Source organism: Mya arenaria, chromosome 3 (assembly GCF_026914265.1).
Source record: "Mya arenaria isolate MELC-2E11 chromosome 3, ASM2691426v1".
Classification (NCBI taxonomy): domain Eukaryota; kingdom Metazoa; phylum Mollusca; class Bivalvia; order Myida; family Myidae; genus Mya; species Mya arenaria.
Window position 1 is genome coordinate 74,298,052 of NC_069124.1, and position 144,179 is coordinate 74,442,230.

General features: G+C 36.3%; 7 protein-coding genes across 12 annotated transcripts in view; 5 read left to right on the forward strand and 2 right to left on the reverse strand.

Moving 5' to 3' along the window:
• The window catches only part of LOC128226586 (universal stress protein in QAH/OAS sulfhydrylase 3'region-like), a 10,778-nt gene extending 2,153 nt beyond the window's left edge, over nucleotides 1-8,625 (reverse strand). Inside the window, exons 1-2 of the mRNA XM_052936538.1 lie at nucleotides 8,416-8,625; nucleotides 7,187-7,255 (exon numbers count right to left, since the gene is read on the reverse strand). Coding sequence (XP_052792498.1) covers nucleotides 7,187-7,255; nucleotides 8,416-8,497 — 151 coding nt within the window. The 5' untranslated portion in view covers nucleotides 8,498-8,625. The remainder of the gene's footprint in view (nucleotides 1-7,186; nucleotides 7,256-8,415) is intronic.
• Nucleotides 8,626-11,964: 3,339 nt separating this feature from the next.
• Nucleotides 11,965-70,864, forward strand: LOC128228141 (insulin-like peptide receptor). Of its 4 annotated transcripts, none has more exons than XM_052939278.1 (35): nucleotides 11,965-12,648; nucleotides 16,897-17,058; nucleotides 17,349-17,519; nucleotides 18,933-19,082; nucleotides 22,850-23,008; nucleotides 23,312-23,470; nucleotides 23,802-24,008; nucleotides 28,388-28,546; nucleotides 28,779-28,940; nucleotides 31,401-31,736; nucleotides 33,744-34,058; nucleotides 40,221-40,763; nucleotides 43,154-43,332; nucleotides 45,030-45,258; nucleotides 47,871-47,972; nucleotides 48,253-48,400; nucleotides 48,666-48,883; nucleotides 49,900-50,026; nucleotides 51,501-51,554; nucleotides 52,435-52,643; nucleotides 53,320-53,490; nucleotides 53,986-54,202; nucleotides 55,491-55,514; nucleotides 58,923-59,193; nucleotides 59,436-59,556; nucleotides 59,790-59,941; nucleotides 61,793-61,967; nucleotides 62,169-62,271; nucleotides 62,657-62,724; nucleotides 64,001-64,205; nucleotides 64,473-64,605; nucleotides 64,923-65,082; nucleotides 65,388-65,517; nucleotides 65,797-65,931; nucleotides 66,159-70,864. In XM_052939278.1, exons 1-35 carry the CDS (start codon nucleotides 12,549-12,551, stop codon nucleotides 66,784-66,786), a joined length of 6,582 nt encoding a protein of 2,193 aa, XP_052795238.1. In that variant the 5' UTR covers nucleotides 11,965-12,548; the 3' UTR covers nucleotides 66,787-70,864. The 4 variants fall into 4 exon arrangements, with proteins under 4 accessions (XP_052795238.1, XP_052795239.1, XP_052795237.1 ...); XM_052939279.1 differs by lacking the exons at nucleotides 55,491-55,514; nucleotides 62,657-62,724 and adding exons at nucleotides 57,370-57,396; nucleotides 62,546-62,598; XM_052939277.1 differs by lacking the exon at nucleotides 55,491-55,514 and adding an exon at nucleotides 57,370-57,396.
• A 9,725-nt stretch (nucleotides 70,865-80,589) lies between these two features.
• On the forward strand, nucleotides 80,590-83,010 carry LOC128229147 (cholecystokinin receptor type A-like). Its single transcript, XM_052940863.1, has 2 exons — nucleotides 80,590-80,744; nucleotides 81,136-83,010. The coding sequence occupies exon 2, from the start codon at nucleotides 81,172-81,174 to the stop codon at nucleotides 82,438-82,440; it is 1,269 nt and encodes a 422-aa protein (XP_052796823.1). The 5' UTR covers nucleotides 80,590-80,744; nucleotides 81,136-81,171; the 3' UTR covers nucleotides 82,441-83,010.
• Nucleotides 83,011-99,998: 16,988 nt separating this feature from the next.
• Nucleotides 99,999-104,163, forward strand: LOC128226787 (neuropeptide FF receptor 1-like). The gene is made up of 2 exons (XM_052936845.1): nucleotides 99,999-100,196; nucleotides 100,515-104,163. The coding sequence occupies exon 2, from the start codon at nucleotides 100,551-100,553 to the stop codon at nucleotides 101,814-101,816; it is 1,266 nt and encodes a 421-aa protein (XP_052792805.1). The 5' UTR covers nucleotides 99,999-100,196; nucleotides 100,515-100,550; the 3' UTR covers nucleotides 101,817-104,163.
• Nucleotides 104,164-113,670: 9,507 nt separating this feature from the next.
• On the forward strand, nucleotides 113,671-116,118 carry LOC128229035 (alpha-2A adrenergic receptor-like). The gene has a single exon (XM_052940678.1). It carries the CDS (start codon nucleotides 113,671-113,673, stop codon nucleotides 114,889-114,891), a length of 1,221 nt encoding a protein of 406 aa, XP_052796638.1. The 3' UTR covers nucleotides 114,892-116,118.
• A 12,070-nt stretch (nucleotides 116,119-128,188) lies between these two features.
• On the forward strand, nucleotides 128,189-133,491 carry LOC128226796 (uncharacterized). The gene is made up of 4 exons (XM_052936854.1): nucleotides 128,189-128,411; nucleotides 130,765-130,969; nucleotides 131,568-131,778; nucleotides 133,255-133,491. The coding sequence occupies exons 1-4, from the start codon at nucleotides 128,330-128,332 to the stop codon at nucleotides 133,351-133,353; spliced, it is 597 nt and encodes a 198-aa protein (XP_052792814.1). The 5' UTR covers nucleotides 128,189-128,329; the 3' UTR covers nucleotides 133,354-133,491.
• Nucleotides 133,492-134,837: 1,346 nt separating this feature from the next.
• Nucleotides 134,838-144,179, reverse strand: part of LOC128226795 (uncharacterized) — a 13,748-nt gene continuing 4,406 nt past the window's right edge. For 2 of the 3 annotated variants that reach the window (XM_052936851.1, XM_052936852.1), the window contains exons 2-8: nucleotides 143,368-143,429; nucleotides 139,603-139,801; nucleotides 138,832-138,882; nucleotides 138,075-138,605; nucleotides 137,241-137,573; nucleotides 136,682-137,014; nucleotides 134,838-136,425 (exon numbers count right to left, since the gene is read on the reverse strand). In XM_052936851.1, coding sequence (XP_052792811.1) covers nucleotides 136,253-136,425; nucleotides 136,682-137,014; nucleotides 137,241-137,573; nucleotides 138,075-138,605; nucleotides 138,832-138,882; nucleotides 139,603-139,801; nucleotides 143,368-143,415 — 1,668 coding nt within the window. In that variant the 5' untranslated portion in view covers nucleotides 143,416-143,429 and the 3' untranslated portion in view covers nucleotides 134,838-136,252. The remainder of the gene's footprint in view (nucleotides 136,426-136,681; nucleotides 137,015-137,240; nucleotides 137,574-138,074; nucleotides 138,606-138,831; nucleotides 138,883-139,602; nucleotides 139,802-143,367; nucleotides 143,430-144,179) is intronic. The other variant, XM_052936853.1, reaches the window with a different exon arrangement.

A 144,179-nucleotide genomic window follows, 5' to 3' on the forward strand; every position in this document is an offset into this window, starting at 1 on the left:
TTAAATCAAAGGAAAGTCATGTTTCAGCACTTGGTGGGCAACCATAGGGTCGCCTGTCAATATCGTACTGACTGAAATCAAAGAAAAGTCATGTCTCAGCACTTGGTGGGCAACCATAGGGTTACCTGTCAATATCGTGCTGACTGAAATCAAAGAAAAGTCATGTTTCAGCACTTGGTGGGCAACCATAGGGTTACCTGTCAATATCGTGCTGACTGAAATCAAAGAAAAGTCATGTCTCAGCACTTGGTGGGCAACCATAGGGTCGCCTGTCAATATCGTACTGACTTAAATCAAAGGAAAGTCATGTTTCAGCACTTGGTGGGCAACCATAGGGTCACCTGTCAATATCGTACTGACTGAAATCAAAGAAAAGTCATGTCTCAGCACTTGGTGGGCAACCATAGGGTCGCCTGTCAATATCGGCAACCATAGGGTTACCTGTCAATATCGTACTGACTGAAATCAAAGAAAAGTCATGTTTCAGCACTTGGTGGGCAACCATAGGGTTACCTGTCAATATCGTACTGACTGAAATCAAAGAAAAGTCATGTCTCAGCACTTGGTGGGCAACCATAGGGTTACCTGTCAATATCGTGCTGACTGAAATCAAAGAAAAGTCATGTCTCAGCACTTGGTGGGCAACCATAGGGTTACCTGTCAATATCGTACTGACTTAAATCAAAGGAAAGTCATGTTTCAGCACTTGGTGGGCAACCATAGGGTTACCTGTCAATATCGTACTGACTGAAATCAAAGAAAAGTCATGTTTCAGCACTTGGTGGGCAACCATAGGGTTACCTGTCAATATCGTACTGACTTAAATCAAAGAAAAGTCATGTCTCAGCAAATCAAAGGAAAGTCATGTTTCAGCACTTGGTGGGCAACCATAGGGTCGCCTGTCAATATCGTAATGACTGAAATAAAAGGAAAGTCATGTCTCAGCACTTGGTGGGCAACCATAGGGTCGCCTGTCAATATCGTACTGACTGAAATCAAAGGAAAGTCATGTCTCAGCACTTGGTGGGCAACCATAGGGTCGCCTGTCAATATCGTACTGACTGAAATCAAAGAAAAGTCATGTTTCAGCACTTGGTGGGCAACCATAGGGTCGCCTGTCAATATCGTACTGACTGAAATCAAAGAAAAGTCATGTCTCAGCACTTGGTGGGCAACCATAGGGTCGCCTGTCAATATTGTGCTGACTTTAATCAAAGAAAAGTCATGTTTCAGCACTTGGTGGGCAACCATAGGGTCGCCTGTCAATATCGTACTGACTTAAATCAAAGGAAAGTCATGTTTCAGCACTTGGTGGGCAACCATAGGGTCGCCTGTCAATATCGTACTGACTGCAAACAAAGAAAAGTCATGTTTCAGCACTTGGTGGGCAACCATAGGGTCGCCTGTCAATATCGTACTGACTGCAAACAAAGAAAAGTCATGTCTCAGCACTTGGTGGGCAACCATAGGGTCGCCTGTCAATATCGTACTGACTGCAAACAAAGAAAAGTCATGTCTCAGCACCTGGTGGGCAACCCTATTGGGCAACCATAGGGTCGCCTGTCAATATCGTACTGACTTTAATCAAAGAAAAGTCATGTTTCAGCACTTGGTGGGCAACCATAGGGTCGCCTGTCAATATCGTACTGACTGAAATCAAAGAAAAGTCATGTTTCAGCACATGGTGGGCAACCATAGGGTCGCCTGTCAATATCGTGCTGACTGAAATCAAAGAAAAGTCATGTTTCAGCACTTGGTGGGCAACCATAGGGTCGCCTGTCAATATCGTACTGACTGAAATCAAAGAAAAGTCATGTCTCAGCACTTGGTGGGCAACCATAGGGTTACCTGTCAATATCGTACTGACTGAAATCAAAGAAAAGTCATGTCTCAGCACTTGGTGGGCAACCATAGGGTTACCTGTCAATATCGTACTGACTGAAATCAAAGAAAAGTCATGTCTCAGCACTTGGTGGGCAACCATAGGGTCGCCTGTCAATATCGTACTGACTGAAATCAAAGAAAAGTCATGTTTCAGCACTTGGTGGGCAACCATAGGGTCGCCTGTCAATATCGTACTGACTGAAATCAAAGAAAAGTCATGTCTCAGCACATGGTGGGCAACCATAGGGTCGCCTGTCAATATCGTGCTGACTGAAATCAAAGAAAAGTCATGTCTCAGCACATGGTGGGCAACCATAGGGTCGCCTGTCAATATCGTGCTGACTGAAATCAAAGAAAAGTCATGTTTCAGCACTTGGTGGGCAACCATAGGGTCGCCTGTCAATATCGTACTGACTGAAATCAAAGAAAAGTCATGTCTCAGCACATGGTGGGCAACCATAGGGTCGCCTGTCAATATCGTACTGACTGAAATCAAAGAAAAGTCATGTCTCAGCACTTGGTGGGCAACCATAGGGTCACCTGTCAATATCGTACTGACTGAAATCAAAGGAAAGTCATGTCTCAGCACTTGGTGGGCAACCATAGGGTCACCTGTCAATATCGTACTGACTGAAATCAAAGAAAAGTCATGTTTCAGCACTTGGTGGGCAACCATAGGGTCACCTGTCAATATCGTACTGACTGAAATCAAAGAAAAGTCATGTCTCAGCACTTGGTGGGCAACCATAGGGTTACCTGTCAATATCGTGCTGACTGAAATCAAAGAAAAGTCATGTTTCAGCACTTGGTGGGCAACCATAGGGTTACCTGTCAATATCGTACTGACTGAAATCAAAGAAAAGTCATGTTTCAGCACTTGGTGGGCAACCATAGGGTTACCTGTCAATATCGTACTGACTGAAATCAAAGAAAAGTCATGTTTCAGCACTTGGTGGGCAACCATAGGGTTACCTGTCAATATCGTACTGACTGAAATCAAAGAAAAGTCATGTCTCAGCACTTGGTGGGCAACCATAGGGTTACCTGTCAATATCGTACTGACTGAAATCAAAGAAAAGTCATGTCTCAGCACTTGGTGGGCAACCATAGGGTCACCTGTCAATATCGTACTGACTGAAATCAAAGAAAAGTCATGTTTCAGCACTTGGTGGGCAACCATAGGGTCACCTGTCAATATCGTACTGACTGAAATCAAAGAAAAGTCATGTTTCAGCACTTGGTGGGCAACCATAGGGTCACCTGTCAATATCGTACTGACTGAAATCAAAGAAAAGTCATGTCTCAGCACTTGGTGGGCAACCATAGGGTCGCCTGTCAATATCGTACTGACTGAAATCAAAGAAAAGTCATGTCTCAGCACTTGGTGGGCAACCATAGGGTCGCCTGTCAATATCGTACTGACTGAAATCAAAGAAAAGTCATGTCTCAGCACTTGGTGGGCAACCATAGGGTTACCTGTCAATATCGTACTGACTGAAATCAAAGAAAAGTCATGTCTCAGCACTTGGTGGGCAACCATAGGGTCGCCTGTCAATATCGTACTGACTGAAATCAAAGAAAAGTCATGTCTCAGCACTTGGTGGGCAACCATAGGGTCCCCTGTCAATATCGTACTGACTGAAATCAAAGAAAAGTCATGTCTCAGCACTTGGTGGGCAACCATAGGGTCGCCTGTCAATATCGTACTGACTGAAATCAAAGAAAAGACATGTCTCAGCACTTGGTGGGCAACCATAGGGTCGCCTGTCAATATCGTACTGACTGAAATCAAAGAAAAGTCATGTCTCAGCACTTGGTGGGCAACCATAGGGTCACCTGTCAATATCGTACTGACTGAAATCAAAGAAAAGTCATGTTTCAGCACTTGGTGGGCAACCATAGGGTCCCCTGTCAATATCGTACTGACTGAAATCAAAGAAAAGTCATGTCTCAGCACTTGGTGGGCAACCATAGGGTCCCCTGTCAATATCGTACTGACTGAAATCAAAGAAAAGTCATGTCTCAGCACTTGGTGGGCAACCATAGGGTCGCCTGTCAATATTGTACTGACTGAAATCAAAGAAAAGACATGTCTCAGCACTTGGTGGGCAACCATAGGGTCGCCTGTCAATATCGTACTGACTGAAATCAAAGAAAAGTCATGTCTCAGCACCTGGTGGGCAACTGACTGAAATCAAAGAAAAGACATGTCTCAGCACTTGGTGGGCAACCATAGGGTCACCTGTCAATATCGTACTGACTGAAATCAAAGGAAAGTCATGTCTCAGCACTTGGTGGGCAACCATAGGGTCACCTGTCAATATCGTACTGACTGAAATCAAAGGAAAGTCATGTCTCAGCACTTGGTGGGCAACCATAGGGTCACCTGTCAATATCGTACTGACTGAAATCAAAGAAAAGTCATGTCTCAGCACTTGGTGGGCAACCATAGGGTCGCCTGTCAATATCGTACTGACTGAAATCAAAGAAAAGTCATGTCTCAGCACTTGGTGGGCAACCATAGGGTCGCCTGTCAATATCGTACTGACTGAAATCAAAGAAAAGTCATGTCTCAGCACTTGGTGGGCAACCATAGGGTCACCTGTCAATATCGTACTGACTGAAATCAAAGAAAAGTCATGTCTCAGCACTTGGTGGGCAACCATAGGGTCGCCTGTCAATATCGTACTGACTGAAATCAAAGAAAAGTCATGTCTCAGCACATGGTGGGCAACCATAGGGTCACCTGTCAATATCGTACTGACTGAAATCAAAGAAAAGTCATGTTTCAGCACTTGGTGGGCAACCATAGGGTCGCCTGTCAATATCGTACTGACTGAAATCAAAGAAAAGTCATGTTTCAGCACTTGGTGGGCAACCATAGGGTCGCCTGTCAATATCGTACTGACTGAAATCAAAGAAAAGACATGTCTCAGCACTTGGTGGGCAACCATAGGGTCGCCTGTCAATATCGTACTGACTGAAATCAAAGAAAAGTCATGTCTCAGCACTTGGTGGGCAACCATAGGGTCACCTGTCAATATCGTACTGACTGAAATCAAAGAAAAGTCATGTCTCAGCACTTGGTGGGCAACCATAGGGTCGCCTGTCAATATCGTACTGACTGAAATCAAAGAAAAGTCATGTTTCAGCACTTGGTGGGCAACCATAGGGTTACCTGTCAATATTGTACTGACTGAAATCAAAGAAAAGTCATGTTTCAGCACTTGGTGGGCAACCATAGGGTCGCCTGTCAATATTGTACTGACTGAAATCAAAGAAAAGTCATGTCTCAGCACTTGGTGGGCAACCATAGGGTCGCCTGTCAATATCGTACTGACTGAAATCAAAGAAAAGTCATGTCTCAGCACTTGGTGGGCAACCATAGGGTCGCCTGTCATTATCGTACTGACTGAAATCAAAGAAAAGTCATGTCTCAGCACTTGGTGGGCAACCATAGGGTCACCTGTCATTATTGTACTGACTGAAATCAAAGAAAAGTCATGTCTCAGCACTTGGTGGGCAACCATAGGGTCGCCTGTCAATATCGTACTGACTGAAATCAAAGAAAAGTCATGTCTCAGCACTTGGTGGGCAACCATAGGGTCCCCTGTCAATATCGTACTGACTGAAATCAAAGAAAAGTCATGTTTCAGCACTTGGTGGGCAACCATAGGGTCCCCTGTCAATATCGTACTGACTGAAATCAAAGAAAAGTCATGTCTCAGCACTTGGTGGGCAACCATAGGGTCGCCTGTCAATATCGTACTGACTGAAATCAAAGAAAAGTCATGTTTCAGCACTTGGTGGGCAACCATAGGGTCCCCTGTCAATATCGTACTGACTGAAATCAAAGAAAAGTCATGTCTCAGCACTTGGTGGGCAACCATAGGGTCACCTGTCAATATCGTACTGACTGAAATCAAAGAAAAGTCATGTTTCAGCACTTGGTGGGCAACCATAGGGTCCCCTGTCAATATCGTACTGACTGAAATCAAAGAAAAGTCATGTCTCAGCACTTGGTGGGCAACCATAGGGTCGCCTGTCAATATCGTACTGACTGAAATCAAAGAAAAGTCATGTCTCAGCACTTGGTGGGCAACCATAGGGTCGCCTGTCAATATCGTACTGACTGAAATCAAAGAAAAGTCATGTTTCAGCACTTGGTGGGCAACCATAGGGTCACCTGTCATTATTGTGCTGACTGAAATCAAAGAAAAGTCATGTCTCAGCACTTGGTGGGCAACCATAGGGTTACCTGTCAATATCGTACTGACTGCAAACAGAGAAAAGTCATGTCTCAGCACCTGGTGGGCAACCATAGGGTCACCTGTCAATATCGTACTGACTGAAATCAAAGAAAAGTCATGTCTCAGCACTTGGTGGGCAACCATAGGGTCACCTGTCAATATCGTACTGACTGCAAACAGAGAAAAGTCATGTCTCAGCACTTGGTGGGCAACCATAGGGTCCCCTGTCAATATCGTACTGACTGAAATCAAAGAAAAGTCATGTTTCAGCACTTGGTGGGCAACCATAGGGTCCCCTGTCAATATCGTACTGACTGAAATCAAAGAAAAGTCATGTCTCAGCACTTGGTGGGCAACCATAGGGTCCCCTGTCAATATCGTACTGACTGAAATCAAAGGAAAGTCATGTTTCAGCACTTGGTGGGCAACTGACTGAAATCAAAGGAAAGTCATGTCTCAGCACTTGGTGGGCAACCATAGGGTCGCCTGTCAATATCGTACTGACTGAAATCAAAGAAAAGTCATGTCTCAGCACTTGGTGGGCAACCATAGGGTTCCCTGTCAATATCGTACTGACTGAAATCAAAGAAAAGTCATGTTTCAGCACTTGGTGGGCAACCATAGGGTCGCCTGTCAATATCGTACTGACTGCAAACAGAGAAAAGTCATGTCTCAGCACCTGGTGGGCAACCATACGGTCGCCTGTCATTATTGTGCTGACTGCAAACAAAGACAGGTCAGTCATGTTATTGCATGTTGTAGCAGTGCAATCATAGGTTCGCCAGTCAGCATTGTGCTCACTGCTTAGAACTACAAGTCATGTTTCAACATGTGATGAACTATTATGTGAGGATTGCCTTTTTTCATCTTTACAAACTTCAAAAGATGTGTTGTTTGTTCTGGAAACGAAAATTTAAATAGGAGTTTTAAAAAGACTCACTGCAACAAAACATCTTGTACCCCCCCCCCCCACAAAAAAAAAATGAGATAAAAAAAAAGAAAATTCACAAGTCAACACATCAAGTTACAGCTCAGTTGAGCTTTGTACTCACTGTGGACTGGCTCTGCACAGTACGCCAGCAGCACACGGTCGGTTGGGCAGTACAGGTGGTCCGCGAACCCTTAAATAGAGGTGCACAGGGCGAGATGGATATGGGTCTCATTGTAGTTATTAATGTAATGGTCCGCTGTACTGGCGGCGGATGTGCATTCATAATAATGTAACGGTCCGCTGTAGGCGGCGGATGTGCGTTCATAGTATAACATTCCGTTATAGACGGAAGTACGTTCATAGTACATATATATATATATGTTAACTTGGTTGGTAATATGCAAATTAGCAAAGCCTGGGTTCTGTGTGGATTGAAAAGTGTATATAAAGACCAGTGGACCCCTTCAGGGTCGAGCATGCTTTTCTCTGAAGGGATCTGTTGGTGTTTGATCTGTTGGTGTTTGTTGACGTTGCACGTTACAATTAGTGGCAGCGGGCTGATGTTGACAACGGCCGAATCGGAGTTGCCTTATCCACAAGTTTCCCAGACCAAGACTTGGGATGATTCTTCTCGGAGGGGAAAGTAATGTAACGGTCCGCTGTAGGCGACGGATGTGCTTTCATAATAATGTAACGGTCCGCTGTAGGCGGCGGATGTGCGTTCATAGTATAAGATCACATTCCGTTATAGACGGAAGTACATTCATAGTATTACTTTCATAGTATGAATGTTAACTTGGTTGGTAGTATGCAAATTAGCAAAGCCTGGGTTCTGTGTGGATTGAGAATTTAGTGTATTATAAAGACCAGTGGACCCCTTCAGGGTCGAGCATGCTTTTCTCTGAAGGGATCTGTTGGTGTTTGTTGACGTCGCACGTTACATTAAAATGGCAGCATCCTGTATCAAGTTCTGACTCGACTTATTTTTTTTCCTCTCTGTGACGAATCAGACAATGTTAAATTGTATGCACTTCAAACGTATCTGTCTGATTACCATGCAGTAAGAAGGTTTCCCTTGTAGAATACAATTAAATATCACATTTGTACATGAACATGCTGTAAACAATTGCAAACATTGTCCATTGCAAACAATTCAATTCAAAAATGACATACAGTACAGTATAACATAATCGTTATCAATACTTGTTTACAAAACACCGATTATTCAAAGTCTACAGTACAGTACTGTATATATACTTTAACTGTTCTAGACCGATCAATAACATGAAATTAGTTTGAACACTTGGCGTCGACCAAGCTCTAACCTAAAAGTCTGTAAAGAAGACTCACATTCAAATGCATGTTTGGAGTGTTTGCTTCCGTCCATTGCTACCAGGATCGTGCGTCCGTGGGTCCCTTCCGCCTCTGCCATGATGATTTGTACAGTACGTGCACAAATATCCGTTAGGTTAACTTAACCACAAGCTGTGGGGTTACAAATCGTACCAACTCAATAGAGTACGATATTATGCAATATGCATGCATGACATACGCACTGTGCAGCAGTGTCTATATTTAGATACACTTGAAATATATAGTTTGTGACGATATTATTCTTCCGTTTTAAAGCAATCTATGGCTGCAAATGTACAATTTATGAAGTCCATTTACTTTAAAATAACTCCTTTACAGTACACCATAAAAAATGATTAAATGTATTGAAATGCATTTTATATTTATTGAATTTGAAGTATCTAGACGTATTTGTTTTCATTAAAAAGTATGCGTAACCGCTTGATAATTTACCATAGTGTACTGTAATGCATTCTAAAATTCCGTATTGTTAATTAATGAAGAAATAGCTTTTAAAAAAAGTTGCCATATCAAACTGGTAATGTCTCAGTCACACATGTACAAGACTTTTATTGCATTATTGATTTGACCATTCCCAATAAATTTGTCAAACGACTGATCAATTAAGATCCTGTACGTGATTCGTGGCTGGAAATGCACAAACTTGTAAAAACATTTATTTAATCACGACAACAATCGGATATTGTTAGGGAATCGTCCCGATCCAGCCGAATTCGTCCCGGCGATTGTCCATGCAGTTCTCAATCCGATTCTGATCCGATGACGGTAGCTTTCGCATGGTTCAAAACGAACAAACTCTGTCCCGACAGCGTTCCGTGATCACGAAATCGATACGATAGTGACCAGACACTGAATCGACGCTGACGGAAGACATCCGCAAGATATGGACGCAATCTGCAACAACCAGCAAGAAACCGAAATAAAATTGTTTTTTAGATCATACCCGGCCGTTCCACAGTACAACGCATTAACACCGTTCAGACAACACGGGACATTATATAACGTTTCTGATCCGATACAGCAGATTCTGTCACGACATAGGACTTCACGATTGTAATCCGACGGGACGCGCCTAGCTAGCTGTCGGGAGTACCTGGCCTACCGCTCCCAGTGTGTGTATACCAGGTGATGAATTGCCTCATAAATGCTACGTCGGAATGCAATATTTTGATTTGAAAAAGAAGAAGACTTAAAACAAAGAAAACTTCACTATTTCTTCACCATTTTAAATGAAACATAGCGCAGTCTAATCCGCTAACAGAGCACTGGCTCCGGACCATATAGTAATTACCGTTCCGTAGGACTTGGTTACGAACGTATACGACCGCGTTCAGACAGATAGGACATGAATTCAAGATTATTGACGATAGAATTTCAAGTTTTTCTCTGTTCGTGTCGTAGCGCTATATCTCAAACAAGAGCAATAATCGGCTATCATGGTGTGACCGCCGCATTTATTATGACGTACAATTATGAAATCAGTTTGGAAATGTCTGATAACTTCCTCTAAAGAATCTATGCATTTTGATTGTCGAATGTATGTTTGTATCTAAGATAATCCATACGTTGTTTAAAAGGAGCTACAGAACACTGTACAGTATCAGGGATTTGAATCATGAGGCAACAGCGTATGTGGTGTGGATGCCGATGAGTCTTGCGGGATATTTGTTACTCTGTAATTCATGAACTAAAATGAAATGTAACATGCCCTATATGTATCATGTGTATTAAACTATTTTAAAGGTATGATTTCCGTGGTCCAAACGAGAGGAAAAACTCTTGTTTTTCTAAACCAAAACCAGCAACGCAGCATGGAAGGTGCTTTTACACAGACCGAGAAATGTTATATACAAAATGCACGCAGTCCAAAGATCTGCAGAATTGAACATATTAATCGTATACTATTCAAGGGGAACAACTATCCAACAAAATTAAATTATTTGAATGTGACATTGGGCTAGTTCCCTTGCACTGGTTTACTCCCACATCACATGTTGCAAACTAAATTGTAGTATATATATACATATTGGATACTAATTTGTCATCATTAAATTTATGTTTGATAAACAGTGCCTACGCCAAATAAAATATACCTGCAAATCCTAATGGTATGGTAGCTATTAAAATCATGGCATGATACTTTTCAATCCCAAAAGATGTCATTTATTTTGTTAATGTCAAAATAAAGGTTGACTTACTTCAAGCTGACACTAAAATTTTAACACGTTTTAATACTAACAGTGAGTCTGTTTCAAGAATGATTTTGGGTAAAATATAAAACACCAACAAAGGACTACGCACAGTACACATAAAGTGAAATTTACAATACTTTTTCCAGTATAAACTAAATGGAGCTTTTAATGGGTCATATATACCTTTACATTTAAATAAAAGCACAATGCGTTCATTCGAGGAAAAGTTATTGAGGGAATCTCGCAGAAGGATGTTATTGGTCCCAGGTGAAGTCCTCAGCTACATTTCTCAGTCCCCCTGATAATGCTACCTATCATATACGGACAAATTAAAGAGAAAGACCCCATACTTTTCTGCATAAAATTAATATCAAGCAAGTTGAAATTAAAATAAAGTAAGACATTTAAATTATATAAAGTATGAAATTGTAATTGACAGAAAAGCCGGGTAATGGGAACACATGTCCAGTATGGGATCTTATGACCAGGGTTTCAAATCAATATGGGGTGTTTTGTCCAGGACCGCGAAAATCAAGGGTTTGACGTTGGAGAAATCTTGGGTGTCAGCTTTTCACTTGCGCCCTTCCCTCCGAACCGAAATTTATTTGGATCAATTGAAGTTTTGGCAGTGAGGTTTGGAGGTAAAATAAATTTTTAACATGTTCTAGTCCAAAATGGTGCATTTCGGGCGTATTACAATACCCTTTTCCCCTATTTTGATAAAAGTGAATTTGGACGAATTTTGGGGCGGCGCACTCGGCACACCCCACCCCTAGATCGTGTCCATAAAGCAACGATTCAAAAGGGCTCGTTCACTATGTTTTATAGAGCAGGACATCGAACATTTATTTAGTTAATCGTGATCAAATGCTTGTTACAACGATACAACATCACGAAAAGTTCAATTAGAGCTTTACTGTTAACAGTTATTGTACAGTACTAAAAAGTGCCATTTATTTTACTAAAAAGCATTGCCAACGCTATGTTTGAAACATCCTGCATGGGCTTTGACTTACAACATTCTGTTAAAAAATTTTTTTAGCATACTGTACAGTAGCAGTATTAAGGTAAATAACTCAATCTGATCGAAGTTTGAGAAAATTTAATGTTTCCTGGAAGTATGTAAGCGAAATCTTAATTTCCCAGTACTTAATCCATGCTATACCGAGCGACGGGCAATGGAGCTTTTAACACTGCTTTTACTAAAATGCGCAGTACATCAAATTATGAAACAGACTATATGTTTAAGTATTTAGCGACCATTGCGTTGCCTTTTCGAAACTACGAAAATATTCAGAAACGATAGCTCTGAGGTAAATTGACCAATCAGCGCGCGAGGTTGTTTACGTTTATTTTCTGTAGTGTTATGGCTCCTGTTTAATACATTTTATTAAAAATACAATAAAATAACGTTATGATTGGAATACGTAGTCAGGATTTTTGTAGATGATGGATTTAAAGTGACATTACTACAAGAACGTGTTTTGGATATTAATACCCGAGTTCTTAAGCGAGAATATGTAACATATTTTGTTGTTTTTGACTGACATTTTATCATCGAGGGTTCAAGGCTACAGGGATGTTTGTGTAACGACTCACTGAATGCATTTACACATCAAAATGGACTTTATTCGTTCTAATATATATCGGAATATACATTGATAATTGTTGTATCAAGCTACGATCATGTAATCGTGACCAAAAAAATTGAGATTTTCACCCAAAACGTGATTAAACCATCGCCCGTTGTACGGGTCTCGTCGATTCATTGATAATCTCACCGCCATTGGAAGTGTAAACAAGTGTCAAGTCGCTTTATTTGTTCAGAGCTGGGTCAAAGCGCCCGATGTGTAGCCCTTCAGAGCTATATTACCTAACATCTAGCATGTATTTATCAGAAGTCGAGCAATTTCAAATATGTTTTTAAAGGGCAGTTATATAGTAGGACTGTATTATTTGGTGTCCTTGTTGTGTCATGCCCCACGTGCTGAAAGTGAAGTAGTCATTGTAAAAGAAGGTAGGGTCAGAGGTCAGCAGACGTACCTTTTTGTAGTGTCTCACATGTGTTTTTGTTAATTTCTTTCTGTTTGAACTCAACTGACATTTTTCTTTTGTCAAAGTGTGCATTGTTTCTCCCTTCTCTATACATTTTTGTATATCTTTAAGTCATCACTGATGCAAAAGATTCCTTCATTTTAATTATTTTGAATGAAATTGTTATTCACTCCACCAAAATTGCTGTTGTCAAAATTGTTTTTTGTAAACTTCTGATTTCATTCTGCATCCCTCAATAATTATGATAGATAGGTAAGGAGCTGGCTACCAAATGGTTTAGTGGTGTAGGCTTCATATTATAATAGTTCATGGTTTTCATCGAATGTAGGACGAAGTGAACCACTTCCCAAGTGAACCAGGACTAAGTGAACCACTTGGTGAGACGAAGTGAACCATCTATATGTTATATAGGGAATATTCTCTTAATGAAATATTATGTTTCAGAGTTAATTTTCCTGAGTATAAATGATTTAATAAATAATATGAATAAATTGTTAATCATATCAAAGTGTTGATTTATTAGAATTATGTATTTTGATATACCAATGTTTTGAAAAAAGGAAAAGAAAAATGAAAAAAAAATACCTTTTTATTTAATCCTTATAAAGAATATATTATCAATACATCCTACTTTGTTGAATTTTATTCCATATATATATTCAAAAAATTTCTATTTTTATTATTTACACCTCAATAATGTACCGAAAACAAATAAGTGTGTGTGTAATTAATGGATAATTGTACTTTAATTTTAATTGGCCTTTTTAATTGGTAATTACTAATTTAACAGCTCACTTACAGAAGCTGTGAACAGACATAGTGACATATGACTCAAACATTTTTTAATTAGTATGAAAGCCTGTATATAAGTAGGCATATTTACACATGTTGTGTATTGCATTATGAATTATGTATTACCATGTTTTATGCCCATATCATTGAATTTAATTTATTTATATAGTGCTTTTGTTATAACCATGTGCTTTGTATAATGTGCTTTAAACATTATTATTATTAACATCAATTATTTGTACTGTAACCTGTGTTGTTCATTTATTGATTTGTAACAAATATCATAATATTAATGCATCTCTTGTATTTATGTTACTACATGTATCATAAAATAGCTACTATATTAATTGTCATGAACCTTAAAAGTCAATTTCTAACAGCTAAATAAACATCTATCTATCTATCTCTGTTTAATGTCAACTCCTCTTCCGAGTGTTACTGACATGAACGGTGCGCGCCGGCTTGTTAGTGAAAAAATAAAACACTGATGAGGCAAATCACATCAGAAAAGTGAGAACTAGGGTATAAAGGAGAACACAAACATCTTTAACAGTGTAACAAATGTGTGAAGTCTTGCATTCAAATGGCGATAATAACTAGTTATTATCACCTTTCAGGCAGTGTGCCATCACACAATAGCCACTATATAATACATATGTGGTTCACTTGGTCCTGAAATGGTACACTTAGGAACTGGTTCACTTGTGAAATGGTTCACTTCGTCCTGCACCCGTTTTCATCCCTTCTGAAAAAGGTGTTAAATTTAAAAGGGTTTGTGTAATTTAAATTAGAGCAAACACACAAAAATACTGTCATTGATCTATGGAACATCTAAGATGTTTTGATGTGTAAAAAAAACTCATGCCACTCTTGTCAAAATTCTATGATTCTTTTGATATTTATTTTGTTAATTGTAAGGATTGACAATTAACATGTATGTACATTGTAACAAATGTTGCATAGTTAGTTTGATATTCATTTAATACTTTAAATACACTTTAATATTTTTTAGTCATTTAACAAGTTGAACATTAACATGAAGTTGAACAGTACTTTTATGCCACCAGATTTTTCATTAAAATTGTGGCCCATGACAAAAGTTTAATTCACACAGGATTTAATGCATTGAATTTTCAATATTATATTTCAGATTATGTACCCCATTGACTGGAAACCTTTATTCAAAAGTACTGTTACATATCTTGTTAACATTTTCAAATAACTTTAACATTCAAAGTTTTCAAACGTTTGTGAAGTATCCAGTAAAGTATTTTAATTGTTTCAAAAACAATCATGTGATTTGTAACTCATGAATTTTACGGAATGCAGGCCTCTGTTTTAAAATGTTGTATTGTGAAAGTTAGTTTACTCTAGAAACTAGGACTGTAGGAGTATTTTGAAAAATGTCTATACCAACACTTCTGTCTATATTTTTCCCTATTTCTAGAAAAAATCCTTGTTTATTAATTTTTTATACCATCCTGAAAAATGGAAATGTTAACAGTTCTAACACAAGTTGTCGTTTTTTTAAATTACCTTCTAAATTGTAGGGATTTTACATAAAAGAGCAACTTGGCATGGAGATGCCTAAATATCAATGTGAAGCAGTTAATAAAATAAAATAGGAGTCATTGATTTCTGGACATAACATGTAGTACACCTACTTTATGAAAAAGTACCACAAATTCATGTATTTGAAGAAGTAAGCCCAAAGCCGCAAGCATTTCACTTGTAGAATTGTACCGTGTAAAAAAAAATTGGGACTTGTTTAAATCCTGGAATTTAGAAAACAGGGCTACATCACTTATTAAGTAGTTTTATGCCAAGTACTAGTAAAAGAATTTATAATTGTAGGCTGTTCAGCAACTTACGAAAGTTCACTTTTTATACTCACAGAATATCTCCCAATATATTTGATATCCCACAAAGTATGTGAAGTGTTTTCTGACATGATGGCAGTGTTTCTCACCATCTTGGGAATTTGGGCCTGCCTGATTAGGAGAAATGCATTAATTTGTCTAAAATAAGAACTTCTCTCTCTTAATTAATTGGAACTTCTAATTTTGCCTAGAAATTAAAAGTAAGACAGAAAAAAGTGTGACCAAGTTTGTTTCCTTGTGAGCACAGCAATTTTACCTTTTGTTGGGGTTGATAAAATAAAAAAAGTTATGTTTAATCTTAATATAATTCTGTTCAAAGCAGAACTCTATCTTTTTATATTGTATATAAAAAGTTATAAGTATGTAGTAGAAACTAAAAACAATTACATACTGTCAGATAACTCAGTATTGAAAATCAAATATTTTTAAGTAATATACAATTGAACAACAGTTACTATGGACTTGATATTTATTCCTTATTTCCTGTCATACAAAACTATTGTTTAAAAGTAAAGTGTGGCAGAAACAAACAAAAACCCAAAGTATTTTTCAAGCTAATTTGGCTTACATTAAGATGGATGTGTCGATGTTTGTATCATTAACCAGCCATAATGTTTGTTTTTTGTGCACTGTTTTTATTTCTGCTCCAGTTACAGGACAGGGCAAAGTGGAGTTTATAGAATGGACAGTGTAGAGTGGAGTGTATGAAAAAGTCTGCTTTTAGTTTTATAGGATCTTGTGAACTTCCAATGTGAATTTTTTCTTTATAAGCAAACTTTATTTTACCGGGGTATGTAATTTTTTAAGGTTTAAACTTTATATTAACTGAATGAAATATTTACCATGACTTAAAACTTTCTGAAAATTTTGGTAAAATAATACTTAAATCTTGTCCTAGTTAATGCATAAAAGCAAAGACTCACACATCATAGATGTAAGCAAAATGTGTGGCCAATGATATTTGTTTATTAACCCTACCCCTCAATCACAGTTTGGAAAGTGTTAGTTCTAAGGTCGGTGTTCAGCATACCACCTGTGAGCTTTTACAAAAGTTACAAGCTAGTCTGGCAGATCTCTGTGGAGGGGCCATTTCCCTGACTGTGAGACTTGTTTGTTGTGTGACAGGCAACTTCCTGAAAGTTCCAAACAATCAATACACCATCCACTCTCACTCCCTACGAGTAGCCACATGCGCTCGCCTTGTTGACTTCATATAGGCTTCCCACTGTCAACCAATCAATAATAAACACATCTTTATTATTATTGTTTCTTCAATATTTTGTGACAAGGGCTATTTTTAGATGTATCTTTTTTATTCAAATTTTTGTGAGACACTACAAATAGGTTGCAATAAGTACTACAACTAAAATTTGTAGGGTATAAACATCTAAATAAATGAACTGTTTGTAAACACATTTTGATCAAAAAAGTAGTGATATGAAAACTAGTACACTTATAAATCATAAATTTTGATTTAAAGTTTAAAAAGTTTTATGAACTTAATAACTAAATAATGTACTGATATATTTATTTTTCAGTGCAAATTTTAAGCCCCGGAAAGGGTATTGACTCATTTGGGTGGTTCCAAATCAAGAATCATGGAAACTGGACGATTGTATGCGACCATGAGTTTACTGAGACTTTAGCGGACCTGACTTGCAGACAACTTGGCTTTCCTGAGGGTGGAACATTCATGATATGTAAGTCTTATCCCCCCCTTTACTTATATATATGTGAGAACATATTTTTTTAATGTTTGAAGACAAGTATTGTGATAAAAGAATTTATTAAAACTAAGTAAAGAAAATTTGTCAACAATACATATTGTAAAAATCAGTTTTTCAGTTATGTAAATATTACTGAAATAAAAAAAATAGGCATGTCTCAAGATTCTGTGAAGATCTGATTTAGAAGACTAAGACAAACATATGACAACGATGTAATAGTAGTACCGTTAATCATGTATGTACCTTTCCTTTTCATTCTATAGTGACCAAATCAATGCAGGGGAGGCGAATCGAACCAGCGACTAATTTCAACTTTGACTGTATTGGCAATGTACCCAACCTTGCTGCCTGCTATGTCACGACAAATGGTTCTTGTTTGAACGGAATTGGCAGTATTGGACTTATGTGCCACAAACCGGTCACACTCTATGGAGGTCAGTATGCAATATTCACAGTCTGAGACATAGTCAGCTTTTTGTAATGTCAAGCAAGTAACCAACGACTTTTACATGCCGGAATTAAAATTAACTTCCCGGAACAAAACATCATAAAATAAAAGTCAAACTTAACAGAAAGTAAAAATGTGCTGGTTTTAAAGAATACGAAAAACCGGGCTTGTGGGCTGATATCGTTCACAATTCTGCATTTAAGTTTAAAATTCTTTGTTTAAGTTATTATTCAATGTCATAAAATCAATTATTTGTATCCAAATGTTATGAAATTTGGTCATGGATATGAATAAAATAAACCACACAAACATGTAAAGTTTATTATCTGAAATGTTTCGGCGTAATGCCTTCATCAGATATAAACTAACAATTTTTTTTATGAAATTTGGTCAGAATACTTGTCTTGAACAAAAATGAATATGGGTCACTTTTGGACAAAACTAGGTCACTAAGTCAATTCTTTGGGGAAAAAATCCCTGTCATTAATTCAATTGTTTTTATTCATTTGTTATGAAACTTGGTCAGAACTCTTGTGTGCATGATTTCTTGAAAAAATATGAATTGGGTCACTTTATGTCAAAAACTAGGTCACTAGGTCAAATCTTTGAAAAAAAATCCCACATAAACAAATCCCAATACCTTTTTATTCTTTCTTGATGACTGGTTGCAGAATATTTGAAGCCAAAACATATTTTCCCCTTCAGTTCTGCTCCAAACTATATCAGGTATGGTAAAAAGCTATTTTTTATAACTGCCCACTAAACATACAGCTTAGTGTTAGGAATCGGTTCCAGTCCCCCAACCACGTAAAAATGAATGCATGTGTAAGCATAGACTTGCAGTCTTTCAGTTTATTACTGATAGTATGGAGCTCTTTTATCAAAAGTGGATGTTTGTCTTGAAGTACGATTGTGCCAATTGTTACCTAAACCAGTTCTAGTTCATCAACCCATTTAGTATTGGGAGTTAAGTGTAAAGGTACAGATAATTACAAATTGAATATGTAATTGTTTTGACATACAAATTGTTCCCACATTAATTTCTGAGACTACATTTTTATGTTTATCCATTTATGGTGGATCTTGGCAACAGCGTGGGTACTATGTTTCTGTAAAGGTTGATTGTGGGTTAGGGTTTAAGCCAGACTTGAAAAAAAATCCAAACAAACAAAGGCCCATATTCGACTTTATACTGCAGATTCCGTTCACAAACCAAGACATCAGAACTTTTTTTGCCCAAAGGAAATGGATCTTAGCTTTCGGTTGTTGCATTTTGCTGTATTTTTTTCATGAATATGCCTTGCATCAAGTTACAACACACATATATATTATTACTGTAAAAAGTAATGGTAGTAAAATACACACTACATAAATATGTTTCTTACTTTTGTGACTGCAGTGTACAACAATGAGGATAAGCAGTTTATGGTCAGTATCGACAACATGACAAACGTCACAATGTGCTACAAGGAAAAGATGCCGGAGCAGATCGCAAACATTGCGTGCAAGCAGTTCGGCCATCCGCGTGGTGGGCGCTTTGTACAAGGAGGTAGGTTGATCAGCGGTGTCCAGCGAAAAATGCAGACTTTGATATTATCCTAATTTCCTTACTTTAACACCCAGCAGCTTTACTTTCAATAATGGTTACGAAAAAATCCATAACTCAGGAAAAAGGGCTATCATGTCTTGCATATTGATTATATAAGTTAAAAATAACTACTATTGAATGGTATAATAAAAATCCATCCAATTGTTTTTATGCCCCCGAAGGTGGGCATATTAAAATCGCACCGTCCGTCCGTCCGTCCGTCTGACTCTGTAACTTTCCCTTGTATGGACAGATTTTAAAATAACTTGCCACATGTGTTCCACATACCAAGACGACATGTGGCGTGAAAGACTCGTGTCCCTACCTCAAAGGTCAAGGTCACACTTAGTGTTTATTCACAATGGAGTGCTGCATATAAGGACATAGAGTATAGGTTGTCGTGTCCGGGCTGTAACTTTCTCTTGTATGGACAGATTTTAAAATAACTTGCCACATGTGTACCACATACCAAGACGACGTGTCGCGTGCAAGACCCGTGTCCCTACCTCAAAGGTCAAGGTCACACTTAGTGTTTATTCACAATGGAGTGCTGCATATATGGACATAGAGTACAGGTTGTCGTGTCCGGGCTGTAACTTTCTCTTGTATGGACAGATTTTGAAATAACTTGCCACATGTGTTCCACATACCAAGACGACGTGTCGCGTGCAAGACCCGTGTCCCTACCTCAAAGGTCAAGGTCACACTTAGTGTTTATTCACAATGGAGTGCTGCATATAAGGACATAGAGTATAGGTTGTCGTGTCCGGGCTGTAACTTTCTCTTGTATGGACAGATTTTAAAATAACTTGCCACATGTGTTCCACATGCCAAGACGACGTGTCGCGTGCAAGACCCGTGACCCTACCTCAAAGGTCAAGGTCACACTTAGTGTTTATTTACAATGGAGTGCTGCATATAAGGACATAGAGTATAGGTTGTCGTGTCCGGGCTGTAACTTTCCCTTGTATGGACAGATTTTAAAATAACTTGCCAAATGTGTTCCACATACCAAGACGACGTGTCGCGTGCAAAACCCGTGTCCCTACCTCAAAGGTCAAGGTCACACTTAGAGTTTATTTACAATGGAGTGCTGCATATAACGACATAGAGTATAGGTTGTCTTGTCCGGGCTGTAACTTTCCCTTGTATGGACAGATTTTAAAATAACTTGCCACATGTGTTCCACATACCAAGACGACGTGTCGCGTGCAAGACCCGTGTCCCTACCTCAAAGGTCAAGGTCACACTTAGTGTTTATTCACAATGGAGAGATGCATATAAGGACATAGAGTATAGGTTGTCGTGTCCGGGCTGTAACTTTCTCTTGTATGGACAGATTTTAAAATAACTTGCCACATGTGTTCCACATACCAAGACGACGTGTCGCGTGCAAGACCCGTGACCCTACCTCAAAGGTCAAGGTCACACTTAGTGTTTATTTACAATGGAGTGCTGCATATAAGGACATAGAGTATAGGTTGTCGTGTCCGGGCTGTAACTTTCCCTTGTATGGACAGATTTTAAAATAACTTGCCAAATGTGTTCCACATACCAAGACGACGTGTCGCGTGCAAGACCCGTGGCCCTACCTCAAAGGTCAAGGTCACACTTAGTGTTTATTCACAATGGAGTGCTGCATATAAGGACATAGAGTATAGGTTGTCGTTTCAGGGCTGTTACTTTCCCTTGTATGGACAGATTTTAAAATCACTTGCTACATGTGTTCCACATACGAAGACAACGTGTCGTGTGCAAGACCCATGTCCCTACCTCTTAGGTGAAAGATACACTAAGTGTTTATTTACAAGGGAATTCTGTATATAAGGACATAACAGTGTAGGTTGTCAAGTATGGGTGGTATTTTTTTATGTTCAGAGGCAATTTAAAATAACTTGCCATATGTATTTGACACGTAAAGGCAAGATCAACTTTTCATGTACTGACCTTGTTCGTAGGTCAATGTCACATTCGGGGGCATTCGTCACATACTGTGACAGCTCTTGTTTGGGTATATATTTTGCTATATGAGGCGCATATTTCATTGGAACATTTTTTCCCCCTTTCAGCCTTTCCACTACCATTAAATTATATTGTTCAGCAGAATATATGGCTACTTTAATATGTCGTAACTTAATGTTTCATGACACCCGCCATGCCTCGTTTGCATACACAACAATGCAAGAATTATAAGGAAAGTGTAACTTTTTCTGAACAAATGATACATCTCAAATACCTGATTGATTTTCAACAGGCTCTTGATTTGAAAACAAAACAAATATTGTGACTGTCTGAGATCTACACCGGTCCAAGATTTATACTCTACTGGTTCAGAATTATGATCATTGATACTTATTAACCAGGTTTTCACATAGTTGTTCGTGTGAGCGGCCGGGCGGCGTCAAACTCATCTATGAAACTGAATAACTTTAGTTAGGGTTGACATATCTTGACCCAACTTGGTATAAAGGAAGAGTTTATGGAGACCTTTCATTGGATTGTGTTTGGGGTCCTTAGGGTCAAGGTCAAGGTCACTGTTACTTAAAATAGAAAAACGGTTGAAACTAAATAACTTTAGTTAGGGTTGACATATCTTGACCCAACTTGGTATAAAGGAAGAGTTTATGGAGACCTTTCATGGGATTGTGTTTGGGGTCCCTAGTTTTTTCTTGGAAGTGATAAATGTACATCAATACTGGAAGTTATGTTTCAAGTAAACTTAACTTACCATTTGTGTTTTTAGAAGAACTTAGGGTATGTTTGTATTTTGTGAAAATACAAAGATTTTGCAATTTTACCAGTGGTCGAAATTAGCACAAGCCCGCAAGCCCTGCACTGGTAAAATGTCTTCCGGGCTTGCTCAAATTCTGAATATTATATAGCAGGGCTTGTTCAAAACTTTTATGCCAAGCAATACAATAAGAATTCGGGCTTGTTCATCCAAAAGTCTAATTTCGATGACTGTTTTACATATTGGTCAATAATGATTTATTCTGAATGCTTCCTGATTTTCTCGATATTATTACTTAAAAATTGTAAAGGTCTTTTTTACTACAAGCCCACTTTATTCATTAGCACTTGCATAAGTCCTTATTTTTTTGTTTTTCCTAGTTTTGTAAGTGACAGTAATATGGATGTATTTTCTTGGATGTCAATATTTTTTTGTGTGAATTACTGTGAATTTTAACAAATTTCATGTCAAAATAAATATCTCAATGTGTAAATCTTATTCAGTCAGCAACTATTTCCGCACACATACATGATTTATTGATTTTGAGCATCAGTGATGCACCAGGTAATGACACAAATAGTTGCAGAATAGGTAACAAAAATCTTCAATAGATGACTCGGTATTAAAACAGAATTGTATAAAATTTAGCATTGTTTAACTTCAATTATAAAATCACTGGGTTAATGGATTATATTATATTATTTAGAGTAAATCATTAATACATGCCCATTGCTTTTTGCTGACCAGATCAAGGGGGAAATAAAGCCCCATTCTCCCTGTTTTCCCTAATGGTGAAAAATAAAACTCCCAATTTGTAAATAAAAAAAGAAATATATTTTAAAGAAATGGACCACTTACCATTTTTGTATAGTTTCATAAAGAAACAAACTTTATCATATTCTTTTATCCTTACTGTATATTTTCATTATTTATTGTATGTCTTGAGTTTTTGTCTGAGAGGGGATTAATGTTCTAATTATCGTTTTTATATCGCTAGATGAAGTACAGCGACAACAGGACATGTTACCTTCACTAACATTCCGTTGCGGGGCAGGGGAAGACCGACTCGAGGATTGTGAAGTTCTCTCTGAGGATGTTTGCTTAACCAAGCATGGAACCAACCTGCTATGCAAAGAACCCGTCCAAATTCAGGAAGGTCAGTAAGCATGATACACTAGCCAAATCTCATGAAGTTGCAACTGAATTTGTAATGTAGCATACCAGTTTTGTATTAGCCTTTACTTTTAAGTGGATTTCACAATAAAGATATTTCAGTTTGTTTATTAAATGTTATTTTACTCTTGAGGCCTTGTTCAAACATTGTCTTTTACTGGATGTCTATAGCAAATAAATGTTTGGAATAAATTTAAACATTAAATAAGATTTGAAGATGTTTATGATTAGTATGTGACACAGTGTATGATTAAAAAAAACATCTCTCATTTTTGTTTTTGTGCAGTTCGACTTAAGACGCGCAAGGAGACGAGTTACGGAGTTCTGGAAGTGAAGATCAGGGATAGTTGGTACTGTATCTGCGGCGAACAGACCATGTTCAGCAAGGAAGACACTAACGCCATCTGTAGGCAGCTCGGCTTCTCAGAAGGAGTCTTCCACTTTGGTAATTTTATCACTTAAGATATTTGTATGCTAAGTGAAGTGGAAAATTATCTGTTAAATATTCTTGATACAATCCTGATAACTGTCTTGGAAATATAGTTTGTTTTGCTAGACGAGAGTTGCTAATACGTGAAGTGCATGATGAAGGTCTTTGACCGAAAACTGTTAGACTTCTTTAGAAAGAATGTCTAATAACACTTTGAATGCTATAAAAATGATGGAGTATGATCAATAACTGTTCAACTTCTTGAGAACAATTGGAGTATGACCAGTAACTGTTTGACTTCTTTAGAAATGATTAAGTATGACCAATAACGATTTTACTTTTTTAGAAATGATGGAATACTGTGCGAACCAGGAAGTAAAGCTAGCGCCTCTAGTGTTTGGCTGCTCAGGGAACGAGACGCAGCTGGAGTCATGCTCTGGCCTCTATCTGGATGGGGATCGCTGCCTTGAAACGATGAACATGAATCAGGATGACCGACGTGACATGAAATACACCACCATCTCCTGCAGCAAACCAGTCGCTATCAGAGACAGTAAGTTGATTGTTATGATGTATAAGAGTCACAGCTTAGGTTGACACTTAAATTTAAAGTAGTATTAAAAGTTTTAATTTTAATAACAGTAAAACTGCGATCGCTCGAGGTCGCCAGGGACTGAGCCAAAACCTCGAGGGAACCGATGTTTCGAACGACCCGATTTTCAATTTTTCCAGTTTGATATAAAATATCTTTCAGTGTATTTTAAGTTTGAAGTCGTCAAACAGACTGTTTACTAAGACACCGATTATGTGTTGCGTTGTGGAAATCGCTTATATGTTCAAAGGTTGACGTAAACTAAATGTAAAACGCAAAAGAAAAAACAATAAACGAATAAATAGAAATGTTTATTTTAAAAAGCACATCTTCGTAACAAGCAACATTTTAATGACAGTACATATTGTGGCATTAGTCAGATTTAAGTTTCGCAAAATCAAGGATTGTTGATTGGCGCATCTTGTCGGTTTCGCGAAACTGTTCAATCGTAATGTGACGTGACAGAGTACAGAGCGTCTGAAGATCACGGTCAGCATCGGCAGTGATTTCAAAGAACCTTCTGACCACATCTAAAGCGTTAACTTCTCGTCATTAACTTCTCATAATTATCAACTAATATCAGTCATGCGTTAACAGTGAAAAACGGTTTTTCACACCTTACCAAGTTGCCTTTCAACTGTCATTGCAATTTTACAACTTGCGAAAATTTTCACACCTAGCAATTGTTTGTTTATTTTGGAACACGCGTACGGGAAAAAGTGTGAAATTATGTCCTCGAGGGAGCCATAAGGTTTTGTGCACGATTTGTGTACTTGGGACCGAGGATATTGCTTGACTGCTCGACTTAATTAGGTTTCGATGCAGCGTGGGTATATTTTATATGAATATAAAAGGAAAAAAGTTCCGGACCAAGCTCCGACCTCGAGGGAACGCCGGTTCTCGAACGACCGCTTGTTTGAGGGAACGCAGTTTCACTGTAAATATATTTTCTTTTGAAGAAGATATCCTGCCGCCCGAAAAACATGAAATAACTACATCTTCGATAAGTAGCCATATTGACTCTGACAGTACTAACATAGGTCTTGCCTATGACTTGTAATTTATTTTATTTTCCATTACGAAAGTGCATGTTTTAAAGTTGCCATACACAATTGAAAGTACTGCTTATATTGTTTCACAATCTGTAGAGGCACAGAAACAAGCTCAGACGTTCCAGATTTTGTACCTTAATGTTCTGTGTTTACACATTTACACATGTGCTGTTTATTAAGAGCCAGAAAAGAAAAAAAAAAGCTGGTTTGAAAGATAGTTAAAATAAACTGTGTATAAAGATCACATTAGGTTCAAGGTTTTGAATGATAATCATCCCTGCCTGCAAACAAATACAAATCTCCACAATATTATTGTTTTGTCATGAGTTTCATGTAACGCTTTTACTTGCTGCACATGATGTAAAATACACACAGTACACAGCGACCAAGCAGTGAGTCACAGTTCACTAGGAACATATGGGATGTGTTTGAAACCTTGTGGTAATACAGGAGTGAATGTTTGATATTAGGCACAGATATCACTGGATCAGCTACCATTTGTGGATTTCTTTTCTGATTTACATGATTTGTTTGATAATAAACAAACCGGGGTACCCATGTTGGCCATATTTTATGATACCATATTTGATACTTTTTGATTATGAAATGTTAATTTATTGAGTCATTTTTCAGGATCAAACCATTATATGGATATTTTGTTTACTATATTAAGATAATAAATAACAGTCTGAAGGCATACATGATATAGGGTAGGAGTGGTGGCCAATTCAAATAGTTTCCAATCTTCATTGCTGTCTTCCTGCAGATTTGGGATTTTGTCACAAGACCATAAGTTTTAAATAAGACTTTTGTAAAAACAAGCCCAAACTCTTACACAGGCCCTTGCCCTGCTTTAAAACCCCAGAATATGAGCAAGCCCTTAACGCATTCATCAAATGCAGGGATCGTGAGCTTGTGCTCATTATGACTACTGTATAGAAAGTATTATCCATATTTGTTCGTTTAAAATGCAGGTCAGTGATAATCAATTCTCTGAATGGATTATCATCAGTGAAGGGCTTGTGGATTTGTGCTAATTCCTACTTCAGTTAATATTCTTTAGCTGTCACATGTTGTGGATGTAGGGATAAAACAATGATTGAGAATTTTTGAAAATTGATCAAAATCAAAAGACACCGATAATTATCTCAAAATCAATGATTGCAATGTAGCTGAATTGGTATATGTATTCATTGATAGTATTTTATCTGGTATTTATCGGAAACCTCAAGTTTGATATAACTAAAAAGATGTTTAAAATCAAACATAACACAATGTGAACCATTGTTTACTACATTTATAATAAGTACAGCAGTCCAATCACACAGTCTGACACCATTTTTTTTAATCCTTTTTTACTAATATTTACAAAATATACACAATCCGGCTTGTTTAATGTTTTTGTGTGAATGGTAAAACTCATGGGATTGCATGAAGCACGCATGAATGTCAGTCAGGTTAATTTTTAGCGTCATCCTACTGTCCACGAACATTGACTCATAGGCGACCAAGGCCTCCACCCCAAGCACGCCAGCGTTGCCTCATTGGAACAGGAATTTCATGATCCGCTGCGTCGGAGGAAACTGAAATTTTAATAAGCAATATTATACATAAATGTTCATTGTAGTATAATGTAGTATGCATTACTGAAACAGTTTGATGATAACACAAGAAAGGCGGTGCTCGTTTCTTGGCCAAACATTATTTTTCTATTAATGTACATGCATTGTATATGAATTAAATAAACACTATACTCTGATCTGTAGCAAAATAAAAACAAACATGCATAAATCATAAAATGTGTATTTTTGAAGGAAACAAATAATACAAAAACCCATCATATTTGCTATATTAACAGCAAAACAACAAAGAAATTAAAATACACACCTTAAGTTTTACCTGGACAGGTGTAGAAGGTTTAGATGACCGATTGGAAACTGTTTTTTCACTGTAACGGTCATCCAAATTCCCGTCAAACATGTCCGAACCAAATTCACTGCTGTCATTCACGATAAAATTCAGCAACTCTTGCCCAGTATATATACGTTTACTTTTAGCGGGAGCCAAATTAAAACAAACACAATTGTCCAAAAGTTAATAAAACTTTAAATGGTGGTAGAATTGTCATTTGTTGACGTAAATTTCAAGAATCAGGAAGTGTTTTAGTCTCGGTCATCTAGACGCTTGTATCTGGGTCTATATCGTTCATTGACTCTAATTAGAGCGGCTGCATGATTGAGCCGGTGCTTTGATAATTGTTACGATCGAAAAACGCGGTGATAAGGGAGAAGGCTACATTCTACTAAACAAATTAGCGCTCGTAAAAAAATAACAATTTTTTTTTGGATGGTGCGGGCGCACGTGATTAAAAAATAAAAATATTTTTTTGCTTTTCTGAAGAAATAGGTGCGGGAAATCCGATGAACAAGTTATTAATTTGGTGTGGCCGAAGTGCAATTCCATGCTTTATGTTCATACTTTCAATGTACCAGGTAAAAAAATTGGAACTTTTGTCCGGTGATTGTGAAAATATAGACATGAATGCTTGTCCCCTACTGTTAAATGATAATAACAACTATTAAGCATTTTAATATTATGAAGTTTTAATTTCGATTTCCGTGCATTTCGATTATGTATGTTTAGTGATTATTTTAATACAGAATGATTTCACGTAAATTCTAATCATACCAATATATTTCAATATATATATCAGTTTGTTTGTTTTACTTTTACTTATTTTTTGTTTTAATCACTATGTCCTGATTTTACATTGTCGAAATAACTCATTTGAGGCGATGTGAGTTACGTCCCTTTGATTTAAGTATCAAACATTTTTTCCCCATTTATTTTTCTGAAGAGCCACACTCTGCATGTAATTATAAAAAAAAACCATAAAAATGGTTCTAGCTACATGTATTAAGATTTTACATGTTAACATAAGTCTCATAATAGCTCACTATTTGCCTAATATTTAGGGTATCAGTATTCCCACTACTTCACATATTTTCCAACATGCAGGTTCTTAACCGAATTGATAGTCATCATCTCAGATCTACATTCTGTTTACCACTGTCACGTCACTATCTTTGTTAGGTAGTTAAATTATATTATCTGTGTTCTAACTAAATGCACATTCATGTAAACTTTATTGTATACAATTAATCCTTGTTGACTAATATGTTATTAGATGGAAGGCCTTAATCCACTGTTCTGGGACACATGACTATGAAATCATGAAAACCGAATCTTGATATAATTGTTACTAATGTGCTTTATGCCTACTTACAGTAAGACTGGTGGGGTCCAAGGCGGCAAATTATGGTGTTCTACAGGTCAAGCTAGACCCCTCAGGGCCATACTATGCTGTGTGTGATGATATGTTTGATGACAGCATGGCCAAAGTCGCCTGCCGGCAGCTCAAGTATACTGACGCCAGATTCCAGCCAGGTTAGTGGCTACCTGAACATACACTACCTGAACTAGTCCTTCAATAAAATGACCACAACTTAATTTTAATTTATTGAATGATAGGACTTTGCCTTGCATTATCTTAGGGTAATATATCAGAATTGATTTTTGTCTCAATAAGAACAATTTTATCTTCAATAATATTTCTTAAGCATCAGTCTTTTTGATTTTTAAGATTGTGTGTACTTATTTTGTCTTGGTATGCTTTCAGGGTCAGCTCTCGGCAACAACTACGAAATTGTTGGTTTAAAGATGAAGAGCTGTAGAAATGGAACTAACACGAACCTGAACGATTGCGACATGAACAAGATGTGGGGCTGCATCTCCCGGAGTTACGTCACCCTGTTTTGTAGTAACGAGGCTATTCAGGAAGGTGAGTCTGTCGCTCCCACATCTTAAACACTCTCATATCCTCAAGACTTGGGTAATCTTTGCAGTGATGTCTACATGGTTGTAAAACATGCAATCTTTCTCTTCTCATAACCAGGGTAATATTAGTTGCAAACTACCATACTGTTATATAATGTAGACACATCATTTGGTTGTTTGAAAAAATATTTTTTTTACCTCAACAAACAGGAGTGAGCATGTGGGTGGGTTGGTGGGTTTGGTCTGGACGATAACTCGTGGTTGACAGATTAAAATAGTTTTTTGTACTCATTTTTAAAAACCATAGGATACAGGTCAAGGACAAAATGCTGATTTTTAGCTCGATTATTCGAAGAGTAATGAGTGCTATTCTTCTTGACCAGGTGTTGATGTCAGGCTGTTAAAAGTTTTAGTGCAAGTTGCCATATTCACTCATAACATACCTTTTATTCTAACCATTCATTCTTCATACTTTACACAGTTGTTCTGGACCATCACTCAATTAGGTAACATTATGACATATCGTCCTATAAAATACAAATTATGGCCTCTGATTGACTTCTGATGTAGGTGAAAGGTTTAGGGCACTGGTTTTAGTTTTTGGTCACATTGTGTTTCAGGTTAAAGTTCTAGTTGTGATTTTCACTTATAACTCCAATACCCTTCATTCAATTGACTTCATTCTTCTCTGCCATCATACATTAAGGTTACGTAACTCTATTTATTCTCAATACAAATTTTGGCCCTTAATGCACTTAAAAATTTGGTAAAAGTTTTGGGGCAACTTCTGGATTTAACTCAGATCTCCAGTACCGTTCATTTAATGGACTTCATGCATCACGTAGTTGTTTACGGCCATCACACAGTTCAGTTAGACAACTCTGTATGATATTAAATACAAATTATGGCCCTTCATTAACTTGCATTTTTTGTTAAAAATAAGGGTATTAAGCGATTTTTGCTTATATTTGAATGCCATTGATCAAAATTAATTTAATACTTGACGCAATTGTTCACGGACATCGCTCAATTATATATCTTTATTCCATATCTTTCTAAATACAAATATTGCTCTGGTGGAAGATTAAAGACTATGGAGTCAAACTCAGATTGTCAATACAGTTTATTTAATGGACTTTATGCTCCAACACAAAGCGGGGTATAGTCCGGAGCACGGTCTACAACAGCTCTTGTTGATGGAATTATGGCCCCTTTTCAACTTAGAATTTGCAAAAAATAGTGTGTCATGGAATGTTTGACAGATATAAATTATGTTTGGTACACATGTTTAAGGTGAAGTTTGACTTTGGCTACAAACCACTATTTTTATGGAGTAATGTCCCCTTTTCAACTTATTCCCCCAAAAATGATGTTCGGACGATAACTTATGACTAGTACCATAAGTTTAAATAATGTTTGGTACATTGGTTTAACACAATGAAATACTGGTCAAATCAATTCTCCAATATTTGATGGTTTCTTTTTTTAAATCCTTCATCACAAATAAATATAGAGCTTAAGGGGTTCAACAAATTGAATTAATTTTTGTGTTTTAAAAATTCAGGTCAAGTTGGACTTCACTTAGAATTGATGAATGTTTTAGCGAGTTATGACCCCTCTTTAACTTGCAATTTGCAAAAAGAATTGTCGGGGTGTTTACTAAAAAAAAAGCCAGTGGAATGAAATAAATTTTGATACATGGGTTTAACACCTTTTTAAAACCTTTCCATTCCTGCACCAGCTCTAATTTTTTTTTCATACAAATTACTTCACTATTTGATTTGAAATTTTACTTCTTTGTGCTTTGGATGTTTAAGATTGAGTTATTAAAGTATGCTGCCGGAACCTTGAATGGTTATCAGTTATGAGAAAAAATGCTCTTTTTACAATGCTATATTAGAGTGGAATAAAAATGTTGACAACATTGTAGGCTTTCCTTTCGTTTACTGCCATTGGGGCATACACCTTATGTAGGGTAGTCAGGTTTTAAAACGGACAGGGTGCTGCATAAAAGGGATGGCGATAAGGGAGAAAATGGCACCTTGTGTCGGACAGCCAAGAATGAATTTCACAGAAAGTGTTATTAAAACAAATAAAATGTTATGTCAATCTGCTGATTGTAGATTCAAATTTACGGTAATAAAAGTCTGCAGGCTTAGTGGCGTAACAGCTTTAAAAACAGAATTTCCATGATTTAATGATTTGGCCGCTTGAACTTAAAATTTATGAAGAGCTTGATTTTTTTCTTGTTTTGTTTAATAGGTTCATTTAGTTTGGGCATTCCCTCTCTTGCCTGAAAATGTTATGGTAATTTTATCTGCAACATGTTTGTCTGATATCATTTGGCCTTCAACAGGGAAAAAAAAAGTTGTTTTTGTTTTCATCGAAATGACAGACTGCTCTACTTTTTTGCAGTCAATGACACTCCCTCATGGTTAATAAAATGAAAATTTACTTGTTTCAGAGCCAATGCAGGTACAGCTGCGCAGCAGTAAAAACTATGGTGGCCTGTGGGTGAAGAAGTATGGTTTCTGGGGCCCTGTCTGTGACCTGGGCTGGACGGACACCGAGGCTGATGCGGCCTGCCAAGCCCTTCAGTTTGAGGGCGGGGTTTCATACTTCTACTCCTTTAACCAATCCAATCTACCGATCGCCGTAGGTCGCTTCAACTGCTCTGATCCTAATGTGCCGTTCACTGAGTGCAGCCATAAGGGGTTTGGGGAGGATCTTGGATGCCAGTACCCAATAACGACATACTCCAATCGCAGGGCAGCTGGGGTGCTCTGCTTTAAAAACCCAGGTGAGGAGACATTACTTCATTTAGTGTCTAATTTTAATTTTACTACACTTTAAAGGGCTGAGTCTTTCAGTAAGGCTTCTTTTGTGTGACAGTGTCATATCCCTGTGCTCAAGACATTTTATAAATTAATCACAATTTTAAAGCAAATACCTGATCAAATGTGATTTTTATTGTTCAATATTAATTTGTTTCCTTGAGACTTGAATATTTAAGTAGTTTTGATCTTTCATCAATAAGTGTCTATTTGTGGCCTTTTTTTGAAGAAAACAGTTCAACGACCTCAAACCAACAATGAAATGTATCCTAATATCACAATTCCTTCAGGGTTTAGAATTACTATTCTTTTTAGCTGACTTTTTAGTACTCAAATTCTGTCGAGGCATCATGCAAGTTCAGCGTATATTTTATTGGCTGCTGTATTCTGTTGATCCAAAACAAGTAATTGATCCAGACAAACATGACTATGTTTAAACACAACTGGTGTACACTTACTGCACAAGATTGAATAATGGTTTTACAATGGACTTTTTGGAGATCAACTATATTTCATGTTTTTGAAGTCACACAGAAGGCAGTAAGCCTACTGAAGGCCAAAGCAGAAGAAATAAAACATAATTGTAACAATCTTTGTGGATAAAACACAGCCTTGGGAAATAAACTGCTCAATAAATCATAACATAGAAATTATTCTTTATCTTTTAAATTGTAGGCCTTTATTGAAAAATATACTTTTCATTTGGTTATGTGTCAGTATGTTTAATTGTGTAATGTTCGTGTGTTAAGCTAGGGTGGAGACATTCTTTACAGTCTGTCATGTCGTCGACCTTGACATGTGACTTGTTTATGAAGTTAGTGTCATTCAATTCTTGAAACACTGTGTATATGACACCCTGATTCTATGCTTAGAGGCTCGCCCTGCTGTCCATGCTATTTGAGGTATGAGTGCCAGTTTTTGGCATTAAATTAGCTGCAGTCAAGCACTTAGCCTTGTTTTGGTGTCTTCATGAATGCATTTTTGGTGTAAGACTGTAATGTAATTAGTGTTATCTGACATAGGAGACAATACAGGCATTAGTGACGAGTCAGTGAATGTAAATACGGAGTAGTTTATCCAGATACAAACTACCTGCTCAAATGCATTGGGTTGTGAAGAAACAATTTGTAGCATTCATTATACCCATGTGTCCTTGAGACTGTGCTAAACCAGGCTTTCTAACCTTGTCTGTTTATTTAAACCAAACACTGCCACTCAATAATGTTCAGAAAACAATGTTAAGGAGTAAATTTTAGAACATCTCAACGGGAAAATTGTCCTATGATACATTAGTTCTTTATTGTATTTTACCATGTTTCCATTTGCCAATCATCAAATGGGCAAATATTTGACATTGGCCGTCTGTTTAGTTGGTGTATATTAGATAACAATTTTTCCAATGTTTCCTCAAAATGCAATAGTTTGGTGAAATGAGAACAAGACTTTGGTGATCAATACAGTCTCCTGATATCAGCGGCATGAAACCTTGACCGAATATTGTTGGAAAAACAAGCTTTAATGTCTTTTATGCTAGTAAATGAAGTCAGAGAACCCTTAAACTCAAGTTGAGCAGTAATCGTTCTTCTTTGACAATAAACACCAGAATGTAAAGCGGTCAAGATAACACCAACAGTGGTGTTGAGAAAATGTTCAGTTTCTCCATTTTTGTTATTTGCAGTATGTGTGACACTGCTAATTTGAAGTAACTATTACACTGGTATCTCTTTCAGCAAGCTGATAAATTATTTTTTTCTTTAAATATTGAGACAGTCATAAAATAATGAAAAAAACAACATTGAATCAGTTACAAAATGATAGGTCCTGTCTTTATTTCATGACTCTCTGTGATGTTATTTTGAAAATCATAATTGTTTAACATCTTCAAACAAAATTAGATTACAGCAGTGGGGCTTTTATGAAAAACTCATTGGATGTTATAGTGTTGTTTACATATTTGTTCCTTATTATTTCAGACAATGATATCAAGTTTCGTCTGTCGGATCGCTGGTATGGCACAGTGGAAATCAAGTATGACAACCAGTGGGGCCGAGTTTGCAACACAAACTTCAATGACATTGATGCCAGCGTTCTGTGTCACCAGCTCGGCTACACTGACGGGCGTGTGAGCGGACGGCAGACACGACCTAGCTCCGGCTTCGTTCACATGGATAACATCAACTGCACGGGGAACGAGGCCTCGATATTGGAGTGTGAGCACGAGGGTTACTGGGCTCCACAGGGGAACACCAAGATTTGCAATGACGCTGCTGTCATATGCAACACAACCAGTAAGTAGTTCAGTATAGTGTTAGACACTTATTGTATATGGCACAGAATTCCATCAGACTAAACTAATACAATTTTGGCAGTCTTGGTTATAATGAAGGACTCTAGTTGGGAATAAATCCATAATCATAAAGAAAAGATGAATATATATATGTATATATTCTGGTCAATACTTCAAACTTTTTTAAATTTGAGCATGAGTTAATACAGTCTTCAGGTGATTTGTGTTTTAACATCCAGAAAAGGTGGAATTTACATGTTCAATGGTATTTCAACACTTCCAACAGGAACTCAATTGTCATTTTCTAAATTTTAACCAAATTCTAGTGGTTTAATATAATAGTATTTTAAAAGATAAAGAATAATTTCCAAAATTGACAATAAATTCCGTAATTTTTCCCATTTTGAGTTGGCTCCAATTCCGAAAATATGTGGAAAAATCCTGATCTTCATTTGCATGAACTAGTAATCAGACAAGACTCCCAAGGTCGAAACATCAACTTAAGGAGTCTCAGACTTCGTGTTCAACCTTGTGGTAGCAAGTATTGGTTAAAATAAATCACTATCATGTTAAAATGATAGAGTTCCAGTAAATGATACTCATTATTACTACTGTTAACAAATAATCATGCTTGCCAATCAGTTGGACTTCACTGATAACGTGGAAACGATGTATGAGTGTCCTAGGTTTGAAGTTGTATTTGAAGTCATTACTGCGTTGTCATTCGCAGGTAGATTTATTATGGGCTGTCAATCATACAATTGGCACACCCAAAATGCCTTAAACTTAAGATTCAAAGCTATTGGGCAGTTCAAAGTTAGCAATTTTACAACATGAAACTTAAACATCCTTTCTGGTTTGTCTTGTTCCCAAAACTCCAAGCGATCAGAAGGCAATAGTGGATAGTTGACTAGCTACTGTGCACTTTCCTTCCTTAAATTGATTTCTTGATGGATGTTTGCGTAGAAATCCACTTGTTCAAAGAAAGTCTTGGTCTTACATATGTTGACTGCTTGTGTACAAGAATTATTGAAACTATTAATTCTAAGAAAGGCTTGGGACAAAAATGCAATTGAATTATTTTGTCATTAGTGCAGTTTAGCAAATTTGCAAGTCCTCAGCAGGCAATTGTATTATTCTGAATAAATGTCTAAATGTTCAGGGCTCGAATTTAACTTTTTTTGATACTCGTAAATTTTTGCGAGTGCTTAAATTTTCAACTTGCAAAATCAGACACTCGCACGAATGTTTTGACAGCAAACCTTTGTGTTTGCTAGGAAAAGGTATATATTGTATGATAAACAATGGTGTAGGGAATAGTATAATTGTTTTAATGAATGATCATGTAATTGTTATTTAAACGATATCATTATATATGTTACACTGACAATACATTCTGAGGAAGTCTGATCAGGCGAGAATTAGTCTGTGCAAAATATTTTGAAAACGTTCCTTCCATCATCTGTGTTGAGGGTCAATTAAATGTTTAACTTCCTCTTCCACATTGAAACAATTTTAACAAACGGATTATTTCATTTTTGGAACTGATCATTGCCATCATTGGCGAATTTAAAATCAACACGTGTAAAAGAACTTATCTTTTCTATGCTTGCCATCATTATACAGACTGTGTCTCAAAACGAATATTGCTAGAAACAGCCGCCAAATTTTAAATGAAAGATCAGGCTACAAAAATACATAGTAAAACGTACTTGCCACATATTAATGAGTACCTGCCTATGCGCATAACGTTTATCAACGTCATCAGTTTCTCTGTGATTATCGAAAAATGAAAGTAGGCATTTCTTAAATTAGTTTTATATCGATTGTGATCATTTATTATGTTCATGTCTATTTCAAGGATTGCAAATTTTGAACTCGCAAATTTTTGTGAGTGTCTTCAAATTCAACTCGCATTTTCCAACTTTGGCTTGCATTTTGCGAGTGTGCGAGTGCTAAATTCGAACCCTGCATAATGTTGTCTGTTCGCTACCGGTAGTTTGCAAATTGAAATGAAACGATTGGTTAATATTAGTTATTGGATAAAAATTGACCAATCAGTAAACTTTTTGATTAAGTTGTCCAATCCAAAAAATTAATCACTGTTCAATGATTGGCTGATGATAAATTACACTTTTATTTGATGACAAATTTATACAAATTTGGTTGGTTGTCATTTGAGGTATAGCAATAATTTGCCCTTAATGTTGCTGGTCATCTACAATGGCATGACAAAATTGTGTATTTAGCAATGGAAAATGTGTCATATTTTGTTTTAAGTTTGTTCAAATTCATGTAATTTGTTCTTAAATGAACCTGTACATGCATAGTTTTTAATAAATCACAATACAAGCTATTGATAATGTGTGGTAAAAGCTTTGAAATGCTCCATAGGGAAAAGTGAACAAAAAAAGCATGATGTGGTTTTCAGCAGCCATGTTCATATTGCTGTTGAATGAATTATCAGCCTGCACATCTATAAATAAATTTTAACAACTGGTGCAGTACACACTCATTCAAGATGGTTTGGGTGAGACAGGACAATAGCCAACAGCTGGTCCTGGGGTTTCTCTGGTTCAATCATTCTCTGGTTCAATCAAGTTCAGGGGCAGAAGGGCCAGGGAAATGACCTCAAATAGGGTTCAAAGTCATTACCCTGGGTCTCAGTGTTTGATGGGGGGGAAGGATGGATGACCCCACTCAGGTCACTGGCTGATCACATGACATGACGGGTGACCTGTAGAGGGTTCAAAGAGCATTGTTTGGGCTTCTGTTAAGTTATTGTAAAACATAGGGTTATTTGGGGTTTCTATGTTTTAAAACATTAACAGATGGTAAAATATGTTCAGAATTAAAACATAAACTGTTGTTTTTTTTTAATTATGTGACGTATTATGTTCAGATTTTCTATTTCTTCCTTAAAGGTGACTTCCTTTCCTGTCTGTTTAAAAAATATCAAGCACTGATAAACATTTGAAATATTTCAAGGTCAAAAAACATTAATAAGTTATTTATAAATAATTCTGCAGTGTTTTATTCTTAGATTCACTGAACTCAACTCTTGCAGCATACTCGTGTCTTTCTATATTCAGATGAACGACAGTGAATATTAACTGATATAAAGACAAACAATATGGCTATTATTGCCCTAGGCTTCATCCGGTTGTCATTATTATAAAGTTATGCGAACTATCTACACAGGGTTCATGTTATCTGTCAGCTTTCACACCTTTTTGCCTATCAACTTACCAGGTTAAACACTTTGAAATAGCATGTTCAATTTACTTGAATGGGTAAATTACACTGTTTTCACCATCTCCTTACTTAAGGAGTGATTAGGTATGGTAATAACTTTCCTTTCCAGTTATCATACTGCAGTATTTGCCTGTTATTGACTGTTGGCAGTCTGCCCGATTCAGTGTATAACTGAAGAGACATGTTTGTTTGTGCTACAGTAATAACCAATACATGGTGACCTTGAGCGAGGGGTTCAGGCAGGGTTAGAGCTTGCTTGAAATTATGCCTGCCTTGTAATGGGGAACACATGTCATCACTATAAAATCCTGCAGTCTATATGAGCATTACAGTGTAACCTGTTTTTATGAATGAAAGACTAGACTTAAAGCCTCAGATTTCTGTGCTCTGAAACATGCTAGGGGGTTTCGCAATGTTGTTTTTTCCTCCTAATTTAACGTCCTGTTTTGCTCGATATGATGTTATTATACTTAGTTCATCAACAAAATTGCCAAAAAAGTTGTTGTGACACTTTTTGGACAAAGATGTAAAATAACTATTTTCCTGCCAAAATGATTACTTCATATTTGTACTTTGGAGGACAATGAATCAATATCGGTAATCTCAGTACTTAATCCTAATCGGTGTTTGTTATTTAGTCCTGTTTAAATTGAGCTAATTGGAATTTATTGATTATAACATTTTAATGGTTGTAGAAACTTGTTTAAATACTCTGCATTTAAATTAAAAAAATGGTTAAAAAAATATTTGAGAAAAAATACAAGAACAGGAAACAAAGTTTAGTCAAACTTCCTTCTACAGAAGGACATTGCCCAAAATGACACGTGATTTAGTTAATAAAAGATGTGAATACCCCTTTTGACTTCACAGTCCTTGTATCTCGGTCAGGCTTCACTGTCTTGATGAATGGCTGATAATTCAGTCAACACAAACCGGATCACTGTTTCATTAATAGATAAGCTTTAAAAAGAAACTAAAACGAAACAGATTGTTCTAATTGGTTATTAGAAGTAAAACATTTCAATTCTCCAGTTGATCATTAAGAAACTGATTCATGATAAGGCTGACATTGAGAACGGCAGGACATAACGCTAGACTTCAAACATATCATGTCCTTTTAGTGTGACAATGATAACCAAATTACAGTGTGTGTGAACTTTCATATCGTTATCTGAAAAGGCAACTCAGTACTTCCAAATACTCATACAAATTTACCATGATTTCAGCTACATTGAATTGCGTTTCGTTTTAGCTGTTTAAACCTTCTTACTTAGTCGGTCGTAAATTGTTCAAAATAAGGTGCGTCAACAAATACTTGTGGCTATTTATAGATGACAATGATAAAGCTCAATTCATAAAAACAATATATAAAATGGCCTTGAAGTTTCGTGCTTAAAAAAAAAGCGGTTTTTCATATCTTCATGGAATGACAATTAAACCTGAAAACGTTTTATTTTCCTCATTTATTCTGGTTAAGGTTATCTAGTCCTTAAAGTGTGTTTCAGGTTAAAGGCACGTTGCCTTTATCACTAACAAGTTACCATGGTACCTCTAAAATGACAAAATGATAAACATAATTATATTATTCTTAGAATACTGAGAGAAATGTAGGAACATTTGTTACTTCTGTTTATATTGAATGTTTATTCATTATTTTTTTATACATTCTGTTTTATACACAAATGTTCATTAAATTATTAATTTTTGAAGTGTTAAGACAACAAATTGAATAATATTCTTAAATAAAGATACACTTGTCAGAAACTATCAGCTTCTTTGTTTAGATAATAAAATACTTATGAGTAATATCTATGACAGTAAACAAAGCTATTTGTCATTTGATTTAATATTTTCTTTATTACATTAACATGTAAATGTAAACTTGATGTACAGGTATTGTAAAAAAATATTTTTAAATATCTAATTGCTGTTAGAGTATGTAAAGAAAATTTTCATGTAGTAGGAAAGATATTACAGACAAGTGTTGGGAATCTGTTTCAGATTGACTATCGATCATCAGTTCCACTCAAGTAATTGAAATTATCATTGGTAAAATCGGTTTCTGACAATACTTTGATTTTAGTTTTATTCTTGTATAATAACTCACTATCGAAACCTATAAAAAATATCTATGCACAAAGCACTGTCTGGACTACTGGTTCATTACTCAAGAAAATTGTATGATTTAACAAGACATCTGCTGTATTTCATTCTTTCAATTTAATTTCGTTTAATCAAACCAAAGCAAACATTCTTTCTGATCATCATATTTTATGATTTAATCGGTCAAATGCATTTTGAAAGGCTAGTACGCTGTAGAAAACATATATTTTTGTAACACCGGAACATGACGAAATTTATTTCTAAGAGTTCTTTATTTTTTTGTGAAAACCAAAGTATGTCCAGACATTCAAGCTTGCTTAACCCCTTGGGGTACAGAAATATTTTGTCTTCTTGCACATCAAGGCTTTCGGTAACGATAACAACTAAACACTTCCGAAAGTATATATAAACTCAAATAGAAAATAGTTGGAAATGAAACAAACACACATAACGAGAGAAAGACGTAAATTATCTCCCCGATTAAATCAATGATAGATTATGACCAAATGCAATCGATTGTTGGGGATTTCAAGCCCAACCAATAAATGTTCAATGATTATCAATCATCAGAACATCAATATAACGGACTAAAAGTAATATTATTTTATTCTGGCATCGCTGAGAGAAAGCTATTAAAAGCATTTAGTTCATTTTTATGCTACTACGCCTATCAAATTGATAACCTTTTTTGTTCAAACATTAATGTGTCATTTATCTATTGCTTTTAGTGTCCTAAATGTTTTCATATATATTTTTGCCAGCTGAACAACAGAAATATAAAAGACAATTTATTTGTTTGTTTCAGTTTGCCCGAGTCTGGATATTCGAAATAAGGTCGAGCAGCTGAGCATTCTTGAGAACTGCACAGTGATTGAGGGCAATCTCACAATCCTGCTTATCGACTCTGCATCCATGAAAGACTACGAGAAATACTCGTTCCCAAATCTTGTAGAGATCACAGAGTACCTGCTGCTGTTCCGTGCTGACGGGTTGAAGACCTTAAGTGGGCTGTTTCCAAACCTGGCAGTGGTCAGAGGGGACCAGTTGCTGTATGGTTATGCTGTTGTGGCCTTTGAGATGCCTGACCTTGAGGAACTTGGTCTGCCGAGTCTCGTATCAGTGCCACGTGGTGCCGTCAGACTCACACACAACCCAAATCTGTGTTACGTGAAGACCATTGACTGGACGAAGATTGTGAAGAGCCATGAGGATAACATGTTCAAGCAAAACAAGGCCCCATCAGAGTGTGTGGACCGATGTCACGATACTTGCCCGAAGGTTCCTGTCAATGGCAAGGAGGAACAGTTCTGCTGGGGTTACTCAGAAAATGAATGCCAGAAAATGCTCAGTAAGTCATTTAACATTGTACACTTTTTTATTGGGTTTGGCAAAAGGGAAGTTTTCACATTTTTGAGTCAATTGTTAGCTCATCTTTTTTTCAAAGAAATCAGTTTGGAGTATAGTGATAGCCTTTGAGTGATTGGTGTTGTTGGCTTTGAGTACATGAGTAGCAATGCTCTTACCTTTGGTGTAATAATTTTGCAGTTATGCCATTTATTTGACAAAAACAGACCAGACGAGCGTAGGTGTTAGCAGAGGGCGCTCTCTTCATTTTTTTATGGTATCATCTACATAAGTGTATACTATTTGTAAGCCCGCCTACTGAAAACTTGATAAGAAAGTCTGAAGTTACATTATTTATTTGAGATGTTTAAGAAAATATGATACACACTCATTATAAACATAAGTTTTATTCATTCTGGTTTAAAGTTTTCTGAAGTATAACTTGCTTAAAACCTTTATATTGATGTTATTCTTCTTCTTTTTGTCGAAAAAAATATACATATTTGATTTTTCAAGTTAATGAAGTATTGTATGTATGTTTTGTAAGTGATAGTAATATAACACTCTATGAATGAGATTAAGGAGAAAGAGTGTGAAGTGTTGCATAAAACAAGTAGATCAAAAGTACTAAGGGAGATTACCTCTATTTCATGTAGCTTGTCTATAGCCTGTTTCAAAGTCTGAATAAGTTACATTGCAGATTGTCATATTCCATCAAATCTCATTATCTTTGTTCTACAGATCTATACACAACACAAGATTACCTTCCTTCATGATATGATGTTTTGCAAAATTTATATGCATATTTAAGTGTGTTTGATAATAAAACAGAAACCTATAAGGATAACTAACACACCTTAAGTCTAGGGTTAATTTATGAACTGTGATTTACAGGTGTATGAAAATGTTTCTAATTTATGGCCAAACAACAGTTTTATGTATGTTATGTTAATTTCTAAGCTTCTGATATGTTGATATCGTGTATTGCACACAAGCTTACACCAGCTTTTATGAGCCAAATACTTGCACAGTACTGAAGCTACTGCAAAAAGATATCGCTTTCCATGCCCCTTGCTAAATGATTAATTGTCTGGCTAAATGTAGGAGTTAAAAAATTGAATTTCTAGGAAAATTTATAGCTGGGTTGTTTACAGTGATGTATGCATACTTTTGAAGTCTAGAGATATGTAAAGCAAATTAGCATGTCGCAGAAACTGAGTGACAGTTGTGTAATCACAGGTGAAATAGAGTCAGACTGGTGAGATCTTATTTTCATCACACTCATCCAGAGGTTGGAGGGAGGTGAACAGCATATGTCTCTTCTGAATTAATTATAGAAAATGTAAATATTTATGATAATTGGTTTATGTCAACTTACTAAAGTTGCAAGGTAGGTCTGGCCCGGGGAAATATTTCAAAATCTCTCAAGATATATATAAAAGGGAGGAAATTATGAGAAAGCCATATATTTTACTTGTTACTTTCCTTTGTAAGCGGAAACAAACTGACAAAGCAACAAACTAATTTACATATCTGCTTATACATTAGAGACATTGCAGCTCACAATCATACATCTGTAAAACTGCTGGATATTTTCCAACTCTCAGAGTTGCACTTTAAGACACCTAGGTACTACTCTCAGTTACTGTAGAAATAACATTTCCAAACCTTTCATGGCTCATTTGTTTTATGTAGCTGTTATTTGGTATTGTACATTAAATGATATTCTCCCATTAAGAATTATCCCACAGGTATTTATATTGTTGTCTTTTTTTAAAAAGTGTTGAACATTTCCATTGCCTTCTCTAAAGTGATTGAAAGCAATCGTTCACACCTTCTTTGAATTTATGGTTCTCAGCTTCGATGCATTTTGTGTTGTTTTTTTAATGGATAAGTTGAAAACCTGTGTAATGAAAGTTCTCCATACTTTATATTGTTTGGAAAGGGGTTGTTAGTGCATGCAAAAAATAGAATGCATTAAGAACATAATCAAACATTATACACCATATGTACTGGTATCATACTGTTTGTATTATTGTAGATGTTAGTCTCCCATAGTCTCATGGAAGAGGTTGTGGGTTATAACCCCTCATAGTCTCATGGAAGAGGTTGTGGGTTATAACCCCTCATAGTCTCATGGAAGAGGTTGTGTGTTAGAATCCCTCATGGCCTCCTAGAAGAGGTTGTGGGTAAGCACCCCTCATGTTCTCATGGAAGAGGTTGTGGGTTAGAACCCCTTATGCTCTTATGGAAGAGGTTGTGGGTTAGAAACCCTTATGGTTTCATGGAAGAGGTTGTAGGTGAGAGCCCCACCAAAGCATATCGGCTAACAGCTGTTTTCACTATCGAATTCATTTAAGATAGTATGAATTTCTCTAATGTGTGTGTTTTCAGCGTGTCCAGCAACATGTAAGTCTGGTGTGTGCACCGGAAACATTTGCTGCAGCAGCCACTGCCTTGGCGGATGTACAGGGACAGAGCCCAGCCAGTGTACCACATGTAAGGACGTTGTGAAGCAAGACAATGATGGCTTCCCCATGTGCACCAAGAAATGTTCACCTGGAACTTATATGGTAGGTTGGTGGGGAAGGGATTCTGTAAAGGGTGGCAAAGGGACGTAGATATGGCTTTGTTTATGGGGTTGGGGAGGGGATTGAGATGGCCGTGTTTATGGGGTCAGGGAGAGGATTTAGAGACGGCCGTGTTTATTGGGTTGGGGAGAGAAATTAGAGATGGCCGTGTTTATGGGGTTGGGGAGAGGATTTAGAGATGGCCGTGTTTATGGGGTTGGGGAGAGGATTTGGAGATGGCAGTGTTTATGGGGTTGGGGAGAGAATTTGGAGATGGCCGTGTTTATGGGGTTGTGGAGAGGATTTGGAGATGGTCGTGTTTATGGGGTTGGGGAGAGGATTTGGAGATGGCCGTGTTTATGGGGTTGGGTAGAGAATTTGGAGATGGCAGTGTTTATGGGGTTGGGGAGAGAATTTGGAGATGGCTGTGTTTATGGGGTTGGGTAGATGATTTGGAGATGGCAATGTTTATGGGGTTGGGGAGAGGATTTGGAGATGGCAGTGTGTTTGGAGGGTGAGCAGGGGATTTGGAGATGGCAGTGTGTTTGAGGGGTGGGCAGGGGATTTGGAGATGGCAGTGTGTTTGGAGGGTGAGCAGGGGATTTAGAGATGGCAGTGTGTTTGGAGGGTAGGCATGAGATTTGGAGATGGCAGTGTGTTTGAGGGGTGGGCAGGGGATTTGGAGATGGCAGTGTGTTTGGAGGGTGGGCAGGGGATTTGGAGATGGCAGTGTGTTTGAGGGATGGGCAGGGGATTTGGAGATGGAAGTGTGTTTGAGGGTGGGCAGGAGATTTGGAGATGGCAATGTGTTTGGAGGGTGGGCATGGGATTTGGAGATGGCAGTGTGTTTGGAGGGTGAGCAGGGGATTTTGAGATGGCAGTGTGTTTGAGGGGTGGGCAGGGGATTTGGAGATGGCAGTGTGTTTTGAGGGTGGGCAGGGGATTTTGAGATGGCAGTGTGTTTGGGGGTGGGCAGGGGATTTGGAGATGGCAATGTGTTTGGAGGGTGGGCAGGGGATTTGGAGATGGCAGTGTGTTTTGAGGTTGGGCAGGGGATTTGGAGATGGCAATGTGTTTGAAGGGTGGGCAGGGGATTTGGAGACGGAAGTGTGTTTGAGGGATGGGCAGGGGATTTGGAGATGGAAGTGTGTTTGGAGGGTGGGCAGGGGATTTGGAGATGGAAGTGTGTTTGAGGGGTGGGCAGGGGAAGTGGAGATAGTAGTGGGTTTGGAGGGTGGGCAGGGGATTTGGAGTTATCAGTGTTTGTGGTAGGTATGGAGTTTGAGATCACAGTGTGTATGGAGGTTGAGATGGGGGTTGTAGACATATAGCATACACAACTTTCTCTGTGATTAATGTATACTAGAATGAAAAACATAGTAATTTGTTGTGTGTGACAGATAAAACATTGATTTATAGCATCATATACAATTATTTGTTTTATTCATGGTTTGTGAACATTGTCTTAAATGAAAGACCAGTCATCAAAACTGAACTTGAATAAACATGCCTGAATAAACATGCCTGAAATTTTACACTAGTGCTTGGCATCAATTTTTTAACAAGCCCTGCTACATTAAAATAAGACTGAGCAAGCTCGGGAAAGCAAGTTTACCAGTGCTGGGCTTATGGGCTTGTGCTAATTTGGACCTTTTAAAGGCTTGATAATAATACATACCAATATAATAATTCATTTTCAGTACCGTAAACACCGATGCCTGTTGGACCATGAATGTCTGAACTTCCAGGACTACAAGACAGCCCAGTGTACACTAGGGGACAACATCACCAAGAACTGCCTCAAGCTGGTTGTGTATGATGATATCAGCATGCCCGGAGAGTGTGCCACAGACTGCCCCCACAACTTCCATGTGGACCCGACAAACAACCAGAGGTGCATCAAATGTCCGAACAACAGCTGTCCCAAAAGTAAGACACAATCATTAAATCTTTCTGCACTGCGTAATTAATGTTCATGGCAATCAGCTGTTATTGCTTTGTTTAACGTGTATGCAAATGTTTCTCAATTCTAAGAGTTTGCTGGCTGGTATTTTCCATGATGTCCATATATGTTGTTTCTCATATTTGTTTCTGGTTTACTGTCAATATGGAAATAAAGAGTTGATGCATTTTATAGAACTTAAAGACTGTTTAGAGTTTAGGAATTTCTCAGCAGTTGGCAGACTTAGGGTTTATAATGGTACTATGATGTGGTGAATCCATTTGCAGTCATTATATGGACAGCAGAGACATTTTGCATAAATGAAGGCATAATTGTGAATGCTTAATCAGTTTTCACCATTTGTTTTGTGTGAAGGACCTTGTGTAGCTCTTCTAATGTCTGTATATTCCTGTACTCCAGTTGGACTCATTCAGGGACTACTTTTCTGTAGTCACGTCTCTGATTGTTTTCCCTTGCTTAGGTAAGATTAATGAGTTTGTTACTGTTATTGTTTTTGTCTATTTCTGATCTACTGCGGTAATCAATTGCATATGTAAAACAACTGCAAGTAAGGTCAATACAAACTGATGTGAGCCGTACTTTTTATGTGTACTTTTACATCACAGTCTTATAAACAATTGATACATATTTGCTGACATCTGTGGTAAGCACATCTAACAGAAAAATCAATATGCTTTCCTTATTGTTCAATATTGTCAGGCACTGGCCTTTCCACACTTATTTGTTCATGCTGAAAAGTTTGTCTGAATAATCATATTGGAATGCAAAGGACATTGACTGGCCACATCTTAGACTGACTTTATCAGAATTCACCCAGCTTCAGAAGTCATGCCATTCTCCAGGAGTAAATCCAGGAGTAAATTATGAAATCAGATGCTTTGTTTAAATAGGAAAACATATTTAAACTTCCTGTAAATAGTTTAAAATTTGAAATGACTCTTCTGTGACATTCACAAAATTTAAATATGATACCCAAAAGCAGCAAGTTGCAGCTTTTTGGAAAACATGTTTTGATAATTATTCTTTTTGTGGGAAAGCATTTGTTCCTTAATTAGAGGCTGTTAAAAATAATGGGGATACATTAAAACTTCCCATATTTATGAAATCTGTCAAACTGAAGGTGACATCAACCACACAAATCGTGATTCATTATCTATTTTTAAGTTATTTACAAAAACAGTTCTCTTCCTGGTATCAGTAAACATATTTAGCGATGGAGGATGCAGTCTTGCATTGTTGCAGCCATCCCTGTACCTATTGAGATTGCTCCTTTTTTAGAACCATATAAAGGACAAATGAATGAAGCCTCTCCCAGGGAAATACAACACTCTCCATATTATTATCCCCCGCCGAAAGGCCATGGCGATATAGTAATGGTAGGCGTGTGTGTATGTTAGTGTCCAGAGCATGACTTGAAAAGTCTTTGAGATATTGACTTCAAACTTTCTATACAGATTATAGCTCTCATTTAGCAGCAGTGCAGTGCACAAGAACCATAACTGTGTTCATTATCATTACCCTTTGTTAATTTTCATACTTATCTTTTTGTCAGGAGCATGAAATAAAAAGTTTTTGAGGTATTGATTTCAAACTTTAAATACAGAAAGATCTCATTTGGGAGAAGTGTAGTGTACAGCAACCATAACTCCGCGTGTAGTATTTTTTAGTAATTGCCCTATGTTAATTTCATACATAATTTTTCACCTGAGCATAACTTCTGAGGTGAAGTCTTTGAGGTATTGACTTTAGACTTCATATACTGAAATAAAATATCTTATTTAGGAGAAGTGCAGTACACAAAAACCATAACTGTTAGGATTTTTTCTTTTTATTATTGCCCTTTGTTAATTTCCATTGTTATCCTTTTGATACCTTTCTTAATTCGTTGGGGGGGGGGCATAACTGTTAGGATTTTTTTTTATTATTGCCCTTTGTAAATTTCCATTGTCATCCTTTTGATACCGTTCTTAATTTGTTGGGGGGTGGGGGATATGGAAGTCTGGTCTGGCTGCTCTTGTTTACATTTGTAATATGACATTTTGATCGCTTTCTTGGTAATGCACATAAAATTTCACACTATAAATAAATACTGTTCATGATGCACTGTGTTGACCCTTAACATCAGTATGGTATCTGATGACTAGGAAGACATAGAAACTTTTGTTTGAAGTTTTGATTTTGGTCTTCACCTTTTTTATGCTAGTTTAAACCAGCCTTTCTAGACAGAAAATACACACTTCCAATTCAGAAAGGCCACCGCCCACTTCCCCAAAATGTTGAGAAAACAACTTACTGTGTTCAGCCAAATGTGACATCATTATTGTATAATATCCCTTGATATGGTGGGTGTGAAGTGAAGCTGTAAGCTTTATTTGGTTAGCTGCTTAGCATCTATGATCCAACTGTGAAAAACATGTTGAATATATGATGTCTGTGAACAATATGTTGCATGCATTGATCTACCTCTTATTTTTACTTCAATTGAAGTTCTATTTACTATGTTGCATGCTAAAAGAAACCTGTTAAAAGTTGAATGTCAAAGACCCCCCATTACCAAACTATTGTGCACTTTTGACAGTTTGTCGTGACGGAGCTCTGGTCGACACAATTGCAGCAGCCCAGCAACTACGGGAGTGTAACATCATAGAAGGACCACTCCACATCAACTTTCTTCGTGGCAGTACGTACATACACACAAGTGTTTTGTACAGTTAGGGTAAAAATGATTGCAAAAGTATGGGTTCATTTTAGTTATGATTACAGTGAGCATGTGTGTCTAAGTTAAACTTGTAAATAACATGAAACTAGCAACTCATCAATTCTTAATATAAACTGTGTGTAAATAGTGTGTATGATCGAACTGAACGGCATCTTTAAATTTCTCATGCTGAAAGTGCAGAACAGCTCTGCCCTGTTTTTGGGAATCAACCATTAAGCTCTCCTCTTGTTTTTGTGTGCAGATCATGTGGGTGAGGAGCTGGAGAGAAGCCTTGCGCACATTGTGGAGGTGACCCACTACATCAAGATCACCCATGCAGATGCCATCGTCTCTCTACACTTCTTCAGGAACCTCAAGAAAATCGGTGGAAAGGAACTACATGCTAACAAGTAAGCTATGGTTGCCAGTAGTTTCCCTGGAATCGTCTGTTCTTTGGACAGGGTGGTCTTAATTGTCAATAATTTCTTCCCAACATGAATTGCATTCTGATATTAATCGTATCCACAAGGGAGATGGCCGATGGTTTTGACAGAAGTTTATTGCTTGGATTATTGCTTGTATGAGCTCAGGTTGTAGCTTCCTTCTTTGTGAATATGATGCCTATTCTTTAATCAGTAATTTCTTTACTCTTCTATTTTCCCTCTCTGTGTTCAGGTATGTCCTGTACGTGTACGACAACCAGAACCTTATGGAACTCTTCAGCAAGGAGGTGGCAGAAAATCTCACCATCGGCAACCGCTCTCTTGCTTCCCTCCACTTCCAATACAACCACAAACTCTGCTACAACAAGATCACCAGCTTTGCAGACGCTATTGGCTTTGGGACCAAACTGGAGACGGGTCTTGAGGCAACAAATGGGGACGGAGTTCCTTGTAAGTACTCTCGGGCAGGAGCTTAGCACACGGAACATGCTAGTCATGTGATAAAGGGGGAAGTTTTTGTTTAAACAAATGTCAAAACAAATTTTTGTGCAGATTTAAAAAGTTCAAATATTGCAGTTGAACTTTCCATGAAATATTTCCTTCATGTCTTATATTTAGAAAAATGAGGACATGCACCAACATGAAGCATAATAGAGAAAAGCCATGGACTAATAAGAAACACCTATGTTATTTTACAACCAGTTGAGTGAAGATCTCTACCACATAGTCGGTGTAGATTCTATTATTATTTTTTACATTCTATGGAAAAAAAGTCCAACCTTTAATTGTAACAAATCTTTTAATTGTAACAAATCTTATAATTTCTTTTATTTAGGGATGGCAACGAGTACCATAATACAAGGGTTCTCGATCGATTATATGAGTATTCAAATACTAATTAACTACTCGAATACGCTGATTAAAAAAGCAAAAAACACCCACAAAAAAAGAGTGTTATTTTAAATTTAACTTAATGCACAATATACAGACGAAATACAGACAATGTAACAGTACGTGGGCATTGCCAGCTAGACACAGTGCTAGATACATTATTGACCCTATCAAATTTAATGACAGGGGTACATAAATATGTCTCTTCCGAAAACCAATTAATGTTTTTCCGAGTACTCCAGTACTTGATCGGAAGATTATACGAGATCTTGAGTATCATCCATTTTACTTCTTGTAACCATTCCTACTTTTATTGATGGGTTTTATGTAAACTTGACTTTCCCTTAGTGGGAAGCAGTTATTAAGGAGTGATAGACTGAAGTTTTTGGATTCTCATAGAAATTGCATTGTATTTCATCGCAATGAAACTATAACCTGAGACAAGACAACACTTGTATAAACCACAAGTGCTAAATACAGAAAACATGGAAAATAAATGGGAAGCCATAAAATATTGTACTTGTGGTTTATGGTGGCTTTGGAGAGAGAATGATGTGGGTTTCATACTGTTACAGGTGACATTCAGAAGCTGGACCTTGGGGTGCTCACCACCACACCCCACATCTGTATCCTCAACTACAGCAGACTCAAAATGATAGACTACCGCCACCTGATTGGCTACCAGATCTTCTGGAAGGAAACGTAAGTACTGCCAATCACAAACACCAAATCACTTGTGTCATTATCAGATGGCCTTGAGAAACAGTAATTAAAGCTTTTCTGGTTTTCAGGGTGCTGTTATAGCCTTTAAGTCAGCCTCATTGTCCATATCAGTTGGGTCATCATGTAAAAGTTTAATATTGACACCTTAAATAACCATTACAGATTATCACTTAGAACCTCATACACACATCTACGATAATAATTCTAATGTTCACATTTCTTATATGCATCACAAATCTGCAAGCAAAATATATCTGTATTCCACCTGCTACAATATGGCTGGATTCCGCTCTGCTGACATACCTGATAATGATTATTATTGCACAATGTTGAAATGAAAATTAGAAAACAAAATAGTGCGTCATTAAAATTTAACTTGCCATATTTTTGTCATTCAAACCGGCAATGTATAGAACCACATTTTGATCGGGAAGGTCATATTCAACTTGAATGGATTTTTGCAGATTTTAATTCCTTTGGGCTTGGGTCTTGTGAAATCCAAATATGTTTCTCTACTTATAACCTTAATATATTGCTAAAATGACTTTTGAGTTATGCTGTTTGGTTTTTAACAAAATGTTAAAAAAGGCTTGAGTCTGCTTGTCAGGCTTTTCTTTTTTGAACAAATTTTCATCATAATGATCCTGCATTATTACGTGGGCATGAAAAAGATACATGAAAGGAGCTTGACTTATTAAAATGCACTTCATAACTTTAAGTTGTCATCAAGTGGTTTCCTTGTTCATGATTGCCTTTCAAGGTCTTTCACTGAATGATCTTGATCATTCAGATATTGTTTTGATGATAAACAAAACAATTGATGCACTTGTTATTTGAGCAATTACTGTGAAGTAGTTTGCTTGAAGTACAAAGGGGAATCATACTTTTACCAAACAAATAAAGAACCACAGAATAACCTTGAGTGTTTCATGTCAACACATCATGAGCGCTTTCCTGCACTCAAGTTGTTTTCTACTAACTTAATGATCTGACTTATTGTTTACCATTTAATTCGCCTGTGATTCAACTTTGAAACATCAGAAAACTATTAAAACCCGCTGGAAGTCTTGCATGTATCGGGTTCTCCTAGAAAATGTCATAGACTGTTAGAGAGAAGTCGGTTAATACCTCAGTAAATTTAAAGAGATTTTGTTGTGACCAAGTACTACTAAAACAACCTTGACTGATCTATTAAACTGTTTTGTAGCATTTTGTTTGCATGTTGTTTTTTTTTATTTTGAGACTTTGTATTATACCATAAATTATGATGTTAATCCTTGACGTTATTTTGTTCAATTATCAAGTGGTTATTTGATAAAGTGCTCTGTGGTCCTTGACATAACACGAACCTTAATAACAAACATAACCTGCCATCTGCGCTCAACCATACCTATGTTATATAAATGGATAAAAAGTTTCGATAAGAACATAAAACAATGATTTTTGTTTACAGTGATGCACAGAATATCTCCATCTACAGAAACCGAGACGCCTGTTCAGATGACATGTAAGTTCTTGAGCAAAATCCCTTATAATCTGTAGGTGTTTATATGACAAGTTTTTAGCAAAGGTCCCTTATACTCTGTAGGTGTTTATATGATATGTAAGTTCTTGAGCAAAGGCCCCTAATAGTCTGTAGGTGTTTATATGATATGTAAGTTCTTGAGCAAAGGTCCCTTATAGTCTGTAGGTGTTTATATGATATGTAAGTTCTTGAGCAAAGGCCCCTAATAGTCTGTAGGTGTTTATATGATATGTAAGTTCTTGAGCAAAGGCCCCTAATAGTCTGTAGGTGTTTATATGATATGTAAGTTCTTGAGCAAAGGCCCCTAATAGTCTGTAGGTGTTTATATGATATGTAAGTTCTTGAGCAAAGGCCCCTAATAGTCTGTAGGTGTTTATATGATATGTAAGTTCTTGAGCAAAGGCCCCTAATAGTCTGTAGGTGTTTATATGATATGTAAGTTCTTGAGCAAAGGCCCCTAATAGTCTGTAGGTGTTTATATGATATGTAAGTTCTTGAGCAAAGGCCCCTAATAGTCTGTAGGTGTTTATATGATATGTAAGTTCTTGAGCAAAGGCCCCTTATAGTGTGTAGGTGTTTATATGATATGTAAGTTCTTGAGCCCTTTATAGTCCGTATATTTTACAAACAATACAACAACTGTAAACTTATCAAACAAAAATGATTATATGTCATCCATTTATTATTATATATTTTTTTAAAAGATGGTGATGATAAAAGTGCTTCTGATGTCAGATGATGTAGGAAAATCATCCCTAACATCATTTCACACTGTGAAAAAAACAACATTGTGACAAAAAGCATGCAGATTGTTTTCAAAACATATAAATAAACACTTGATAAATCTGTTTGTTTGGAATAGTTGGCAAACGAAGGAGATTTGCACAGATTCATCAAAGGACTCTGAATCGTCAAAGGACTCATGTCGTGGTCCAGATGCTAATGGGATTACATACATCACAGCCCTGAAGCCATGGACACAGTACGCTATCTACATCCAGGCCATCACCATCACTAAGGCTGCCCAGGGAGCCATCAGCGACGTCATCTACTGCAGGACAAATGCTGAAGGTATGTATTTCCCTTGAAGACCTGTACCATGTACAATAATGATATCATAGAAAAGGGACTAGTTTTAAGCTTTTGAAAATTGATATCATTAGCTAAGTAAGTTGTTGTAGTTAAAATGGTACTGTCATATGCCTGCATGGATTTGAATTGTTGAATAAGTCATACAGTTGAGACTAGGCCATGCTATTGGCATTTTTGTTCTAGAAGTGTTGCCAGATAGGCTTATAGGGTTCATAGAAGATGGGAAGACGGCAATATATATATGTATACTATATATATCGTTATCATGCTTATCAAGCAATTGTCAAGCGAATAATGGCAGATTTTAATTCTTGCTACGCTTGACCAATTACAAACAGTTAAGGTGTATATATGTACTGTTATTTGATAACATTGCAAGCAAATACAGCTAATAATGAGATGACATAGTAAGAGGTATAAACTACCTTAACTAGTAGACTACTCTTCAGCTGTAATAGTCTAGCACATTAATGAATGCATTGCAAGTTTAATTGCTGAAGGGCTTTATGAATAATATGAAATGCAGTGATAGATTAACTTTTTATTTTGATAATTACTAGAAACATAATTTCAATAATGGCATAAAAATGACATTGCAACACAAGTCATAACATTATATAAGAGGCAGAGTAAATTGTTGTGTTGATATTTCCAGTTCCATCGAGCCCGATGAACCTACAAGTTCAGGCATTGCATCCCGGAGAGCTGAAGATAACATGGGACCCTCCTAGCAAGCCCCGCGGAAATGTGACCCACTATCAGGTCTACTGGACACTCAGACATATCAACGCCTCCACATACGAACTCAGGGACTACTGCACATATCGTAAGTTACTGTCACTGTCCTCCGTGACAACAGAACTATTAATTTAAATGAAGTATAACATGCATTGATGAATAGTTTAATTTTAGTAATGATAATGTTAAGCTAAGAAAAAGATATCTTAAGTTTGCCAAGAAAAAATACTAAACACTTGACCCAGGGACACTGAAGGATTAAATCTGAAATATGGATTTGGTCCTTATAGCTGCAGACAGTTTTACAGGGTAGAAAGTACCTGGAAATGAATACTGACTTTGGAATTAATTCTAAAAGGGGTCAAAGCCCCTTTACCCTGCTTAAGGCATGAATCCCTTATACTCAATTATACCCCCGGCTATTTTTCAAAAATTACAATTGTTAGAACCCCTGCATGAACCTTGATAAAGTTCTAGGTGTGAGTATTCTTCCAATATTGTCCATATGCATAAAGTTTTATAAGAAGTTTTGTGTTACTAACTGAAAAATATATTGTATTTAAATCTCTGTCCATTTGTTCAGCATTGACACCATACAACTCAAGAATCGGAAACGATGAAGAGGAGGAAGGAGAATCACCGGACTCTGAATCCGGCAGCAGGAACGCCACTGACAGTCTTGAAGGTGTGTGTCCATGCCAGTGCCCAGAGACTGAGGAGGAACGCAAAGCAGAACAGCGCGAGCGCGAGATGGAGATCGTCTTCCACGACTACTTGCAGAACAAAGTCTATGTGAAACGGTAACCATGTTATTGCTTGCTTGTTGGAGATGATTACACCTACAGACTGGGTTTTGTACTCAGATATGAATGGTCACAAGTGTGTTATCTCGGATGTATTAAATAGGGTTTGGGTGCATGTTGAGTAGTAGTGCGACCTGAGAGCAAAGATAGTTCAAGGTTTAAGTCAGTTTAAAAATTTGGATAGTTTGGGTAGTAGAAATTTCAGGCTTTGAGTTAAGTTATAAATATTTTTTTAACCTAAGTCCAAATTTGGGGACGTGTGTAGTCTTTTTTATTTTTTTATTCGAAAATGTTCAGTTTCCTGTTATGCTTGTAAACATTGAAAAATGACTGTGACAGTTTGATACTAGATGCAGCATTGCTTCATTTTCATAATTTTGCACAAACTCTAAAAGAGCTATTTTTATTAGTTTAGTAATTCTCAGTATTGTGCTGAAAGTTTGTTTTTTTATTTAAGCACATTTATTAAGCATTTTATACCTTTTTCCTATCAGACCCTGTTTTTGTTTATTGGTCGACCAAAACAAAATAAAAACAACATGAATATCAGGTTTTCAAAAATATTTTTTTTTTATATTTTAACCATTAACCATATTATTTCATATGTTTGGTGAAAGATTTTTGATTAAATGAAAGTTTTGTCCCCTAAACTTAACGTACAATTACATCTGTTACAGATGATAAACCATACATTGCTGTTAATTATTTGGTAGGAGTATAATTCTCGGAACTTTAAATATCAATTTCTATGTGGTTATTCAGCAAAATAAACACGAACATTTGTACATAAACACTCATTTTATTGGTAAACATTTTTTTTATGGTTGTCTGAGAAGCAAAAACAGGCTATCTCTGATTTAGTAAACAATCGTAAACTTTTGGTGAAAGCACGGTAAACGTTGTGCATGAGTAAGCTATGAGTATCAGCTCACCCTGTATGAGGGCTGTTTGGAGTATATTACCGTAATATATGTATGAGTTGTGGCGGACCCTTTTGAACAGCCCTGATTGCAAACCTTACCAGTTTTCACTTTTCAGGAACCTGATATACTCCTTGTTATAGGCTGGACTTCTCTGGATTTGAAAAAAAATCACCTTCACATATTTACTTAAACTTTTATCATAAAAATCTATAACTGCGCATGCAATTTTGTTAGTAATTTTCTAAAGGTCAAGTAATTGGTCAAATCCATAGAAGTATTGGCACAGTGAGCATTTGTCTACTAACAAGATGTTGTATTGTCTTGTTGTCAGTCTCATTGTTCACTTGTTTTGTCTCTTTTAGTATGGAAGACGTGCCGAAAAAGTGGTATGTAATGTGCAATCCCCCGACAATAGCACCCCCTCCCCCTTGTAGGCCAGAGTACTTGCATATCTCAGTGCCCATGTAGACAGAACATTCATCAGTTTATTGCTGTGACTTTATGTTGAACTTTTATCATTTAGAAGTTTTTTCATTCAATTTCCATTTTTTTCTTGTCAAAGTTACTCAAACATGCCTGTTTTCTGTCACAAGAACAGATCCCAATCCTGCAATGTTACTCTTTTATCTACATTTGAATGCTATTTCACATTTGGTGATCAGGAACCTAGCTCAAGCGTAGTAAAGGATGTTAATGATTTTGACAACAAGGGAAGAAGCATGGTAAGACAAATTGAAACTTGAGACAGGAAGCGGGCATGTAATTGTTTTACTTCCCAGTTTTTCACTCCTCCACCCTCATCACTGGTGCCTTCCGTGCCTTGTTGTATGTAAAAGTCTTCAATTAACAACAGCCACTTAGTCCTTTGAATTGATGGAGATGTATGTGACATTAAAGATCAGTTTGATAGTGTTGTATACGGGTACATCTGAAATCACTAGTGCATCTGTATATTATAGAATATTTTAAAGAAGTTCTCATTTGGACCTTAAATTATTTCTGTGACAAATATGTCTTAATGGCAAGTGGCATTAACTGAAGACTTCTGGTTGGTGTATAATGTTCTAACAAAGTGAATATTGTGAGTGACCAGTATATAGAAGATAGGATAAAGCTAGTTCACAAGCTGTCAGAAGTAAATAGCAAACTTAAAACGTTAGTCTTTGGTAACCCACAGTGATCTTAAAATGCATTGTACCAGTATGAATGATACTACAAAGTTCTTGAACTTCTCCCCTGAAAGTTTACCGCCTTCAAATTGCATGGAAATGGTAATCAAAGTTAAGAACATGCTTACTTTGGCTTGTTTAATTATTTTTATCCGATCATTCTTTATATGATAGTTTGCTGTTATACTTTGTTCAGCTGTCAAGCGTGCTAAACGCTAGCTGCATGAACATCATTCATTGTTTATCATAGTTATAATGCAAGTTATAATACAACCTGTATGATGTAGGATAATATTCAATATTATGTTTTGAAGTATTATAATTCATTGCAGTCGTGTTTTTTTTAAAACTGGTCTGGGGAAAATGTCCACTCCTTTCATCATTTTCCTTATCCTCTTGACTCCTTCTGCTTTATAATTTCTATCATTGACTAATTTTATGTTAGCATAATTTTTTTATCCAATTTTAAGAAATTTAGTAATATTCAATGGGAAATGATCAACGATTTACTTGTTCAATTGAAAATAAAGAATTCATCTCGTATAGGAGGTTTACCCAATGCCACTAAAAAAATATTTCAAAAAACTATGTTTAAACTTTTTGCCACTGAGCTTGTTTCTGTAGCTTTTTGCATAAATATTTATAGAAGGTTTAACTTTGTCAAGTAAATACTTGTGTCATGGTTACTGATATGATGCCCAATACCAGCACTATGTTTACTGGTTACAAATTGTTTTTTAATTTCCTAATTTACATTCACTAACACCAAAGGATAATTTAGATTACAAATAGTTGTGGGATTTTGGAGGCACCCACCCACGGTTGTGCACATACACATACACTTGAAGGAGTGCAACACAAGTTCTAGCTTACTTGTTTACAATTTTTATTGATTTTAACATAGTTCACATTTGAAAACTAACATTTCAGTGGGTAACATCACCTATCATTCATTCATTCCATGTGTGTCTGTAAGTGTTGTCTCCATGGCAATTTAAGGGAGTCAAAAGGCAAAGTCTTTAGTGTCTAAAATTTCAATCCCAAAATAACAGTATTGTACCTTATATTGTAGGCGTAATAAGAAAGAAGGATCAAACTGGTGAAGTATTTTGAAATATTTTTTTAGACTTAACCTTGTGTAAACAGCAAACTTACCCTGTTGTTTTGTAACCATTAATCATGATCAATGTCCCCATTGTTAGCAGTTTTTTACAGTTTGCAAAGGTTACCTATCCGGGGTAGTTCCTCCAAAAGATGTTACCTAAGCAAATGTTTTATGTCATTTTACAAACCTTGCTTTTTGTGTGAAAGTAGGATTGACCATTTCATTTTATATTTCAGTATTATGGTAGAAACATCAACCATAAAGAACATGCTAAAGTTAGACAATGTGTTTTGCCTCCCTTTACTGTCCAGTAGAAAAACAACAACATAAAGATAACTACTCATATGTATTAATCAGCAATTTAAGTGTTTAGATTCCATAATACTTATGTACTTCGTCATGCTCATTCCCATGATCAAATTTTCAAAATTTGGAACAGTACTGCTTTATTCTGGTGTTCTGTTTTGTAAGAGAAATCATTTCACACCAATTCATAATGTTTCTTGAGTTTTTATGTCTGCTGTGAACTTTCTAATGACTACTGAACTGATTTTGTAGTATTTGAATAACACTTTGGTAAAACTTACATTTTACTTTGATATGAAGCACTAACAGTCTGTAGTTCTTAATGAAAAAATAAACCTAGTCGAAATATTTTGCAGTCCAGTAGCTGCAAAAATATTAGAATGATGATTTATTTAAAGAAATCGAAATATTATTTCAACAAATATAATTATGACTTATTATGACAAAAAAGTTGAAAGGTAATTATTAAATGTATATTAAGTGTTTTAATGTGATATAAGTATGTATTGTGTCCTGTAATGGTTATTGTAATATATTACTCACCTACATAATATGTAACTGTAAAGGGCCGTAAAATGTCACAAAATTCATATCCACACTTACGCTTCCAGTACTATTTGCTGCAGTAACTTATCACATTTATCCTCCTGCTTGTCACGGCTGTAAAACAGCAAGATTTTATTTCACTTAGCCTGAGCATTCAGTTACTAAAGTATATCGGTCATTGTGAAACGTTTGACTAAGATTTTATGTGGGAGAGATAGTTTCTCTTAGTTTTAAAAATCCTGTTAACTAGACATATTTTGATATTATTGACAATGGTCATACCTGGGTCTGCATTAAGTTATATAACAATATAAAACAGTGAAATCTGTTGTTCACTATAATACTCAAAACAAGAGATTCAATCTTGCCTTTTTTAAGAACCTAGTTAAACAGACTTATTAAAGTGTGAGAGATTAAAAAATGCAAACATATTTATAATAACTATTCACACCAGGTAATAGTTTGCTGGTTACACAACAATGTGTTTGATTGAAAAAGTAGGTCAATGATAAAAGAAGAAACCTTTCAGATTTCTTTTATCCTTAATCATATTAGATAATGGAATAATTCAAAAGACAAGAATAGCTAGCGGTATAAAGGCAGCTATTATAGAACTAAAGGTATTCAAGTTGGGTCAGAGAAAGTACAGTTGCTCTCTCCCATTGCAGCCTGGATCAAGCATCCACCACATTGGGCGCTCAGAGAAAGGCGAAGCGTTCAAGTCGCCCGCGCCGGTCTACTGACAACCATTACTCGTACGAGGACAATACTGGCACGCCGGTCATAGACGAGGTTGACACGACCCAGGAGTTGGTCCCCAGTCCAAGCCAAGAGCCTGCAGTGGAGACAGATGTGATGAACGCCCATATGGCTGACGTCTACCAGGAGACCTTCTTCATTATATCAGGCCTCGGACATTTCCAAGATTACAAAATTGAGGTTAGCTCAAGCATTTAAGGGTTTATAAAGGTATAGTGTTTTGATTGACATGTATTAATGTTTATCAATCATTGTTTTATCCCTTGTTAAAAGACACCATATTCTTTCTGCTGTGATGGGTGTAATAACTGAAGCAAAATTTCCCGTAAAATAAGCATTGTTTGAATGAAACCTCAAGATAACTTGTGGTCATATATAATTAATGGGAAGTATGTTCCAATTTTGACCACTTGCTTGTCCAGGTGATAGCGTGTCAGGAGAGGGAAGATGATGTTGGCTCCATTAACAAGGCGGCCCGGCGACATGACATGAAGATGAAGTGCAGTCAGGAGGCCATCGGCTCGGGCAGAACCAATCCAGAAGGTGAGTCTGGCACTAGATTAGTAAATTTATCTTGCGATTGTTTTGTGTAAATGAAAATATTAATGCTTAAACTGCCTACAACAGTACACACATAAGATTTGTAAAAAAACCACATTTGATTAATTTTGTCCAAAATAATCATATTTACTTTAATGAATTTGTTTTGTTACTTACGGTGTCTTTATACATTTTTTTTCACAGTTTATCTAAACAAATTCTATAAATTCTTACAGAAAAAGCAGATGGGATCAACTCCTCATCTGTTGCATGGTTGCCGGTTGCCAACCAGACAAATGCCGTACACATCACCTGGGATGACCCACCCAAACCCAATGGCCTTATTGTCACATATGAGATCGAGTACAAGAAGTCAAACATCCAACATGTATGTAACTCTCAAGACTTATTTGGGCTGTTAATATTGTTAGATTGATTTACTGAAAAGAAAGAGTAATATATTTTTGACAGCCTTTAAAATTTTACTTAGTAAAAGATGGTACGACCTTAAAAATAATTTGCTCTAGATTTTAATAACTACCGTAAATGACTGGGTATAAGACGATAGGGGGTATTAGACGCAGGGAAAAAAATCTGTGAAAAGTCCAAGAAAAAAACTTTTAATCTATGTTTTGGGTTAAAAGACGCATAGAAAAGATGTCAAATCGTCTGGCATTTTCGGCCACCATGTCTGTTGACAGTGACAAAAAAAAAATTGTTCGTGAAAATGGTGACGGTTATCTTTAAAACCATACAATGATAAACTGTTGAGAATGAAAAGTTAAGTTATGCAAAAACCTTATATTGTACGGGTTTGTTCTCAAAATATCAACACCTACAGAAAAGAATAAAGTACCGTAATTCACCTAAGAGTTCGGACACCCATAATTATTTTCCAAAAAAAATAAATATATTTTGCGTACCTAATTTACGGACACCCAAAGGACAGCAATCATAACTTTCACAGTTACCAAGTTTCACAGACGAAGATTATTGATTTTTATCTTTACAATGCCTGGCTAGATTACCTAACAGTATACACCACTGTGACAAGTTAATTAGTTACTACCCCATCCTAAACGATTCATTGCCTGTTGAAAAGGAAGTGTGATATATTTATTGGAGGATTAAAGAAACAACAAGGGCAATCAAGGGATTAAGAAAATATAAACATGACATGTTTGTAAAACGATCTGCCAATAAACTTTCAAACTTGTACCACACTTATAGACTGTAAGAAGCAATAATCGTACAGTTATACATAATCCTGCATAGCAATGTCCATGCTCTCCACGAGATCCTCGTGGGTATAACTGTAAGTTATGTGACGTCACACAGTGTGACTCTTTGATCTAAAGCCGATAGACTGTGTTTATTCAATTCAAAGCATGTATAAAATGGTGTTTTAATTGACTTGATAAAGGATTTACACTTATAGGCGTAATAAATAAGTTAATGACCATTGATAAACAGGTTAAAAGCAGTCGTGTTTTTCACACCTTCATGTACAACTGACAACAAATATTTTGACAGTGCCCAACTTTGCTTTTTTATATATGCAAGTTTAATTATTGTTCAATTCAATTTCTTATTCAAAATAATATTGAATAACTTTAATCGAAAAATATTTTTGTTTAAATTATAAACGTCTTACGATATATCGTATCCCGATCTTCAACTGCCGTTTTAACTCATATATACTCGATTGATATGACGCAAGTAACATCCCTTTCTACATAAATCTAAACAAACTCTAGGCTTGAAATCGACCTCAGAAAAAAAGTTAAAAAAATTGTTACTGGGTATTATACGCAGGCATTTTTTTGCATCGAAATCTGAGGGAAAAAAGGGCGTCTAATACCCAGTCCTTTACGGTAATCAGTTTGTCAATTTGGTTGTAAAGTTTCTGGTGTAAAGTCAATATCTTTCTGCAGTCTACCAAAAGAGATTCAATCCCACAGATCAACCAACTTATGTAGTATTTCTTTGATTTCATACCTATTAAGTACTTTGAAAATATTTTTAAACATCTTACGGTATTTCCTTTGCATACTATTAGGCAAGTTTATTTCCTCATGTACCCTAGGCTACTGTGTGATACATTATCATATAAGTAAATTCTGTCCTGGTGTAAGGGGGGACATATTTTATGTTTTTAATCATGCAATATTCGAGATATTGATTCAACAGGTAAACTGCCATTCCTATAGAGTAATGAGCATGACTTTTATTCCTGCAGGTGAAGCCAAACACTATCTGTATTACGTACAAAACATATCGAGACAAGGGTAAACATGGGCATACACTGGACCGCCTAGAGCCCGGCAATTACACCTTCCGTATCCGGGCTACCTCCCTTGCTGGTAACGGATCATGGACATCTGAACTCGTCTTCCTTATCAAGACACCACCAGGTTATTTAAAAAAATAATTAGTTTTTTTAAATTTTTGCTTGGAAAAAATGTTTTGACAAATTCTGTTGTTCTTCATTTGTGCAAATTGGATTGTAATTGTGGAGGAAATATATGTATATATGTTTAAACCAAATAAAGTTTCTATATGCAATGCAAGTTTTAAACCGCATAATGATATTCTGTATGTTGTTTGTCTTACAGATGATGATGGGAACCTGTATGTGGTGGTGATTGTTGTCGTTCTTATTGTCGTTGGTATTCTCGCTGCCGCTGGTATCACTATGTGGGTCCTCTTCAAACGCAAGTATGTATGCTTTCTGGTACACATTAAACTTTCATACATATAGAATATATGAAAATCTGATCAACTCAAATTATTTTATGAGAAGAAAATTATTATTTTGCTGAAATTCTATACAATAATTGATGTAAAATATGTGATTTTATACTTCATGTACATCTATGTAATGTAAAATGTATGCTTAGTAAAACAGTAATGTAGGAATAAAGATTAAGTTTTGATTTTAATGTTATTTGTATCTTGTCATTTTATTCAATACATTTACTGTTTGGCGCAGATTGGAAGAATTCAAACCCCCAGAATGTGGTATCAACCCTGACTATGATTACGGTTGGTTTTCATATTATTGCCGTCTCATTAACTGTGTGACCTCTTTTTGTGTTTGAAGGTTAACCAATGCTATGAGAGACACAATGTTTACATCTGCTAATCCCGAGTATTATCCAGATGTATGGGGTAAGACTTCAGTGTTGTCACCCAATGTTATCCAAAAGTACCCTCCCACCATTCAACTAGGTGTTTCTATCTTTTTTCTCACTTATCATACTTCATACTGCAAAAGTTTCTCCTGTATTCTTGTGGTTAATGCCAATCAACATTGAAACATAGGTATTTCAACTTTCCAGCATTAACCCTAGGTATGGATTCATATCTGAAGAGATTCTCCTCGTCTATGGGATACGTCATTATATTGACATTTTATAATTATTTGCTATCAAAAACTCTATGTGTCTTCTTAATTTATCCTTGCACTTTCTTTATCCTTGCACGTTCTGCTTGCCTATGATTTTTTGCTTGTTATCTAGAATGTAACCTGCATAATGTGCCTAAACTCATGTGTATTTAGCGTATTACCATTTTGCATTAGTTATGAATTTTCAACTAATAGAATTAATATTTATAAATTCATTGCTTTTTTCTCTGCTACAAAAATGAGAATGTTGAGAGGGTACTGTTTAAACATAGCTGGAATTATAAAGAGGAAATTTATAGAACGTATGTTATTAATGCTATGAATTTATAACGTCACATTAAAAACTATTACACTAGTAACTGTTGTATATAAAAAATATATATAATAACAGTATTTCATGATGGAGATGTCATTTATGAGATAAACTTGATTGTATACTAACACATCCAAGTCTAGTTGAATGGCATAGACTTGGACATTAGCTTCATACTTCACGTGCAGTTGCTCAGTGTTGGTACCCTAGATGTCCTAGCTACTGTTCAACCAAACTTTTGTCCTTTTGATTAAACCACGCAACAGAAAATCAAACTGTTTACACGAAACAAGGGTTGTGTGTCTCATTGCTGACTACGTGTACTTCAATTTCTTTAACAGATACTTGTGAATGCAAATTCATGGTCCTATTTCAGTGTTTCATATATTTGTATGTGCATGCTAATCTTAGAATACACCAAAGTTAAATATATATGTACATGTAATTTTATTAACTATTAAAGTGTTACTTGACATGACTACTGTATACTATTATTATCTAACAATGATTTTATGTGTCACTTAAAATGATTCATCTGTAATGGCCAAAGAAAGGCAAGATGCCGATTTGTCAATAAAAAACTTGTAACTTGTAATTAAGCATTCTATATGTCTAAACTGGAGATATCTTGGTCTTAGTGCAAGTCAGTATTTCCCATTTGTAACTCAAGACCTTGGAAGTCCAATATAATCCCATAGTCTAATCGGGTTTACACGTCCATGCAGTGTATCAGCCAGACGAGTGGGAGGTAGACCGCGAGAATGTTAAACTCATTAAGGAGCTGGGCACGGGCTCGTTTGGTATGGTGTATGAGGGACTAGTGAAACTCACTGATGACGAGGAACCCATAAGCGTTGCTGTGAAAACAGCAAACGCCCAGAGCAACGACCATGACAGATACCAGTTCCTGCAGGAAGCCTCCATTATGAAGTTTGAATTATTCATACTTACATTCTGATCTGCTTTCATAGCCATCAATGCTCAGAACTTTTGGAAACCTCCCTCGTAGATAATTGGAATTAAATAAAAAGCCTCTATTTCCTCACTTTTTTTAAAGACTTTTGCAAGTAAACCACAATTAAATACTTGAAAACAGTTGAATCATGAATAAATGAAAATATTATAATCGATAAAGATATTTAGAAATCCTAGAATCAGTGGCTGGACCTAGTTGTTTACTCCCATTATGTGTTACAGAGCGTTCCAATGCCACCATGTAGTTCGTCTGATCGGTGTGGTGTCCAAAGAACAGCCGGCTTATGTTCTCATGGAGCTCATGCCACAGGGAGATCTCAAGAACTTCCTCAGGCTTCACCGCCCTGATGATCCAGTAAGTTGTCTCATAGACTTGCAATGCTTGTATCTCATGAATCTTTGAATTGAGTAAAAAGCATTCTCATTCTATTCACCTTAAGTGAAGCTTCAGTTTCCAGAATAGGACTTCTCTTATTCATTTCGTTATCTAACTTTAATATTTAATAAGAACAAATACGCTAAAGGTGATGTTTTGACATAAGACATTTCGTAAATTATTGTTTTATCCCCATTGAAGTGCAATAATGCATTTGTGTTCAGTGTAATCCCTTCAATTACGTACAAATGCTGGAATTTTTTACAACTGGTGTACAAATGCCTTGCTTGAACCAGGAAAATGATGGTCGACAGCCTCCGTCACTGAAGCAGATCCTGCAGATGGCAGGTGAAATAGCGGATGGGATGGCATACCTAGCAGACAAGAAATATGTGCATCGTGACCTTGCCGCCAGAAACTGTATGGTCGGGAACGACCTCACAGTCAAAATTGGAGGTAATGAGTTTTTGGAGTCATGGATTGTCAGAAGGGCCAGTATGCATAAGAAGTAAAAAGGCTGATATCTCTTTGACCTTAAAAGTCAGATATGATATAAGGGTATTTGATTAATAGTTGAATTTTAATGCATATCAATCGATGTTAAATTAATGTTGTGTTTTTACTTGAGTATTGATATGTATTATTTTCCCATTTTGCCTCCTTGCTGCATCAGTTACATTCAAGTGAAATGGTCAATATTGTCATTTGTAGAGTGAATGAAGATCAGACCTGTGTGTGATCATACCTGTGTTTATTTGCAGATTTTGGGATGACGAGAGACATATATGAGACAGATTACTACAGAAAGGGTAGTCGGGGCCTGTTACCAGTCAGGTGGATGTCCCCGGAAAGTCTCAAGGACGGGGTCTTCACTAGCATGACAGACGTCTGGTACAAAATCATTGATAGTTTCTAGAAAGCATATGATTGATATTTTAAAGATTTATGTTTTTAACTGATACTTGAGGTCTGTGCTCTCTTTTTAAATATATGTTTGATTTAATGTCATTGATACCTAAATGAATTGCTGTGATTTGAAGAAATAGTAATATGTTAGATACTTTATGATGTTTTAATGTTTGACTAAAGTTTCCTTGCAAACTAGCTTGAACATGGTAGCTAGCTTGTAGAAGAGATTAAGATGTAACACTATATGTGTCCTTCTGGCAGGTCATATGGTGTTGTGTTGTGGGAGATGGCCACTCTGGCGGCCCAGCCTTACCAGGGGCTTGCCAATGAACAGGTTCTCCAGTATGTCGGCTCTGGGAAAATCATGGAGATGCCTGAAAGATGCCCACATAAACTGTATGTACTTTCACATGTTAATAATATTTCACTTAATGTTTGAATAATAATTGAGATCATTGTAATTAAAGATTTCACTCCCAAGTATTTGAGTGCTGGTTGCTTAAGAAATTTAAGTTCCATTAATACTCTTAGTTCTGTTAATATTCCTACTTACAAAGAATCCTGTAAATATGTATGCAATTATCTGTATGTGTTTCTATAATTTGATGTTAATATTGTTTCAGGTATGATTTAATGGTAAAGTGTTGGCGATATAGACCAAAACAGAGACCTACATTCAAGGAAATTATAGAATCATTGTTACCAGACTTAGATCCATCTTTCAAAGATGTATCATACTTCTTCAGTGAAGAGAATGCAAAGTATGAAGAATCAAAACAGGGGGCTGCCTTGCCCAACCCCAATGAGGAGAGGTTACAACCAAGTGATATAGAGGATGATGAGGACGAGGATCATCAGCGATGCCCAATGAACGATTATGTAGATGAGGCTCAGTTACCTATGTTAGGTGTGGGGGCCTCAAATGGGCACAGTGTAGAGTTACAGGATATATTCAGTGATACGGGGACATACCCCCATTATGGTGGCTCTCATAACAGACAGCATGTGGGTTCTGCAGAAGTGTGTGACTGCACGGCCCCATTCCGTGACGTGGATGAGGGGGCCGCAGCTCAGAGTATAGACCTGTACAACAGGCGGAGTGTATGCTCCAGCCCCAACAGTGCAATCGGTGGCTCTAGTGATGGAAGTAAAGACAGTAGTAAAAGTTCGAGCAGTAGTTATGCTCACATGAACGGACTGAGTGTAGCCAATGGACATGTACCTGTAAGCATGCGAACTACCCCCTGCTAGCACATGTGACCCCTCTTGTTGTAAATAGCAGCCCCACTTGACACATACTGGTGGAGAAATAAGATACACAACACAGATGGAATGGTTGATGTGTGATTTCTCTCACGTGAAAAGTGAATGCTGCAGTTGTAGCAGGCAGTTTGTAGCTGTGTCATTACTGGAAGTTCATTAGTGCTGGAGATGGCAGCTGAAGGCAGCAGCCTCTCTGCATGTGGTAGGACTTTAATCCCTACACAAGGGCACCGCCTGCCCGCCAACCCAGGGTCAGGTTCTGAGAGAGTCGTGTTGTGTAAAGGCTGCTTCACTCATAGAGAGGGGGAGACGGTCACTGGTCGGTGCTAGCCGCCGACGGCATTCTCTACATTGTGATACTTTGACAATCAGCTTCTCTTGTGTGCTGGACTTAAGAGACAATTAGGAAACTGATTGTACTTGCATTGCGTCAAAATGTCATGTCACTTACTTCATATAGGTAGTCACTCCATCGTTCATATTTATGAAATAACATGTAGAATTATGTTTGATAAAATAATAGAGTTTATACAGATACAGTTCAAAATTGTGTTAAATTCAGACCCTAATTAACGTAAGATAACGCATAAACAGAGCTTTTTCAGTCATTGATCTGACATTTGTTCAAAATGATTCTCAGACTCATATCTGTTCTGAATGTTTCAATTTTAGTGCTGTTATGCTATCGTTTTAAATTTACAATAATAAGACATTTTTTAATTAAGTTTTAAATTATTTTACATAGTAACAGTTACTTCCAAGTAAAGTCGGAAGGACAAAACCATAAGAGGAGCACATGGAAGGTTTCTTTATGCTGTTTGATAAGCTCATCGCAGTAAAACCAAAAATGTGTCTTTAATATTATATGAAGAAGTCCATTGCCAAAGCATGTTTTTGCATTAACTTCACTGACATAATTGTATTGTTTTAGAATAATGTGCCGGTAGAAATGAACAAGTATCAACTGCTGGTAGAGATAATTTATGTTAATTTAAGGCATTGAATATTTTTATTAAAGTGAACTTATGAAAAATCTTTTAAAATACAAACGCTCCCACATTTTGACTATGTACATGTTCAATATTGTATACAAATACAAGTATTCTAGTTGTCTTTACATTCCCTTCAAATGAAAACACGTCAAATTTGTTCTCGTATTGTAGAACATAACTTTGATCCAGCATACCGCTGCCGCTGGTCATCCCTCATCACAGCCTCATTGTAAATAGACTTCACTATCAAGTGCCACACAAACATGTTCTAAACAGATATCAATCATATGTCAAAATGGTACATGAAAATAGTCATTTTAGATTTTAAACCTTTAAAAGATGGTAAGGATTCGTTATGCAGATCAAAGGCTATGATATAGTTGGTAATCTTGTAATATTCTCTTGTCACTTCTGCCTTTCAGTGTAGCCAATCAAGAATATAATGAAAATTGGAGCCAATTCAAACATGTTATATATGATGTATTCAAACGTGCTATATATGATGTATGTACCATTCATTATGTGTCAAAAGTTTATTAAGGAAAGATTTTTATACATATATAGGCACCTTGCAGTGGGTGGATGTAAAGCAAAAGGCTTATCTAAGCTGGTATAGGTTAGAACACATATAGTGTTTGGCATTTTTTGTATATAGTGAAATTTCAACAGCTATATTTTTAAATGAATTCAGTTTTTAACTTTTAAATATTAAAGCTACAGTCTGTTATGTTTTCAAATGTTCTTGTCCATATTTAAGACCAGTCATGGTCATCAGACTATATATTTATCTGTCTCAGTTACTTTATTTGTTTAACTGAAAAATTAGATAAAGCCTTTGAATTACGGTTGGACCCGCTGCTTTATTGCCGACACATTTTTAGATAATCTGAGGTTCACACTTTTTACTATGATCATGTTAAGATACTGTTTTTCTATTTATTTATTTGCCATTAAACGTGTTGTGTGAATACCTCTCTGTGTATATAGGATCATGGTTGAATGGCTGCATACTGTGATATTTCTTGGTAAATATTTCATGTAAAGACTAGCGTCTGAGGGATAAATGTCACCCAAGGCTTATATTGTATCTTCTGTGCCATAACTCACAGTACTGTACCTGCACTATACTGGCAGTAATTGCTGTTTTTATTTTACATTATGATTTTGTGTTGAAAAATATAGTTGGCTAAGAGTTCAATGGCCAAGTCTTAATAAATATAAGGTTTGAAGGTGTCTGTGATTATCCAGTGACCAATATGAAATAAATTAAGAACTCCTTATATCATTATGTTTTAGGGTGAAAAAAAACATGCATAAAAGAATAGGAACAGTAATGACTTGCCATGTGTTTTCTATTAAGTACTGAAATATTGATTTACTCTTCAAGGTTTTTTCAGAGAATTGTGATACATTTTGCTTAGCTTGATCAAATACAACAAGTGTTTTCTCCTTCAAATGCATCTGTGCTCTATGTTAGCTGTGTTTTAATAAAACATATATACTAATTTAGTTACAGTGGATTAAGGTAACCTTGTAGTCTAGAATATACCAAGAATATATTGTAAGAAATGTGCTGGAACGCTGTTGATAAGATGCAACCATTTATACATTGTTTTTCATAACAAAAATTAAGAGAATGTTTATGGGAATCCAAACACAATCTAGGAGCAGGCCTCTGGAGCTGTTTGTTATACCTCTGTGTTTAGTGTCTTACCTCATTCTACTATAGCCCCTTTCATACATGGATTCTCCCATGTGCTAGTTGTCAACACTAAGTATTTGTTAAAATCATGTCAACAATTTCAGAATCTCATTTTCTGACCCGATTCTTTATGCATCCTATAAATCAACTATTTACTATTTACAAACATTGTTAGAATTCAAGACAAAGAAATGTATTAAATTAGTTAAGTCAATTTGAATTATTTTCATATACCCATTTTATCCATCTACCTTATATATTGTGACAGAAATGCTGTAGTCCTATTACAATGCAAGTAGCCATTTTGGTTGTGAGTAACTAATGATATAATATATGAATGAGAGATAAATGGGTTATGCAGCCTGTAAAAATGCCAATATTATCATTCAATTGACGGGTACTTCTGTTTGTTATAATGACATGGTACATACTGGTATATTTAAGTTAGGAAAAGCAGGACTTAATATTATCTTGTATTTGCAGTATATTATGAAACACATATTTCGGTTGTGACTGGGTAGCTTTATTTATTTCTTGCATAAGAATACCTCGTTTGTTGAAATTCTTTGAAAAATTTAACAATATGTTGATTGTATTATAATTTTGTTGCAGTATTAATAACTTTATGCCAAAATCAGAGGTCACATTACAATTTTCTATCTGAGTGTTCTTACCAATAGCTTTAAACCTAACCCCATTATGAATGGTAAGAATTTTCTGCTTGCTACTAGTGTGTGGAATGGTAACTGTAATGTACATCTGTATGTCTTCTTGCAAACTATGAGCTGTATATTGTCAAAATGTTTTGTGGATATTGTTCAACTTCTTTGCTCATGCTTTGTAAAATAATTTAATAATTAAATGGATGTGTATTGTAAGATGAACTCTCCAAGTCCTTTGTCTGCTGTGCAAAACCATTACTTTCATAATATCTACATGCTGAACAATGCATTTATGGTTTTTGACATCTAAAATGTAGCAGAAGATTTGTAACTAAGGCAGATTGTATTTCTGTAAAACATGTACATGTACTTTGAGCCACGCTAGTGTCTGGATGGCTCAACACCAAGATGAGATGTAAATGTTGAGACACTATTGTAATAGAATGGAGCTGGAGACTTTTAATCATGAATGTCAAGACTTTAATAATTATATGTGAAATGTCAATCTCATGTATATGGTATTAGCTGACGTGGGGAGCAGACAGGGCTGCATATCGAGAAAGAACCCTGAAAGTCCTGGCCACGCGTTGTCTGCTTCCCACGCCAGCGGGATTTCTGGTCACATAGATAATACATTCATATCATCATTGTAATATATTTCTTAATTACATGTGTAAACAATTGCTGATCTATTAAACTATATAAATGTAGCCTGTTTTTGTTATACATGGGAGAGACCTATGCGTTTATGGACTGTGTTGCACAAGTGTTATCATTACTAGTAGATGAGTCTAAGGAACCCCACCCCATCAATACCAAACTATGAAGCCATCTTCCAATAGACCTTTGAGGATAATGGTTTGTTTCCAGCAACAGATTCTAAATAATCAATGACCAGCTGAGGAAGCTGAAGTTTTGATACCGTATTGAATTTTTTTTCTTTGAAATAGGTTTGATAGCTTGATCCGTCATCGAATTATATTGCATGAAAACTTAAATGCTTGTGTGTCATTTTATCAGGGGTTAGCGTGAGCTACATAAATACAGCCAGAATCTGCATGTGTTCCACATCCACAAAAATCAAACATGCGAAAAACAATCACTATTCCATAAGTCAGTGTGTGATTCTAATATGACACGTCATCACCACCATCATCATCGTCGACGTTGCCATTGTTGTCCTTGTACTCCTCATCATCATCAACATTGATAATGATGATGATGATGATGCAGCCCAGACGTATCATGATGAATCTTGATGCGTAGCAAGCTCATGAGGAAACGTACATTGGAATTGCATTAAGAGTAATTTTTGGTCGCTGTTGCTAAAAATAGCAATATAGGTTTCCACTCAAGTTAGAATTAACGTACAGTATAGTGCTGAAACTGGGTATGTAGCAAGTTCATGTAAAGTTGATTCGGGGTTGATGGGGTCAAGGCTAAGGTCGATGTTAGTAGATATAAATTGTCGTTTCTGGGACAAAAATCTGAAAACACATGAAAAACATGAAAATCGTTCGATTCTCCATTGAGGAATCGAAAAAATGACCATCGTTTCTAGGTAACGGTTACATCAATGTATGGTTATACCTAAATTCGCTCTCCAAATTGTTAACGGCCAGGCAAGCGTGCGAGCCCGATAAACCCCAAGCGCCAGTGTCCATAGGCCAGCGTGTGCACCCCATCCTCCTGAATGACCCGCTTGTCATCGTTTGCGCTCAATGCTATCTTGTTTACCTCCTCCGTGAATATTTCATGACCGTGGCTGCGTATACATTCATTTTTCGTAACTGCTCTTTTCGACTAAACAGACAGGCCTTGTAGTCATCAAACAGGGTTCCCACGCTACCGGGAAAACGGAAAAAAAGTCGTGAATATCGAAAAGTCTGTTCCCGGTCGTGAAAATGCCTTGAATTTTGCGAGTATAGGTTAAAATCGGGAAAAAGCCGGGAAAAGTAATATTTAAAGTTCGAACTGTTTTGGGTACGAAACTAGTAAAAGTAAGTACTCTCGATCATCTAGACGCTTGCATTTGACACTGTTCTGTATTGAATTGACTCTGATCAGAGCGGCTGACTGATCGAGACTAAGAAGGTTTCCGTTACCACATGCAAGCGTTTATTTGTCATAGTAGCTGTGTCTGCACTGCCGTCTGCATTTAAAAGTTATTTTAAACGAGAAATTGGCCGCAGTTTGGCTGGATTCGCTTTATATACGCTGTCAGTAAGAATCGTGGGTGCTATATACAACGATATTTTTAATCTACAGTATGCTAATGATCATGGATAATTAGCGATCCCTGCATTCATCGAAATATATTTAAATACGTGAAATTGGCCCTATAGTTCATTAAAATAAACGTGAGATACGCTGTCAATAACATACATGAATGTTTATTGCAATGATCTTACTAGTCTGCGAAGTGCTACACAGCCTGACAAATATTTGCTATTCAAGTGTGAATCTATGAATGATCATGCCTTTAGACTGACCTTGCTCGTTTTTATAGACATTTAGAAGACCACAGTTCAATGGAAACCAATGATGGAAGTTGAGTTTAAACCAGTAAAGCTGGCGTCTAAGGGCTCGTCCCTCTCTAAGGGCGCTAGGAGGATGGGGTGCACACGCTGGCCTATGGACACTGGCGCTTGGGGTTTACCGGGCTCGCACGCTTGCCTGACCGTTAAGAATTTGGGGAGCGAATTTAGGTAGAATCATACATTGATGTAACCGTTACCTTGAAACGATGGTCATTGTTTCGATTCCTCAATGAAGAATCGAACGATTTTCATGTTTTTCATGTTTTTTCATACATGTGTTTTCAACTTTTTGTTCCAGAACCGGCAATATACTACTACTGATGTTACTAAAAGTAGAATAACAATTTCCGATACGGTTAACACAAAGTGGTTAAACTCGACATGTAGGAAGCTCATGTAAGGTGGATTCGGATAAAGTCAAGGTTTAGACTGCTGTAACTAAAAATAGAAAAAAATATTTACATTCAATTACTTCAGTAATCAATATGATATTATGATATATTGATGAATGCAGCAAAATCATGTGAAGATGTACCTGGGGGTTGAGTTTGAGTCATTGAGATCAAGGTCAAGGTTGCTGTTACTTAAACTAGAAAACAGGTTTCCGTTCAATAAATGTAGACAGGAATGATGTATACATGTAGTATTGTCTAGGAGGACATATTTGTTTGCCCTGTCTGTCCGTCTGTCAGTCAGTCAGTCCGTACGTCACACTTCGTTTCCGCTCAATTGCTTTTGAACGCTACGACCCAGGATACTTAGTATGCATCTTCATACTTAATATGCCAATTGGTCATGGCCCCTATTGATTTGCGGATCATTTGTTGGTTAAAGGCCAAGGTCACAGTGACCTTGACGGGAAAACAGTTTCCGATATAAACTAAAGCAAACTTGCACCCAGTAACTTGATTCTTGGTATGCCAGTTGGTCATGACAAGTAGATGACCCGTATTGATTTGGGATCAGTAAGTCAAAGGTTATGGTCGCAGTGACCTTGAGGTGAAAAAACGGTTTCCGCTCAATAACTGGAGATACTTTGGGGCCAGGAACTTCATTCTACTTTGTATGCAAATTCACTCCTATTTATATATATTTTGAGACCAGTACGTCAAAAGGTAAAAGGTCGCGTGGACCCTCAGGTGAAAATCGATATGTTGTCGGTGACTTAAAGCTGAAAAATGGTTTCGGCCCAAAAACTAAAGAATCCTTGCACACAGGAACTTCAACCTTGGTATGCCAGTTGGCCATGACTGTTATATGTCCCCTATTGATTTTGAGATCAGTAGGTCAAGATCGCGGTGACCTTGAGGTGAAAAAAAGAAAAGTTTTAGCTCAAAAACTTAAGAATGTTTGCACCCAGGATCTTTTTACTTGATATACCAATTGGTCATGACTAGTAGGTGACCCCTATTGATTTTGGGATCAGTAGGTTAAAGGTCAAGGTCACAGTGACCTTGAGGGGAAAACACAGTTTCCAATAATAACTAAAGAACACTTGCACGCAGTAACTTCATACTTGGTTTGCCAGTTTGTCATGACTAGTTGGTGACTAAGTTAAAAATCAAGGTGACTTTAAGGTAAAATAAAAGTGTCCGCTGAATAACTGTTTGGGCTCAGGAATTTGTTACTTGGTTTACTAGTTGGTCTTGATTAGTAGATGACCCCTATTGATTTTGAGGTCAGTAGGTCAAGGTAACATTGACTTTCAAGGGGAAATCATTTTTTGGTCACCAGTCCGTACGTCACACTTCTTTCCGCTCAATAAATAAAGAACGCTTGGACCAACGAACCTCATACTTGGACTCAGGAACTTCATACTTGGTATGTTTTTAGTCATAACCATAAGATGATCCCTAAGTCTGTTCGTCTCCAGTCCAAAAGTACAAATCCCATGTCCCTCATTGATTATTTCTAAGACCACACAATGGGGGAGACAAGCGCTTTTTTATCTAGTTGTACTTGGGTTCAGCAATGTCAAGGTCGCTGTTACTAAAATAGAAAGCAAAATGCGTTCCACTAAATAACTTCAGTCGGAATTGCAGTAAAGTGATGACATTTGGAATATAGTAAGCTAATGTGAAAACATAACTTGGGATTGCATATGCGGTCATATGGTCCAATGTCGCTGTAACTAAACATAAAAAATGGTTTCCGCTTAATGGTAAATACTCTAATGCAGTAACTATTGTTGTAATTTCTTTGTTAATAAAGCAAACCTATCCGCTAGAGGTTCCAACCCTAAATATCATACCAATTAGCCTAAAAAGGCCAGTCAGTTTGGTAAATCGAGATTATTGTCATGACATTTAGAGCACGGGTAGAGTGAACATAAAAATAAAATTATTGCCGTGATGGTCCAATATGAATCTTGAAACGTGTTCATCGTAGTTGAGTCGGGAGGTGATGGACCCGATTTCACCCGTTACGATGATTCTAAGACGAGCCTTCGAGTATCAACAAATAAAGCCTGACTATCACTTCACCATTTCAGCCCCCGTACCTCTCGGGAATTATTCGTAATGAATTTTGTACGAATACTGATGAATGCCCTACAGTGGGATGACGAATTCTTGCGATTGTGCTTCAGCGGTATAACGTATGAAGGCGATATGTGTACGCTGAAAGAAGATTCCTCACGATAAGTCTAGTTTAAACAATATATATTTAACAACGATTGTGAAGAAAGTTATGATAACTTATACCACGGTGTATAGGTCCGTGCTTATACTAAGTCACTCTCGTTGGCACGATGTTGCGCGAGAGTGTGGTTACGATAACTATTATATATGAACTGCAATCCTGTGTAGCAAATTGAAATGAGTATTAGAAAAGTAATGTCCATTTGTACTGGATATAAATAAAATAGATGTCACGATCAACCATGTTCATCCCTAATTACCCGGGCAAGCCCAAGAATGCATACCCGATGACCGTTAAACTATGCAAGAATGAGTTGCGTTAAAAATACAATACAATTCGATTCGTAGGAAATCGGTCCAATGCCACGACAGTTTTGAACTGATGCATGAAGATGCTGTATAAAATGGTAAGATATACAACGGTTGCCTAAATCGTGAGCAATTTTAAGATCTTAAGATCCGGGCGCGGATGACAATAGTGAGAGCTGCGCCAAGATGGCAATAGTGAGAATCGGGCCAAATGCAATAGTGAGAACCGGGCCAAGATGACAATAGTGAAAACCGGGCCAAGATGGCAATAGTGTGAGACGGGTCAAGATGACAATAGCGAGAAACGGGCCAAGATGGCAATAGTGAGAGCCGGGTAAATATGGCAATAGTGAGAGCCGGGACAAGATGGCAATAGTGAGAGCCGGGCAAAGATGGCAATAGTGAGAACCGGGCCAGGATAGCAAGTGAGAGCCGGGCCAAGATGACAATAGTGAGAACCAGGCCAAAATGGCAATAGTGAGAGCCAGGCAAAGATGGCAATAGTGAGAGCCAGGCCAAGATGGCAATAGTGAGAGCCGGGCCAAGATGGCAAAAGTGAGAGCCGGGCCAAGATGGCAATAGTGAGTGCTGGGCCAAGATGGCAATAGTGAGAACCGGGCCAAGATGACAATAGTGAGAGCCGGGCCAAGATGACAATAGTAAAAGCCCGGCAAAGATGGCAATAGTGAGAGCCGGACCAAGATGACAATAGTGAGAGCCGGACCAAATGGCAATAGTGAGAGCCGGGCAAAGATGGCAATAATGAGGACAGGGCCAAGACGACAATAGTGAGAGCCGGACCAAGATGACAATAGTTAGAACCGGGCCTAGATGACAATAGTGAGAGCCGGGCCAAGATGACAATAGTAAGAGCCGGGCAAAGATGGCAATAGTAAGAGCCGGGCAAAGATGACAATAGTGAGAGCCGGACCAAGATGACAATAGTGCGAGCCGGGCCAAGATGGCAATAGTGAGAACAGGGCCAAGACGACAATAGTGAGAGCCGGACCAAGATGGCAATAGCGAGAGCCGGGTCAAGGTGGCAATAGTGAGAGCCGGGCCAAGATGAGATTAGTGAGAACCTGGCCAAGATGGCAATAGTGAAAGCCGGGCCAAGATGACAATAGTGAGAACCGGGCCAAGATGACAATAGTTAGAGCCGGGCTTGAGTACAGTTTTGCTATGCTTGCATTAGGAATACTTGACGCTTGTGGACCATTCGGAACTCCAAATCGTCTTTGGTCGCATGGTAATGTCCAAAAGCCATTCGGAACTCCTCGGCCATTTTCTATCGAAACAACCCAGATCAAGAACGTACGTGTTCATACGTATTTTTATACGTTTTTTTATTCTCTTGGACTGTCCCCACTTCGCAATTCTTTCCATGCCTCAACCGACCATCATAGTGAATATGTAATTCAGAGAAGCCTATGCTTGCCTGTGGGACTTCAAAATGTGAATTAATGTGCTGAAAGCACTGACGGACTAGGGTTACATACAGGGGCGAGTGGACTTTTTTTGTGATAAGCATTGAAAAAAAAACACATCAAGGGAGCTCTTTTGAATAGGCTGATTTGAACAGGAGAACGATAAATGGGAGAAGCGCCGATCAATGTTGTCATTGATACATTTAAACTCTGTATTTTTAACATTGTTTCAACGTTCGATGTAACTTCAACGCTCGATTATGATTGTTAACAGTTTTTTTTTATCAAGCCAGCTCATCATTCATAAACCAAAAAAATGTCTTATATTGCTCACGAAATTGAAATGACCATCAAGTCAGAGTTAATTATTAATGGTTGTTTCCCTGGGCAATGGAAGTGATGGCAGTTGAAGTAGAAGTGATGGATATGGATGTCACTGGTTGCTAAAGAAGAAAATGGTTGATATGGATGTAGGTTTTTACTATGTCATTGGTTGCTTTAGATGAATGTAATTGCTAAGATTTGCATTGATTGCTAAGAAAGTTATTGGTTGCTATGGAGTCATTATTTCCATAAGAAGTCATTGGTTGATATGGATAAAGGTAGTTGTTAAGAAAGTAATCGGTTGCTGAGGGAGTCCGTAGTTGATCAGGAAGTAAGTGATTGCTAAAGTAGTCATTGGTTGCTAAGGAAGTCATATGTTGCTAAGGAAGTCATTGGGTGCTATGAACGTAGGTTGTTGCAAAGAAGTAAGTGGTTGGTTAGAGAGTCATTGGTTCCTCAGAAAGTAATTGCTTGCCAAGAAAGTCATTGGCTATTAAGGAACAACATGGATGATAGGGAATTTTCTGCTTGCTATAGATAAAAAAAGTTGTCAATTGATACCAGTTGCTTTATTTGCCAGGCATTCGGATTTAAATGGTTTCGTGACATTTAGAGTGCTCAGTATTTGTTTAAAACCCAGAAAAAGTGTATCGCGTGTGTCTTTATTTTTCATTGAGTAGTTAATTTACACAAGGCACGGGTCTTTAAATTAAATAGAGGAAGAGTTTTGCATTTCCTTGTTTCTTTCTAGAACAGTTTTTCAATACTCCTGATATTAAGATGTGACAACTTTGAACTCAAGTCAGGGTGGCGTCTCAGCTGCTCAAGCCATACTGCAGTAATTGGGTGTGGGTATGGCTTCATCTACTTTAAATAAACTAACAGTTCTTGCATACGAAATTGCGACGTATGAACATGCATTTTTCCTGCCCACTCCATCCAAGACGCTGGTCTTTGACCTACTCGGGATTATGTTTTATATGTATGATATAACTAAAAAATATGTTTTATGATGTGTATGAATTTACTTACGTTATTTTTTCCACATAAAATAAATTAATACACTCACATTTTCTTTATATTATTCAAATAACAATACAATTGAAATGGTTCAACGTCGGATAATCCGTTGGGTGAAACATGACTTCTCTCCTCTCACCAGTGTTACAAGCATACAGGAAAGTTTGGTTTGGCGCTCACTCGAACTTCAAAGGCTAGATTCGCGACTCGTTATGTTTTACAACATATATATATATATATAAATATATATATATATATATATATATATATATATATATATATATATATATATATATATATATATATATATATATATATACCATTATCATGGGCTTGCTATTTTCCTATAATCTATTTTTATTTGTTTTATGTGAAATAGACAAACTGTGGAAACTATACCATGGAAATAACATTAAACACATGTGTTTATTTAACATTTAATCTCATTTTGCAAGTGAAAAAAAACAGCTCCAACTTAACCCTAGGTGTTGACTAAACTTAACATATGCAAAAGAAAGAGTCAGGCATAATCATGATAATTATCTAGATCTACAACGTAAGAAGAAAACTTAACCAATAACGATAACATTTATCTACCAGGAAACACCCAGATTGTATCACTTGTTATCCAATGCTAGGCATTTCATACAGAAATTGTGCTTATTGAAATATACTGCAAACATGCTTTCTAAAGTGAAATTGTACGAAAAATGATTCCTTCAATTGAAATCATGAAGAGAGAGAGAGAGAGAGAGAGAGAGATGCTGTATTATCTACACTACTCAAGCACTTCAATTGATGATGCATTAAATAGCAAAACTTCCCTTAATTCATAATCTTTATTGCATGTATTGTGTATTATTAACCTATGGCTGTACACTTTAATAGATTTTGTTAACCAGACTTCACCCAGTAAACATGTAATCAAAACAGTGTGTCTTTGCCTCACCCATCCGAATTAATACAACACATATTATAAGTATGCGTTTAAATCGCCGAAGCAAGCCGAATGGAATTTATATAATTTATTATTACATGTATAACATATTATGTAAAATATGCGAAATGGTAATTGGTATACATACTATTATTTAAATGATAAGACGTCATTCAGTATGTGTTTAAACTCTTCTTTTTTCATTTTTCGCTGCCTAATCCTTATCAAGTCTGGTTAAATCACTCTGGAATTATAACTGTGGTATCCTCTGCTTGGTTGCCCTATTCATGTTCTTAGTTCCCCCATATTGGGAGAAAATACAGGGTCCGTCGCTAGGGTAACGGCTAGAGCCAAAAGGCCCTGCTTATAAACTCAAAGAAGGCGATTAAGCACCTTGATATCTACCTTACCTGTATGGAATAGTTTCCACATAACACCTCTAATATTCCCGCATACATAATCTGCGAACTGAATAATTGGCTGCCATTCAGGTGGCGGAAGGGATATGTTGAATTTTGTCTCGAACGTGTTTCTGACATCATGGCGCTCTCTTGATTTAATATTTTTTAATATCAATTCATGTCATCACTGCTTTTTTAATCATTTATAAGAATGTTTGAACTTATGAATAGGTACCCTCATTCGAATTATGCTGAAAAATATATATTGACATTTAAGCGTCGTTGATGTCTTGCATCAAACTCGTCTTGTCTTTAATTTAACGAACCCTTAAAAATGACCCTACAACTGATATTTTAACAGTGACGAGTTATCAGTTTTCAAATGCTGAAGTGATCATAATTTAATGTTGAAAAGTTGCCGGGGTCAGCCTTGGCGTACTGTCGTATCAGCCATAAATAAGATACTACTGATAAAAATTAAATCACATGTTAAAAGATATAATAAATGGCTTTGTAACTATGTTTTACAGTAGTGCTCAGACTGGGTTATTGTGGCGTCCACTGCTATCATGATAAATGTTATCTTGAAGAGGAAACGGGCCGTACACCGTATAGTTTGTTGCATTTGATGTGTTTCAGATCTGACTGAAATGCAGCTTTGTAACGCCATGAAATACGCCGGTAATCACAAACTATGCAGAATACCTCGGTTGCGACAAACTTCGCTGCATGTGAACATACAAACAACCAGTGTCGTGCATTTGCCATGTAAAAATGAAATATAAAACGCATAGATCGTGTTATTCAACCCTTTACATTTAATAAAGTGGCTGTTTAAGCAAAAACGCAGTGAAAACTTTGCTAATGCCGGAAGATGCAAGCACTTTGGGATCTGATGACGGTCATTCATTGGTTAACGTTTAGACTTTCTTAGTGTTTGTGGTACATGTTTGATGGATTCGTCGTAGTCCTAGTGATTGTGAATAATAAAAGGTAACATTTAAATAACATTCAGTATCTGTATAATGAAGTTCATCTGAAGAGATATATTATCACATGTATGTATTATTTTAACATTATATACTACTAAATGCTTGCTAAGCACGACCTGTTTATTTTGATTATTAATTTCTGTTAATGGAATATATATGAGTTTTATACAAGACATTCAGTAAAAAAGAAAAAAGTACAATGTATCCGCTGTTCATTTATTCATAATTTGATATGTTTTGATAGAATGCATGTATTTTCATTTCATACTTTTTCATAAATGCAATGAATTCTAAACTCAAATGTAAAGATGAATCCCAACATTAAGACATTTAAATTGGTAAATATTAAATTATTCTGCATATTAAAGATAAAAAAGGTGACGCTGTTTCAGTCTTCAACTGCCAATGATAAGTCAGGACATCCCATCATGCCGTTACCTGGCAACCACACTGAATCCTCCAGCACCGCTGTGAAGATGTTTAACAACTCAACAACGTTGCCAAGCGATGACAACATGACTACAACTGCAAACACTGCAGAACTTATTCAGCGCCTCAATGATGAGGTGGCTCGACTGATGCTCCCTGCCACAATTTATATCGTGATTTGTATGGTTCTCGGTTTAATTGGCAATGTGATGGTATGCTTCTTCTATGGCTGCAAGACGAAGCGAACTACAAACACATATTTCATTGTGATACTTGCGCTGTATGACATAATTGTTTGTGCCATTTCCATGCCAACAGAAATCGTCGACATACAGCTGTACTATACATTCGAAAACAATATCGCTTGTAAAATTCTGCGATTTGTTAACTACTTTGCTGGAATTGGGTCAATTCTTACTCTCGTTGCCATAGCGACCGATCGTTTTAAAAAGATATGCAGGGCAACGCAACCTCAGTTGACTTTCAAAACAACAAGGTTTGTTAGTGTTGGCATTATAGGAATTGCAATTTTCTTGTCATGGCCATCTTTGTTGATCTATGGATCAATAAAGGTTCCTATTGACAACGAGTATGGTCTTGATCTATGGGGGTCAGACTGTACCTCAACGAAAGACAAAGCATACCGGAAATATGTATGGATGTTTAATGGAGTTCATTGCTTACTCTTCATTATCTTATCGATAGCGTTAATCGTGTTATACAGCATTATCGGAAACAAAATATTTAGTCACAATAAAAATCTACAAAAACATCGCCCTTTCCAAAAACAAACGTCAAACAATGACGCAGATATATCTTTCACGAACACGCAAACCAGCACGACCGATGAAAGAGTTAGCAAAGATTCCAAAGATCATTCTGCTTCCAAACTGGACCAAGGCACTCACGGTATAATGAAAAATCATGTCGGAACTAAGACTAGCGTTATTCCACAAAAGAATATAAGAGTGGACAAGGAATCTGTGAGGATTACCATGGTGATGATCATCGTTACTGTTATATTCATATTAAGTGGCCTCCCTTTCCTCTCGTTGACCGTATGGAGGATAGTGGAAGGCAAGCACGAGGCGTTATTTCTCTCCGGAGCTGGGTTAGTCGGTTTCAAAATTGGGTCAAGGTCTTTCCTGCTGAATAGTAGCCTTAATCCATGGATTTACGGCATATTCAACAGGAACTTCAGACGATTCTTTTTTGGATGGTGTTGTGATTGTTTTGCCTACATTAAAAAGCGTTGTCAGCGTCATTAGAATTTAGCACTCACTATAAATGATTTCTTTCGCGTCGATGTGTTGTTATGCTGCAAAAAAAAAAGAATTGTTAATGTAATGGATGGTGTTGTGGTTGTTTTACCTACATTAAGAAGCGTTGTCAGCGACTTTAGAATTTAGCTATAAATGATTACTTTCACGTCGATGTGTTGTTATGCTGTTTTTTAATTGTTAAGATAATGACCTAATTTTCATAAAAAGAATCGCGAAAGTTGCGAACAGAATCAAATGTACTACTTATACCCGAAACCAAAATGGGGGCATTCGTAACAACTCGGCAATCTCCGGTAAGCTTCGAGATTCCTGTTTGATACTGGCCGAGGTGTTCCGATTGAAATGGGGGATCCAGCTAAAGTTTCATACAACCTCATGTATAACGCTATTGTGGTCGTCCAATGTCCACCGTGAACTGCCAACCACACCCTTAAGTGCCATATAATATATTTATACTGCTTTGCCTATTATAACCAAACTTTATACTGGGAATCATTATTATCATTAACTTGTCCTCGTTTGAACGTTTTCGATGAAAAGCGTTCCATGTTTATTGCTCTGGCGGCCTTGAAAACAGAAATTAAACATCTTTAAAAAGTTAATATTGATTTTGGTATAAAAATATTTATTTCATGAAAATGACAACATCTATTTCATTCTAAATACTTAAGAATTTGATAGGATGCTAAAAGCTTATAAAGATCATCTTCTTCTGTAGAAAGCAGTTAAATATTTTTGTATTTGGTTTTCTTTTTAAGAATAAGTGCATTTATAGATGTTTCAAAGCACATCATACATGTTTATATCGTAATGTTGATTAAATATTGATTTTGAAATAGAGGGTTAACTACTTTACACATAGTATTTAAGCTAGATATCATTTTAATAAAACATGACGGTCAGGGCGTGTTTCTTACTTCCCGCGACTAAGCCATGTTGAGCATTTCATGTAATATAATCATGCCGGAAGTAAAAGGGACTGTACACCAGATTGGCACCAAAAAAAGTATTTTTCTGTAACGAATCTCAGGACAATTATTTAATAAAATGTGTTACGCTTTGATATCATAATTGTAAAAAAAGTACCGAAATATAAAAAAAAATGTGTCACATACCGGGTACCTAACTCGATAACATCACGTGATAACATCGACTAGCCAATCACGCATAAGGAATGAATTCTACTAGGTAGACATACCCAGTAATCTTTTTAATGGAAAAATACGAAATAACTGCTAAACTTAAATAAATTGTAAACTATGTGGTACTTCAGTTAGTAAGTTTTAATGCATTGTACACATTAATACCAAGTTTATGTCAGTTTTCGACAATTTTCTTTTTTTCTTGCAAATTGATCATCTGGTGCACAGATGCTTTAAACTATAAAGTAGGAGTGTGTTTATTACATTTATTCATGTAACGTTGTTGGTATCGTAAATTTAGTTCCTTACCACTATCAACATACATGAGAGAAAACGTTATGAAATATTTGTATTTAACTTATTTATGTTGTTGCTGTATATATGCCTTTTCGACAAATAATATATGTGTTTGTCCACATGGACAATGGTCTTCTGGATGTCTTGTAAACAATATGTCAATTAAATTTGAGTTTTGAATCTTAATACATATATGTAATAGAGCTAAGACGTTGGTCCGGCACTGGGTTTATCACTCTAAAGAGTTTTAATACCGGAACTCTTCGTCTAAGTAGCTGATTCCTGACCATTTCCCAGTGTCCGAGCTAATGGCAGGTACTGAGTATCATTTTAGAGGGCGCTGTTGCTTTATTGTTATTAACGCTGTTACATATATATCATCTTAAACGACATCGGACATTTATTTAAATATGCCGGTCATCATTGTGAAAAATCAACTTTCATAATTATATACTTCTATTGCATGTGTTTAATTGATCAAGTTTTATTTAGGATATCCAAGATTTTGAATTTAAAAAAAGTGAAATAACTTTTGGAATTTTAATTCTAAAACAATGGTTTCCCCTATACGCTGTTTTTAAAATCGTTTCTATTTAAGTCAACATTATCATTTCTATGTAAATATTGTGTATATTTATTTCAATGTCACCATGTCAAAAGTCATAGACACACTTTCGTTTTCGATCAGTGTCTAGGTCTGTCCTGTCTTGGTTAGATATGTTAATATATTTACATATATATAAATTATAAACAGATGCAAACGATATGTATTTATAAATCATTTACGTTTTATAGTTCGAAACATGCAATCATTATAATATCTTATTACATTATGAAATCTTCTTTAAAATGATTTTGTTATAAATTCAAGTCTGACGTATACTATAATAGTACAAGTGTATACATATTTGTAATGTAAGAAAACTTACTATTTTAAGTATTATTATCTTCTTCAGAGCATTGTTGAAACAATAATTATTATCGTGTGCCTTCTCCTAATCATGTAAGTAAATAGAACTTTTCATTATTGTATATGTGTACTTTATTTATTCAACATATGTATAATCATAAAAAACTATATAAAAAACATTGAGCTTTTTTTCCTTTAACTCTCATTTTTGGTGATTTTTGAAATATGCAACAATCAACTGAAATTAAAGGTTGTTCAATTAAAGGTTGTTTATGGATGTTTAATCAACTGAAATCAAAGGTTGTTTATGGATGTTTAATCAACTAAAATTAAAGGTTGTTCATGGATGTTTAATCAACTAAAATTAAAGGTTGTTCATGGATGTTTAATCAACTAAAATTGAAGGTTGTTCATGGATGTTTAATCAACTATAATTAAAGGTTGTTCATGGATGTTTAATCAACTATAATTAAAGGTTGTTCATGGATGTTTAATCAACTGAAATTAAAGGTTGTTCATGGATGTTTAATCAACTATAATTAAAGGTAGTTCATTTTTAATCAATTATAGTTAAAGGTTGTTCATGGATGTAGAAAAAAAAATATGCGTAGCACAGGTATGAAGAAAGGTAACTTTCTATGACTCTATATATATATGCACTTAATTTCTTAAAAACGATCATAGAAAATAGGCAAATTAATATGCATAATGTTCAAGGTCCTTCATAATTTCAGTACTAATAATTTGTTTCCGATATTATGTGACCTCTAGTCATGAAAGAAAACTCCTTCCTCTATGATATTTTAGAATGAATTTTTGTAGAAAAAAAGCTTTGTCCATTTATAAAAGTAATATAAGAAAAACAGATTCTTATAGAATTTAAGGGAAATTCTTAAAGTTATCTGCAGAATGTTCTGGAACATTCTTATTTGGTATATAAGGTCTTGGTCTTTGGGGTAAAATTAATGTTTCCCTAAAAGTCATCAGTGAAAGAACATTCATAAAATCTTATATTTAATTAAATCATTCTGTTAGGATAACATTTCAACGTTTTGGGGGATTGTTCTGAAAGTGGTGTTGGACATATAAAGTGCTCGTACATTGTGTTCAATATTTCATGTGGGTTCATTGTGTGATTTAAAGATATTTTGAAAATGAACATACCCCTTAACTTAAGTTATTTACACCTAAGAATTTCTCTCTCTTTGTAAAACTGTTAATAAATAAACTGTTGTTTAACATTTGTTGCTTGCCTTTCTTGTTTTGTGGTCGTTACAACTCTCACTATCTAAATAAAGTGCGGGGTGACTCTGGTCAGACGAGTTGATACATCGTAATGCATTGACAGATAAGCAAATACTTCTAGAGCACCAAGATGATTTTTTATTTTATTTTTTTGTGTTGTTATTATGTTACGTAGGCATTATTGACGGACTACGATAGAGTGACTGTGGTATGTACAAATGGATTGAATATGGAGGTTTGACATTGAAGTGATCCCAGGGTTATCAGAAATCTGAATTGTGACTTTTTTCTTATTAAAGCTACACGTTTTGGCGTTCTTTTTTCATATAATCTTTAGAGCAAGGCTTCAAAGTTGAAAAGGGTTTTTTCACTAGAAAAATAATTTTACCTTTTAAGTTGCACTCTCACAAATTAACAGTTTTGACTTTTTTTATTTATTTTTTGTTTCAGAATCAGCTAATTTCGGCATCAGTGCCTTCAAGTCAGTCATATAAGATAACTCACAATAGATCGTATCTCAATTGTTTGATTAACTTTGGAAAATTTCAGTTTTATTAAAGCGTTAGTAATGCTTTTAGCCATAAAATATCAATTTCCAAACGTAAATATGTAAACTGCGAATTGTATTTTGTCAGCAGTCCTATATCACTGGTTTCCAGACATTTACTCAAAAAGATACACATAACAAAAATCAATCTGTGAGAGTGCAGCTTTAACATTTGGAACTTCCTGTTTTCATTCCTTTTTATATATATATGTAATTGACAAACGTGTTTTTTCAATGGTGGCCTTTTATTGAGCATTTATACGTCACTTCTGTGCCTCGAAATGCAGCCTTATACAAGACAACGGCTGCGCTGACGTTCGACAAGTTTAACGTGTGGCCGGTTCCAGCGCACATGCCGGGGGAGCTGCATTTCTCGGCGGACCTGACGGTGAATCGGCCGCTCCCCCACCTGTTCGTGGACGAGGAAGTGCATGAGGTCATCAGGCACTACCTCTTTGAGCTGCCCTGTTTCGGCACCGGCGTCGGCACATGGTAATGATATACTTATATCCCAAAATTATCAAAGCACTGAAGAGCCAGAATTCACCATCAAATCAGCGGTTCGGTACGGTCCGCTATTGAGTGATTTTGTACGGACTCGTGTTTATAATTTGGACAAGTACTTATAATAAGTATAAAAGATGTGTGTGAAGTTGGCTCAGCCATCGGCAATCGACAATCGACATTCGATATTATATAGCAAATCTTCAATGTCGAGCTGCAATGTCGAGCTGGACGGAATTCTAGCTCAACATTCGATATTATATAGCAAATATTCAATGTCGAGCTGCAATGTCGAGCTGGACGGAGTTCTAGCTCGACATTGGATATTATATATAGCAAATATTCAATGTCGAGCTGCAATGTCGAGCTGGACGGAATTCTAGCTCGACATTCGATATTATATAGGAAATATTAAATGTCGCGCTTCAATGTCGAGCTGGACGGAATTCTAGCTCGACATTCGATATTATATAGCAAATCTTCAGTGTCGAGCTGCAATGTCGAGCTGGACGAAACTCTAGCTCGACATAAGATATGATATAGCAAATCTTCAATGTCGAGCTTCAGTGTCGAGCTGGACGGAATTCTAGCTCGACACTCGATATTATATATTGCAAATATTCAATGTCGAGCTGCAATGTCGAGCTGGACGGAATTCTAGCTCGACATTATTATCATTAACTTGTCCTCGTTTGAACGTTTTCGATGAAAAGCGTTCCATGTTTATTGCTCTGGCGGCCTTGAAAACAGAAATTAAACATCTTTAAAAAGTTAATATTGATTTTGGTATAAAAATATTTATTTCATGAAAATGACAACATCTATTTCATTCTTAATATTTAAGAATTTGATAGGATGCTAAAAGCTTATAAAGATCATCTTCTTCTGTAGAAAGCAGTTAAATATTTTTGTATTTGGTTTTCTTTTTAAGAATAAGTGCATTTATAGATGTTTCAAAGCACATCATACATGTTTATATCGTAATGTTGATTAAATATTGATTTTGAAATAGAGGGTTAACTACTTTACACATAGTATTTAAGCTAGATATCATTTTAATAAAACATGACGGTCAGGGCGTGTTTCTTACTTCCCGCGACTAAGCCATGTTGAGCATTTCATGTAATATAATCATGCCGGAAGTAAAAGGGACTGTACACCAGATTGGCACCAAAAAAAGTATTTTTCTGTAACGAATCTCAGGACAATTATTTAATAAAATGTGTTACGCTTTGATATCATAATTGTAAAAAAAGTACCGAAATATAAAAAAAAATGTGTCACATACCGGGTACCTAACTCGATAACATCACGTGATAACATCGACTAGCCAATCACGCATAAGGAATGAATTCTACTAGGTAGACATACCCAGTAATCTTTTTAATGGAAAAATACGAAATAACTGCTAAAATTAAATAAATTGTAAACTATAGTGAACTTCAGATACTAAGTTTTAATGCATTGAACACATCAATACCAAGTTAATGTCAGTTTTCGACAATTTTCTTATTTTCTTGCAAATTGATCATCTGGTGCACAGATGCTTTAAACTATAAAGTAGGAGTGTGTTTATTACATTTATTCATGTAACGTTGTTGGTATCGTAAATTTAGTTCCTTACCACTATCAACATACATGAGAGAAAACGTTATGAAATATTTGTATTTAACTTATTTATGTTGTTGCTGTATATATGCCTTTTCGACAAATAATATATGTGTTTGTCCACATGGACAATGGTCTTCTGGATGTCTTGTAAACAATATGTCAATTAAATTTGAGTTTTGAATCTTAATACATATATGTAATAGAGCTAAGACGTTGGTCCGGCACTGGGTTTATCACTCTAAAGAGTTTTAATACCGGAACTCTTCGTCTAAGTAGCTGATTCCTGACCATTTCCCAGTGTCCGAGCTAATGGCAGGTACTGAGTATCATTTTAGAGGGCGCTGTTGCTTTATTGTTATTAACGCTGTTACATATATATCATCTTAAACGACATCGGACATTTATTTAAATATGCCGGTCATCATTGTGAAAAATCAACTTTCATAATTATATACTTCTATTGCATGTGTTTAATTGATCAAGTTTTATTTAGGATATCCAAGATTTTGAATTTAAAAAAAGTGAAATAACTTTTGGAATTTTAATTCTAAAACAATGGTTTCCCCTATACGCTGTTTTTAAAATCGTTTCTATTTAAGTCAACATTATCATTTCTATGTAAATATTGTGTATATTTATTTCAATGTCACCATGTCAAAAGTCATAGACACACTTTCGTTTTCGATCAGTGTCTAGGTCTGTCCTGTCTTGGTTAGATATGTTAATATATTTACATATATATAAATTATAAACAGATGCAAACGATATGTATTTATAAATCATTTACGTTTTATAGTTCGAAACATGCAATCATTATAATATCTTATTACATTATGAAATCTTCTTTAAAATGATTTTGTTATAAATTCAAGTCTGACGTATACTATAATAGTACAAGTGTATACATATTTGTAATGTAAGAAAACTTACTATTTTAAGTATTATTATCTTCTTCAGAGCATTGTTGAAACAATAATTATTATCGTGTGCCTTCTCCTAATCATGTAAGTAAATAGAACTTTTCATTATTGTATATGTGTACTTTATTTATTCGACATATGTATAATCATAAAAAACTATATAAAAAACATTGAGCTTTTTTTCCTTTAACTCTCATTTTTGGTGATTTTTGAAATATGCAACAATCAACTGAAATTAAAGGTTGTTCAATTAAAGGTTGTTTATGGATGTTTAATCAACTGAAATCAAAGGTTGTTTATGGATGTTTAATCAACTAAAATTAAAGGTTGTTCATGGATGTTTAATCAACTAAAATTAAAGGTTGTTCATGGATGTTTAATCAACTAAAATTGAAGGTTGTTCATGGATGTTTAATCAGCTATAATTAAAGGTTGTTCATGGATGTTTAATCAACTACAATTAAAGGTTGTTCATGGATGTTTAATCAACTGAAATTAAAGGTTGTTCATGGATGTTTAATCAACTATAATTAAAGGTAGTTCATTTTTAATCAATTATAGTTAAAGGTTGTTCATGGATGTAGAAAAAAAAATATGCGTAGCACAGGTATGAAGAAAGGTAACTTTCTATGACTCTATATATATGCACTTAATTTCTTAAAAACGATCATAGAAAATAGGCAAATTAATATGCATAATGTTCAAGGTCCTTCATAATTTCAGTACTAATAATTTGTTTCCGATATTATGTGACCTCTAGTCATGAAAGAAAACTCCCTCCTCTATGATATTTTAGAATGAATTTTTGTAGAAAAAAAGCTTTGTCCATTTATAAAAGTAATATAAGAAAAACAGATTCTTATAGAATTTAAGGGAAATTCTTAAAGTTATCTGCAGAATGTTCTGGAACATTCTTATTTGGTATATAAGGTCTTGGTCTTTGGGGTAAAATTAATGTTTCCCTAAAAGTCATCAGTGAAAGAACATTCATAAAATCTTATATTTAATTAAATCATTCTGTTAGGATAACATTTCAACGTTTTGGGGGATTGTTCTGAAAGTGGTGTTGGACATATAAAGTGCTCGTACATTGTGTTCAATATTTCATGTGGGTTCATTGTGTGATTTAAAGATATTTTGAAAATGAACATACCCCTTAACTTAAGTTATTTACACCTAAGAATTTCTCTCTCTTTGTAAAACTGTTAATAAATAAACTGTTGTTTAACATTTGTTGCTTGCCTTTCTTGTTTTGTGGTCGTTACAACTCTCACTATCTAAATAAAGTGCGGGGTGACTCTGGTCAGACGAGTTGATACATCGTAATGCATTGACAGATAAGCAAATACTTCTAGAGCACCAAGATGATTTTTTATTTTATTTTTTTGTGTTGTTATTATGTTACGTAGGCATTATTGACGGACTACGATAGAGTGACTGTGGTATGTACAAATGGATTGAATATGGAGGTTTGACATTGAAGTGATCCCAGGGTTATCAGAAATCTGAATTGTGACTTTTTTCTTATTAAAGCTACACGTTTTGGCGTTCTTTTTTCATATAATCTTTAGAGCAAGGCTTCAAAGTTGAAAAGGTTTTTTTCACTAGAAAAATAATTTTACCTTTTAAGTTGCACTCTCACAAATTAACAGTTTTGACTTTTTTTATTTATTTTTTGTTTCAGAATCAGCTAATTTCGGCATCAGTGCCTTCAAGTCAGTCATATAAGATAACTCACAATAGATCGTATCTCAATTGTTTGATTAACTTTGGAAAATTTCAGTTTTATTAAAGCGTTAGTAATGCTTTTAGCCATAAAATATCAATTTCCAAACGTAAATATGTAAACTGCGAATTGTATTTTGTCAGCAGTCCTATATCACTGGTTTCCAGACATTTACTCAAAAAGATACACATAACAAAAATCAATCTGTGAGAGTGCAGCTTTAACATTTGGAACTTCCTGTTTTCATTCCTTTTTATATATATATGTAATTGACAAACGTGTTTTTTCAATGGTGGCCTTTTATTGAGCATTTATACGTCACTTCTGTGCCTCGAAATGCAGCCTTATACAAGACAACGGCTGCGCTGACGTTCGACAAGTTTAACGTGTGGCCGGTTCCAGCGCACATGCCGGGGGAGCTGCATTTCTCGGCGGACCTGACGGTGAATCGGCCGCTCCCCCACCTGTTCGTGGACGAGGAAGTGCATGAGGTCATCAGGCACTACCTCTTTGAGCTGCCCTGTTTCGGCACCGGCGTCGGCACATGGTAATGATATACTTATATCCCAAAATTATCAAAGCACTGAAGAGCCAGAATTCACCATCAAATCAGCGGTTCGGTACGATCCGCTATTGAGTGATTTTGTACGGACTCGTGTTTATAATTTGGACAAGTACTTATAATAAGTATAAAGGATGTGTGTGAAGTTGGCTCAGCCATCGGCAATCGACAATCGACATTCGATATTATATAGCAAATCTTCAATGTCGAGCTGCAATGTCGAGCTGGACGGAATTCTAGCTCAACATTCGATATTATATAGCAAATATTCAATGTCGAGCTGCAATGTCGAGCTGGACGGAGTTCTAGCTCGACATTGGATATTATATATAGCAACTCTTCAATGTCGAGCTGCAATGTCGAGCTGGACGGAATTCTAGCTCGACATTCGATATTATATAGGAAATATTAAATGTCGCGCTTCAATGTCGAGCTGGACGGAATTCTAGCTCGACATTCGATATTATATAGCAAATCTTCAGTGTCGAGCTGCAATGTCGAGCTGGACGAAACTCTAGCTCGACATAAGATATGATATAGCAAATCTTCAATGTCGAGCTTCAGTGTCGAGCTGGACGGAATTCTAGCTCGACACTCGATATTATATATTGCAAATATTCAATGTCGAGCTGCAATGTCGAGCTGGACGGAATTCTAGCTCGACATTCGATATTATATAGCAAATCTTCAATGTCGCACTGCAATGTCGAGCTGGACGGAATTTTAGCTCGACATTCGATATTATATAGCAAATTTTCAATGTCGAACTGCAATGTCGAGCTGGAAGGAATTCTAGCTCGACATTCGATGTCATATAGGGAATTGTCTTTCATCGGAGTATTCATTGTCTGCAAGAGAGCCGCACGAGGTGGTTGTTTACATCCATCTATCGACAAGAATATCGAAAGGAATCGACAATTCCGTCCAGCTCGCTATTCCAGCTCGACATTGAAAAATCCCTATATATCATCGAATGTCGAGATAGGATTGCATTCAGCTCGCCATTCCAGCTCGACTTTAAAAATTCCCTATATGACATCGAATGCCGAGCTAGAATTCCTTCCAGCTCGACATTGCAGCTAGACATTTAAAATTTGCTATATATACCTGCTGGGAAACGAGAGCTACTGCCCGATACCAAGTCTGTAGTCATCCAGGACGAAGTGATCACCCTCTCCGCCCTGCCACCTGCACTCGCCGCCATGGCAAATGTGGGAAAATATACATGCATATATATCTCTTAGACTATGTCTATCCCGTTAGGATATTTAAGTCAAATACTTACAGAAAAAAAATAAGGATATACATAATTTACATTACCATACAAGACATTCAGACTCAAGATGACATTTTGTACAAAAGTCAATTGGTGAAAAGAACACGACCAGAATGCCATTTTGCACTGAAGAGACTTGTAATTTACACTGCCTGGTTGGCGGCTTCGAACACTTTAAAGAGGTGGATATATACTTTAATACTTTGATTTAATTGGCCGGTGGAAGTGTAACCATAACATATAAGGATGCTTTGAGCGTTATTTGCCCGCGTTTTTTGTAGTTAGTTCCGCGTGATTAGTAAAAGTAAAGTCGGTCTCTTTGATGTATGAAGTATATCACAGGCCATAGACTTTGCACTTGATTTGAAACTCAATCGTTATTAACACTTCAACGATTGTGAAGAAAGATATACTAACTTATTGTGTGGCACACCAGAGAATCCGCCCCCCCCCCACACACACTTGTCCGACTTGTAGACCACCAACCAAACTCACATGCGCCCAGGAATCGAACACAAGTCGCCTTGGTGAGAAGCGAGTGCGCTAACGACTGCCTGCGCTTACCGGACAACTCATTCAGAAGATTGGGGCGGAGCTAAAGCCACGCTCATTCAATGCTTCAAAACCTTGAAATGCTACGTTAATTTGCAAACAGAAGTAACTTTTACATTCACAGAAAACGTTTTACACACATGCAATTTAAATTTATAATCATTCATGTTTACAGCAGCAATACACAATCAAGTTAGAGTTTAAAGAATCGCCTTACGCCACGAATCACGTGGGCTGTATCGAGTTTGACTTCGAGTTTGACCTCCCCGGATACACGGGACCCGCCGCTCCCGTCGGGTGACACTGACGTGGCATGTCGTTTGTTCCGCTTGTGTTTTAGTTTGTGTTTTGTTTAGTTAAGAAATAAACTTTTATATAACGCTTCACAAAATACATGACGATTGATATTTTTGCCCGATGTCTTTACAATTGACCATATAAATGGTCCTATAATTTTCCGAGGGAAGCAGTTTAATATACTATTTTGTATCTTCTTAACAAATTCCGCGGTATAGTAGTTAGATACCATGCAGCTTTAGAGCGCCGCACCGATGTCTTCATTCACGCGGCTTCACAAACGAAACGAGAAATAACACAGGGTCATATGTTCCCTCACGATAAAGACCAGTCAATGGATGCATAAGTCAATGGATGCATTATGCGACATACTTGGAAGTGCAGCGGGGATAAAAGATGGCATATTGCATTCGACCTTGAGCCTGGCCAAGATGGCAATAGTGAGAACCGGGCCGAGATGACAATAGTAAGAACCGGGCCAAGATGGCAATAGTAAGAACCGGGCCAAGATGGCAATAGTGAGAGCAGGGCCAAGATGACAATAGTGAGAGCCGGGCCAAGATGGCAATAGTGAGAACCGGGCCAAGATGACAATAGTAAGAACCGGGCCAAGATGGCAATAGTGAGAGCAGGGCCAAGATGGCAATAGTGAGGGCCGGGCCAAGATGGCAATAGTGAGAACCGGGCCAAGATGACAATAGTAAGAACCGGGCCAAGATGGCAATAGTGAGAGCAGGGCCAAGATGGCAATAGCCGGGCAAAGATGGCAATAGTGAGGGCCGGGCCAAGATGGCAATAGTGAGACCCAGACCAAGATGGCAATAGTGAGAGCCGGAACAAAATAGCAATAGTGAGAGCCGGGCCAAAATGGCAATAGTGAGAGTCGGACCAAGATGGCAATAGTGAGAACCGGGCCATGATGGCAATAGTGAGAACTGGGCCAAGTTGACAATAGTGAGAATCCTCCAAGATGGCAATAGCGAGAGCCGGGTCAAGATGACAATAGTGCGAACCGGGACAAGATGGCAATATTGAGAGCCGGGCAAAGATGGCAATAGTGAGAGCCGGGCCAAGATCAAGATGGCAATAGTGAGAGCCGGGCCAAGATGGCAATAGTGAAAGCCGGGCCAAGATGACAATAGTGACAGCCGGGCCAAGATGGCAATGGTGAGAGCATGAACAAGATGGCAATAGTGAGAGCCGGGTCAAGATGACAATAGTGAGAGCCGGGCCAAGATGAAAATAGTGAGAACCGGGCCAAGATGGCAATAGTGAGAGCCAGGCCAAGATGACAATAGTGAGAACCTGGTCAAGATGACAATAGTGAGAACCAGGCCAAGATGGCAATAGTGAGAGCTGGGCAAGGATGACAATAGTGAGAACCAGGCTAAGATGACAATAGTGAGAGCCGGGCTTGAGTTCTATGCTTGCATTAGGAATACTTGACGCTTGTGGACCCTTCGGAACTCCAAATAGTCTTTGATTGCATGGTAATGTTCAAAAGCCTCGGCCATTTTCTATCGAAACAACCCAGATCAAGAACGTACGTGTTTGTACGTATTTTTATACGTACTTTTATTCTCTGGGACTTCAAAATGTTAATCAAAGTGCTGAGAGCACTGACGGACAAGGGTTACATACAGGGGCGAGTGGACTTTTTTGTGATAAGCATTGACAAAAATAAATAAATAAATTACACCTCAAGGGGGCTCTTTTGAATAGGCTGGTTTGAACAGAAGAACGATAAATGGGAGAAGCGCCGAAAATGCGTGCGAGGTGCATGGACAATGGTAAATACCTCAGTAGTGGTGGTGTGGGGTGGAGTACCCTTATTATAGATCTTTCGAACTCTATTACGCCGTATAAAGACGTTAACCAATTATCATACAGGTTTTATATTAACAAAGCACAGGTAGCATTTTTCCAAAAAATGAGCATACTCAATAATGTATGTTAATTCTAGTTCATTAGGTTTACAGATTCCAAAACACGTTAACATATCAAAGCACTGAATTTATTGACGTTTTTATTGCAAAATATTTTTAATGGAAATGTCAAAAAATAATACACATTTGTCAGGGAAATTTGGTCACATATTGATCAGAAAGACGCCAAGTACTTAACGATGATATCCTGATATATTTAAAAGTATTTAAAGGGACATAATTCAAAATACACAACATCGCCATGTCAATGCTGGAGCAATGTTGTGATTGATACATTCAACGCTGTATTTTTAACATTGTTTCAACGTTCGATGTCGCTTCAACGTTCGATTCTGATTGTTAAAAGTTTTTTTATCAAGCCAGCTCATCATTTATAATACAAAAAAATGTCTTATATTGCTCACGAAATTGAAATGACCATCAAGACAGAGGTAATTATTAATGGTTGTTTCCCTGGGCAATGATGGCAGTTGAAGCAGAAGTGATGGATTTGGATGTCACTGGTTTCTAAAGAAGCAATTGGTTGATATGGATGTAGGTTTTTACTATGTCATTGGTTGCTTTAGATGAAGGTTATTGCTAAGATTTGCATTGGTTGCTAAGAAAGTTATTTTTAATGGAAATGTAAAAAAATAATACACATTTGTCAGGGAAATTTGGTCACATATTGGGCCGATTGATCAGAAAGACGCCAAGTACTTAACGATGATATACTGATATATTTAAAAGTATTTAAAGGGACATAATTCAAAATACACGACATCGCCATGTCAATGCTGGAGCAATGTTGTAATTGATACATTCAACGCTGTATTTTTAACATTGTTTCAACGTTCGATGTCGCTTCAACGTTCGATTCTGATTGTTAAAAGTTTTTTTGTCAAGCCAGCTCATCATTTATAATACAAAAAATGTCTTATATTGCTCACGAAATTGAAATGACCATCAAGACAGAGGTAATTATTAATGGTTGTTTCCCTGGGCAATGGAAGTGATGGCAGTTGAAGCAGAAGTGATGGATTTGGATGTCACTGGTTGCTAAAGAAGCAGCTGGTTGATATGGATGTAGGTTTTTACTATGTCATTGGTTGCTTTAGATGAAGGTAATTGCTAAGATTTGCATTGGTTGCTAAGAAAGTTATTGGTTGCTGAGGAAGTCATTATTTCCATAAGAAGTCATTGGTTGATATGGATAAAGGTAGTTGTTAAAGAAATCATCGGTTGCTGAGGGAGTCCATAGTTGATCATGAAGTAAGTGGTTGCTAAAGTAGCCATTGGTTGCTAAGGAAGTCATATGTTGCTAAGGAAGTCATTGGTTGCTATGAACGTAGGTTGTTGCAAAGAAGTAAATGGTTGGTTAGAGAGTCATTGGTTCCTCAGAAAGTATTTGCTTGCTAAGACAGTCGTTGGTTATTAAGGACATGGATGATAGGGAATTTTCTGCTTGCTATAGATAAAAAAGTTGTCAATTGATACCAGTTGCTTTATTTGCCTGGTACTCGGATTTAAATGGTTTCGTGACATTTAGAGTGCTCAGTTTTTTGTGTATCAGAAAAAGTGTATCATGTGTGTCTTTATTTTTCATTGAGTTAATTTACACAAGGCACGGGTCTTTAAATTAAATAGAGGAAGAGTTTTGCATTTCCTTGTATCTTTCTAGAACAGTTTTTCAATACTCCTGATATTAAGATGTGACTGGAATTGCGGCAACTTTGAACTCAAGTCAAGGTGGCGTCTCAGCTGTTCAAGCCATACTGAAGTTCTTGGGTGTGGGTATGGCTTCATCTACTTTAAATAAACTAAAGTTCTTGCATATGAAATTGCGACGTATGAGCATGCAGTTTTCATGCCCACTCCATCCAAGACGCTGGTCTTTGACCTTTTCGGGATTATGTTTTATATGAATGATATAACTAAAAATTATGTTTTATGAATTTACTTACGATATTTTTTCCACATAAAATAAATGTATACATTCACTTTTTATTTATATTATTCAAATGCCAATACAATTGAAATGGTTCAACGTCGGGTAATCCGTTGGGTGAAATATGACTTCTCTCCTCTCTCCAGTGTTACAAGCATGCAGGAAAGTCTGGGTTGGCGCTCACTCGAACTTCAAAGGCTAGATTCGCGACTCGTAATGTTTTACAACATATTTATACCATTACCATGGGCTTGTTATTTTCCTATAATCTACTTTTATTTGTTTTGTGTGAAATAGACAAACTGAGGATACTATACCATGGAAATAACATAACACATGTGTTCATTTAACATTTAATCTATTTTTCAAGTGAAAAAACAGCTCCGATTTAACCCAAGGTGTTGATAAACTTAACATACGCAAAAGAAAGTGTCAGGCATACTCATGATAATTATCTAGATCGTCAACCTAAGGAGAAACTTTAACCAATAACGGAGACATTTATCTACCAGGAAACACACAGAGTGTATCACTTGTTATCCAATGCTAGGCATTTCATACAGAAATTGTGCTTATTGAAATATACTGCAAAAATGCTTTCTAAAGTGAAATTGTACGAAAAATTATTCCTTCAAGTGAAATCATGAAGAGAGAGAGAGAGAGAGAGAGAGAGAGAGAGAGAGAGATGCTGTATTATCTACACTACTCAAACACTTCAATTGACGATGCATTAAATAACATTGCTTCCCTTAATTTATAAACTTTAATGCATGTATTGTGTATTATAAAACGATATTTGTACACTTTAATAAATTTTGTTAACCAAACTTCACCCAGTTAACATGTAATCAAAACAGTGTGTCTTTGCCTCACCCATCCGAATGAATACAGCACATATTATAAGTATGCGTATAAATCGCCGAAGCAAAACGAATGGAATTTATATAATTTATTATTATTACATATTACGTAAAATATGCGAAATGGTAATTGGTATATATAACATTATTTCAATGACAAGACGTTATTCAGTATGTGTTTAAACTCTACTTTTTGTCATTTTGCGGTGCCTGATCCTTATCAAGTCTGGTCAAATCATTCTGGATTAAAATTGTGGTATCCTCCGCTTGGTTGCCCTCTTCATGTTCTTAATTTCCACATATTGGGAGACATACAGGGTGTGTCGCTAGGGTAAAGGCTATAGCCAAAAGGCCATGCTAATAAACCAAAAAAGGCGATTACGCACCTAAATATCTAGCTTACCACTATGGAATAGTTTTCACGTACCTCCTATAATTGCCCCGCATACATTAACTGCGAACTGACTAAGTGGCTAACATTCGGGTGGCGGTGTTTAATTTTGTCTCGAACGTGTTTCTGACAGCACGGCGCTCTCTTGTTTTTTTACAATTCATGTCATCACTGCTTTTTGAATCACTTGAAATGTTTGAATAGGTACCCTCATTCGAATTATGCTGAAAAATATATATTGACATTCAAGCGTCGTTGATGTCTTGCATCAAACTCGTCTTGTCTTTAATTTAACGAACCCTTAAAAATGACCCTACAACTGATATTTTTTTATCAGTTATCAGTTTTCAACGGCTGAAGTGATCATAATTTAATGTTGAAAAATTGCCGGGGTCAACCTAGGCGTACTTTCATATTAGCCATAAATAAGTTACTACTGATAGAAATTAAATCACATGTTAAGGATATAATAAATGGCTTTGTAACGATGTTTAACCGTAGTGCCAAGACTTGGTTATTGTTGTGGCGTCCACTGCTCTCATGATAAATGTTATTTTAAAGAGGAAACGGGCCGTACACCGTACCGTATAGTTTGTTGCATTTGATGTGTTTCAGATCTGACTGTAATGCAGCTATGTAACGCCATGAAACACGCCGGTAATCACAAACTATGCAGAATACCTCGGTTGCGACAAACTTCGCTGCATGTGAACATATAAACAACCAGTGTCGTGCATTTGCCATGTAAAAACGAAATATAAAACGCATAGCTCGTGTTATTCAACCCTTTACATTTAATAAAGTGGTTGTTTAAGCAAAAACACCATGAACACTTTGCTTATTCCGGAAGATGAAAGTACTTAGGGATTTCATGACGGTCATTCATTGGTTAACGTTTAGACTTCCTTAGTGTTTGTGGTACATGTTTGATGGATTTGTCGAAGTGATTGTGAATAATAAAAGGGAACATTTAAATGATATTCAGTACCTGTAGGATAATGTGTATCTAAAGTGATATATAACCATAAGTATGTATTATTTTAACATCATGTTCTACTAAATGTTTGCTAAGCACGACCTGTTTATTTTGATTATAAATTTCTGTTAACTGAAACATAATTGATTTATGTACAAAACATTCAGAAAAAAAGTACAAAGTATCCGCTGTTCATTTATTCATAATTTGATATGTGTTGATAGAATGCATGTATTTTCATTTAATATTTTATCATAAAGGCAATGAATTCTAAACTCAAATGTAAAGATGAATCCCAACATGTAGACATGAAATTGGTAATTATTGAATTATTCTGCATACTATAAAAAGGTATGTGACACTGTTTCAGTCTTCAACTGCCAATAATAGGTCAGTACATCCCATCATGCCGTTACCTAGCAACCACACTGAATCCTCCAGCACCGTTGTGAAGATGCTTAACAACTCAACGTTGCCAAGCGATGACAACATGACTACAGCTGCAAACACGGCAGAACTTATTCAGCGCCTCAATGATGAGATGGCTCGGCTGATGCTCCCTGCCACAATTTATATAGTGGTTCTTATGGTTCTTGGTTTAATTGGCAATGTGATGGTATGCTTCTTCTATGGCTGCAAGACAAAGCGAACTACAAACACATATTTCATTGTGATACTTGCGCTGTATGACATAATTGTTTGTGCCATTTCCATGCCAACAGAACTCGTCGACATACAGCTGTACTATACATTCGAAAACAATGTCGCTTGTAAAATTCTGCGATTTGTTAACTACTTTGCTGGAATTGGGTCAATTCTTACTCTCGTTGCCATAGCGACCGATCGTTTTAAAAAGATATGCAGGGCAACGCAACCTCAGTTGACTTTCAAAACAACAAGGTTTGTTAGTGTTGGCATTATAGGAATTGCAATTTTCTTGTCATGGCCTTCTTTGTTGATCTATGGATCAATAAAGGTTCCTATTGACAACGAGTATGGTCTTGATCTATGGGGGTCAGACTGTACCTCTACGAAAGACAAAGCATACCGGAAATATGTCTGGATGTTTAAAGGAGTACATATCTTACTCTTCATTATCTTATCAATAACACTAATAGTGTTATACAGCATTATCGGAAACAAAATATTTAGTCACAATAAAAATCTACAAAAACATCGTCCTTTCCAAAAACAAACGTCAAACAAGGACGCAGAGATATCTTTTACGAACACGCAAACCACCACGACCGATGAAAGAGTTAGCAAAGATTCCAAAGATCATTCTGCTTCCACACTGGACCGAGGCACTCACAGTATAATGAAAAATCATGTCGGAACTAAGACTAGCGTTATTCCACCAAAGAATATAAGCGTTGACAAGGAATCTGTGAGGATAACCATGGTGATGATCATCGTTACTGTTATATTCATACTAAGTTTCCTCCCTTACCTTTCGTTGACCGTATGGAGGATAGTGGAAGGCAATTACGAGGCGTTATTTCTCTCCGGAGCTGGGTTGGTCGGTTTCAACATTGGGACAAGGTCTTTCATGCTGAATAGCAGCCTTAATCCTTGGATTTACGGCATATTCAACAGGAACTTCAGACGATTCTTTTTTGGATGGTGTTGTGATTGTTTTGCCTACATTAAAAAGCGTTGTCAGCGACTTTAGAATTTTGCACTGACTATAAATGATTACTTTCACGTCGATGTGTTGTATGCTGCAATAAACGTTTTTTTTAATTGTTAAGGTAATGACTTAATTTTCATAAAATGAATCGCGAAAGTTGCGCACAGAATCAAATGTACTACTTAAACTCGGCACCAAAATTTGGGATCCAGCTAAAGTTTCATACAACCTCATGTATATAACGCTATTGCGGTCGTCCAATGTCCAACGTGCGCTGTCAACCACAACTTGAAGTGCCACATACTATATTTATACGGCTTTGCCTATTTCAACCAAACTCCATAGGAATCATTATGATCATTAACTTGTCGTCGTTTGAACTTGTTCGGTGAAAAGCGTTCCATGATTATTGCTCTGGCGGCCTTGAAAACAGAAATTAAACATCTTTAAAATGTCAATATTAACTTTGCTTTGAACATATTTATTTCATGAATATATACAGATGAAAACATATATTTCATTCTAAATATTTAAGAATTTGATTGGAAGGTAAAAGCTTATAAAGATCATCTTCTTCTGTAAAAAGCAGTTAGATATATTTATTTGGTTGTCTTTTTAAGGATAAGTGCATTTATAGATATTTCAAAGCACGTCGTACATGTTTATGTCGTAATGTTGATTAAATATTGATTTTGTAATAGAGGGATTAACTACTTTACACATAGTGTTTAAGCTAGATATCATTTTAACAAAACATGACCGTCAGCGCGTGTTTCTTATTTCCCGCGACTTAGCCATGCTGAACACATCATATAATATTATCATGCCGGAAGTTAAACAATAAACAAGGAGTGTGTCCATTACATTTGTTCATGTAACGTTGTTGGTATCGTAAATTTAGTTCCTTACCACTATAACACACATGAGAGAAAACGTTATGAAATATTTGTATTTAACTTATTTATGTTGTTGCTGTATATGCCTTTTCGACATTTAGTTGTTGTTATTTTAAATTGTTTTATTTTTGTAATATGTATGTATTAAATCAATTGAAAATACCAAATAATATATGTGTTTGTCCACAAGGACAATGGTCTTCTGGACTGAGTATCGTTTTAGAGGGCGCTGTGGCTTTATTGTTATTAACGCTGTTAAAGGACTTCGGATATCTATTTAAATTTGCCGGTCATCATTGTGAAAAATCAACTTTCATAATCATATTCTTCTATTGCATCTGTTTTATTGATATAGTTTTTTTTAGGCTATGCAAGATTTTAAATTAAAAAAAAAAGGAAAGGACTTGTGGAATTTTAATTCTAAAACAATGGTTTCCACTATACGCTATATATTTGAAATCATTTCTATTTAAGTCAACATTGTCATTTCTATGTAAATACTGTGTATACTAATTTAAATGTCCCCATGTCAAAAGTCCTAGACACACTTTCGTTCTCGGCCAGTGGCTAGGAATATACTGCATGGTTAAATATGTTAATATATCTACACATATAATTTATAAACAGATGCATACGATATATATTTATAAATCATTTAACTGTTATAATTCTAAGCATGCAATCATCATTCTTCAGAGCATTGTTGAAACAATAATTATTATCGTGTGCCTTTTTCTAATCATGCATGTAAATAGTTCCAGTATTGTATATATGTGTTTTATTAATAGACATATGTATATTTATGAAAACTATATAAAAAACATATTGAGCTTATTTCTGTCATTTTGGTGATATTTGAAATATACATCAGTGTGCTGTAATCAACTGAAATTAAAGGTTGTCCATGGATGTAAAAAACAACAAAACATTTAACACTTTAGTAAATACAATGAATATATACATATATGCACTTAATTGCTTGAAAACGAACATAAAAAATAGGCAACATAATAATGTTCAAGGTCCTTCAGAATTTCAGTGCTAATAATTTGTTTCCGATATTATGTGACCTCGAGTCATAAAAGAAAACTCCCTCACCTATGATATTTTAGAATGAATTTTTGAAAAAAAAGCTTTGTCCATTTATTAAAGTTATATAAGAAAAACAGACAGAATTTAAGGGAAATTCTTAAAGTTATTTGCAGAATGGGGTAAAACTAATGTTTCTCTAAAAAAATCACCAGTGGCAGAACATTCATAAAATCTAATATTTAATTAAATCATTCTGTTAGGATAACATTTCAACGTTTTGGGGAATTATTCTGAAAGTGGTGTTGGACATATAAAGTGCTCGTACATTGTGTTCAATATTTCATGTGGATTCATTTCTGGGATTAAGTATATTTTGAAAATGAACATACTCCTTAACTTAAGTTATTTACACCCAAGTATTTCTCTCTCTTTTTTGTAAAACTGTTAATAAATAAACTGCTGTTTAACATGTGTTGGTTGCCTTTCTTGTTTTGTGATGATTACAACTCACACTATCTGAATAAAGTGCAGTGTGACTCGGGTCAGAAGAGTAGATATATCGTCATGCATTGACAGATAAGCAAATCCTTCTAGAGCACCAAGATGAAAAAAAATCTATTTTTTTGTCTTGTTATTATGTTACGTAGGCATTATTGATGGATCGCGATGGAGTGACTGTGGTATGTACAAGTAGATTGAATATGGAGGTTTGACATTGAAGTGATCCCAGGGTTATCAGAAATCTGAATTTTGACCTTTTTCTTAATAAAGCTGCACGTTTTGGTGTTCTTTTTTCATATAATCTTTAGAGCAAGACTTCAAAGTTAAAACTGATTTTTTCACTAGAAAAATAATTTTACCTTTAAAGATGCACTCTCACAAATTGACAGTTTTGACCTTTTTTTCCTTTTTTGGTTGTCTCAGAATCAGCTTATTTCGGCATCAGTGCCTTCAAGTCAGTCATATAAGATAACATAGACCAGATCTCAATTGTTTGATTAACTTTGAAAAATTTCAGTTTTCTTAAAGCGTTAGTTATGCTTTTAGCTATAAAACATCAATTTCCAAACGTAAATATGTAAACTGCGATCTGCTCTTTTGTCAGCAGTCCTATATCACTGGTTTCCAGACATTTACTCAAAAAGATACACATAACAAAAATCAATCTGTGAGAGTGCAGCTTTAACATTTGGAACTTCCTGTTTTCATTCCTTTTTATATATATATGTAATTGACAAACGTGTTTTTTCAATGGTGGCCTTTTATTGAGCATTTATACGTCACTTCTGTGCCTCGAAATGCAGCCTTGAACAAGACAACGGCTGCGCTGACGTTCGACAAGTTTAACGTGTGGCCGGTTCCAGCGCACATGCCGGGGGAGCTGCATTTCTCGGCGGACCTGACGGTGAATCGGCCGCTCCCCCACCTGTACGTGGACGAGGAAGTGCATGAGGTCATCAGGCACTACCTCTTTGAGCTGCCCTGTTTCCGCGCCGGCGTCGGCACATGGTAATGATGTACTTATTTCCCCAAATTATCAAAGCACTGAAGGGCCAGAATTCACCATCAAATCAGCGGTTCGGTACGATCCGCTATGGGTATTGAGTGATTTTGTACGGACTCGTGTTTATAATTTGGACAAGTACTTATAATAAGTAAAAAAAGTTATAAACCAAATTACACAACTTGTTTGCTTGTATAATCGGACCGAAAAAGGAACTTCCAAATGCCTTCTAAGTTATCAGCTATTCTGTCTTTTCAGTTCTGACCTTGACGCGTGCGAGTACAATACGATCGATGTTCCTGCGATCTGGGAGCGTTTCATGTTCTACCGAGAGCTACTGCCCGGTACCAAGTCTGTAGTCATCCAGGACGAAGTGATCACCCTCTCCGCCCTGCCACCCGCACTCGCCGCCATGGAAAATGTGGGAAAATATACATGCATATATTTCTCTTAGACTATGTCTATCCTGTTAGGATATTTAAGTCAAATACTGTAGGAAAAAATAAGGATATACATAATTTACATTACCATACAAGACATTCAGACTCAAGATGACATTTTGTACAAAAGTCAATTGGTGAAAAGAACACGACCAGAATGCCATTTTGCACTGAAGAGACTTGTAATTTACACTGCCTGGTTGGCGGCTTCGAACACTTTAAAGAGGTGCATATATACTTTAATACTTTGATTTAATTGGCCGGTGGAAGTGTAACCATAACATATAAGGATGCTTTGTGGGTTATTTGCCCGCGTTTTTTGTAGTTAGTTCCGCGTGATTAGTAAAAGTAAAGTCGGTCTCTTTGATGTATGAAGTATATCACAGGCCATAGACTTTGCACTTGATTTGAAACTCAATCGTTATTAACACTTCAACGATTGTGAAGAAAGATATACTAACTTATTGTGTGGCACACCAGAGAAACCGCCCCCCCCCCCCCCACACACACACTTGTCCGACTTGTAGACCACCAACCAAACTCACATGCGCCCAGGAATCGAACACAAGTCGCCTTGGTGAGAAGCGAGTGCGCTAACGACTGCGCTTACCGGACAACTCATTAAGTGGATTGGGGCTGAGCTAAAGCCACGCTCATTCGATGCTTCAAAACCTTGAAATGCTACGTTAATTTGCGAACAGAAGTAACATGTACATTCACAGATGGTTCCTAGCAACCAGATTTGTTCTTAAAACGTTTTACACACATGTAATTTACATTTTTAATCATTCCTGTTTACAGCAGCAATACACAATCAAGTTGGAGTTTAAAGAATCGCCGTACGCCACGGATCACGTGGGCTATATCGAGTTTGACTTCGAGTTTGACCTCCCCGGATACACGGGACCCGCCGCCCCCGTCGGGTGACACCGGCGTGGCATGTCGTTTATTCCGCCGGGCCAAGATGGCAATAGTGAGAGCCGGGCCAAGATGGCAATAGTGAGAGCCGGAACAAAATGGCAATAGTGAGAGCCGGGCCAAGATGGCAATAGTAAGAGCCGGGCAAAGATGGCAATAGTGAGAACCGGGCCAAGATGACAATAGTGAGAGCCGGCCAAGATGACAATAGTGAGAGCTGGGTCAAGATAACAATAGTGAGAACCGGGCCAATATGGCAATAGTGAGAGCCGGGCAAAGATGGCAAAAGTGAGAGCCGGGCCAAGATGACAATAGTGAGAACCAGGCCAAGATGGCAAAAGTGAGAGCCGGGCCAAGATGACAATAGTGAGAACCTGGCCAAGATGAAAATAGTGACAACCGGGCCAAGATGGCAATAGTGAGAGCCGGGCCAAGATGACAATAGTGAGAACCGGGCCAAGATGACAATAGTGAGAGCCGGGCTTGAGTACAGTTTTGCTATACTTGCATTAGGAATACTTGACGCTTGTGGACCATTCGGAACTCCAAATCGTCTTTGATCGCATGGTAATGTACAAAGCCATTCGGAACTCCTCGGACATTTTCTATCGAAACAACCCAGATCAAGAACGTACGTGTTCGTACATATTTTTATACGTACTTTTATTCTCTGGTACTGTCTCCACTTCGCAATTCATTCCATGCTACAACAGACCATCATAGCGAATATGTATTCAGTATTACGCCGTATAAAGACTTATACCAATTATCATACAGGTCTTATATTAACAAAGTACAGGTAGTATTTTTCCAAAAAAGGAGCATGCTAAATTATGTTTGTTATTTCTAGTTCATTAGTTTTACAGATTCCAAAACACATTAACATATCAAAGCACTGAATGTATTGATTTTTATTGCAAAATATTTTAAATGGAAATGTCATAAAATAATACACATTTGTCAGGGAAATTTGGTCACATATTGGGCCGATTGATCAGAAAGACGCCAAGTACTTAACGATGATATACTGATATATTTAAAAGTATTTAAAGGGGGCATAATTCAAAATACACAACATCGCCATGTCAATGCTGGAGCAATGTTGTCATTGATATACTCAACGCTGTATTTTTAACATTGTTTCAACGTTTGAAGTCGCTTCAACGTTCAATTCTGATTGTTAAAAGTTTTTTTATCAAGCCAGCTCATCATTTATAATACAAAAAATGTCTTATACTGCTCACAAAATTGAAATGACCTTGACATTTTTTGGTATTATGAATGATGAGCTGGCTTAATAAAAAAACTTTTAACAACGTTGAAACAAAAAAATACAACGTTGAATGTATCAATGACAACAAGAGGTAATTATTAATGGTTGTTTCCCTGGGCAAAGGAAGTGATGGCAGTTGACGCAGAAGTGATGGATATGGATGTCACAGGTTGCTAAAAAGCAATTGGTTGATATGGATGTAGGTTTTTACTATGTCATTGGTTGCTTTAGACAAAGGTAATGCTAAGATTTGCATTGGTTGCTAAGAAAGTTATTGGTTGCTAAGGAAGTCATTATTTCCAAAAGAAGTCATTGGTTAATATGGATAAAGGTAGTTGTTAAGGAAGTCATCGGTTGCTGAGGGAGTCCATAGTTGATCAGGAAGTAAGTGGTTGCTAAAGTAGTCATTGGTTGCTAAGGAAGTCATATGTTGCTAAGGAAGTCATTGGTTGCTATGGACGTAGGTTGTTGCAAAGAAGTAAGTGGTTGGTTAGAGAGTCATTGGTTCCTCAGAAAGTATTGCTAAGAAAGTCAGGGGTTATTAAGGAAGAACATGGATGATAGGGAATTTTCTGCTTGTTATAGATAAAAAAGTTGTCAATTGATACCAGTTGCTTTATTTGCCAGGCATTCGGATTTAAATGGTTTCGTGACATTTAGAGTGCTCAGTATTTGTTTAAAACCCAGAAAAAGTGTATCGCGTGTGTCTTTATTTTTCATTGAGTAGTTAATTTACACAAGGCACGGGTCTTTAAATTAAATAGAGGAAGAGTTTTGCATTTCCTTGTATCTTTCTAGAGCAGTTTTTCAATACGCCTGATATTAAGATGTGACTGGAATTGCGGCAACTTTGAACTCAAGTCAAGGTGGCGTCTCAGCTGTTCAAGCCAAACTGCTGTACTTGGGTGTGGGTATGGCTTCATCTACTGTAAATAAACTAACAGTTCTTGCATACTAAATTGCGACGTATGAACATGCAATTTTCCTGCCCACTCCATCCAAGACGCTGGTTTTTGATCTACTCGGGATTATGTTTTATATGAATGATATAACTATAAATTATGTTTTATGATGTGTATGAATTTACTTACGACATTTTTCCTCATAATTTTTTTATACACTCACATTTTCTTTATATTATTCAAATACCAATACAATTGAAATGGTTCAACGTCGGGTAATCCGTTTGGTGAAACATGACTTCTCCCTTTTCTCCAGTGTTACAAGCATGCAGGAAAGTCTGGGTTGGCGCTCACTCGAACTTCAAAGGCTAGATTCGCGACTCGTAATGTTTTACAACATATATATATATATATACTATTACCATGGGCTTGCTATTTTCCTATAATCTACTTTTATTTGTTTTGTATGAAAAAGACAAACTGCGGAAACTATACCATGGAAATAACATAACACATGTGTTCATTTAACATTTAATCTAATTTTTCAAGTGAAAAACAGCAACAATTTAACCCTAAGTATTGATAAACATAACATATGCAAAAGAAAGTGTCAGGCATAATCATGATAATTATCTAGATCTACAACCTAAGGAGAAAACTTAATCAATAACGGATACATTTATCTACCAGGAAACCCAGTGTGTATCACTTAAATGTTATCCAATGCTAGGCATTTTATACAGAAAATGTGCTTTTGAAATATACTCAAAAAGGCTTTCTAAAGTGAAATTGTACGAAAAATGATTCCTTCAATTGAAATCAGAGAGAGAGAGAGAGAGAGAGAGAGAGAGAGAGAGAGAGAGAGGGAGGGAGGGAGGGAGAGAGAGAGAGAGAGAGAGATGCTGTATTATCTACACTACTCAAGCACTTCAATTGACGATGCATTAAATAACATTACTTCCCTTAATTCATAAATTCTATCGCATGTATTGTGTACTATAAACCGATGTAGTACATTTTAATTTTGATTTTGTCAACCAGACTTCACCCAGTAAACATGTAATAAAAACAGTGTGTCTTTGCCTCACCCATCCGAATGAATACAACACATATTATAAGTATGCGTTTAAATCGCCGAAGCAAAACGAATGGAATCTATATAATTTATTTTATTATTACATATTATGTAAAATAAGTGAAATGGTTATTGGTATACATACCATTATTTAAATGATAAGACGTCGTTCAGTATGTGTTTAAACTCTTCTTTTTTCATTTTTCGCTGCCTAATCCTTATCAAGTCTGGTCAAATCACTCTGGAATTATAACTGTGGTAACCTCTGCTTGGTTGCCCTATTCATGTTCTTAGTTCCCCCATATTGGGAGAAAATACAAGGTCCGTCGCTAGGGTAACTGCTAGATCCAAAAGGCCCTGCTTATAAACTCAAAGAAGGCGATTAAGCACCTAGATATCTACCTAACCTGTATGGAATAGTTTCCACATACCTCCTTTAATTGTCCCGCATACATTAACTGCGAACTAACTAATTGGCTGCCATTCGGGTGGCGGAAGGGATAATTGAATTTTGTCTCGAACGTGTTTCTGACATCATGGCGTTCTCTTGGTTTAACATTTTTATATCAATTTATGTCATCACTGCTTTTTTAATCATTTATAACAATGTTTGAACTTATGAATATGTACCCTCATTCGAATTATGCTGAAAAATATATATTGACATTCAAGCGTCGTTGATATCTTGCATCAAACTCGTCTTGTCTTTAATTTAACGAACCCTTAAAAATGACCCTACAACTGATATTTCCACCTGGGAAAAATAGGATCCTATTCTTCACAGCTGGGAAACATAAGATCTCATTTGCCACACTTTTCGAACATATATGTCACAGCTCCTGGGAAGTTTGTGATCGAACCCGGTTTTTTATGTACCATGAAATCACATTCTTCACAGGTCAAAAATTGCATCATTTTTTTAACAAAAAAAGTAAATTTTACAACTGAGTCACATTTGTCACATATTACTATTTCCAGTATTGCAGATTTATTCTGTTGATATACATATATGCGTATATATTCTAGTCATAAAGAATCGTTGATTATGTTGTTGTCGTTTATGTTGTTGTTGTTGCTGTAAGTTGGCTGCAGTTGTAGGCGCAGTGGCGGTTGTTGTAGAGATAGTCGTTTTATTTTTTTTTATGCTGTTGCTGTACGGGTATTAGTGGTATAAGTAGAAATAGTATTGGTTCTTGTTGGCACCGTGATAGTTGGTGTATGCCTAGTAAAGGTAGATGGCATTGTTTTGTTGTTGTGAGTTGTGTTGGCATAGACAGATGTACTGGAAAAAGTATTTCCAACGCTTTCAACGGCTAAATTTCGGGCAAGCAGTGAATACCGCAGTGCTAGAGCAGCTTTGGTTTAAAGATAATTCTGTTCCGAGCTTGCCTGATATCGTCGAGCATTTACGATAGTGTAACAATTCACCCTCGGGGACACAATCTGATCAAGATAAATATAGAGAAAATTTTAGTTTTAAAGGGACTGCACATCAGATTGGCACCAAAAAAAGTTTTTTTCTGTAACGAATCTCGGGACAATTGTTTAATAAAATGTTTTACTCGTTCATACCGTAAAAGGAATACAAAAAAAAACAAAAAAACAAAAAGGTGTCGAAGAACCAGTGTCGACAAAATTGCAGTGCAGCGTTGTATCCACTGAACTACGATGGCTTCGTCTAGAGGTGTTATATAAATAAGCTATACACCTAACTCGGTAATATCACGTTATAACATCGACTAGCCAATCACGCATAAGGAATGAATTCTATTAGGTAGACATACCCAGTAATCTTTTTTAATGGAAAAATACGAAAACACTGCGAACAATTAATTAGTTGTAAACTATGTGGTACTTCAGTTAGTAAGTTTCAATGCATTGTATACATCGATACCAAGATTATGTCAGTTTTCGACAATTTTCTTTTTTTTACGCTATTTCATCATAGGGAGTACAGTCCCTTTAATTAAGAATTGGTGATGGTGTTGTTGTTATTGTTGTTGTAGGAATATGTTTTATTGTTTTTGTATAAGGCGTAGTTTTAAGAATATTTTGTTGTTGTTGTTGTTGTTGTTGTTGTTCTTCTTCTTCTTCTTCTTCTTCTTCTTCTTATTATTATTATTATTATTATTATTATTACTTTTTTCATGCTATTATTATTATTATTATTATTATTATTATTATTATTATTATTATTATTATTATTATTATCATCATCATTATTATTATTATTATTATTATTATTATTATTATTATTATTATTTTATTTTTATTATATTTTTATTTCTTTTGATTATTACATGTTTTAGTATCAAATTTATCAAACAGCAAAATCTGTGAAGAATATGATTCTCTTGCTTACCACCATTTTGGTCAATCATATATGTCACAGTTTGAAACTGTGAAGAATAGGATCTTATTTTTCCCAGAACTGTGAAGAATATAATCTGGGATTAATAAGGTCCTACAGCGCTCTCTTGTTTTGTTTTTTTTATCAATTCATGTCATCACTGCTTTTTTAATCATTTATAAGAAAATTTGAACTTATGAATAGGTACCCTCATTCGAATTATGCTGAAAAATATATATTGACATTCATGCGTCGTTGATGTCTTGCATCAAACTCGTCTTGTCTTTAATTTAACGACCCCTTAAAAATGACCCTACAACTGATATTTCCACCTGGGAAAAATAGGATCCTATCCGTCTTGTCTTTAATTTAACGAACCCTTAAAAAAGACGCTACAACTGATATTTTAACAGTGACGAGTTATCAGTTTTCAAATGCTGAAGTGATCATAATTTAATGTTGAAAAGTTGCCGGGGTCAGCCTTGGCGTACTGTCGTATCAGCCATAAATAAGATACTACTGATAAAAATTAAATCACATGTTAAAAGAAATATTAAATGGCTTTGTAACGATGTTTTACAGTAGTGCCCAGACTTGTTTATTGTGGCGTTCACTGCTATCATGATAAATGTTATCTTAAAGAGGAAACGGGCCGTACACCGTATAGTTTGTTGCATTTGATGTGTTTCAGATCTGACTGAAACGCAGCTATGTAACGCCATGAAACAAGCCGGTAATCACAAACTATGCAGAATACCTCGGTTGCATGTGAACATATAAACAACCAGTGTCGTGCATTTGCCATGTAAAAATGAAATATAAAAAGCATAGAACGTGTTATTCAACCCTTTACATTTAATAAAGTGGCTGTTTAAGCAAAAACGCAGTGAAAACTTTGCTTATGCCGGAAGATGCAAGCACTTTGGGTTTTGATGACGGTCATTCATTGGTTAACGTTTAGACTTCCTTAGTGTTTGTGGTACTTGTTTGATGGATTCGTCGTAGTCCTAGTGATTGTGAATAATAAAAGGTAACATTTAAATAACATTCGGTATCTGTATAATGAAGTGTATCTGAAGAGATATATTATCACATGTATGTATTATTTTAACATTATATACTGCTAAATGCTTGCTAAGCACAACATGTTTATTTTGATTATAAATTTCTGTTAATGAAATATATATGAGTTATATACAAAACATTCAGTAAAAAAGAAAAAGTACAATGTATCCGCTGTTCATTTATTCATAATTTGATATGTTTTGATAGAATGCATGTATTTTCATTTCATACTTTTTCATCAAGCAATTAATTCTTAACTCAAATGTAAAGATGAATCCCAACATGTAGACATTTAAATTGGTAAATATTAAAATATTCTGCATATTAAAGATAAAAAGGTATGTGACGCTGTTTCAGTCTTCAACTGTCAATAATAAGTCAGTACATCCCACCATGCCGTTACCTAGCAACCACACTGAATCCTCCAGCACCGTTGTGAAGATGCTTAACAACTCTACAACGTTGCCAAGCGATGACAACATGTCTACAGCTGCAAACACGGCAGAACTTATTCAGCGCCTCAATGATGAGGTGGCTCGACTGATGCTCCCTGCCACAATTTATATCGTGATTTGTATGGTTCTCGGTTTAATTGGCAATGTAATGGTATGCTTCTTCTATGGCTGCAAGACAAAGCGAACTACAAACACATATTTCATTGTGATACTTGCGCTGTATGACATAATTGTTTGTGCCATTTCCATGCCAACAGAAATCGTCGACATACAGCTGTATTATACTTTCGAAAACAATGTCGCTTGTAAAATTCTGCGATTTGTTAACTACTTTGCTGGAATTGGGTCAATTCTTACTCTCGTTGCCATAGCGACCGATCGTTTTAAAAAGATATGCAGAGCAACGCATCCTCAGTTGACTTTCAAAAGAACAAGGTTTGTTAGTGTTGGCATTATAGGAATTGCAATTTTCTTATCATGGCCATCTTTGTTGATCTATGGATCAATAAAGGTTCCTATTGACAACAAGTATGGCCTTGATCTATGGGGGTCAGACTGTACCTCAACGAAAGACAAAGCATACCGGATATATGTGTGGATGTTTAATGGAGTTCATTTCTTACTCTTCATTATCTTATCAATAACATTAATCGTGTTATACAGCATTATCGGAAACAAAATATTTAGTCACAATAAAAATCTACAAAAACATCGCCCTTTCCAAAAACAAACGTCAAACAAGGATGCAGAGATATCTTTCACGGACACGCAAACCAGCACGACCGATGAAAGAGTTAGCAAAGATTCCAAAGATTATTCTGCTTCCAAATTGGACCGTGGCACTCACGGTATAATGAAAAAGCATGTCGGAACTAAAACTACCGTTACTCCACAAAAGAATATAAGCGTGGAAAAGGAATCTGTGAGGATTACCATGGTGATGATCATCGTCACTGTTATATTCATACTAAGTTTCCTCCCTTACCTCTCGTTGACCGTATGGAGGATAGTGGAAGGCAAACACGAGGCGTTATTTCTCTCCGGAGCTGGGTTGGTCGGTTTCAAAATTGGGTCAAGGTCTTTCCTGCTAAATAGCAGCCTTAATCCTTGGATTTACGGCATATTCAACAGGAACTTCAGACGATTCTTTTTTGGATGGTGTTGTGATTGTTTTGCCTACATTAAGAAGCGTTGTCAGCGACATTAGAATTTAGCACTCACTATAAATGATTACTTTCACGTCGATGTGTTGTATGCTGCAATAAACGTTTTTTAATTGTTAAGTTAATGACATAATTTTCATAAAATGAATCGCGAAAGTTGCGCACAGAATCAAATGTACTATTTATACCCGGAACCCAAATGGGGATCCAGCTTAAGTTTCATACAACCTCATGTATAACGCTATTGCGGTCGTCCAATGTCCAACGTGCGCTGTCAACCACAACTTTAAGTGCCACATACTATATTTATACGGCTTTGCCTATTTCAACCAAACTCCATAGGAATCATTATGATCATTAACTTGTCCTCGTTTGAACTTGTTCGGTGAAAAGCGTTCCATGATTATTGCTCTGGCGGCCTTGAAAACAGAAATTAAACATCTTTAAAATGTCAATATTAACTTTGCTTTAAACATATTTATTTCATGAATATATACAGATGAAAACATATATTTCATTCTAAATATTTAAGAATTTGATTGGAAGGTAAAGCTTATAAAGATCATCTTCTTCTGTAGAAAGCAGTTAGTTATATTTATTTGGTTGTCTTTTTAAGGATAAGTGCATTTATAGATATTTCAAAGCATGTCGTACATGTTTATGTCGTAATGTTGATTAAATATTGATTTTGAAATAGAGGGATTAGCTACTTTACACATAGTGTTTAAGCTTAATATCATTATAACAAAACATGACCGTCAGTGCGTGTTTCTTATTTCCCGCGACTTAGCTTTGTTTAGCACTTAATATAATATTATCATGCCGGCAGTTAAACAATAAACAAGGAGCGTTTCTATTACATTTATTCATGTAACGTTGATGGTATCGTAAATTAAGTTCCTTACCACTATTTACATACATGAGAGAAAACGTTATGAAATATTTGTATTTAACTTATTTATGTTGTTGCTGTATATGCCTTTTCGACATTAAGTATTTTTTCAATTGTTTTATTTTTGTAATGTGTATGTATTGAAACACTTGAAAATACCATTTGATATATGTATTTGTCCACATGGGGTTTATCATTCTAAAAAGTTTTAATAGCGGAACTATTCGGCTAAGTAGCTGATTCTTGGCCATTCCCCAGGGACGGTTTATCATTTAAGAGGGCGCTGTGGTTTTATTGTTATTACCGCTGTTACGTGTATATTATCTTGAAGGACTTCGGACATCTATTTAAATTTGCCGCTCATCATTGTGAAAAATCAACTTTCGTAATCATATAATTCTTTTGCATGTGTTTAATTGATAAAGTTTTATTAAGGCTATCCAAGATTTTAAATTTACAAAACAAAAACAAAAATGAAAGGACTTGTAGAATTTTAATTCTAAAACAATGGTTTCCACTATACGCTATATATATATTTGAAATAATTTCTATTTAAGTCAACATTGTCATTTTTATGTAAATACTGTGTGTATTTATTTGAATGTCACCATGTCAAAGGTCATAGACACACTCGTTTTCGACCAGTGGCTAGGACTACACTGCATGGTTAGATATGTTAATATATCTACACATATAATTTATAAACAGAAGCATACGATATATATTTATAAATCATTTAACTGGTATAATTATAAGCATGCAATCATCATTCTTTAGAGCATTGTTGAAACAATAATTATTATCGTGTGCCTTTTTCTAATCATGCACGTAAATAGTTCCATTATTGTATATATGTGTTTTATTTATTCGACATATGTATATTTATGAAAACTATATAAAAAAACATATTGAGCTTATTTCTGTCATTTTGGTGATATTTGAAATATACATCAGTGTGCTGTAATCAACTGAAATTAAAGGTTGTTCATGGATGTAAAAAACAACAAAAACATATGCGTAGCACAGGTATGAAGAAAGGTAACTATAGTAAATACAATGAATATATACATATATGCACTTAATTGCTTGAAAACGAACATAAAAAATAAGCAATTTAATATGCATAATGTTCAAGGTCCTTCAGAATTTCAGTACTAATAAGTTGTTTCCGATATTATGTGACCTCGAGTCATAAAAGAAAACTCCCTCCCCTATGATATTTTAGAATGAAATTTTGAAAAAAAAAGCTTTGTCCATTTATAAAAGTAATATAAGAAAAACATATTCTTTCATGCTTTACGATGAAAAATGGGGAAATAACAGTGAAATAACAACAGTGAAAATATCAATTTGATATTTTCACTGCAAAATAAGGAGTGAAAATATCAACTTTCAGAACTACTTTTAAATTCCTTTGTTGTTACATGTACTTGCCTTGATCAAAACAGAACATTGGACTTCAGTAAATTATGTCAAAAAATGTTTAAAAAAAAAGAAAGAAATATTTTATAAATTTAAATAAATATATAATTTGAAATTAACAACTTACCGTTTATTACCGATTATCCCGTTAATCAAACATTTTACTGATCTTTGAAGCTGAATGTTCGAACATTTGCTTTCATACCAAACAAATTACAGACAAAAACAACTGTTCGAACATAAATAAAATTTTATATCCTCGTTCAAATGTATTTTGAACTGTTAACCTTTGTAGTACGTAAAATGAGCTTCCTGGAGAATTCACACAATTTACAGATAGATCCGATATTTTTTTACCCCACCCACACCTCAAAATGTGTCAACAAACTAGCGTGGCATTTACTCTTTATCTGGAAAACAAACATTTTAAATCGAAACAGACTGGTCTCTGACAGTAAGATGACTGAATATTAACTTACTATAAAAACACGCGTACATGCAGTCTTAAACTAAGAAGAATGGTTAAAATCCAATGAGTATCCACATTTATTTTGCTAACACATTTGACCTTCCAAATTTTCATTCTTTAAATAGCGGCGTAGTAATTTGGTTTTGTATTCATGCCCATCTAAAAATAAAAAGTGTTTTCATTATTTTTTGGAACATATGTGCACTAATAATACTTCATTGTTTACTGTTCATAAAGCTTTGCAATAAAAAGAGCGAATATTAAGCTATAAGAATGAATAGCAGAGAACTATTTCTCAGCAAACCGAAAGTAGAAAAGTTGACAGCTATAACTATGCATGAGGGGCGCCCCACGGGTAGCGGCCTAAAGCCCACCCTTTTTAAAAAAGGGGGTAATTCAGAAATAAATAATAAAAACAAATAAAACTCCGAAAATAAGCATAAAAGAAACAGAAAAATTGTTTATTTCAGTGTAAGATCGTATTTTATTTCACTCGTGATCATACAAAAACTTCATTTTCACTCGTGGCTTCGCCACTCGTGAAAATATGTTTTTCTATGACACTCGTGAAATAAAATACGATCTTACACTGAAATAAACAAATATCCTCTATTTATTATATAATTTAAGGGAAAATCTTAAAGTTATTTGCAGAATGGAGTAAAATTAATGTTTCTCTAAAAAATTCACCAGTGGCAGAACATTCATAAAATCTTATATTTAATTAAATAATTCTGTTAGGATAACATTTCAACGTTTTGGGGGAATTATTCTGAAAGTGGTGTTGGACATATAAAGTGCTCGTACATTGTGTTCAATATTTCATGTGGATTCATTTCTGGGATTAAGTATATTTTGAAAATGAACATACTCCTTAACTTAAGTTATTTACACCTAATTATCTCTCTCTTTGTAAAACTGTTAATAAAAAAACTGTTGTTTAACATGTGTTTGCCTTTCTTGTTTTGTGGTCGTTACAACTCTCACTATCTAAATAAAGTGCAGGGTGACTCGGGTCAGACGAGTTGATATCTCGTCATGCATTGACAGATAAGCAAATTCTTCTAGAGCACCAAGATGAAAACAAAATCTATTTTTTTGTCTTGTTATTATGTTACGTAGGCATTATTGACGGACTACGATGGAGGGACTGTGGTATGTGCAAGTTGATTGAATATGGAGGTTTGACATTGATCCCAGGGTTATCAAAAATCTGAATTGTGACTTTTTTTTCTTAATAAAGCTGCACGTTTTGGTGTCCTTCTTTCTTTAGAGCCAGACTTAAAAGTTGAAATGGAGTTTTTCACTAGATAAAAATAATTTTACCTTTAAAGCTGCACTCTCACACCTTGACAATTTTGACATTTTTTTATTTTTTGTTGTTGTCTCAGATAAGCTTATTTCGGCATCAGTGCCTTCAAGTCAGTCATATATGATAACTCACAATAAACCAGATCTCAATTGTTTGAATAACTTTGGAAAATTTCAGTTTCTTAAAGCGTAAGTAATGCTTTTAGCCATAAAACATCAATGCCCAAGCGTAAATATGTAAACTGCGATTTGCTCTTTTGTCAGCAGTCCTATATCACTGGTTTCCATACAGTTACTAAAAAAGATGCACAAAACAAAAATCAATCTGTGAGAGAGCAGCTTTAACATTTGGAACTTTCTGTTTTAATTCCTTTTTAAATATATGTAAATGACAAACGTGTTTTTACAATGGTGCCCTTTTATTGAGCATTTATACGTCACTTCTGAAAGTGAAAGTTGGTTTAAGGTTGGAAAAATGGGAAGTAGACGACTTGAAAAACGTTATTCTGTATATCGGTGGGAACGACGTATCTGATGGCCAGGATCTTCACGAAATGTATAAACAACTGAAAGATGGAATAGAATCAGTACAACGTAGAAATCCGTACTGCGAAATGTACGTTTGCACCATTTGTCCCCGAGCGGACTGTGAGGTTAGCCAGGCTAATAAAATGCTGGCAGCGCTGTGCGAAGAAACGGGAGCCAAACTTATTAATACATTTAATAAGTTTGTATTCGGTGACGGTTCCTCAATTCCGGAGTATTAAAACCACGACGGTATTCATTTGAACAAAAAAGTAACAAGTGCTTTGGTTCGTGCAATTAACACGTCGGTGAAAATAATTCGAAGCTCAACAGACGCAGGAAGTTATCACTCCGAAATCGGCGGTGCAGTGCGAAACGCACATAAACCCGAAGCAGCTTATAGGACGGGTCGTGAAAGAAAATCTGCGGGACAACGCGGTGAAAGAACAAGGAGGCACTCGGACAATATAAACAATAAATCCCCTCGGCAAAATGTTGCCGGCATTGACAGAGAACGAGATATACCCGTAGATCGTAATAAATGGTGTACACACTGCAGAATGCAGAACCACAATACCAGCGAATGTGGACGAAGGCGGCATGCTGGAAATACACATTTTAGTTCTAGCTCTTACCGGAAATACTAGGAATCCGCCGACAAACACAATCAAGGTAATGAAACTGTTTTTCAAATTATTCCACGTAATACGTTTATAATGATACCATTACAATTATTGTATATATATAGTAAATTCTGTAATATTATGAACAAGTATATTGAAGGAATTTCAATCAGGAATCGCAATCAAAAATGTGCGAATACAAATGCATGTAACTCTGACTATTTGTTACAACCTACGGGTCAGCCTCAAAATATATATCCATTTACGTCATGTACGGTGAATACCCAAACTGATTTGATACAGGCTTTAATAATAATATTTCGACTTTGCCAATTAAACATGACAAAAAGAATCATAAAGGCTTACACATAGTCAGTTTAAATATTCAACACATTTTAAACAAGCGAGATGAGTTTCATTTATTTCAGTCATTTCACATTGATATAATTGGTTTATGCGAAACGTTTTTGACACCCAGTGTACATGATAATGAATTAGTTATTCCTGGATATAGTTTCGTGCGCAAAGATCGCCTCGACAAAGGGGGCGGGGGTATAATTGTCTACATTTCATATAAACTCTCATATGTTAGGCGATATGATTTAGAGTCCGACACTTTAGAATCCGTCTGGGTTCAAATCGCTTTACCCTGAAGTAAATCGTTTTTAGTAAACTTTGTATATAGACCTCCTGATTCTTCACAAAACTGGATAGATCTATTTGAAACTCAATACAACAAATTAGGAAGCAAGGATAGTGAAGTATATGCTCTAGGGGACTTTAACATCAATTATTTTCCAGACAAAACAAATAAATTCAATAATGCAAAATGGGAAAATTTTCTTTCAAAGTTTGGACTTTCTCAAATCATTTAAACGCCAACTAGGATTCATACAAATTGTTCGTCTATTATAGACCATATATATACAACAAGAAAAGATCTCATCTAAGATATTGCTGTATATAATTATACCATAAGCGACCACTTGCCTATCGCTTTCACGAGATCAGTAAAAAAGAAACAAGTGAAAAACAGTCACGATTCAATAACATATCGATGTTATAAAGGCTTCGATGAAGATCTTTTTAAAGCAGATTTAGTTAACTCGAATCTGATCCTTATCGATTCAATAGCAGATCCAAACTTTGCTTTGGACATTTTTTATGATACAATTCATACTGCTCTTTCTAACCATCCGACAATCAAGCAAAAGAGAATTAAACATGCGAGTCAACCGTTTTGGTTCTCGGATCAAATAAAACAAACAATTTTTTTGAGGGATTATTATTTTTTGCACAAAGATTTTGAAAATTACAATAAAACACGAAACAAAATTTCATCTATGATACGCAAAAGCAAGAAATCCTTCTATAACGATGCTATCAAAAATAATAAATCTTCAAAGTGTCTTTTGCAAAACCTGAATGATATCACAAATAACAACAAAGCACACCAATTTAGTATTCCAAATAAACTTATAGTAAATGAAAAAGATATTGAGGGTACAGTGGAAATATTGGAAGCCTTAAATTCTCACTTCACCAATATATCTAATATAATAAAGAGAAAACCATTTGCTAAGGAACATTTTTCTACTCTGCAGAAATATCTGGATGAAAAATTGCGACATCATCAATTTAATGTGGAAAATATTACTGCCCTTGATGTAAAGCACATCATTGACAAACTTGACATTTCAAAGTCCACTGGTCCTGATGGAATAGGACCAAACATTTTACGCTATTGTGGCGATTACATAACATCTACAATAGCTTCCATCATCAATAACAGTATAGAAAGCGGTATATTTCCTGACAAATTGAAAGAAGCTTCTGTTGTCCCGATACACAAATCAGGAAATAAAAACGAACCGGGAAACTATCGCCCTATATCCATTCTCAATACTTTATCAAAGATATTTGAACGACATATTGCGTCTCAGTTGCAAATGTTTTTTAAGAGAACGGATATTATACACAAAAATCAGTCGGGTTTCCGTCCAAATCACTCATGTCAGACTGCATTAACCCACCTTACAGATACTTGGTTGAAGGGTATAGACAGTGGTGATTATGTAGGGGCCATTTATCTCGATCTCCGAGAAGCATTTGACTTAGTTGACCATGAAATACTCTTACACAAACTTAAACTTCACATCACAGAAAGGTCTATGAAGTTATTTAGGTCCTATCTGACTAACAGGATGCAATTTGTGAAAGGGAACAACATAAATTCAGAGAAAATGAAAACTATGTCGGGTGTCCCTCAAGGATCAATACTCGGTCCCTTACTTTTTCTAATATACATCAATGATATGCCTTTAATTTCTTCCAATTCATGTATTGACTTATATGCAGATGATTCCACGTTATACAAAATAGGTCCAAGTATACTGAGCATTCAATCAGATCTACAAAAAAGTCTTAATAGTGTGAACTGTTGGTGTAAGACAAATAATATGTCGATCCATCCATCAAAAACCAAATGTATGATTCTATGTACTAATTATAAGGCAAAACATGCATTGCAACTTGAACTATCAATAGATGGATTGTCAGTAGAAAACGTGAAATGTCAAAAGGTCCTCGGGGTGCATGTTGATCAGACATTGCCATGGCATACACATGTTAAGACTGTAGTGAATAAGCTTAATTCAAAATTGGCACTTCTAAGAAGAATAGCATATTATTTAACAGACGAGATGAAATCATTGTATTATAATGCATATATCATGTCAAACATGGAGTACTGTTGTAGTGTCTGGGGACTTACACATTTCTCAGATACCACAAAAATCACTAATATTCAGAAAAGAGCGATTAACCTAATAATGAAGTCGGGAACTAGCCACTGTGGAAACATGTTCAAACAGTCTGGGTTGCTATCTTTTGAAGACAGGTGCTATTATCATCTTTCATTACTTGTTTTCAAAAGCATGAAATGTTTGACTCCTTCGTACTTCAAAGAATTGTTAACATTTGCCAAAAATGAGCACTATAACTTGCGTTCTTCAGAAAACAAGGATCTTTTTGTTGTAAAACCTAGAACAAACTATATCAAAAATACATTTGCCTATAAAGCAATGAAAATTTGGAATTATCTTCCTACATACATTAAATGTCAAGATAAGCTACCAGCCTTTAAACATGCATTAAAAGGCTACTTATTGGCAAAATAATTTTATTACTTGAACAAAAAATCTTGACACTTTATTTAATTCACATTATAATAAATAGTTCATTGTTTACATGAATTGTGTTAATGTACGTATATGACATTCTTGCAACAACTTGTAATGGATACTACCAAATATGTAAATATATTGATTGAATGTGGTTTTACTGAATATATCTACATTATTTACAGTATGAAATTATTGTAATTAATAATCATCATATTTAACTGAGTTGTGTTTGTCGAAGAAATGTATGATAGTGATAGTGTGATTGTATGTTTTGTATGTTGCTTAATATGTAACTTAGTACATGTGTTTTTGTAATACTTTTTGTGTGAAGGCCATGCTGGAAATAAGTAGTATGTCTGTAATGATTGTACACTTAGTATGTAACCTTCGTTAAATAAAGTTATTATTATTATTATTATTATTATTATTATTATTATTATTATTATTATTATTATAATAATTATTATTATTATTATTATTATTATTATTATTATTATTATTATTACTTCTGTGTCTCGAAATGCAGCCTTTGAGAAGACGACGGCTGCGCTGACGTTCGACAACTTTAACGTGTGGCCGGTTCCAGCGCACATGCCTGGTGGCTGCATTTCTCGGTTGACCTGACGGTGAATCGGCCGCTCCCCCACCTGTACGTGGACGAGGAAGTGCATGAGGTCATCAGGCACTACCTCTTTAAGCTGCCCTGTTTTATGGATGCTATTTGTTGCCAAAAGTCCAGACGTGTATGTGTGTATTTTAGGTTTGTATCATTGATGATTTACCAATTTACATTTTACAACCGCCAACTCATCGGATGTATGTTTACATTTTACACTGCACATTTTCATTTTTCATTGTACCGATTCGAGTTTTATTCTCGTTATATCTATTCATCAGACGATTCAGTCGTGTTTATAAAGTTGTGTATGTTAAACACACGTCATTCTGTGAAAGTCACATGCCGGGTTTTACATTGCGGTGTGTAGAAGACAGATTTCAGTTCGCAGTTCTACAAAATACATTGTATGGTGGTAACTTTTCATTCGCAGTTGAACATGTTTACGAGATGAATTCATTTTTATTTATAGATAGCTCCGCCTTAACCATGTCTTAACTCCGCCTTAACCATGTCTTAACTCCTCCTTACGTCTTTCGGAAATTTCCGCTATCACTCGGCTCTATTTAAACCAATTATGGATACTTTGGACCATGGACATTGCGAACCTTATTATGGACATTACGAATCATCTATATTATGACACTATGGACTATGATTTGGAAACAGGATGGATTATAAATTATTTCATGTCGAATAAAATAATATATGATATTACAACATGTTTTTGTCTATATAATAGTAATTGATACGCACATATGACATGAAATGAGATGTATGCAAAATGATACTTGACTCAAACACAACAAAATGTTAGTCATTAGCATTAAATTATACTTCAAAAATGAAAAGTCCCATTGTCTTATTTTTCTTTTAAAGCTGCACTCTCACAGATTGACCGTGTTGACAACTATTTTTATTTTTTGTTTTGGAATTAGCCAATTTTTGCGTAAATGTCTGGATACCAGTGGTATAAGACTGCTGACAAAAGATCAGATACAGTTTTTCAGTTTTACGTTCGCAAATTGATGTTTTATGGCTAAAAGTGATACTACAGTAACGTTTTAAGAAAAATGAAAAATGTCGGCAGTTTTCCAAACAATTTAGATCTGTTTTATTGTGAGTAATCTTATTATTTGTATAGAAAGCATTTCTGCCAAAATCAGCCGAGTCTGGGACAAAAAAAGGTTGTCAAAACTGTCAATCTGTGAGAGTGCAGCTTTAAATTACTATATTTACTATTTTAAATTCAACCATTAGAGGACACTTTCTTGCCTTTTTGCAATGTTTAAGATTGCAAGTAATATTAGATAATTTAAAATTTACGAAGAAAAAAATCTAAATTTTCATTAAGTGGAAATTATTCACTAAGATGCCCCAGAGGTTTCTTACCTGGTAGCTGGAACTGTATTGATAAAGTACACTAAGATTACAACTTCATATAACTCGTACATTATACTGTAACGAATATTATTTTATAGCTAATTAATAAAGTATTTTAATGATGACGTCAATTTATTGCTAATAAACAGTTATTACTTGCTGCTAGCTTTTATACCCCACCCACACTCAACAGGCTTTTTTTCACATTTAGGTGAAGCGGACCTAGCCCTTTTGGAGGGGAAAAATCGCGCGTTTGTTTTTTTTTATCTAAGACTCACGATACCTATTTTTTCATGTTCTTGAAATCCCCCACTTGGTTGTTATGGTTCACAATGGCGCAGATCCCGTAATTCATAACTGGGGGACACAAGTGGGTTGGAGGGTTGTTCTTCCACCCACATGGATATTTTGTTTCAATGATGTATTGAAATTACACGTTTACACCATACATGCTTATTAAGATAGTAAATGTATAACATCAGACAAAACTAGGTGGATATCATTATGATGTCCATCAAAAGTTTCGTGGGTTTGCTGGAGCAGGTTTTGAACAGGGACTTGCGTTAGAGGGGCGTTACTTAAGGGCACAACTTTTTGGACATGATCCCTGAAGAGGGCATGCCATTAATATGTTTAAAATGTGGGAAGTGGGGTTAAGGGGTACTCCCCCTAAAATATATCAAATAGTTTTAGTCTGAATTGGTGCATTATGGCGTAATTAAGTATTTAAGAGAAATATTGACAAAACAATAACCTTTAAGGTTACTTGCGGGCCAACTGGGGGGGGGACACAGGCCCTACAGCTCCCCCCCCATGGTCCACTTGTAAATAAAATAAATGAACAATATTTGCCTGCTTGGGTATATAAGTAAAAAAAAAACTGACAGTGGCAGTATAAATCTGGGTCCGTGAGCCCAGCTCAGATACACCCAACTGCAATTGACTAAATAATATGGTGATTTAAAACCCATTAAGGAACATTGATCGTCAGAATAAAATAAAAGATGAAGTTAATTTTAGTTTTTATTGTGAAACAAAGAGAGAGTACTCGGACTTACAACCGGGAATTTACAGGAGATAGGCGAATATGTTATCTCCCTTGCTTGATTCGACGGAAATAAACGAAAGAAAATCTGATTCGTTAGCTCCGCCCATTCACCTTCGTTTCTTTCGGTGACATTTACCATATAAGGTATAGGCGAAATCGTCTATCCTTGTAATTCTGAACTTGCCAATTGACTTTTGTAAACCTGGACTTGTTGGACTGCAAATGTTCATTTTACGAATGCGAGTGTCGACTGTAGGATTGCAGTTTTATATATGCATGATTCGGCTTTCTAAATTACATCATCATATTGTTAAAGGCAAGTTATACGATCTATGTTTTAGTGAGTTTATACAGGGTCGATCTGACAAATATACATTTTGACTACTATAATGACAAATGACAAATCAATACGGAACAACTGACGAATAGAAACAACAAATAGCACGTCTACATTGACAAATGTAAGAGATATTTAGTACGATTAAGAAGCACATTGTGGGAATTACACGTCTGGACTTTTGGCAACGAATAGCCTCCATACTGTTTCGGCGCCAGCGTCGGCACATGATAATGATATACCTATATCCCAAAATTATTAAAGCACTGAAGGGCCAGAATTCACCATCAAATCAGCGGTTCGGTACGATCCGCTATGGGTATTGAGTGATTTTGTACGGACTCGTGTTTATAATTTGGACAATTAATTATAATAAGTAAAAAGTTATAACCCAACTTACACAACTTGTTTGCTTGTATAAACGGACCGAAAAAGGAACATCCAAATGCCTTCTAAATTATCAGCTATACAGTAATTTATACTGCCTCGTCGGCGGCTTCGAACACTTCAAAGAGGTGCAGATATACTTTAATACTTTGATTTAATTGGCCGGTGGAAGTGTAACCATAAAATATAAGGATGCTTTGTGAGTAATTTGACCGCGTTTTTGGTAGTTAGTTCCGCGTGATTAGTAAAAGTAAAGTCGGTCTCTTTGATGTATGAAGTATATCACAGGCCATAGACTTTGCACTTGATTTGAAACTCAATTGTTATTTACGCTTCAACGATTGTAAAGAAAGATATAATAACTTATTGTGCGGAACACCAGAGAACCCGGAAACCCCCCACTTGTCCCGCTTGTAGACCACCAACTAAACTCACATGCGCACAGGAATCGAACACAAGTCGCCTTGGTGAGAAGCGAGTGCGCTAACGACTGCGCTTACCAGACAACTCATTCAGTAGATTGGGGCGGAGCTAAAGCCACGCTCATTCAATGCTTCAAAACCTTGAAATGCTACATTAATTTGCGAACAGAAGTATCATGAACATTCACAGATGGTTCCTAGCAACCAGATTTGTTCTTAAAACGTTTTACACACATGCAATTTACATTTATAATCATTCCTGTTTACCGCAGCAATACACAATCAAGTTGCAGTTTACAGAATCGCCGTACGCCACGGATCACGTGGCTGTATCGAGTTTGACTTCGAGTTTGACCTCCCCGGATACACGGGACCCGCCGCTCCCGTCGGTTTTAGTTTGTGTTTTGTTGTAGTTAAGCAATAAACTTTTATATAACGCTTCACAAAATACATGACGATTGTTATTTTTTCCCGATGTTCGAAACTTAACAATTGACCATATAAATGGTTGTATAATGTCCCGAGGGAAGCAGTTTGATATAGTATTTTGTATCCTCTTAACACATTCCGCGGTAGTTAGATACCATGCAGCTTTTGAGCGCCGCACCGATGTCTTCAGCCATTCACGCGGCTTCACAAACGAAACGAGAAACCCTTATCAGAATAACACAAGGTCATGTGTTCCCTCACGATAAAGACCAGTCAATGGAGGCATAAGTCAATGGATGCATTATGCGACATACTTGGAAGTGCAGCGTGAAGTTTCAGTAATGTTTTTACCTTATCACCTGCACACAAACTTTGCCTGTATAAAACCTGTGTGCAGTTGAGACAACTCAGTGACTTCACTTAAACAAGAAACATGCAGGCCTACTGGATTTGTATTGTGTTCACTTTTATGCGCTTGAATTTCACATATGGTCAACACAACTGGACTATATGCAGTGAGTAATCGTTCTGGTATAAAAGTCTAGAGTAGTGACTTTGTGTGTGCATGCTCACTGAATACTGATATACTAATGTTGAGTAGAGCCTTTTCGTACAGATGTTTGCTGTAGTCTGATATACAAGTATTAAGAACTGACTTTTTGTATGGATGCTGGCTGTAGTTTGATATACTAATGTTGAGATGAGCCTTTTCGTACAGATGCTCGCTGTAGTCTGATATACAAGTATTGAGAACTGCCTTTCTGTATGGATGCTCGCTGTAGGCTGATCTACTAGTCGCGAACAGTGACTTTCTGTATGAATGCTCGCTGTAGTCTGATATACAAGTATTGAGAACTGCCTTTCTGTATGGATGCTCGCTGTAGGCTGATCTACTAGTCGCGAAGAGTGACTTTCTGTATGGATGCTCGCTGTAGTCTGATATACAAGTATTGAGAACTGCCTCTCTGTATGGATGGCCGATGTAGTCTGATATACTAGTATTGAGCTCGCTGTAGTCTGTTATACTAGTCGCGAAGAGGGACTTCCTGTATGGATGCTCGCTGTAGTCTGATATACTAGTCGCGAAGAGTGACCCTTGTATGGATGCTCGCTGTAGTCTGATATGCCAGTCGCGATGAGTGACTTTCTGTATGGATGCTCGCTAAAGTCTGATATACTTGTCTTCATAAGTGCCTATCTGTATGGATACTCGCTGTAGCCTGATATACTTGTCTTCAAGAGTGACTTTCTGTATGGATACTCGCTGTAGCCTGATATACTTGTCTTCATGAGTGCCTATCTGTATGGATACTCGCTGTAGCCCGATATACTTGTCGCGAAGAGAGACTTTCTGTATGGATGCTCGCTGAAGTCTGATATACTAGTCGCGAAGAATGACTTTCTGAATGGATGCTCGCTGTAGCCTGATAGACTTTTCTTCTTGAGTATCTATCTGTAACGATACTCGCTGTAGCCTGATATACTACTAGTCGCGAAGAATGACTTCCTGTATGGATGCTCGCTGTAGCCTGATTTACTAGTCGCGAAGAGTGACTTCCTGTATGGATGCTCGCTGTGGTCTGATATACTAGTCGCGAAGAATGACTTCCTGTATGGATGCTCGCTGTAGCCTGATTTACTAGTCGCGAAGAGTGACTTCCTGTATGGATGCTCGCTGTGGTCTGATATACTAGTCGCGAAGAGTGCCTCTCTGTATGGATGCTCGCTGTAGTCTGATATACTAGTCGCGAAGAGAGACTTTCTGTATGGATGCTCGCTGTGGTCTGATATACTAGTCGCGAAGAGAGACTTTCTGTATGGATGCTCGCTGTGGTCTGATATACTAGTCGCGAAGAGTGACTTCCTGTATGGATGCTCGCTGTGGTCTGATATACTAGTCGCGAAGAATGACTTCCTGTATGGATGCTCGCTGTAGCCTGATTTACTAGTCGCGAAGAGTGACTTTCTGTATGGATGCTCGCTGTGGTCTGATATACTAGTCGCGAAGAGAGACTTTCTGTATGGATGCTCGCTGTGGTCTGATATACTAGTCGCGAAGAGTGACTTCCTGTATGGATGCTCGCTGTAGTCTGATATACTAGTCGCGAAGAGTGACTTTCTGTATGGATGCTCGCTGTAGTCTGATACACTAGTCGCGAATAGTGTCTTTCAATATGGATTCTTGCTGTAGTTTGATATACCAGTCGCGAAGAGGGACTCTCTGTATGTATGCTTGCTGTAGTCTGATATCATAGTCGCGAAAAGTGACTCCGTTTGGATGCTCGTTGTAGTCTGATATACTAGTCACGAAGAGTGACTTGCTGTATGGATGCTCGCTGTAGTCTGATATACTTGTCTTCATGAGTGCCTTTTGTTTAAATGCTCCGATCGAAAAACCGCGAGGACTTCTTTGCGGTCTGGACGATCGTTGTAGTCCGATAGTCATGAGAAGTTCTGTTTTGTGTAGATGCTTGCTGTAGTCTGATAAGACTAGTCACAAGGACTTCCTTGCTGAATGGATGTCCGCTGTAGTTCGATAGACTAGTCTTCAGGAATGCCTTTCCTTATAAATGATCGCTGTAGTTCGATAGACTAGTCTCATGAGTCTCAATAATTTCCTTTCTGAATGAACAGTATTATTTTCTGCCTTTATTTTGCATTGGTTTGGAATAAGAGCTAAAATGTTGAACAAATGTAGAACAAATGTAGAACAAATGCCTTCTTAAACGGTCTGTCTTCATGGCAATATACTAATAAAAAGTGTTGCAACTTATCTATAAGTTATATATATGTTCTACTGCAATTTACAAAATCGAAATATGTATTTGAATGAGCTATGCTGATTTCTAATGTCTATTTTTACTTTAGATCCAGATGTAAACAATGATATCGTAGTCGTGCACGAGCTAGGCATATTCCCGATCACAATCCGACTTCCGGGACAGTATAACGTCACGGTTAATGCCACTATCGGCAAACGAATCGACCACCTGATGATAGATGTACAAGTAGGGCTTGAAAACCATACCACGGGAGAGATAGATCTCGTGTATCCGCTGGATGACCAGTATCTGTAAGTCTTAGGTGTTTCTGGTGATATTGAACTTGGAGGGACTGACGACTGAGCGTTTTCATTTTTTTCAATAATTATGTTCTATATGTACTTTGAAATATTTTGTGCTTTTAGAATGGACCAGTTATGCACCAGTCAATTGTAACCACGGCTTTGACTTTTGGTCCTGCCAAGCCCGTGTAAAACCCCCGACCTGCGGGGACGAACTGATGGTAAAATCCCAGCCAAATGCCCCCGTTCTCAAGGGACCCTAAGTAAGGCACATTCCCCGGTATATTTGACCCGAATACAAAACCACCGCATTCACCCGGCACTGCGCGGCCTCCGGGAAGTTAAAAACACGGCCCATATCCCCGGTATACCCACGGCCATTGGGGGCCGTGGTTACAATTGACTGGTGCATTACTGTTTTATCTATTTTGTTTAAAGGCAGCCGTTTTATCCAGTATCCGTTGCATGTTCAATAAAGTTGTTAAGATTTGCTTGTCGAACCATACTTATGGAGAAGCCTATGCCTTATCAGTTGTTATTTACACGTCGTTTTTATTTCGGCATGATTATCCACCTATGAATATCCGTAATCAAATCTCCGCTTCAGGCGAATATATGACGGATGTCTTCTGATTAATAAGCTGCTGTTCGGTGCGGTGGATGAAGTGAAGTCAGACATCGACGTCCAGATAGACCGTCTGTTCATGGAGGCGAACTCATACCACGCCGGATGTCCGCTGCTCCCCGGTCGCATCACTTTCAGGGACATAACCATCAGCCTCCCCGCGGACCTCGTTGAGTTCAACTCATTACCTAGTGTAAGACCACAAATAATAAATTTGTTCGGCGTTTCCTTTTGCTCCCTACATTTTCAATACAGATAGAGTTTTTGCACGAAGACGCAAGAAAACGACACCAAGTCTAATTACAGTCTATGTGTTTTTTACTATATGGAAACTTAAGGGGCAAACCAAAATGAAATAGTGATCTTTTTGGCCTTCGGCATGGCTAATATTGGCTATGGTGATGTAGATAAAAGTAAATCGGACTCATAAGACTGAGAATTATAATAAAATACAAAAAAATGTAAGGTAAAAATGATTTTTATTCAGTGGTTTGACAAATAGATGAGCGATAAATTGGTAAATTGTTTTTGTTGTCTGTATTTGACCCCAACATGACTTTCAAAAGAGTTTTAGGCCAAACGATAAGTCATATTCCGTTTCAAGCAATCAGTCAATTTACCAAACTCCGCGCAGTGTTACTTCCCTTGCAGTACAGTAATCACTGCCACCACAAGATTTTCATCCAAAATTGGATGAAAACTTTTAATGGCATTTTTTTTAATCATATATATTTATTCTTATATCCTTTCTTAAATAATTACTTTACGCCAGTTGATAGGCATAATATGTTTTATAAAAAAATAACAATTAAAAAAAACATTCGGAAATGTTCGGTCTTTTTTCAAATTGAAAGTAGGATTTACAAATTACAATATCAACATGGATGTGTTGTTAGCTATTCAGACATGTATCGAACGTTTTGCATTTTTTCCTTTTATGGAATAAAATCGTTTATTTTCTAAACAAATGAAACATGTTGCTGGAATTTCTTTTAAAGGTGTTCCGTCCATTTTGTAAATTGCAATCACGTGCCGTTTCTATCATCACGTGATATTTGTGAAGGCAGTGATTACTGTACTGCAAGGGAAGTAACACTGCGCGGAGTTTGTCAATTTACTGCACCTTGCAACATCAATGCTAAAGATTGTCCAATCAGCTGTCTCACAACTCTGTCAGTGATGAAGGGCCATTCTTATTGATTCACATCATCGATACAAGTAGTTTTCTTGACATTCCAGCATGTGTTCTGTTTATTTGGAGAGTTTATACTTTTTCAAATGCATTATTTTACCGTAATGAAAATCGAATTTTTCTTTAGATAATAACCAACGGACAGACGGGTCTCAACATTTGTGAGTCGGCCGGGAAACGCCAAACTTTTTTTTTGTTTTGACATAATTTCATGACCTACTTCTGTATGTTATTTAAAGACAATGGTTGAATGGAGGCACGCTTGAGTCTGTTTCCTTGAAGAAGCTTTCAATCCACCAGGATCTTGTAGCTTCACATATTACATGATATGTTCAAAGTTTTAAAAATTCAAAATGATATATACAATATCCAGGTCTTTTCTTTTCTTAGTAACCATTAAAGGTAACTCCACTGTCGTTACAAACTACTTCGTTTTGTCAATGCTCTCAGATTCAAAGAAATTATCTGTGTTTTCAGGCGCGGTACGTAGTGAACTTCCTGTACCGGTCCGACGCTGGGGCGCTGTTGGGCTGTGTGGACGCCCATCTCAACTACGGCGGACACGTCATCGACTAGACACGCACATGAACTCACAACCACATCTGCTATTTCAATGGTTTCAAGGGCAACCTCGCTATTGCAATCGCCCAATGTCCTTTGTGCATATTCTTCTCCCGAACCACTTACTCAAGTTCATATAAATAATCCTCTGTATGATGTCTTTCAAAGCTTTTAAACATTGTAATCACACAGAACTATGGTTAACATTACATGCATTTAATGAAAATGTCAAAAACGTTAGAATATTCAACAGTCGCAATACCCAGTGAGTATGGCACCAATTAACATAAATTGATTTGAACAAGCCGAATGCCTTACTTAATCTGGCTGTTACTAAATAAAAAAAATGTTTATCATGAGTATTAATAATTATATTTTAGGGGCTTGTTTCGGGAAACTGGGACTTGGTTTATTTAAGTACACATATCTGAAAAACAGCATCATAAACTATGTGGCATTCTACACTTTGCTAAAGTATGCACTTAGGATACTATTACCCAATTTTTCAAAACTGAATGCCGATCGCTGATATATATTTTCGCTAGCTAGTATAAATTCGATTAAGTTTTACCGCCGTCTACAACTGCGTGACAGACAGTTATAAGTAGTTGGGCTGCAGCGACTTACGTGGTAACCAGCGGCTATGGTGAACACTCGGGTGAGCGAATGACGCCTTCCTTCGTTTTGACTAAAATGTCCATCTGTGATGTACAAAACAGGATATCATCCAAATTCTGGTTCTATTAGCATTACTCACTTATTTAATTAACATTGTACAATTTACCAGCAGCGGAATTGGTGGGAATTTTAGTAATTTTAATATAATTTTCTTGCAATGAGAAATAATATGTGTAAATGTTTCTTGTTTGGTTATTAATAATCTGGGACAATAAGTACAACCAGATATGGAATATGCTTTACATATCCTTTCACGAAGTAAAAGCAACAGCCGAGAATCTTTCCTGAGAGCTAAAGTTTATTTCATCTATAACTAAAAAAGTGCATAATAAAATAGTCCGCTCCAGGCGGAAGATATCAGGTTTCCAACAAATGTAAGTACATAACTGATCTTAATTTTTGATAACTTGATAAACGTATATACTTTAAACAATATGAACACACATTCTTCAAAAACAATAAAAACACACTGCTTTGTCTTAAAGGATTGAAATAATAAAAGGTATCCTATTTTCCGCCAATAATTTTAGCACATGTAATTATGAAGTTGTACAGTAAATGTATACAGTTTACCTAATGATTTTATAGAAACCTTATTAACTATAAAAAAGATTGAAGTTATAGAATATTTCCAAACATGTTTCCTTTGTTGTGTATTGAACAATTGCAGCTTGCAAATCAAGATATCTGGATGCAATTGTGCAGTATCTGAAGTATGTTAAACAAGTGGTTTACAAAACTCGGACATACCTTTGACAATGAACAATACAAACATAAACAATACTTTGATAATAGAAATTACAGATATGAAAATAAAAATCATTCAGTTTGGCTGAGAACGATACTGAAATATTATTTTTTGTTCACAAGAACGCTATAAATGTAATGCTTGTAACAATAACAATGTCACCAGACACATTATGTAAATAACATGAAACACAGGCATACAGCGTTCTTAATTCTGTTCTTTGTCATTACAAAAAATACAACGCATGCGGCATGAGTTTCAAATAATGCTGTTTTTGTCGTAAAATGAGTGTACGCAACAAAGCAAAATAAATATTACCGCCTTGAACCACACAATGGTTATGTAAGCATTGAATTATCAATCTTTGTTTACACATGAGTATTGACATTTTTTCTGTATCTTGGTCCGTGTTTCAATTGTTTCAAGCATTCTTCAGAACTCAAACGTGTTCCTGAGCCCTCAATTGGTTCAAGTCACTCTCAACTCAAACGTTTTCTACCTCCGTTTCCTATGCCACAACCGATATAAACATCCAATGACAGACAATGCGAGTAATCTATGAACAAATTAAGTTTTCGCTTTTTATGGTATATCGATGCATGGTTTACTTGAATAATTGTAGCAATATAGCGTTTAGAATTACGAACACAAAATATTGAATAAAGACTGGTTTGTTAGCACTGTCAAAACATCCATGTTAACATTCATCTCGTTCTTCAAACAACATGTCATTTTGTAGAGAAACAAAGCCATAAATCTTAAACAATATTTACAAATTTGGCAGAAACACTTAATTATAATCATGATTGATTCGAAACACTATTTCGATTTTAGAAAAAAATTCTTGTCAAATAAAAATCATGTAAATAACTATTTTACATTATACCAGTCTATGCCACATTGCCGAATAACCCTTGGGCAAACCAGGTTAAACATGCATAAAGATAACATTAACACGTCCATCGAATACAAATGAATTCTTGAGATAATAAAAGTTATAGGCGTGACATGTAGCATTTTTATGTGTCATGTTTTAAATTTGAACCAGCAAGATTTCTTTCTTGAGAAACACATACGAACTAAATATATAGATGAAAGAAAGTATATATTAAACTACAGGTGCACGTGCAATATGTATCTATGCAACCGTATAATTACAAAAAAAACACAAGACATTAATTACAGATATGATTTGACAAAAAATAAACAAACAATATTATATAGACATACGACCGCTGTCATAGTGTTTCAGCTTGTGTTTGATTGTTGAAGTATGGACTTGTATTATTTGTTCCAGATATAGCCATCACATTAAACCATGACAAAATACCTGTATACATCCGCAAGTGCATCACCCGTAAAAACACTACCCAATCCCACTCGGGGGAAGTTTCGTGTGCAAGCCGAGCTACACGGGTTCCCCGCTGATAGATATCACAGCACCGTATCCGTATGCTGTAGATTTAAAAAAGCTATAGTTCGTGTAGTCTAACCCGTGTCACGTGGTACACAAGCAGTCTTTACGTAATCATAACATTGATTGGGTTCGCACTCAATTTCAAACACAAGTGGTCCGGTGCTAACACAGAACACAACCAGTGTACAAGGTCCATCTGGATGGGGGTAGATTGTGTTCAGTCTTTTCCCGATACAATAATCCGCTGAAATATACGCGAGACAGGATGTTTTTAGACTGATTTCATGATTCGTCAAAGGTAAGATATACACAAACAGAAAATACAGATGTAGTTTAATCATGTTGTTGTTGTTTTTTCGAACGTTTAAGTGTTAACGTCTTAACATAAACTGGTACGCATATCTTGAAAAACGAAACAGCTGGGTTTATAAACTACCAAGTTAAAACAAGATAAGTTTCAACTCTTACAACAAAATTACAGGTGTGATCAAAATGCTTACCGGGGACGACCTTTATTGTGACGTCACTAGTGGTAGTCTGGATAACTTTTGGATCATCCCACAATTGCACGACCTCGCAGCGAAACGTAGCACCATGCTCGAAAAGTGTAACATTAAATGTCAGGGTACTGTTTATAACTGTAGTGCAATTGTTATAACTAAGTTTGTTGACAGGAGCAACACTAAAATCCATAAACTTTGTCGTGGATTCTGGTTTAAATTTCCACACAATGGCGCCATTGGTTCCCCAGACGTCGGCCAAACAACTAAGTTTCACCTCCTTGTCCTCCACAATAGAGTGGGGAACCTTAATATAGGGCTCGGGCATGAAAACTGAAAATAATGGAACGGATCATTCTTATATTTTATGGTCGACAGGGTCACCAATAGGTTAAAAACCCATAACAGTTCCGTTGTTCAAAATCAAAGTTACATGACGAAAACTAAAAACTAAAACGAAAATGATATAGTAAGGTTAATTTGCAATGGATGGTTAACGAGTAATCAAAAAGTTTAAACCAAACAAGTCTCTAAAACTGTAGCATTCCATATCACTTACTTTGTACCAGTGCAGTTGCTTTGGCCACATGCTCTTTGTTTGCAATGGTGCACGTGTAGTTTGTGATATCTATACAGCGGAAGGGGTCGAGGTAAAGTGTGAGGGAGACGCGATTGTCGTTGACAGACACGAGGTGGGTCATGTTCGGAAGGAACTTGATCACCTCCACAGCGCCCTCCTCCCCCAAGACGGCTAGGGCGATCGCCTCGTACCCGTCCTTGAACTGCTTGTGGATGGCCAGGGACTCGAATGCGCCGCTGTGGCTCCCCTCGCAGAACAGCGTCAGAGAGGTGACGTCAGTTGGGTTGTAGAGGATATTGCTCATTGACACAGCTGGAAGAGATAAAAGATAGATTGGTACCCGTTACAGCATGCATGTATAATTTGAAAGAATTATTAATGTGTTTCTTTTGTTGACTGTATGCTCATCATTGTTTCATTCCTGCCAGGTTGTACCAGTAAACAATTTTACAATTATAAAACAATAAATACTACAGACACAAGCCCGGTAAACTAAAGTTTAACCTCTATCCTTTACATTGGTAACACGGGAGATCCATAACGTCATATGATAACACACACATTATTCGAGCATGGACATGTCGTTATCAGTAAATAATGGCGTCACTGTCCTTGATTGTCACTGTCACATTTTGTTATTTTGAAACAGTTAATGAATACAAAAAAATAGATATTATGATTACGCATTACTGTCATCGTTTTATTGATAGCTGTTTAAAGACAATTACTTTATTACTACTGTGGCCATGCAATCATTTGTGAAATGCAATGCTAAATATAAGGACCATTTGCAATAGATGTGACAGTTCTTACTCAAGTTGTGAGACGTGGTCATAGTGGGAGGACTTTGTGTTGCATTTGTAGACTCATTTCCTGTTTGTTCGTTATTTGAGATACTAGTAGATTGGACCGTCGTCGTCGGCGTTCTTGGATCTGTAGGCTCGACAGGAGATGGTGCAGTAGTAGGTATCGCTGTAGTAGTTTCCACAGTAGGCGAACGTGTTGTTGGTTTTTGTGTTGTTGGCCTTTGTGTAATCGGTTTTTGTGAAGTCGGGTTTTGTGTCGTAGGTTTTTGTGTAGTCGGATTTTGTATCGTAGGTTTTTGTGTAGAGGGATTTTGCATCGTAGGTTTTTGTGTAGTCGCCCTTTGTGTAGTCGTGTTTTGTGTAGTTGGCTGTTTTGTCATCGGCTTGTGTGTAGTATATTTTTCTGTGATGGGCTGTTGTGTTGTTGGTGGTTGTGTTGATGGCTTCAGCGTAGGAGCCTCCTGTGTTGTCTGGGAGCCAAACGTGATAGACAATGTGGTCGGCACAGGAGACTTCCGGGTGGACAGAGGAGTACGGCCTGCAATCAGTGAAGTTAAACACGCGTACTTAGCAATCAATCAGTAAAAAGCTATTTGTGCACACAACCATTTGTTCTGAACTGATCTAATCTCAAATTTAAACAGATACGAGTTAATAACGTAATCTTATAATTATGAAATATGTCTGATAAATATCAAACCACCATTATTTTTTTTGCAAATTGATTTAAATGAAAATACTGTTCCTTTTAAAACCTTGTTTACCTTCTCCGTCCCGCGAACCCACCACTGTTGTCACCGCCTCGGTGTCGGAATCTGTAAAAGTACAACACAATGGGGTTTCGATGACATGCAATTGTTTAAAGTAAAACACAACATGTTCATTAATTGTTGCGTATTAATAAACTGACAAATGGAATGAATAAATGTCAAGTAAATCTGATAGATTGCTGAGTTTTAAAGTTTTCCAACGGGTCTTGTTTTGTAAAAACAACAACACATATTGAAAGGGTCGTATGCTTTAAAAGCCTGGCGTCGAAGCAATAAACTAGCTTGTTATGTTGAGCGAACCTTGAACGTATCATTGCAGTTTGCAATAAAACATAATGACAGATAGTTACATAAGGAGAACACAATGTAACAATTATATCATCTGCAGATATTAACGGCATGCTTTTTTATTTTGAAATATGAATGATTTTATTTGCGACACAAAAGTTTATATACTGAACATATTAGACTGCAATTCGACACAGTTTAAAAGAAATGATGAATTGACAGCTCTATTGATGGCGGTTGTCTTAAATAAGTAAAATAAAACCAGCTACTTGCAGTGAATGGCGAAATCATTTGAAATAAATAGCCTACTAAGAAGCACCCTTTCCCCCGAAAAACATTAAATGCGTTGCCAAAAGAATTAGCATAAAGTAACATACAATACAACTTGTTTTAAATACTGCATGAATTCAAGTTATGGTCAAACTATTTCATTCCAAACACCGACAGCACCAAAGATGAATTCTGCTTTATAAATACCCTGTCCGTTTCTGGCAAAGTAGATAGCGACGGTGATGCCGACGATAATGATGACTGCTACAATAATGATGGCTGCCAGGAACGCCCAGCGCGTCCGGCCCTGTGAGCGGAGCTTGTCCCCGATCATCTTCATACTAGAGCGAGAGGATGATGAGGAGGAAGATCGAGTATCCGGTCCGTTACCGCCCTGTCCCTCATCCTGTAGTCAAGATAACGAAGGTTCTAACACATTTGGAGATATAGTTTTGTATGAGTTTTTACTGGAAGATCAGTTTCAAATCTGTCATGCCGCGTGCATTTGAACTTAGGCAATTACTTTGACTAGCGTTAGTTGTAGTAAATACACCAGTATTTCCCGTGGCAAAAATATTCTTTCAACATTCAACAATGCAACGTTCAGCTTTTGATGATAATGGATGTTTGAAAGTCCGAGCCTCTTTAAAAATGTTTTGGTCATATCGCATAAACAAGTTTTTTTCTGTACAACAGAAGTGACCTAATATGATAGGTTTTCATAGAAAAGTAACCAAACAGTCAAATTATACACATAAAAAATCTTTCTTAGAATGATGGAGTAAGTATACATGTGGTTACTTCGGTTATATCTATCAACCTTAAAGTATTAGAAATTGGTTTCGGTGAGTATTTTATTCCTAAACACTGGGAACAAATGGGTTGATTGCTCGTGACTAAAACATTAATCAGATGTAATTCGTTTTGTGTTGTGTTTTTGTATGCCCAGATTGCCATGGTGTCATCAAGCTTTGTACGACTTTAATTGCGCTTGGAAATTTAATTTCTATTGTGTATGCATATACTTTGATTTATAGATTAGAACATTTATACTTTGACTTAAGTAAATATATCAGATGTCGTGAATGGATCTAAAGCTATAATAAATTGGGAGCACTGTTTTCAAAATATTATTCAAATGAACTTCTGGTGATCCATTACGTGTATACATTTTCTTTTTTTTTTCTTTTGAAAATGTGCATGGATATTTGGTCATGATCAGTTGGAAAACTATTCAACAGTTCCACATTTATCGCGTGTTTAATCAAAATAATGCCCTGGCTGTGCCCATATATTATTTGTATAAAAAAGTTTTTGGCTTCAGGAGTTGTTGTCTAGGAACGTAGACATGGATATTATCATAAATGTAAACCTACATATACAGTATTGCATTACTTGTTTCATTATCATCATGTTCAACACCTGGCCGCTATTTCTCGCAAATTCGTAAGCATAAAAAGTTTAAGTTCCTTATATACATTTAACAAATGGCTTACTTATATACTCCATTTTGCATAACCAAACGAATGTCATGATTTTCTTTAAAATGAATAAATTATGGATTTGAATGGAATTGACATCCAGTAGTAGTTTAAAAAATCTTTTAAAATGAGATAGCGAGGTTAGCTTAATCGTCTTATAAGGGCCATCATAGGGCCGTAAGAGATGTTTATCTATTAAGAATGTTCAAAAGAACACCACATATGTTTAAAATAATATTGACTATGTTCCTAATGTTACGAATGTGTATTAAAATCATACAGCATCCGATATTTATACCAGAACCTTGTTGTTGAACGGAGGTCAGGTCGCTTTGACTGTATTTAATTGAAACATATTTAAACAAATCATTCATCATTTCCGTACGCAAACCATGTAATAATATTCAAAGAATAAAGACGAACGACGGTAATAAAACTGTTACAATGAAACGGCTACAGACACGCTTATTTTTATAGTAGTACAAAACGCATGACAAAGTGTTGAGTCAATTTATAGAGTTCGCTAGGCTGTTGTCAGCATCTGGTAGATATCTCTAGACTATTGTCAATATTTGGTAGAACTCTCTCTACTATTGTCAGCATTTGGTAGATCTCTCTAGACTATTGTAAATATTTGGTAGATCTCTCTAGACTATTGTAAATATTTGATAGAACTCACTAGACTATTGTAAATATTTGGTAGAACTCTCTCTACTACTGTCAGCATTTGGTAGATCTCTCTAGACTATTGTCAATATTTGGTAGAACTCTCTTTTCTATTGTCAGCATCTGGTAGATATCTCTAGACTATTGTCAATATTTGGTAAAACTCTCTCTACTATTGTCAGCATTTGGTAGATCTTTCTAAGCTATTGTAAATATTTGGTAGATCTCTCTAGACTATTGTAAATATTTGGTAGATCTCTCTAGACTATTGTCAATATTTGGTAGATCTCTCTGGCCTATTGTCAATATTTGGTAGATTTCTCTAGACTGTTGCAAATATTTGGTAGAAGTCTGTAAGCTATTGTCAATATTTGGTAGATCTTTCTTTACTATTGTCAATATTTGATAGAACTCTCTCTACTGTTGCCAATATTTGGTAGATCTCTTTTGACTGTTGCAAATATTTGGTAGAAGTCTGTAAGCTATTGTCATTATTTGGTACATCCCCCTATACTATTGTCAATATTTGATGAAACTCTCTCTACTGTTGCCAATAATTGGTAGAACTCTCTCGACTATTGCCAATATTTAATATATCTCTCTAGACTATTGTCAATATTTGGTAGAACTCTCTAGACTACTGTCAATATTTGGTAGATCTCTCTCGACTATTGCCAATATTTGGTAGATCTCTCTCGACTATTGCCAATATTTGGTAGATCTCTCTCGACTATTGTCAATATTTGGTAGAACTCTCTAGACAATTGTCAACATTTGGTCGAACTCTCTAGGCAATTGTCAATATTTGGTAGAACTCTCTCGACAGTTGTCAATATTTGATAGAACTCTCTCGACAGTTGTCAATATTTGGTAGAACTCTCTCGACAGTTGTCAATATTTGGTAGAACTCTCTCGACAGTTGTCAATATTTGGTAGAACTCTCTAGACTATTGTCAATATTTGGTAGAACTCTCTAGACTATTGTCAATATTTGGTAGAACTCTCTCGACTATTGTCAATATTTGGTAGAACTCTCTAGACAATTGTCAACATTTGGTAGAACTCTCTAGGCAATTGTCAATAGTTTGTAGAACTCTCTAGACTAGTGTCAATATTTGGTAGAACCCTCTAGAGTCTAGCCTATTGTCAATATTTTTGTAGAACTCTCTCGACTATTGTCAATATTTGGTAGAACTCTCTCGACTTTTGTTAATATTTGGTAGAACTCTCTGGACTATTGTCAATATTTGGTAGACCTCTCTAGAGTCTAGACTATTTTCAATATTTTTGTAGAACTCTCTCGACTATTGTCAATATTTGGTAGATCTCTCTAGACTATTGTCAATATTTGGTAGATCTCTCTAGACTATTGTCAATATTTGGTATAACTTTTTTAATTAATTACAATATTTGGTAGGACTCTCTAGGCTATTGTCAATATTTGGTAGAACTTTTTACTATTGTCAATATTTGGTAAAACTCTCTAAGCTATTCCCAATATTTGGTAAAACTCAAGGATGAATCCAGTATCGTTAGCCGTATGTACTAACAGCTTTGACTTAAGAAAAACAGAATTGTTAGCTGTATGTACTAACAGCTTTGACCTTGAGGAAGCCAATATCCTTAGCCGGATCTACTCACAGTTTTGACCTTGAGAAAACCAGTATCGTTAGCCGTTTGTTCTCACAGCTTTGACCTTGAGGAAAACAGTATCGTTAGCCGTATGTACTCACAGCTTTGACCTTGAGGAAAGCAGTATCGTTAGCCGTATGTACTCACAGCTTTGACCTTGAAGGAACCAGTATCGTTTGCCGTATGTACTCACATATATATAGGCTGGATTTCTATATCCCTGTTCTTCCTTATTCTTCATTTAAAACGTTTTGCCTGAAACAAAAGAATGCATTAACACAATAGGGCGTGCAAAAATGCGCAAATATGGACCATTCATGCCAACATTCTCATTAAAATCAACAAGTTATAGGTTGGTTTTAAAGGTGTATTTAAATTAAAAACTGATAGTGTCTGCTACTATTTCAACATACTTTATTACCTCTTAATAATTTATATACATTAAATGTTGAGTTTTATGTGTATTTTGTTTTTCATTCACTTCTTAAGTCGACATAATAAAATAAAAATACTTATTACGACGAATTAAGCGCAATAAAGTTTTTTGCGCAAATAAATCTCAATGATAATGAACACGGAAACGAATTCTGGACACTTTTATTCTCACCAAATTTATATTGAGTAAACCATTGCAATTTTGGAAGTTGTTTAATACAACAGTGAGAATAGTGATACGCCGGGAAGATTGTCAATGTTAAATTTTATCAAGAAAATGTATAAAATCTTTGAGGTCAGACCGGCAGCGATGTTCGAATCCTGTACCTCTGGATTGCCAGACGGTACCTTTACCGCTGGACCACTGATGCAGAGACATGTGGTCTGTAACACTGTGATACAATTCATGTCGGAAGCTGTCAATATTTTAGCAAAATGTTTCAAACGTGAAGTTAACATACTCTTGAACAATGTTATATTTTCGTTTTTGGACAGAAGACAGACATTCATACTTAAGCTCAAGAGGCCTTATGGATCTTTAGTAGTGAATACATAATATATACACATATT

Coding starts and splice junctions, on each gene's coding strand:
- LOC128226787 (XM_052936845.1), top strand. CDS start 100,551: ATGCCGTTACCTAGCAACCACACTGAATCCTCCAGCACCGTTGTGAAG.
- LOC128229035 (XM_052940678.1), top strand. CDS start 113,671: ATGCTTAACAACTCTACAACGTTGCCAAGCGATGACAACATGTCTACA.
- LOC128226796 (XM_052936854.1), top strand. CDS start 128,330: ATGCAGGCCTACTGGATTTGTATTGTGTTCACTTTTATGCGCTTGAAT. Junction 130,970..131,567: donor CCGCTGGATGACCAGTATCT/GTAAGTCTTAGG, acceptor TCTCCGCTTCAG/GCGAATATATGACGGATGTC. Junction 131,779..133,254: donor AGTTCAACTCATTACCTAGT/GTAAGACCACAA, acceptor CTGTGTTTTCAG/GCGCGGTACGTAGTGAACTT.
- LOC128229147 (XM_052940863.1), top strand. CDS start 81,172: ATGCCGTTACCTGGCAACCACACTGAATCCTCCAGCACCGCTGTGAAG.
- LOC128228141 (XM_052939277.1), top strand. CDS start 12,549: ATGTTTTTAAAGGGCAGTTATATAGTAGGACTGTATTATTTGGTGTCC. Junction 23,009..23,311: donor ACCCGTCCAAATTCAGGAAG/GTCAGTAAGCAT, acceptor GTTTTTGTGCAG/TTCGACTTAAGACGCGCAAG. Junction 52,644..53,319: donor CTGCAGGACAAATGCTGAAG/GTATGTATTTCC, acceptor TGATATTTCCAG/TTCCATCGAGCCCGATGAAC.